This window comes from Lonchura striata, chromosome 1 (genome assembly GCF_046129695.1).
Source record: "Lonchura striata isolate bLonStr1 chromosome 1, bLonStr1.mat, whole genome shotgun sequence".
Classification (NCBI taxonomy): domain Eukaryota; kingdom Metazoa; phylum Chordata; class Aves; order Passeriformes; family Estrildidae; genus Lonchura; species Lonchura striata.
In genome coordinates this window covers 142,146,438-142,256,954 of record NC_134603.1, presented here as the reverse complement: position 1 = coordinate 142,256,954, position 110,517 = coordinate 142,146,438, and the positions used below count along the sequence as shown (strand labels likewise).

General features: G+C 39.6%; 1 protein-coding gene and 1 long non-coding RNA gene across 10 annotated transcripts; one reads left to right on the top strand and one right to left on the bottom strand.

Annotated features, from left to right (window-relative positions):
- Positions 1–42,575: 42,575 nt before the first annotated feature.
- On the bottom strand, positions 42,576–43,024 carry LOC116183290 (uncharacterized). Its single transcript, XR_004147885.2, has 2 exons — positions 42,854–43,024; positions 42,576–42,763 (listed from the first exon to the last, which is right to left on the bottom strand). It is a non-coding gene; the product is annotated as an uncharacterized LOC116183290 (long non-coding RNA).
- A 3,451-nt stretch (positions 43,025–46,475) lies between these two features.
- On the top strand, positions 46,476–97,962 carry ZNF438 (zinc finger protein 438). Of its 9 annotated transcripts, none has more exons than XM_021542987.2 (7): positions 46,476–46,532; positions 48,814–48,895; positions 49,382–49,431; positions 78,640–78,696; positions 89,051–89,155; positions 93,452–95,294; positions 96,818–97,962. In XM_021542987.2, the coding sequence occupies exons 4-7, from the start codon at positions 78,669–78,671 to the stop codon at positions 97,428–97,430; spliced, it is 2,589 nt and encodes an 862-aa protein (XP_021398662.2). In that variant the 5' UTR covers positions 46,476–46,532; positions 48,814–48,895; positions 49,382–49,431; positions 78,640–78,668; the 3' UTR covers positions 97,431–97,962. The 9 variants fall into 9 exon arrangements, 5 of the variants coding, with proteins under 5 accessions (XP_021398662.2, XP_021398664.2, XP_021398666.2 ...); XM_021542988.2 differs by lacking the exon at positions 46,476–46,532 and adding an exon at positions 46,607–46,712; XM_021542989.2 differs by lacking the exon at positions 78,640–78,696.
- Positions 97,963–110,517: the final 12,555 nt, after the last annotated feature.

The following is a 110,517-nucleotide window of genomic DNA, read 5'->3' as shown; positions in this document are numbered from 1 at the left end:
TGAGAGCTGTGAGGATGAGAGAGTTTAAATTTGTGAAATAAAAATTGAACAAAATTCCTTATTCAGTTATTCAGAGCCATTGAACTAGAACACCATAGTACAGAATATTACATTCTATCACAATTTATCTATATTTTAGGCAAATATATTGTTCTGCTTATAAAAAAACCTCAACAGTCCTCCACTTGTCATATTTGATCATACCCTGTATTTTTGATGCCACGTGTGTTGCTGTGAGTGCCTGTAATTTGCCATCATCCCTGAAGATGTTCTTGAAAATGAGATGTTTCATCTCAGTGGTCATACCCTGCTGACATTTGTAAAATAAATAAATTATCGGTTCCGTAGTACTGTTGTTGAGGTTTAAGAGGAATTTGCATCGAGTGCTGTGCTTCTGGGAGAATTGTGAAATCTTATTCTTCCAGTAAGTGACAAAACTATTATTAACATATCTCTAGGTAATGTTGTTTGGTGTTGATAGTCAGTGGGATATGCTTTTCATTAAAGTATGAAAGCAGTCCAAATATGCTTTACTCTCAGACACAGTATTAGCTGTGTAGAAATCAATCTAGTCTTACTAAAATGACTTTTGTGTCTCTGTACAAACTCTGGACTCTTTTATGGGTGGCAAGAAGAATGGAGATGGGAGGGAAAAAACCTTGGGGGACAAAGCCAATAAAAATGTCTATTAAAGCAGAGGTTAAAGAGATGAGATGACACCAGTGATGTGCAGTGCAGCTCCTCAGCTCCATGCACATCTCATCTGATCTCATGTTGGTGAATCCTCATCTCTGCTTTGTCACAGAAGTGAGCTCTGGGAGTGTAATTATGAGGCTGAAGTTGGCCCAGGGACATGGCAGGGTGGTTCCCACCGTGAGAAGAGCCCCCTGTTTGTCACACAGGCTGGGGCTGGGTCCCTGCAGCTCCCTCTGCCAGATGGCCAAGCAGAAACACTGAACAGGTGGTTGGAGCCATCCAGGTATCTCCCAGAAAATTAAAATCCCTCCTCCATGCATCCACAAAAAGAAATATAAACAACCTCACATTAAAAAATACAAGAAATATTAAATTATTGTAAATACGGAATGTTTGCAGCAAAAGTAGCTGTAAAAATAATGATAATTTTTTAAAAATTGAAAAAAAAAAGTTTGTTTTTGCATTGTTTTGCCAACAGTCTGCCTTCAAGAGATTCAGTGAATTTATGAGGAAATACACAGGAATTTTTATTACCATGTGGATAGGGAAAGCAGAAATTACATATGCCCCTAAAATTTGGAAAATTTTTTTCCTAGCTGATCAGCACAAAACTAGCATGTGTGAATTCAGCCTAGTGAAAAATAACAAATGACAGCAAATTTTCACCTGGGAAAAATTTAACAGTTATGTGAAATCAAAATACTATGCTAGAAAAACAGGTAATTAAAAAGTGTATTAATAACATGAATGGAGATATGTCAAAAAAGTAAAGGCAGGCAGGGTGCAAAACATCTTAAGAAAGCTCATGGGCAGCCCTACAGAGGAAGAAAGTTGTTTCCAGTAAACAGAAGACTGAGCAGTGTTGACAATGGACTTATTGCTGGCCTCTCAACACACCATAACCAGACAGAAAATAAAACCAGGAGTGAGGGACAAGCTGGTGAAATTCTTGGAGGAAGAGTAAATTTACACGGAAATGTGGTTTTGAAAGCCCTGAAACTTTTTCTGAGTTCAGCTCGAGGCACTCAAATAGTTTCACTCCATTTCTTTTTTTTTTTTTTCTTTTTTTTTTTTTTGGCAAGAAGGTAGGGAGAAGGAAGCAAGGAAGGAGCCAGAAGGGGAGGTGTCATTTCATCCTCCTTCATCTTCTACTCACCTTGTCCTTTGTCTGGGCCATGGAAGACCCAACTGTAAATTCTTTTCTCTTCTAAAAGGGTCAGACCTTGCAGAAATGTCCAGAGAGATGGCCACAAAGGGGAATCTCAGCTTCATGCATGGAAGCACCAATGCCTGAGGCCTCAGAGAGGTGACCAGAGAACAGTGGTCCCTCCTCACACTGGCTCTGTAATAACTCTGTGTCCTCTGTGCCATTCTCTGGGGCCAGCTGGGATGCTGTGGCACCTTTCTGGGTGCAGGAGCTCAAGCCTGCTGGGGTCAGAACTGCCCAGCAAGTGCCTTGGCACTGCCCAGCTGTGGTGTTCCTGGCAGCTTGATAAAAATTGCCTTGAGCTGTGTGGGATTAAGTGAGGGAAAGGGAAGAGGATCTACTTCTGCAGGGAAGAAAATATAAGGAGTTTCATATCTGAGGGCTAATTAATCTTCCACCCTCTCAAAGGTGCAATTTCACATATGGACTTGTATTCATCTTAGTCTTTGAGAAGATCACTATCCTCAGATGTCTATCAATACCTTTCCAAAACTAACCTGAAAGAAAAATTTTACAAATTTTTTGACAATATTTGACAAAATTCTTCCTTTTTCCTTGTTTGTCCTCCAGTGTTCTGTGTGAACACTTTCAGCTTTTCTTTTTCACAGCCTACAGCATGCAGTAATAGCTCATTCATTATTCAAGTAAATTGTTTCTGTAACTGGGTTAATAATAGTCCTCATAGCTAAGTACAGTAGTCTAGCTGGTAGAGTTTAAGTTCCCACAGAGCTTTTTTTTTCCCCCATTTGCAGTAATATTCCCAATAAAGTCATTAATGGAAACGACTGTGTCACAGCAGCTTATGCGTAACACCCAGTGAATTATTATAATAGGATTTGTTAAAACTCTGGAGGAGATTTGTAGTAAGATAGTTATCTGAAAAAAATCTTTAAAAAAAAAAAGTTGAAAGTTCTCATTTCGAGATATGCTGTTTTCTCAGCATTTCTTGGAATTTCTCAGCCAATTCCAAGAGCTGCTGAGGTTACTGCAGTATCTGAAGGTAGTTTGTGATTAAGAACTTAGATAATTTTACCACATAAAGCAGAAACTGAGGCATCAACACAGGCAGAAATGCTCAATATGGAGCCCACATTTAAAAATGGGGCTAAGGATAATTTTTGGATCGAATACTTCAGTGTGTAGAAAATTGAGAAAATAATTAGATTAATAAAGGACAAGAATCTTTATAATTTGGTAAGAACATACTAGCATGACATACATAGAAGTGAATTATGCTTCTCCTAAACTCATAGAATTCTCTGAGTTAAAAAAAAAAAGTACATTAAAGCAAGATGATGGATATAATTTATTTAGAGTGTTGAAAATCTTCTGATAGGATTCTGCCTGTGAGAATATGAAAGAAGTCTGGTAACAAGAAGGTGAGGCAAAATCTTGTCCTGGATTAACAACTGCTGAAGAGACAAGCTGGCAGAGGAAATAAGTGTCTGAAGCCTGGGGCTGAAAAATATTCAGAGTGAAGCGCCCTAAGGATGTCTATAAGGACTATTTATCTATCCATGTGCAGGTGACTGTATTGTACATACATGACACTGATTTCCTTCATTTCTATGAGGATCTGTGTACAACAGACAGCAGACAAATATGGACTTTGAGATAAGAAATGTACCCATTAGTTTTTTATAGATTTTTTTATGTCTGAAGACAGATGTCTTAAGACTATGATCATAGTTTCAGTGGATTTCCTAAGTACTGCATTTCCTAATAACACTTAGAATTTGACGAACAATGAAATGTCAAAATATGCAGTGGATAAAAGCTTGATCAGAAAGAAAAATCTGCAAAGGATTGTTTGAAACAGCAGACAACTCTTATACCAGCACTGGTTGTCCTAACATGATGGCAGATGAACTTGAACTAAAAGGTAATGCATTTGAAAGAAATAATTTAAACTACTCTGACACACTGATGGCTTCTGAATTAACTGTAATCTCTGGAGAGAAGACCTGAGCATTATTGTGAACAGCTCAGTGAAGATACTAAGCAGCAGAAGCAAAAAAAAAAAAAAAAAGCCTGAGATGCTGCAGCGAGGGGATGCATTAAGAAGAGAATAAGAATGTACCTACCCTGGTGTGCAGACGTGGCTGCAGGTGTAGCCCTTGTGCACTCACAGGGGTGGCTCATCAGCCTCGTTACTGTGTGTGACTTCAGATGCCACATGTACAATGTGAACCTGCTAAAAGAACCTGTGAATAATTCATGGTCCCCAAGTGAGAAGAAGGGCTGAGGATGATGAAGTTGGTCATTTGTGTCTAGGAGCCAGCCAGTCCTCTGGCAATGTACCGAAAGCTGGGAGAATGGGAAGGTTTGGGTTGACATAAGGGGTGTCTGAGCACACAGACTCCTCATCAGCATTGATCCTCCTGCTCCTTTTCAGGATATTTCCAAGTACTTCTGCCAAAATTTGCTGCTGTGTCATTTTCCGCCAAGGATCATGGCCCATCTTGTTGGCCTCTCATATTGTTAATTATTGTCATACTCGTGGCCTGGGTGCATAAACCCATATGGAAAACTGAAACAGTGCTAGTCAGGACTCATGAAGAAACCATGAAAAAATAGGGCTAGGGGAAGAAACTTCAGGAGAGGAGTGACAGTGAGCAATGAGGAGGCAGGAGATGGCAGAGTCCCATGGGAGCCCCCATCCAGATTGGATCAACCCCTCAAACAACCTCTCTTCAGCAAAGTTTTTCTCTGTCTCCAGGTGCACCAACATCCCTGACACATTGCTTTACACCTAGTTCCCATTTAAGATAAAGAGAGGAAGCTCGTAACTCTGATTCAGCTGCAGTTTCTCTGGCTTTGACACAAGACAACCCCTGCTAATGCAAACTGAGGCATGGTTATCTTTGCTACCAGAAGGGCTAAACACTTCATTAGGTTTTTAAATGAAAGCTTAGTTTCTGGAGAATGCAGTCAAATCTGCAGGAAGGACCTAATTCCTCCCACATTTTCATGAGCATAGGGGATCAACATCTTTGCCAGGCAGATGTTCTTGTTCTGCCTCTCCCTGAAAAAAAGGAAAAGGGAAAGCTTGCATTTACAAGATGACATTTTTAAAGCTGACAAAGAGAACCATGAATAAGTAGGGTAGAGTAAACCTGTAGAATTCACTGAAGAAAGTTTTTAATGTATTCTGCGGGATTCGAAAAGCACCAGCCTTTTATAAAAGCAATATTTGCTCTTCACTAGTTACACTGGCTGCAAATGATGTTAACAGCCAAAATGTTTTCTGTGGCCTGGCATAGTGGATTGAAGCCAGAGGGGCAGTAGCAGATATTCTCTGCTCTATGACCCTCCTTATTTATCATGAACCTCATCCCAGAGTTGTTTGCTGTGTTCTTTCTCATTGGCAGTAATACTGTGTGAAAATCAAAGTTTTCACTGAAAGAAGGAAGTGAATGTTTTTCATACTGTATAAACAAAACTGAAACTCTGACTCTCAAAGTTTCAAAAAAGAAAAAAAGAAAAAAAACAACTAAATTTGCACTTTTTTGATAGGTCATGGTATGTGAGTGACTGGTGTCAGCAATATTGATAATGGCTTCTGGAGCTGATGAGACCTGCCCGGAGTGTTCCAATAGGCATGAGGAGGCACGAGCAGCCACTGACACCAAAGAGGGACTGAGGAAACAGAGGGAAGGGCTAGGAAAGAGAGAGCAGCTTTACATTTCCCTCTTCTAAGGTACTCTGAAAAAGGCAGTGAAAAGCCTCTGAAAGAAGCTCAAATAACCCTGGAAACCAGGAGGGAAGCTGGATTTCAAAGGACTGCTGAGAATGAAGATCAATAGCACCAAGGAGGATAGCTCAGTCCTGTAGTAGATCAGGCAAAGGCTTCACCACAATGAATTTTTTCATGTTTTACATGTGTGTTTTCTTGGAGAGCATGGAGTCCTGATTTAGTGGGACAGCTAAAATACCCAAACAACAAGAAAAAGTAGTCATTGGCCAAGTAATCATGATAAAAAGCTCTTTTGTAAAGGTTATGAGCTCTTCTTTTCCACAGTTGCCACACAGGAACTAGCAATATGTGTTTTCTCGTTACTGATGAAAGTGACAAGAATGGTGGAGACAGTGCAGAGGCCAAAGGGGGAAACACTTGCTTTCTCCTTTAAGTTCTTCAGGAAAAAAAGCTAATGAAGAATTGACATAGGACCCCACTTTGAAGCAAAACTCAAATAAAACCTTGTAATTGAAGCTGAGTTAGTGGGAAATGTCATGCTGGCTTGCATAAGACAAACCATGCACCTGTCTCAGTAATGCCATACCCCTTCAGAAGATCCAGTGGTGGAGTCTGAGAATGAGCCAACATCACACAGCCACTCTGCTGCTGGATGTACTGCACAAGGTGTCAGCATCCTGCCAGCTTATTCCCTGAATAGGCATGGCTGATGCTTCCAGGAGCTGTAAGACATCTAGGAGAGTCGCCAAAAGGGAGCAAAACCAATGCTGCCAGTAGCAGGATGGGATAGTGCCAAATTAGTACAGAAGTTCCTGTATGTGCCAAATAGCTTTCTAATTATGTTGTGATCAGCAAGACAAAACTGTGTCTCTTTAAAAACATATGTCTGTATTCACAGTGGGTCTTCAATGCAGAGGGGGAGTTTAGATGCAAAATGGTAGAGAGGAAAGGCTTGTTTGTTTTCAGATGTTTCTGTGCTTCCAGGACCCCAGTCCATAGGACTGACCCCTTCACTTCAAATAAATCAAAGAGGACAAAGAGGAGGTGGGATCTGGCAGATTAGGAAAAGATGGGGCCATTTAATGTATGGACACACATTGAAACAGATGAGTCTGGCAGATACCTTCCCACTAAACACCAAACTAGGCCTGTTAAGGTTCTGTTTGGCTGCTTTTGGTTGAATAGCACATGTTCCAAACACAGCACTAGACCACTGGGCCCAGTTCCCCTGGTGGTTTTGACTTCAGTGTAATATTCATATGAATGTAGGACATATTTCTAAGAGTTGGGTTGCAGAAGCCTGAACTTGATAAGCTGGTCCAAATTACAAGGATGCATCTGATACTCATTAAAAAGAGGATGCAATGGCTTTTGGAACAGATAGTAGATAGGAGTATATCATGGGGGATTTTACAAAGAATGAAAAGTGAATCATGTTGCTATAGAAATAATCATTTAAATATGTGGTAAGTAAAATTTCATCTGGATCCTTTGTACTCATCCAGACTTTCTTTGAGCTCCCCTAATGGCTAATGAGGCCACCAAGCAGCAGAGTGATGAGCAGATTTACATGTACATGGGCTTAAGCCTCTGCCTCCTCCCCAAGCCATTGCCCCTGGGGGCCAAGTACATTTTGTATCCTGCAAAAAAAATTAAAAGAGGAGAACATGTGAATACATTGACTGCTCTGTAGATTTGATGGGTGGTTATATTGCTTTTAATGCACAATGAGCTGTGGTGTAGATCTGTGCTACAGTAGCTACACTAGCTCCCTTTCAGACTCCCAAAAGTCACATTACAGCAGAATAGCTTTCTCCACTTTCTATGCCTTTCTTGTGTAGGTTTTATGTGTAGCTGCTCCTGCTCCACACACCATCATGGGTTTTGGGGAGTATTCAACAGCTGGGTTACGGCACACGGGCACCCCTTGAGATGATCATGGAGGTTCTGCCTGTGAATATGAGTGTTTTGAGAATCAGCAGTACCTAACCAGGATCTTTGGTCTCTTCCCATTTCTCCACATAGCCTTGGTTGAAGTGGCCTGATCCCTGTTAGCATGTGAAATAACTACATGGTTGGGATAAAACAGTAGCAGTACATGCAGAAATGAAACTAATAAATGTATTCAGTATGGCATTTTCTATTTCTGGGTACACAGGGTTTGTGCAGGACTGCTTGGACATAGCTGTCATTTACCATACCCAAAAGAAAATTTCTACAGTTACAAGTGTGCACATCATTCTGCGAAACATCTGTGCAGATCCAGCACCTTGCAGCAGGTCCATGTATACAAAATAGCAGATGCTTTGTTTTGGTTTATTTTTCTTTTCTTTTCTTTTCTTTTCTTTTCTTTTCTTTTCTTTTCTTTTCTTTTCTTTTCTTTTCTTTTCTTTTCTTTTCTTTTCTTTTCTTTTCTTTTCTTTTCTTTTCTTTTCTTTTCTTTTCTTTTTTTCTTTTCTTTTCTTTTCTTTTCTTTTCTTCTTTTTTTTTTTTCCTTTTGTGGGTTCTGGCAGATTTTGTTGCTATCAGTTAGTATGAATCTACCTGCAGTGCAAATCTCTGGGTCCTGCATAACTAGAGAAGGCTAATTCAGCCGACCACCACTCCCCAGACTCTATGTGTAGTGCTCTGACATGTTTTCTTTGAGATTTCGGGCATTCCAAAATTGTGGGCCATTAACTGTAGAAATCTCCTGGCTTCTGTTTGAGGAATTAAAACAATTTACTTCAACAGGAGGTAGTCCCTTATGAGGTACATCCAGCTGGCCACAGCGGGGATCAGCCGCGTCGTCTTTACGAGCAGGATATGTTCACATGCCAAAGTCAGCAGAAACAAAATAGATGACACATCCACACTCTGAAGGTTTGTATTCCCAATAAACCCAAGCAGAAATAAGACAGGATGAGGAGCCAGGTCCAAATCAAGCATTTAATTCAAACATTTACATGCCTGAGATCAAACTCTTGGATTACGGATTAAATCCCTAAAATTCACAGCTGCACGTGAATTGTCTCTTAGATACGTCTGGGGACGTTTTGTGACATCTGTTGTACAAGCTTTGGTTTGTAAAACCCACATGCAAAACAGTGGGTTTAGACCAAACTGCTGACGTCTGAAATTTTCACTCTGCTTGATATGAGACCTTGCCAAATCTCCAGCAGTATCTGTGTCTGAGACTCTTTTACCTCTCATCCCACACACCTTGAGTTGATTTTTACTTGGCCAACTTCTTGTTCTTTATACCTTGGGAGCCATATATCAAGGAGAAATCTGCTCAGGAGGAGAGGACAGGGATTCTGTCTGCTCTCTGATCCTTAATGCTGTTTTCATCTTGAGGTGATTTAAGTCTTCCCATTCAAAAAATCTGACATCAGCCCTGCACTCTCAGCCAAGTGAGGTTACTCAGAATTTATTGCATTCTGTTGTGTGACCACTGAATTTGAAGAACTCTTGTGAGAATGAAGTTTGCTGTTGTGATTTGGGGACACTTCTGTCTCACCCTTTTTCTTAGAATTTGGTGTCCCTGCATCCCTGCACAGAAAGCAGCAGAGCAGAGAAGCTCCATACTGCTTTTCACCAGGCCCTGCTGGTGAAACCACCACAGGCCCCAAGCCACTGTCTCTGTATTCTCTTGGGTATTCTTGGGCAGCAATATGCTCCTCATAGGTAATTTCAGAATTTCTACTGGGGTTTCTTGTAGCCTTGCAGAATGAAACCTGAAGTCCTGACTGAAGAAAGCCCCGTAAGGCTCAAGCCTACCTGTGTGCCTGAGTGTTGGGCATGTCCCAACCTTCCCTCTGGCCACACAGATGTGGAGTGACAGCTCTGAGGGTACTGCAAAGTGCTGGGAGAGAGCTCCTTTCAGTGTCCTCCAGGTGACACAAAGACAACTCCAGATCACTGCTAGGGGCACTTTCTCCTGTTTTGAACTAACTGGAATGGACTTCCTCTCTTACCACACTGCTGCATTTGAGGAGAAGCCAGTGTCAGCAGCTGTCCATTGCTGAGTGACAGAAACAGCCAGAACCTGTCCTAAAATGGACCTCTGTGCAGATCTGGCATTTCAGCTCTGAATTCAGTGGACAACAATTGAAAGCTTCTGCAAGCTCAGTGGATACAGCATGAGAAAAGGTGTCTTAGCACAGGGAACTTTGTGCATTCACATAATTTCCAAACTGGCTACAAGGGGTTGATATCTTTCACAGCAGTTTTCCACCTTTGGGAAATCTTGTGTGATATAAAATTCCAGAGAGAAGAAGATATTCCACTGTTATTGTTGGGGGACTGTTATTTTTGGGTAAGGCTCTTTGTGCCAGTCATGAAAGATGTGTCCATGCTGCTCCCTTGCCACACAAAATCTCTGGAAACAAGGGGACTTGAGGCTAGGAGTGGGGACTTCCATGAAAACTAATTTTGTTGCTTGAAAATAAAGACTGATGATTAAATGGACTATTTAATATGTTTTTCATGGGTTGAGTGCCTCTCTTTTCTGTGCTTACTGTCTTTTAACCTTCCCCGCTCACAGTATCCTAAGTATATGTTAGCACTCTTTCCTTTGGATGAGCTAACAAAACATCTCTGAACTCCCCTCAATCTGTGTAGCTACATTCCTCCTCAACTTGGTAGAGCTCCAAGACACCATTCCACAGATAACTTGCCATGCAACCTGTGGCTGTGTGTAAATAAATGAGTATATATAGTGTATGTGGTGTTCTCTATAAAGGCAGAACTGTACATATTAGAGCTGTTTAGAATCAACAAGGACTTGGTAAATAGATGGGGTTTGCACTTCATTTTCTTTCTCCTCTCTCCATCAGAAAGAGACTAAGTAGAAATTGCTCATTTAAGCAAGGTTCATCCCTGTTGGACCAATTCTTCACTCTGAGGGTTCTGCCTGAACTGCCAGTGAAAGCTCAGACCTGAAGTTGGTACATTTGTGTAAATTAGGCAACCATGCAGGAGCAGAGTCTGGCCTGCCAATACCCAGCAATGGGGGGAGGAGGGGGCAGTGCCTGCCTGTGGGCATGAGAGCAGGCAGCATTGTCCCCCGGGCAGGATGAGGCTGGCTGGTGCCCACAGGGAGGAACAACTCTGCAATACCTTCCCTGTTCCTTGGAGGAAGACAGATCTTTTCCTTCCACTTAGAAAATCTCAGTCAATAGTGAAGAATGAATTCTAAATAGATCCATTCCACATTAACAGTTTTTCAAAGGACTTTGAAAAAGTCCTGCTTTCTGTCACCATCCTTCCCCTTTCTCAACCCTTTGAAATTTTCCCTGCCTTCAGAGCAGATCAAACCAGCCAGCCCCAGTGTCTGCTCCGTGGTCACCCAGAGGTGTGCAGGGCCAGAGCTGAGCTCAGAGCTCCATCTCAGCCGAGCTGCACAGAGTTGGCTCAGCTGGCTCAGGCCCAGGATGCAGCTTATCTGCCAACAGAGAAGCCACCCATGGATAATGGAAAGTGACTGCAGCAATGGAACGTGTTACAAAACTCCTACTGACTTCAAGGGAGCCGACCGGCAGAAATCACTGTGTACTTACACTAGGGAAGTAATCTGGGACAGTAAATTAATCTCAACAGTCCTAGCTTCAGGGGCTCTCAAAGCTATTTTGTGAAGTTTTCTTTTGCATGGATTTTTTTTCTATTAAATTTATAAGAATACAGCCAAACTTTTCTCGAACTGCTAAGCTGTGCTTTGTTTTGGGATTTCCAAAAAATAGATGAAGCTAGAGTTTAGTCTGACTCCTACCTGGAAGCAGAAATTGGTCCATGTCTGCTGAAAACCTTGTGACTCTCTGCAAATTTGAATCCAGCTTGGCCTGTGATCTATATCTGTGTCCACGTGGCTTCAAGTCTCATTACAGAAGATCCACCCATCTGTAGTTCAAGGGTACAACAAGTCAAGCTTTGTGTATGAGCTGGACCACCCATAATATCAGTTGAGTCAAAATGCAAATATAATAGCCATATTCACAGCAAACAGTGGAAATTCTGGTTTCCTCTTTAATCAGAGATATGTGAAATTCAGGGAGGAAGGAATAGCATGTCTACATGAGGCAGGGAGCATGTATTTAGCAATTTTACTTTTTGCAGTTTAAATTTGGCCCAGCCCAAGCATTTCCAGGGAAGATAAGATTTGTGTCCAAACCCATCCATTCCATTTTTGAGTGTTACTGGTACAGAAAACACTTGTCTTTTAAAGTTGAGATTCCAGCTGGGGTGCTGTGAAGACCAGCTCTGTGATGAGCCAGAGAAGAGAGAGGAAACTTTTTGAATTTATGTGGATTTCATGCAGCACCAGAAGGAAGTGGGGGAATGCTCTCTTTATAAAGATGCCTGGCCATGGGGGAATGGCTTTCCCTCCATGGCTGCAAGGGTTGTCTTGGCTGCAGCATGAGCTGGGTTGCTCCTTAGGAGTTGCCCCTCACCTCTTTCCTCCTTCCCACAGAAACCTCTCTTGGATGACCTCTATCCTGGCAGGGAATATGGGCCAGAGAGAAGATGCTGCCTTCCCTCTCCCCTGCCTGCTTGGGTCAGCACAACCCCTCGCAGTGCAGTGACTCCTTCTGGAAATGCAGGTGGCACAGGAGGGGAGTCCGGCCACAGCAGGGACACCATCCCCAGGTGGGACACTGGCAGGGCAGCTGAAAGTCACCTGGGACAACTCAGCTCTGGAGCTGCGGCTTGGCAGACACAGCCCTGCCTGCAAGAGCCACCACAGGCAGCTGCATCACCATGAGGAATAGAGTCCCCATCTGGACCGAGCACTCGAGAAGGAAACCCACTCATTCCTTCCTCCTCTGCCCCAGCTCCACCCCCTGCACTTCCACCTTGGAGACTGCCTGGCTCCCTCAGGACTGCTGAAAGCTCTCTGGCTTTCAGGAACACAGCTGTTAGTGACCTCACAAAGGAGCAACAGATTTGTTATGCCTATTTTATATTTGTATTGGCACTAGAACTTCTGTGACAGGAGAAAGGGAATGCCGTGCTTCCTAAGAGACTGAGCAGTGAATTACACACTTGCACATTGTCACTGGTATGGGTGAAAAACCTCCAAAAGAAGGTCCTCACTTGCTACAGAGACCTTGTAACCTGTAGTGGAAACAAAATATTCTCTGCTGGAAACTCCTGCTTGCTTTCACCTGAGAACTAGCAGCAAGGCAAAGATCACATTCTGCCAGCTCTGGTTTTGTCTCAGCACTGGTAAAAGCTTTATTGCTTGTATAATTAAATACAGGTTTGAGATTGCTTTTCTTAAAACAGTATTTTCTCTTCATGCTTCCTTGGCTGCTCTTAGAAGGATGCTGTTGGTGGGATGCATACATTGCAGTAAGCATGAAGATTTGTAGCCTTCTGCCAGCAGAGACACTTTCTTTTCCCTTCAAAGGTTCCCACAGACGATGCTCTGGCTTCCTCTCTTGTGTTCCTGCACCAATGAGTCATCTCCCTGTCTACCTTCTGCCTACACACACTCCAGGTGCTGATGCCTCTCTGGGATGTTGAGCATGAAACCAAAGTGATTTGCAGAATCAACACTACATTAAACTACTTCCTTTGTGTTGACTTCTTCAAAGATTTCCCATCTCTTTTTGGTTTCCCCTGTGTGTCTCCTATCATAATGGTTTATCATATCTACAAATTAGCTTGGTTTGCAAGGGAGGTGCTTTCAAATATTCGAATTTCCCCCCCTCTCTGCAGTGGGAGAGAGTGATGTCAGCTGGGGACTGGGAGAAGAGTATGTAAACTTCCAGGGAAGGCAGGGAAGGGGCTCATTTGAGCAGGGCTGAAAAGAGGTTGTCAGAAGATGAGATTTGGGAACTCACTGCTCTGAAGTCTGCATACTTAAATAGAAGATCTGAAGGAACCATGACAGTAAGATCCAAACCTGAACACTGGTGCATCTGCACCAATGTCTTGGTTTGGACCAGGAGCCAACTTTCAAGGCCAGTCTCCTAGCAGCCCCTTCTTCCTTTCTTTTTGTTTGTGGAGTGTATCTGGAAGAAATTAACCCAATGTCTTTCAGGTGAAACACACACTTAGAACATGCTCTGGAAGGCCACTGTGGACAAACACATGTTCAGTCTGTGCCATGCTCCAGGTAGCACACTGTTCCCATGGCATGGCTGCTGAAGAGCCTGAAAGTTATCCTAAAAATAGTAAAAAATCAAACCTTCAGCACAGACAAAGGAACAGTGGCCAGTGCTCCACTGTTCATCATACAGAGAAAATGTAAGGATATTTGGAAATACGACCATCTGTATTCTCAAAAGAGTGTTTAAAAAATCTTGTGAAGTGACATACCACTCATGAGACAGTTGTCAGTACAGAGCTGTTGAAATGATGTTACATATATTACATATGAAACCTTTGTACACTTGTTAGACCCTTTTTAGTCTCACTAAGCAAAACCCAAAAAAACCTATGCAATAGATACATCACAAGAATTTATATGTATTATATATGCACATAAAATCATCTCTGTGTATGTTGTGATTTTAAAGACAGTGGATCTACTATTCACTCGTGCTAATTTCTGTAAGGGAACACATAGATTCTGTTACATTTTTTTTCATTCCAGTCCTTGCTTTGTATACAAAAACTGTGACATTACTGATGTATAACCTGAAAGCAAATCAATCTTAGTATCTGAAACATAAACTTTGCTATTCCTGCTCTCTCTTGCTCTAGAAGACAAAGGATCATGAAAAGCAGTTAGAGTAGTAAAAAATTAATTATTCTTTACTAATTACTGGATGGAATACCTTAAATGTCAAGGGTGTCTGTAGTTAAAAATGACATAATGTATGATATAATTAAATACACAAAGCTATGTTTAAATAGCTGTAACCAAATCAACCAAAAAAATCAAAGCTCATATTGACAAAGGCCCTTAAATCACGCTATTGTGTATAAAAGTTTTTCACAGAAATCATGTTAGTTTTAATTACCAATTTTATGGTGGGTTAAGGTCTATTTTGTATTTTTATAATTATTCATTTTTATTTCAATGGTAATAAAAGCCAATGATAATGTTATTTTGAAAGGATGGCATATTTGAGAGACTGATAAAAAGGAATTGATCACTGTATAATATTACCTTGTGATATAGATATAGCGATGAATATAAAGTTACCAAAAGGCTCTGGGAAGACCTACCTAAATCTATGGTGTGACCGCTACCATATTTTGTGTCTTCAGAAATTATGACCTCATGTGGTCACAACAAAGTGTCTTAAATTGGATGTTCCTGACGTCAGCATAACTTTAAAATGTTTGTGCAGTCTGACCAAGGTGTAGGAAAGCTTGTGCAGGGCAGGAATTCGCAGTGGCTCCAGGGGTAGGTTTGATGGTCAGCTGGAGCTTCTCTCTTCCTGCAGCCCCAGGGAATCTCAGCGTGGCTCTTTGCTGACAACTTTTCTCCCAGGTTTCAGGATGAAGCAGACGTTACTTACATTAAAGGAGGAACTTACATGATGTAAATGCTGCCAGACCAAACGGGAGCAGCGTGAACGCAACGCTACTGTGATGAAAATACTCAAAAGAAGTGTCATCAATTAAACAACTCTACGTTATTCAAAAACGCAGACCTTGAATGGCTTTTACCCATTGGCCCACCTACGTTTAATGTCAGGTGCTTTCAGCCGACTGGAGGTGAGGGAGCTCAGCCAGCGCAGCTCCCGGCTGGGTCGCGGCGGAGGAGCGGCGGCAGCGCGGGCGCGCTGGGGCAGCAGCAGCCCGGCTACCGCGGGGCTTTGTTCCTTTGTTCCCAGCCCCGCTTCCCTGGCCAGAGCAGCCTCCGCGCAGCCTGCCCATGGCTTTGCTTTTCCCCCCGCTGCTTGCTCACCTGCAGTCTCTGTTCATATTGTTTTATGGTACTTTAGACAACGGGTTTTAACAGCTAAACATAAAAGCCACTGAGAGCATAAACAGGAAACTTGTGTTTAGGTGGGAGTGCCTAGGAATTTTATACTGCTGACCACAGAGGCCATGGGAGAAAGGAAATAGGAAAAACACTGTAAATACCTGGGTGACTAATGACTTGTGCTGTTCATCTGGCTTTTCAGAACATGAAAAGTTCAGCCTTTTCCAGGCAAAATGGAGCAAGACAGGCACAGATTCTCTGGTCAATACTCTCTACGCCCCTTCGCTGCCTGTTTCCCTGCTCGCTCCCATCACGGAAAGCACCCCGCTCTTACAAAGTCAAACCCACAATAAATTGTCGCCCGGCACTCGAGGCTGCGTGCACTGACGGCCGAGGGAGGGAGTGTGACACGCGAGGGTGTTCCCCTGCTCTCCGCGTTCGCACCGCCTAAGAGGATTTGGATGAAAGAAACCAAATTTGCAGCCCCGTGTTTTGTGTGGAGGCAGCAGCTGGAGTTTGGGGGCAGCGTGAGCCTGTTGCCATTGTTCCCGAGGGGCCTCCGCGGGGCTGCTCCTGTGCCCGCTCCCTTTTATCGCCAGCCGCACGGCTTGGGAGAGGTTTTGTCTTTTGCTGACAGCGGCAGATTTGGCCGATCGGCGTCTCCCACGCGGCAGCGCTGGGGTGGGATTTCCAGGTTGGCCATCTGCGCGGGGGGGTGGCAGAGCGGGGCGCTTTGGCGACCGGGCCATTCCCCTCCGGGGGCCGCTGCTGCTGCTGAAACCACGACATCTGGTCACCTTCACCGGGCGGGCGGGTCCGGTTTCACCGCAAAGCTGGGGCGGCTTCTCACGCTGGGAGCGTGACCCGGCAGAGGAGGGATGGAGGCAGATGAGGATGCTTCCCCAGGTCACGTTTCAGGGGGGAGCAGCAGCCGTGCAGAGAGGCCGGGCCCTTCAGCACACGCGTCCTGGGAAGCCCAGGAGCCCACCCGCAGCTCTGGCCAGCGCTTGCCTCAGTTTCCCGGGGAGCTCAGCCCAAAGGGTTAGTGCTGCAGGAAGGGCAGGGCAATGTGGGCTCCAGCAGCAGGAAGGAGGGAGCCCCTCTGGTGTCCTTTATTCAGGCCTTGCTGCTTCTCTCTCCCACAGCACAAAAACTGATAAACAACTAGTATTTTTAAATCAAGTTCCTATAAAAACCCAATAACCTGCACGTAATTCTGATGTGCCCAGGCCGCTTCAGAGAAGGACCAGCACAGCCAGGGATGTCAGCCCTGGAGCAGCAGATTTTCCTGCTGAAATCAAGTGTGTTACTAAATAGGGGTGGAATTTCACTAATGGAAAGTTAAGCACATCTGTAAATATTCCTCTGAATCCAGGCTAGGGTTTCATCCACAGTGAACTTGTCGTTTGATGCTGAAGTGATACGATAAGCCATGGCAATGTTTGGCAGGGCGCTGGGGAGGACAGCTTTGTTGATAGCCGGGCATGATCACTTCCAGACTGTGCAAGCACTGAATTTTATTGACAGAGATGTATGTATACGCTCCTATATGTTACCTGATGTATACACGTACCTATAGTTACAAACGGGTGTGGATACAAATCGACTCCAGTTCATAATAACATAGTTGCTTGTTCCTTTGCAGTTATAAAAATATATAGTGAAGGGAGCTGTGATCGTAAAACAGACTACCATTTTTTCCCCTCATGAATATTGTAGCAGCAAAAGGCTCTCTAAAATCTCTTCTTTTCCCAAGGGCAGCCACGGGCCAAGAACATAGCAGTAGAAGCTGTCTAACAGCACAACTCCAGCCCCATCAGGGAGGAGCTGCTCAGAGGCTGTCCTCAGCAGGCAGCCCCTCACCTGCAGCAAGCACACAACCTCACCGCCGTCCTGGGAAATCGCTGAACGGCTCAGGAAGGTGAAACGCCGCTGCTGAGCGACAGCCCCAGTGCAAAAAGCCACCGAGGCGCTCAGGGTAGCCGTACGGCCACGGCGAAGTTCAGCCCCCCGTGCAGGGCGGTGGCTCGGCTCTCGCACGCTGCCGGGAGGGATGGCAGCGCTCGGAGCCCGGCAGGGCATCCACGGCTGGCTGGGGTGGGAGGGACAGCATTCCCTCCCCTGACTGCTATTCCAGCTCTCACACAGCCACCCTGAAGCTGCGTCCTGAAGACCATAGCGGCCAAAGCATTTCTCAGGGTTTTACTTCTAAATCCCTTCTCCCGCACAATACTGAAAAGGGGCTCTGACCCAAGACTCTTCTCGGTTAAATACCCGAGCTGCCAAGCTACAGATTTTCAGGGATTCCTTTTGAAACTCTTCCACTTTGTACAAAGCGATTAAATATTCATTGGCACGGGGACTGGGAGCCGGCCTCCTGGATGAGCACCCCCACCCCAAGCCGCAGAGCCCTTTTCATTCCCATCCTCTGAATATTTAATCAGCCCATACAAAGCAGCGCGGCTCCGGCGGGGGAGCTGGGAGAGGCCGGCAGCGAGACCCGCTGATCAGAGCGCGCAGCGCAGACACCCGATCCCGGCGCCTGCTCCAAAGCTGCCAGATGAAGGATTTGAGCATTCGGCTCAGCATAGCTGCGAGCGTGTTAGCTATTCACAGCGGAGGATGCGACACTTCCTTTCTCTTCTCTCCCCGACTCCGTCTTTTATTTCAGTTAGATGTGGTTTAACCACCTCGGAGTCCAGCAGGAATGAGGAATGCTTCATTTGGGTCCTGAAAACTGTACAAAATGAATGGATAAAAATTTGATGAGAAGTTTTTCAGCCATTCAAGCACCTCTCTTAATAATTCAGATGTTTGATTTTCTTCTTCAGTATACAGTAAGGATTAATGTGCTTTGAAGATGGCATAGAAACTTTAGTTTCCAGAAAAGGAGAAATGCCTCAGATTTAAAAAGAAAATCCCACCTAGGAATATGACATTATTAAGTGAGCTTCTATCCTCCTGATTCTCCTAACTGATGACTGGGACAGGCTTTGCACTGAAATTTCAGCAGAGAGAGATCTTTTGCAGCCTACCTCTAATAAACAAAGTTCACAGCGGAAATGCTGACAGGCTGTGATCAAAGCAGCACCCTCAGGTGTTGCTGTGATATACTGCTTGCTTACTAAAACACAGCAGTTCAAACAGCCCGGCTGTATTTAATTGGTATATATAGTATTTCCAACTCGGGGAGCTCAACACCAAAGAAGGTTTTTCTTAGATCTTTCACTCTGCCATTGTTCTGCTATTTGCTCAGAAGAAAGACATTTAGGGATCAAGTTTTGGGTTACATCTGGAACAAGAACCCTAGGACTATTCACAGAATTGCCTTGAACTTTATAGGAGGCTGCCCAGTGAGCACTCCTCTGCTGTTCCCACTCAGAAGTCCATGCTGTCCTCTCCCCAGCTGTGGAGAGCTGCTCTTCCCCAGGGGTGACTGAACACCTTTACTTCAAACACATCAACTGCATATGTAAAAACATGACACTGATACTATAACACAATGTAGTTTTAGTGTCTTTAAACTATTAGAAAAAGAGAAAAACATCCAGATGATGAATTCTTGGATTTACCAGTCACCATTCAGGACTTGCTCTGTCTGGAGCAGAGCTTGGATCCATACTCAAAGTTCATAATTAATCCTCTGAAATTCAGATGTGTGTCTAAAACTTTGGCCTAGCCTGAACACTGGAGACACAAGCTCATATATTCTCAAGGAAGAATATTTTTTTCTTGCCCAGTTCTCTCTCAACATCTGCCACAGTCCCAGATCCTGCCTCTCAGCCTCAGTCTTCATACCTGAGGAGTCCAGACCCCCACCACTGTCACACCACTCCCTCTTTGGTCAGTGAATTCCCACTCCTAACCAGTTCCTGCTTCTTGGTTCCACCATCTGTTTGTTGTTTTCCTTTAGTCACGTTTTTCCTTCTTTCCAGCTGCTCCAAAGAATTCCTTGTTTACACTGCCTCAGTGCTGGCAGGTATTTTTCAGCCCATCCCTGACTTTTACTTTGAGCAACCAAAATTAGAGAAATCCACTTTCTTTGATTCTGCATGGAGTGTATTCAGCCCAGGGTGAAGATGATGAAAATGATGCACATACCAGCTTTGTGCCAGGCAGGAGCTGTGAGGAGACAGAACATGTGCAGTCACTCTCCAAGGACAAACAGCATCTTCTTTCATCCACTCCAGCAGCCCTGAGAAACTTGTATCTGTGCCATAAAGATGGGAGGTATGGACATACTAATTCCTAAATTAAAATGTTTCTACTTAGCGTGGGCAAAGTAGGTTTTATTCCAAAAGTTTCTAACTGGACCTAAATGAGAGACTTCTATAACAAGAGCAATAGGCATTTCCCAATAGAAAAGGCCACTTTGCTCCACTCCTGCCTTTTGAGTCACTGCTACAAACTTCTGAAAAAAAAGGGCCTTTTTGAAAAAAAAATTCAAAAAATCTGCCTTAGGGATACACCTGAAATTCAAAATATCATCCCAAATGGTTAAAACTTGACAATGTGTCAAAATGTGATTTTATAATAGGAAATATTGTGCAAGCATCATATTATGTACTATTAGCCCCACCTATTAAAAATATTTCCTTATGTGTAGCAAAGAGGCTTATACAAACCAACACTTGCAGATGTAGTCACTATTTCCTAGTGTGCAATACCTTAGTAATTTTGACTTTTTCAATATTACTGAGTGCAACAAGATAACATTAATGAAATAATCCCTTGGTGAATTTATTATTTTAAATAAAAGCTTGCTTTGAATTATGTTGTAAAAATGCATCTTTAAATAAACTAATTTCCATTTAATTACATGGATATTAGTTAAAACCAACTGAGTGGACTTTTCAATTTTTAATTCTGAAAATTCTCTCCCAGGCTGAACTCCTCTATGCCAAGTTTCTGCATTGAGCACATTTTTACGGTCTAGTTATAAACCCTAGAAAAACAACGTTTATAGGAAATGTTGACACAACCTTAAATAAAGTGGTGCTAGCTGACACCTCTATATTTTCAATTTGGGGATTTCTACTGGGAAAATATAAACGCTAATGCAGTAAAGGAAGCCAACTATAATAAAACCCTCATAGTCTTCCTGTTCACCACAAGAAGACCTACTTCAAAAAGCACCAACTCAGACTGGAGATGAGTTGAAGTTAACAGCATTCCTCTAAGGATGCTAAAAATTACCTACAGATAGTTCAGCCTTACAGTTACTTGCAAGACTTCAGTTTAGCCAAAGTCCTGTGAATATCCATTCAAAAGAAAAAAAAAAGAGAGAATGTGCATAAGGTCAAAAAAAAGGGTGCTAGTCCATTTATATCCTTCCTAGCACAACATAAAAGAGGAAAATAGACTTTATAGATTCTAGTGAAACAAATGTAAGTACACACAGGGGAAAAATATAGAGATGGAAAGTGAAAATGAAGTTAGCTTTCCTATCTGTATCTTTTAATTCTGGATCACCTAAAATGAATGAGTAAAAGAAGGGCAGGGGCCTCTGCTTAGCCTTATTTTTAAAGATGTTGGAAAAGATTAATAAGCAAAGATCTGGATGATTTTCAGGACAGCTTCTGAGTCTTGGTGACAGAGATTTGAAAGTGTCAGGTTGCTGATCCTGCTTCAAGAATAAAACCCAATCATATTAGTGATATTCTGGATGTGAGATACAGTTTTGAAGGGAGGATGTTGGCAAAGGTGGCCATTTCAGAACTTAAATATGAGATTCAGAATAAAAATCAAATTATATTATTTAAGGGCAAATTGTGCTAGCCTGGTTGCCTCCTGAGATAAGATGTCTGACTTTGTACATGAGTGGAATAAAATGGATAGCATTTCTTTTGATTTAAGCAATACTTCAGAGATTATTTCCTGTACCATCCTTGTAGCCAAACTGGGGAGGTATGGACTAGATAGCTAGGCTGGAAGATCTGTGATAAACTGACTGAATCTTCAGGCTCAAAGAAAATTAACCAATGGTTCAGTCTAACTGATAACCAGCTGAGTAGTTTACTGGACTTAGCAGTGGGGCTGATGCTGTTTAATGTACTCCTTAGTGTCTTGGACAATAATCTACAATGCACTCCCAGGAGATTTGCAGATAATATCGAAGTGGGCAGAGGGATCAGTATTTTGGAGGGCAGAGCTGCCATTCAGGAGGACATTGGCAGGCTGGAGAAATGGGCCATAAAAAACTCTTGCAGTTCAGCAAAGGAAAGCACAAAAACTGCACCTGGGCTGAATAAACCCAACACAGAACAGCCAGACTCATGCTGGCTCACCAGAAAAGGAGCTAGCAGTCCTGATAAACAACAGGTTAAACATGTCAGTAGTGTGCCCTCTGGGAATAAATGTCCCTCTGCATACCGGGCTGTAACAGGAAGGGTAAAACCAAGGGATCAAAGGAAGGGACTTTTCTTTCCTTGACAATCATGACTCCTTGTATGAAATAATGTGTCCAGTTTGGGGCCCCTGGTACGAGAGAAATACTGATCCATGCTGGAGTCCAGAAGAAGGCCAGCAAGATGCTCAAGAGGCTGAAGCAAGAGGCAATAAAGTTGAGAGAACTGGCTTTGCTGAGCCTGGGGAATGAAAATGATCAGCAGAAATCTTTCTGTTGTTTTCAGTTACCTAAGGAATGGTTGTAGACAAGGATGGGACTGACTGGTCCTGAAACTTCAGGAAGATAACAGGTAAGACAAATGTAAGAACAGGAAATTCCAGTTGGACATATGAGAGAAAAAATCCCATTAAGAATAGTTGAACGATGGCCAGGTTGCCCAGACAGATTGTGATAGCTGTTCTTAAAGATACTCCAACCTCAGCTGGGCAGGTTAACCATGGTTTGAAGAGCAGGTTGGGCAAGATGATATCCAGAAGACCCTTTCAACCTGAATTGTTCTGTTTCCACTTGCTATTTAGAAATCATCCTGACTTGCCAGTTCAAGGGATGTCTGGGAAAAGCAAAACTTTCCAATGTCACTTCTGGCATTGACTTGCTCAGTGGAAAAGCAGGAAGAGGGCATGGTGACACTCTGGGCAGCAGCCTGCTGGCTCTCAGATGCCATTCAGGTTTCTCCTTTGGACAAACTGATAGAGCTGGATGCTTGCCTGCCTTTGAGTGCCCAGCCTTATCTGTTTTTAAGGAAAGGCATGCTGAACTCTCTAGCAACATTAGAAAGTACTGGCCTGAGTTTTTCTTTAGTTGCTATCATACCTAACCTTCACCTCTTCAGAGGCAAACACAAAAAAGTTATGTAAAAAGCCAAACTGCATCATCCTGGTAAACAACACTGACCTTGTCTTAGACCTGAAAGGACCTACCCTCATATAGCTGTAACCCATTCCACTTAATGCAGTTAACAAAGTGTAGTCCTGTGATTCAGTGAGACACTTGCTGCTTTTGCCATTACTTTTGTCTTGTCTAATTGTCTATTAAGAAAGTAATTTGGGTTACACCCCAGTGAAAATCAGACCTATCTAACCTTCTGCAGTTCCCTAGAGACTTTTCACAGAGGTTTGTCCCTGAGCAGAAGAGCTTTGGATGATAGGGGTTCTTTTTTTAAACCTTGCTAACATTTCAGCCATTCTGGCAGCAATTTATATCATTTCTGCCTGCTGCCTCCTTCTTCTTCTGTTTTCCCCCATAGGTTTCACAAGATATCACAGTAACCTTGGCAAAAATGTGAAATCTGCTTTAAGGTTAATGCTAAACTTCTGTAGTACAATATTTTAAGGTTTAAAAGAAAGATAGTAAGTTCCAGTATGTACCTGTCAGTACTAAGTGATTGTTCATTTCCTGTGAATTGGGAATAAAGTAATAACATACATCTGGTGAGCTAAAACATGTTGCTTATTTCTTTTTATTCTCTGAGCCATATCCTTTACCAGCTGTGAGACATCACCATGCAGAATCTCCAAATACCTTTGAGAAAAATTAAAACAAGGAACAGAGGGCTGGAAGGGACCCCCTGTGTCTTGGAGCCCAGTCCCCTGCTAGCCCCAGGCCACATCACACAATGCCTTTCCTCAGCTGTTCTCACTCCATCTTACAAACCCTCCTGTGCCCCCAAACTTGCATTGGAAGTCTGCTCTCCCCAGCATTGCTCAAGTGGCTACACAATGTCTTTCAGCTTCCAGTTAAAATACATTCACGGGCAGTTTATGCCCATTTGTTCTTGTGCCAACACTGTACTTTATCTTCAAAAGATCTTTTCCTTCCTTGATGTTTAACCTCCTGGTGTATTTATAGAAAGCAATGACATTCTGTATCAGCTTTTGTTTTGCTACACTAAATATGTCAAGTTCTTCTGGCCTTCTTATGCAAAGTAGAATTTCCATTCCCTCTCATTGCTGTCCTTGTTCCCGAACCATTTTTGGCCCAGGAGGGGCTGTTGCTGGACACAATGATCCTGTAAAGATTTCATCAACTTATTTTATTAGTTGCAAACCATTTTCTTGTATGAATCAAGCCAGAAGATGACATGGTAAAAGGATATACATCACTAAATGCACTAAATACATTGAGAAAAGTCCAATTCAGAATCCTTTTGTTAATGTAATATTTCTGTATTTCAGGTGTTTGCAGGCTTTGCAAGACAGTGGAACTCTGATGATGGATCCTGAAGCACAAGTTGGAGCCTAGAAAAGGAGGCTGAGATATGAAAACAACAGCCATGGAAATTCAGTGATCAGAATAAGAAGAGTCCAAGGGAGAGGTGAAGTAGGATTTATTACAGCCCTGCAATGGATGATAAAGGAGGTGATTAGAAATTAACTGTCAAATTCAATTTTTTACACTCTTCTGGCCTGACAAACACTTGAAACATAAAAATACATATTTGCATGAATAAAAATCTCAGCCTGTGGCATTTTCACATCTTCCATTCAAAAGCATAAAGGATGGCAATTGAATTTTTTTTTTTATGCTATAAATACTATTTCCTTTTTTTTGTATCTCCAAGTCAGAACTATAGAAAGATGTAACCAGCATGATTAAGTGGAGAATAGAAGATCCTTTGCATTTTTCTCCACATGCACTCAGTCTTCTCAGGTCTCGAGCAACTTAATGTAAAAGTTTAAATTTTACATGCTCATTGTTCATTTCTGAGGCATGACCTGAATAAAATCCCTGGGGGAAAAAAACCCACAAAACAAAAGGTCTTATTGATTGAATGTTAGTATACAGTCTTTTATGGAATAGAATTTCAATGCACATATTGTTTATCATGATACTGAAATAACAAATTTCTTCAGTCTTCCACAGCAGTTCCAGAAATTTAACATCTCTTTCACAGTTTCTGCCAGCACTGAGCTATGCCCAGTAGAGTAATTTTCTTTAGTGTAATACACCACATAAATATCATCGTTTTATCTGATGGCAATGAATCTTCGAGGCAGTTCTTTTTCCAGTCCTTTCATATTGTATTCATAAAGGCATGAGGGCAGCTTGAATGATTAAACATTAGGCTGAAAGGCAGCATTTGGAAGAGACCTGAGTGGGGACCTCCCTGCTGGATTAAATGAAATGTTCCCCTTGCAGAAAATGGAGAAAAAACTCAGCTGCAGGCAGGAGGTGAGCTCCACTCTCTCGGCGCTCCCAGGGAGGAGAAACTGTGGTTTGTGCAGTTTCACTTGATGTAAGAAGCAGATTCCCAGTCACTGTTCAGCTGCATTAGGCAAAGTCTTTGTACCTCTTCTGCCCTTTGTGGTTCTCTAGACACACGAGCATCGAGCATCGTCCTTCTTCATGCAAATCTCTGTGTGTTTTGGAGGTATTTTTCCTCTGCGACCTGCCTGGCTGGGGCTCAGATTACAGAGGTATTCAATGGATATTAAGCACACACCGGTACTTTTTCAGGCAGGAAAGACCTCTTGAATTTGGAGCTGTAAAATGTAGCTACTGAGTTTGCTCAGTTAGGGGACAAATTTTGCTCCCCAGGTCTCATATTCTCAGGTTGGTTGTAAACCTTTTTGTTTTGCTTGTACAATGTTCTGGGACTCAAAGGGCACACCCTCCTGGGGTCTCTGCCTGTATGAGGCTCTCTTGAAAAATATGACTTGACTGGGTCCTAGTTCTGTATCACTCGCCCCTCTGAGTCTCTGCATCAGCTCAAGCACAATGTCTGATAATGGAGAACACTCAGCTACAGTGAAACAGAGTTGCTATATGAGATTGTCCTTTTTTTATTCTAATATCTTCAAATGAGTCCATTTCAGGAATGGAGAATAATTCTCTTGGAGCAATGAAGTTTATATAGCCAACATAAACAAACCTACGCCTGCTTCATGCCAGGAGAGGAGAGAGGGGGAGATATTTTTTTTGCTACCAACATAGGCTCTTTTGCTTTAGTAGTATTTTTGGCAGATGCTACCATATTTAACTTCCCACAATGGCACTGTTTATTTAAGGCCAATATAAAACATCCCTGGCCCTTCTCTTAGATTTTTCAGTCCCTTGGTTGACTTTCACGTATCCTTTTAAGCACATTTTTTATGGTGCCTTTGGAATCACTGCTCAGTACCTTTAAACAAAATACTTCCAAACAACAAGAACCCCATCTTAGCAGGGTGAGAAAATAAGCTGTACATGGGTCACTGCTCATGGATTTCACCACTTTCTGTTCTCACCAGTAGTTCAGAGGAACAACTGCCAGACCAAAGGTCTACCTAACCAAGTATCTTGTCACCAACAAAGATCAGTTGTGATTATTTAGAGTGTACAAAAAAGCATAGTGGTGCTTTGCTTAATATGCACTGAAGCTCCTGACAAACATTTTGCCCAAGGCTGCATTGTTTTGTTTTATCTGACTGACTTAGGGGAAATTTAATTCCAGTTTTTGCATTCTGACTATTTGTGGTATAGAAAATATATGCAGCTGTAAATCTTTCCCAGATTTGCATTTGATTTTAAATCAAAAGTAAAAATATAGCTGCAAAAATGAGTTTCAAATCCTTATAGGAAGTTTACTAGGTCTTTAGGGACAATGGCTTAGGGTCAGCCTCTGCTTTTTACAGACCACGGTTACTTTCCACTCCTTCTCTACATGACTGCAGTGGCACCATTTCTGTTTGCACCCATTACACCTAAGTCACTGGTCCCTGGCTTCACATGTGCCAAAGCCACTGGCCAAACCCATCCATCTGCTAGCCAAGCTGCCACAGGTCCTGGTGGGCCACCATGGGCTGCCTGCCACGAGGCACTGTGGCCACAGCCACAGGACACCTCTAGCCATAGGAGCACACTGATGCTTTTGGAGCTGGAGAACTTGAGCAGTCAGCACTTCCCAGCCTGGCAGGGACAGCTGGGGAATGCACTTCTCAGCATTCTTGCCTCTTCAAGCAAATGTGTCAGAAATGGCTTTATAGAGGCCTACTCACATCCTATTTTTTCTCCCAGATGTGTTATTTCTGCTTAACAGTATTTACTGCTGGTATTTTGGTAAACCTCTGGCTACTCAGAGTTTTCTGGTCATGCTTTTCTACTGCCTTCCCCAGGTAAGAATATCACCTAATACTTTAATACCCTTTAACACCCTTTAACACCACAATTTCTTTTTCCTGTGTTGTCCTGTGAAATACTGAGGGTGCCAAACACAACCCAAACAGCCATCTGCAGAAACAGTGTCTCCCAGAGGAGGTGCAGAATGTGCATAAACATGTGCTCTGTTTTCCTAAGGACACCTGCCAGAGTCCTGCTGATGCACCAAGCAGGGGAAGATATTTGGCACAAGTCATGTCTCCAAAGATTTCTCTCCTTGTAGGTAGTGGAAAATATTCCTTTCTTAACATACTTACTTCATTTTCTTTGGGTTGCCTCTATATAAGTGAATGCTTCTGTTGTTCCCTGTTGTGGTGTCCAATAAGCACAGCCACTCGTGGTTTCTCAGGTCTCTCAGAGCACTTATCCAGGCTCATTTTAGCTCCTGCCTCAAGGTGAGTGATGTGAACTGTTGTTATGCTGCACTCTCTGTGCTCTGTCCTATTCTTCTCAGGTTCCTTTTTTCCTCAGAAGACTTCTCCTAATTCTTTTTCAGGTTTTTAAGTCCTTGGGGTTTCCAGCAAATGCATCCTCTTAAAGGCTCTAAGACTTTTTTATCTTATTAATGGGTACTGCCTTCACCAATACACTCTTGAAATGTGCTGAGGTGGTGGCATGATTGGAATATTAATAAAGGAAGTATTAACCTGCTTGGAAGGACAAGAGAGATTAGATAAACTGCCCTGCATTCAAGGGTACACAGGTGTGCTAGGAGATCCAGAATGTGGAGGAATTTACTATCTCTGAGAAGGCAAAAAGGGAAAAGAATATGAAAGCTTTGATTGCAAGGACTACAAAATATTAAACAAAGAAGACTTGAGGCTTTTTGTGTCCAAAAAGCAGAATCAGCCAAAGGATAGGATATAATACCAATGAAGGATTTTAACAATCCAGGTATTCTTTAGTGAAAGAATGCAACAGAACACCAATGTCCAGTGAGTTCCTGGAATTACTGGCAATTCTTGTTTTAAATAGTGCAGGATTTTCCAGATTTGAAACTAAGCAGCAAAGAATGATGTGAGAATGTGAAGGTGAAAGATTGCATATGTAAGAGTAACCTTCGAGTCACAGGGCATATGATTCTTGAAAAGGCAAGAAAGAGGATAATGGACTAGAAGTGTGGAGGCTTCAATAAACTAATAGATAGCACACAGCTAAGTGAGCATAGGCATCAAAGACAGCTTTAAATTCCTCAAAAAAATGTTGGTAAGGATTCCACATGAGAGAAACTGTAGACAGTGTAAAAAGAGAACAAACTGCTATTTGCAAAATATGGTCAAAGAAATTAAAATTAAGTGCTTGCACAGCATAAACAACATAGAAACAGAGGGGAAAGGAGCTGTAATGGAAAATGAAAATTATTCTCAAATAGATAAAAAGTCTCGTAAAATGAGAGGTTGTTTGTTTTTTTAACCATAGGATTAGATTATAGCAAAAAATTTAATTTCAATATTAAGAAATACTTTCAGTGGTAAAGTAGTAGAAAGCTAGTATATATTGTTTGTGAGTAGGGTCATCACAGATTTTACATCAATGGAGGTTTTTAGGAAAGAGAGGAAACTGTCAGAAGTCATCTAGAAATAGTTCCTACTAGTGGGTAAAGCAGTGGGCTACACGACCTCTTGACTATCTTTCTAGGAATTTATTCAATTTTAATGGAACTGCGCTTCACTTATTAATCAATGTTGCAATTTATTCACATGCTTCCTTTATGTGTGTGTTCATCACACAAAGGCCTAAATCTTGCTTCTTTACCACCTTCTTTCTGTGAATTTTTAATGCTAAAATTCATAGTGATCCTGTTTTGGTTAGTATACCTCTAACCTCCCTAAAAATTAGAACTTTTCTACTTGCTTTCCTTGATTTTTGATTGCAACATTTTCCAGTGATCCTACAAAAAAGTCTTCTTAACTGGAAGTTCCTTTATTGTGCTTTTTATTCTTGCTGGGCACAATTTCCTGACACTTGGAATGTGAGACAGTGATGCTGTCCTTTAGGTCTTGCACCTTATTCCATGGACCAGCCTTAATATAAGATATTAGGTGTTCACTTTTCAAATCATAATAATGAGAATTATTAGAAGAGTGAAAGAGTGGCAGCAGGAGCACACAGATTGAATGCATTTTCTTGTTACAGAAGCAGATAATTGTCCATCTTTAAGATTTTTACTGGAGTAGGTTGCAAGGTAAGAGAAAGAATCAGGAGGACCTGATGACTGAAATCAGCTCCCCTTCTTTCCTTAACTCTGCTGTTCTTAGCAATTCATTCTTAGAGATTTTGACTTGTGCTCAATTTCCCTAGCAGCAAAGTTCATATGTACTTGATTATTTACACAGGAGACAATTTAACCATGAAAAACTCATATGTGAGGGATTAGCTGAGGGCAAAGTAGGGCTCTTAAACTCTTAATGTAAGTATGGTCATGACAGCAGAGTTTGATTAAATTGAAACATTTCACTTAGCAAAGTATAGATTTAATTCTAATAATTTTAAAGGTGTCAAAAAGGAAGGGGTACTCATTTCACTCAGCACATACAGTCTGCACATCTGTCTCCCTGAGGGGAGCAATGAACAAACCTTGCATGGAAAAAATAAACAATTACTGTTTCTGTACATCATTCATCTTCTGGTTCTTGCAGGTTTTGTGGACACATCTGCATGATTTCTACAAATCCTATTACACCTTACATGGAGAAATGAGGTTAGTGATACAAAGTTTTATTTGAGAAACAAGACATGCTGTTGCTTTGTTTTAAAATAAAATATAAGTGTTAGAAGTTCTTGTTTTTACTTCCTGCAGATAAATGCTGCTGAGGATGCTACTGCCATCTTTTTCCCATTGCAATGGTTTTGTCTCTAACCATGGTTTTCATGCTTAATTTTTATGTTTACCATCAGTCATGCAATTCCAATTGACATATGATTTGATTTTTCTGCTGCATAAACCAATTTTGCATCAGTGTAGTTCCAGTAACTGGGGCTACTCACGCCACAAGAAAAAGATGAAGCCCTTCTTTGTTTTCTTTAGTTTCTTTTTCCTTTATCACTTGAGCCAGATTCATAGCTAATTTAATTCTCCTCCATTATCTTCAGTTCAGCTCTGTTGACATATTGCATTGGCAAAATTTTTGCTTCATTGTTACAGGTAAATTTCTAAATGAGTCAGTTAAAATTTCTGTGTTTCCATTCTGCTGAACTCTTTCTTCTGTGTTGAATATTTTGAGCTCTCTTCCTGCCCTCACAGGCACCCACGTGATTTGCTGAAATTGCAGGCCAAACTTCAATATAGCTGCCTTAAAAAAATCATCTTGAAATCAATGGCTCGACTTAAGAAACCTAATTTATACATTTTATGCAATGTGACAAATTGCTGTTGCACTGTATTAAAAGTTTATACTGAGAGTCACTCAAGTGGATGGTATGAACAGCTTTATCCACCAGCTAAAATTCTGGGTTTTTTCTTCTCACTCTCTTCTGCCTCATAGAGAAGGGGAAAAGCAAGCTGGAGCCCTGACTGGTTCTGACTTTAGCAACAGAGTGAACAGCCCCCTGTGTGTGTGAAGAGACAAAAAAGTGTGCAACCATCACCCTCCTACAATTGCTCACAATTTAAAAGCCAGCCAGCAGCAGGAACAGGAAGAGAAAAGGTCACAAGAGGACAGTGTCCATGGCCAGCATCAGGTTTCACAGAAGGGACCATAAGGGAGAAAATGAAAAACATTTGGACTTAATTAAGGCACTAATCTGGAAAAATGAGGAACAGTTGAAAGCTGCAGAGTTGGGGCATTGTATAAACTTCTTTTCTTGATTGCAAAGTAACCCTGAAGTAGCTTCTGCTACTGAGAAAAAGGAAGGAAGAGGTTGGTAGGAGCTGGGGCTCTGAGGTCTACCCTAGAGCACTGTTTTTTATGGTGAAGTAACATCAATAAGGGCAAAGGAGGGAGTACAAAAGGAAAGGGGTCTGTGAGAAAATGACATACATTGCTTAGAGCTTTGCTCCCTGACATAATGCTTTCACATTTGAAAATAACTGTTTCTCCTAAAAGTAGCTTTTCAGTTGTCATCTTAAATTTTCTGCTAGAAAATTCTCTGTGTGTTTATATACAGTATATAAGCAACAGGTAAATACTGAGTTATATAAAATAACATTGTAGATAATATGCACATATAATTGCTTGCATTTATCTCAAAAGGAAAAGAAGCTGACATGAACATCTGCAAAAAATGAAACAAAGGAAGACAAGATGCTGGAGTTCCAACCTTTTCAAGGCATATCTGCAATACAGCTTTGATTAACTAAATGCAGAGGTATCTGATTTGGTTTCAGTCCTCTGTGTTTTGTCACTTTTTTGGACACAAATGTGTTAAAGAACAAAATCAGAGGACTTGCAGTCAGTGGCCTGCCCATACTTCACCATAAAAGCACACAAAAACCCTGTAGTTCTGGGCACCCCAGGCAGACAGACAGTGAGTATGCTTAACCTCAAAGTGTGCCCTTGCAACAGCTGAAAGCTGGCGTAGCTATTCAGCAGGGAAATGCAGTGCTGCTCAATATGGCACTGGCATAAATTCACACATCTGAAGGTACTGAATAATCAGGGATTACAGTTAGATCAGGGTTAAAATGGATGTCAAGTGTCTAAATGCATAACTTCCATTTTTCTTTATGGTCATAACGAAGACTAAGAAGAATGTATTCTGTTCATGTGCAGAGAACAAGGCAGATTTGCTATCAGACTGGGTCTCATGCAAAACTTTCTATGGAAAGATATTTCTAGCCCAGGATTCAGGACAGAGAGATGCTTGTGAGTAGGAAAAAAAGGACATAGCAATTTTTTTTAATCAGCTGGTTTTTACCTTTTAGATTCATATTTCATGATTATACTAATATTCAGTATAATCAAAAAGAAGATGGATATCAGATTATTTTTCCCATTCTAGTTTCCATATAAAATTTCTCAGCTATAGCAGTTTGAGGACCCCTATGGCCACACCCTTATCTACAGAAAACAGGCTCCACTAAAAACAGAATGATGCATAAAGATGTCATAAAGATGGTAGGGCCCTCAGTCCAGGTATGTCTTTATTTGAGTTTTGGGCCCTGATTTTCCCACACATTGTTTCATATGCAGCTGTCTGGGCAAACCAGATTCAAAATGTGCACAGAAAGCTGCTCAAGTACCTGACAGTAGCCTGCATCTATTTTGCATGATAAGTATAACAGAAAAAGACAAGATAGTCTAGAATCAAAGCAACCTCTTGTTCCCTTCCCATTAACATACAGGAAAAAACCAGAACATTGATGTCTACTGAAGTAAAAAATTATATAATAATACCGTTATTTTAGAAAAATGGAATAGAGCTTTTTGATAGAAATATGTACTATTTGGTAAGGATACTTAGAAGTTTGTGGGTCTTACATGAAAGTTCTTTTTAAATTATGTTTTGTGGCAATTCTTTCTAAAAACAGCTGTGGCATGCAGTAAATAGTACAGCTGTTGCTTTGAGAAAAAAAATATCTCTGCAGTGGTCTGAAAATAAAATCCCACATCAAGGAGTTCACTACAAGTTAGCCCTGCTCACAGACAAAGGATACTTTTGCAAGCAAGGATGTGTGTGGAGTTATTTCTAACCAATGCTTTTCCATGTAGTTATGTTGGAATTGCAAGTATGCTTTTCTTCTCTTGTTTTCCCATCACTGGTAAAATGTGCTCCCTTTCAGCCTCAGCAGAGTACTAGACAGGTGCACTGAAAACCCCAAACTTGCAGTTGAAAGATGCTTGCATGGTTCACTCAGCTGGTAGAGCTTATTCTGGTATCATTCAGGCCAGATTTATGCTGATGGAACACCTCTGGGTGAAATCCAGGTCTTTTTGAACTCAGGGCTAAGATTAACTCCAGGAATAGCCAAATGAAACCAGGTTGCAGAGAAAGCACTAGAAATACCTTTGTTATTTATGCATTTGACTTAAGCCAAGTGATCTAATTGTTGATGGGTTTCCATAAAATATGCCCCAACTTATGCCATTACAGTGAACCAAGTTATCTTGTTTTACATATGTGGAATTTGGATCAGAATTTGTATATTTTTTTCATTTATTTAAGTGGAGGAAGCGGAACGAAAGGTTTTTATAGCTGAATTAGAATTTTAAAACAAGAGTAGATGTAGGGAGAAGGGAATATTACAGTGAGCTTCTCTGAAGTGTCCAGCCTACTAAGGAGCAGCTTCTGTTGCCACTGTCTCTGCCAGCCTGTGTAGTTACATGCCATGCTTAGGCTTTATTTCCAAAAGCCTCATCAAGGTACTTTCTGCCTTTTTGTATGTTACTTTTCTCACTGAGAATATCAGTAAGGAAGTTTTCTACTCCCTTTTTAGCCCTTGAAGTGGGTGGCAGCATTTCATGTTTTTAAGTAATGTCTGTGCCAGCTACATGAGAAGTCTTTTTTTCAAACTCTCCTGTTGTCTGAGGTAAATCTAGGCATAAATGCTACGTAGTAATCGTTAATCCCTGCCATGCCCGTGCATGGACTACTGCAGAGGTCAGTCCTGCCCTTCCCAGGTGCTACATTTAGTTCCAGCTACGAGTCACTAACTCAAGCATTGAGAAGGCACTGTCAGAGCAAATGAAGCAGAAAAGTTGCTCCCAAAAATCAGTGGACACAAATCTCTCTCCTCTGCTTTCTGAAGAGATGCCAGTTCCTCCTGTGTATACACCTGGTAGAGCAGCACTGCTCTAAGAAACATCTCAATCTTCCATGGCAACAAGCCCAGAAGCTGATCTGCCAGCCCCAACCTGGTTAACTACCAACAGACAGTAAGTGGGGGCAGCCAGCACCCCAAAGAGCAAGGGCAAGCTATTTCTTCTGCACTGGGGACAACTTTCATGCTGCTGCTCTGGTGCTGCAATGCTTAGGTAACTTCTAGGATCCAGATTTCTGAGGAGTTTCCTTTTCCTTTCTGATAATCTGCTAGGAGGCTCAGAGATCTGAGTTTTGCTTCACCACTGTTGCTTTGCTCTTTTAAAAGTTTTAAAATTATTTTTAAAGTTTTCTATGCCTTCTGATGTTTACATATTTCTACTAGTTTCTCACACACTTTCATGTAAATAATAATTGTTTTACATTCTTCTTTATAAGAAGATAAAATTAATAGACTGTTAGTTTGACCAGTGTGGTTGGAGAAGTAGCAATTTCATCCTCCAATCCACTGTCACTTTTAGAATTCTATATATTGCAAATTCAGATATAAAACTTAATTCCTTTTGCTCTTTTGATCTTAACGTGTGTGCGTGAGTTATTTCATGTTGTAGTGTGACAACCACCTAACCCAGGTGCTCTGCTAGCTGGCTCAGTCTACAGGCACATCTCATATCATGTACAGTGGGTCCAGAAAAGCTGCTTTTCAGTTCTTTCTTTCTTCTTTTCTGTTAACAATATTGCCATGTCCTCAGAAACCTGATGAAATGACACTGCCAAACCAGTCTGCTGCCCTCCTGCCAACGTGTGTGCCACTCTGATGGACACGCTCGGCAGCATCCCCTACCCTGCCTGTCAGCAGGTCAAAGGTGTCACTGACAAAACCAGCAGATGCCAGCACAGGAATCACAGGAGTTGTTACTTTTTAGTCCAGTTTTCAAATTTCTGTAGTTTCGGGTAGGCATCCTGCGATTCACCATTAGAAAAACAACAATGGAATAGCCTCATGGAGTATTGGAGGATTTATTAATGTATAGACGTAGAGGTATAGACTATATGATTAATAAGAAAAGCACCTTGACTTGGAAAAAAAAAAGGTGGTATTGTGTGCACTTCTGTTAAACCTCTTTAATTACTGTAATTTCAGTGAATGACTAAAATAATCCAATGGAATAATACCAAGTAGACATACCCAGTAATTTCCCACTTATGTCCCCCAAGGACATCAAAATTATCCAATCCCAAAAGTATTCCTGGATACTTTTTGAATTATTTTTGAATTTTTTCTCTCTATTGCTTTGTAAAAAGGACTTCTAATTCTGTACACTTAATTATTCGGCCTGCTTCGATTAGGAGTGCCCCTAAAAAGCTTTGTTTCTTTCTCTCTTCTGTAGACAGAAGTTTTTACATTAAAAAGCAAAACAGTCCTTCTTCCATATTCTGCTTTTTATACTCTATATATTCTGTCATCCTAGATTTTACCAGTGCAAATTGTGAGACATGCTCTCTCTGCATGGGGGAAAGGTGTAGTTATTTATACATAACTTAGAACATGCTTTGGTATGTGTTCCTAGCTAAATATATAAAAAAAGACAACTACCAACTCAACATATCCTGAAAAATTAATGTTCTCAATTCAGTGACATTTTTTATTATGCACCTTCATTTGGCTTAGTAGGCATCACATGAAAGCATCCAATCTGGAATCATTAGTGACAGTTACTAAATTTCAGCTTTTGCCTTCTGTTTCCAGGATTTTTTTTTTAAATTTCAATATAATTTTGACTATGTTTTCAAGCCTAAAGGATATAAATAATAAAAATATTAAACAGATATACATATACATTAGAACCTTTGGTTTCTTCCCAGATCCACCAATTTCACCTGTACAGGACTGCAATTGTGTCTAAAAGACTTAGATACTGAGTCTCAATATCAATTAATTAGTGATGATTTAAAAAAACATTTTATGTGACATTTGGGAAAAACCCGGTGACAGAAAAACATATACATTTTCCTACCAAGAGGAAATCAAACTATGACTCCTTCACACTCAGCCTGTATTTCAGATATGCAACTATAAACCCATTATAGTTCATCTCTAGATATGGTGCTCTAACTCTCCATTTCATCTAACTTAAATTATGTAAAATGCATGCTCACAAACTAAAATATAGTTATTGCTTTTTATGAAGAAAATAGTATGAACAAACAGACTGATAAAAGGCCTTCCTGACCAAAGATTTACCTATTACAGTATCCTACCTCCTAGCAGTTATGCAGGGAAGAGTACAAGTAAAGCATATTTCAGTACTTCTTTGGCATACTCTCCCACTTTCCACAATTTGTGGCCCTAGGAATACCTGTTTTTAAAAAAAAACCCTTTCTTTCAAATATCAAGATGACATTTGATATAATGATATAGGTACTAATTTTTATGTTTTATACTTGCCATTATTAAACTAATACTTTTCTTTAGTTTTATTTCAGAAGCTGGAAAAGTCTAGCTAGATTTCCTTGTGCCAAACAAAAATGCCCTCCTCACGTTTCATACGGACACATCTTGCTGCTCCTTTTCTGTCCTCTGTACCAGACACCACAAGGTTCCTGACATCAGACTTCTCCTTTCTTCTCTCTTACATCTGCTAAGTGATTCAATGAATATACCAAATCCACCTTCATTTGTGTTGCCATTACTGTGTGGACTATAATTGGTACGAACTCCCTAGGATATCCTGCATCCTTCTTGTGACATATTTTACCCTAAACCCAGGAGACAAATTACCAAAATGGTTCCATTTCTTTCTGTTCAGGACACAGATGTCTTGACACAGGATTTGCACTGAAGAATCACAGCTCAGTATTATTGGTCTTTTCCTTCCTCTCACTGCTGGGCTGCTCATGGCCAAGAGCCGGATGGTCACAGGCCTTATAAGCTTCTTTTCTTAACCTGGCTGCCCACGGAAATGAGGTATTTGCAACACTGCTTTTCATCTGGTGGTGAGGTTTGTTTTGGTTTTTTTCCCTGCCTGCCAGTGCTCTAGTAGTAACAGAGAAACCCACAAAGGAACTTTGTTGGCATCTGAAAGAGGAGTCTCAAAGAAAATGACATTCTTACTGGTTTTGCAGCAATATGTGGGTAGGGGACAACAGCAAGATAAAATTGTGCCACTTTGGGGGATTAGTTGGACATAAATTGTGCCATATTTTGGGTGGCAGCAGCCGGTTGCTGACCCAGCAAGCTCCAAGCATTGCTGGCCACAATACTGGTGTCTCTTGCAAGACTGGGAACATCAGGATGGTCCTGAATGAGATGAAGGTAGACAAATGTATAGGGAATCAAGGTGCAGCAATTTTAAGACTACAAGAACAACTTATTTTCTTACCTTATGCTACCCTTTTAAGAACGTACTATTTATGGTTTTAAAGCTAAAGTCAGGTTTTGCCTTTGTATAATTTTTCTATTTGAGGATCACAAGGCACTAAGATAATTTTCTTCCACACAGCTTCTGAAATTATGCACTCACTGTAATCATAAAGAAAACATATAAACTGGATCCTCTATTTTAAAGCAGCTATAGCTTTTCTTTATGGACCTTATTCACAAACACATTTTAAATATGCCTATATACAAATAATACATATGAAAAATAAAATAAAAGTAAATGTATCATCTATATAAAATACTCTGATAAGAAACTGAAAATTATTAGGCTTCTTCACTGCCGACTGAAAACTATAACAGTTGGTTTCATATTTATGTGTGATATGGATCCTGAACAAAGAATAATAATAAATTTTTAATGCTTTTAAACATACTGATTTCTAAGGGTTTCAGAGGACAGACTTTTGTTTAATCATATTTCTGGGCTGTTGCCAGGCTGACACTATTCCCTAGGGCTGAATCTCTGGACATCAGAGGTACTCCCCTGGAGCTGCATCTATATACATTAAAGATTCAGAGTCGTTACATACCTTAAGGTAGGAGAGACAGGGGACTTGGTCCTAATTACAGCTTATGCCCATTTAAGGTTCTTTAAGCTTAATGCAGAAGCCTTGATGCAAATGAAAATCAGGTCCTCACTCACTTCAAAAGTACTCACAAAAAAGGTTAAAATTCTGTTTAACTTCCTCTTCTTATCAAAGTCTTGGAAAAAGAGAGCCTTTTCATAAGGACTGAGCACTGCATGTTTTATCTGAAGTCTGACGTTTAAAGAGGGTGATTGATTTTTCCACATTAGGGGCAAAATAGCAGGAAATCTGTGCCTCACTAACTCTTACACACATACCTGCTAGCAACTGAGAAGCTCACTATTCAAATCAAAGTGGGATTTCTGGGTTTTAACTGTAGCACTTGAAGGGCTCAATTCCTTTGGCTTTGTCTTAAATTAAGAGCCAGAAATTATTTCCCCATGAGACTTCAAGTGAGATCTTTGCCAAGGCCATGGGTCACTTGATTGCATCCAGAAGTTTACTCTATACTTAGCTGGTGATGTGTCGATGTGATGAGGTTTCAACACATGATACTTCATAGTGACTGAAGCTGGTTCCCATGATTTTTTAAATTCAGTTGGGGAATAGGTGTACATAAAATCTGAGTACACTTTTCAGGATATTTTTTTCCCCCATGTTATAGTTTTCCAGAAATGTAAGCATTTAAACGAACCTTTGATTTCTCACTTTTATCTGTACACCACAGAGCTATTAATGGAAATGAAAAATAAAACTGCCATGCAGAGGCACTGCTGTGAAAAAAAATATTACTAATTAAATGTGGATTAAGTGACTATGATAAAACCTCTTGGTAATATGCCTGGCCACTGTGGGACAAGAGGTCATGCTTCACGTGCCAAGAATGACAGTGAGATGCTACAAGGGTTTGAGAACCAGTTGGAGAGTCAGTTCTCTAGTTCAGTGACCTTACTGCAATGGGAACTGTATAAACACAGAAGTTGACCAAATAAATTTAGACGTATTTATAACTCTCTTGTGTAGTGGAGTACACTGAAGACAAGGGATGTAGAAATTACAGACTGCCAGTAATGGCAAAAGAAAACAACAACAAACACAACTTTAAATCTATATTATAAAGAGCAGACAAGGAAAATAAAAAAAATTCCAGAAAAGACTGCAAGTAGCTCAGTGACACTCAGCTTTTCCACACCAGGATCCTTTTCCTATATGGGTTGCCTCTAACAGAAGCCTCCATGTTAAATGTCAGTCTGCGCAGAACAGGCTGGCTGGGGTTCTCTGAGAAACCCTGCAAAAAACATTAAGGCTTCCTTTCCTCACTGCCTAGCTGGAAAAAGAGAATATAGTTTTCTTGCTTACTGAGTGGCATACAGATAAGGTATTCAAATTAATTATTTGAAATGAAAGAGAGAAAATAGCGAGAACTGCCTCAGGAGGTACTAAAGGACTATGTTAAATTTCTTGAGATTAAAATGACAAAAAATTCTTTGTAGTCCAATCTCCCATGCACGCCATCCCCATACACTCTGCAGATACCTATAGGATGGTTTAAAACAAATCCAGATTGCAATTTTCATTAAAACCAATGGTCTGTCCTCTGATTCAAGAGCAATTTGCTCAATCTCAGTGCTGCAGCTCTGCTAGACACAGCTGCACGTGTGCCACTCCCAGAAGGTCCTGTGCAGACTGTACCCTGGCACAATCATCTGCAAGAAGCAAAGTCCCAATGTGCAAGTCTTCTGCATTATGAAACTGAAACTCTTGTATTACATAAGAGACATATTACAAAACAAACACACAAATAAAGACTTTTATGAGAACATGTGCTAAACCATCTAGAAAGCCAACAGTGTATCTGTGGCAAAGATCATCAGGTGTTAAGAGCATGTTTGTCTGTGCAGGGCTCCTGCTCTACTCACTGCCTTGAATGGTCTCTCTGTGAGCTGCAGTCTTCATTCAGAAGTTTATTTTTACAAAGCATCTATTCATTGTCAGCATAACACCTTCATGAACTAACTCAAAATTCTAAGCAAAAGCGATTTAATCCTTGTCTCTGGAACACAGCATACTCTTGCTATACAACATTGCCAGAATAAAATACATAGAGGTCAAGTATGGATTGCAGTTACAAAGGGCATTCTATGCTTTCATTGAAAAAAAAAGAGGTCATATTTGATTTTTTTTCAGTCTTCCAGTATTTGTCCCTCTTTTCAGCTTCATTGACAGCGCTACAGGAAGTTTCACAGCAAATACCTTTTATCCCCTAGGATGCATAGCAGCTGGGCTGGCTGAGGGACTTCCAACTCTGCACATTTTTCAAATGTTTCTTTGACTGCTTTTTAGGAACAGCTATTTCTATAAACCTTTTGTTACTCCTAAGTTGTCCAACCTTTATGGAAATTCTTTTCTAAATGAATACGAACCAGTATCTTTACTACTACTGAATCACTAATTTCTGTCATGTCCATTTAATCTTGTGCTTATTTTCAGTTTCTAGTCACCTTCTTTATTCTATTTGCAAAAGCTTATTTCCCCCTTATTTTAAGTATAATTTCATTTTTTCTGCCATCTCATTAAAAAATATATATTTTTGTATATATTTATCTTATTTTTTCACTTTCAGCAGTTCTGCATTTTTCTTAATCCTTCATAAAGTTATAGTTCTTTCTAGAGGCTTTGTAGAGGCTTTTTAGTCCACAGTCATTGTAAAAAACATTTTGTGATACTGAAAGAAGGGAGTTTGCTTCTTCCTGCTTGCAAGCCTGCAGGTTTCCTCTCAGTCATGTGTGTTTCCTTGGCTTCTCATTAAGAAAAACAAAAAAAGAGACAAGAACTATGTGTTCTTGGCTTGTCACAGAATTTTACTACCTTGAAGGACAGAGATCAACTTGTTGGGCACAAAATGAAAACTTTAGAACAAGCAGCTTGTGGGTTTTAAAAATAATTTTTATTTGGCATCACCAGTCAAGCTTTTCATGTTGCTGAAATCTATTGCCGCCTCTGAAAAATCAGTCAACCTAAGCTGGTACAAATCAGTTAAAGGAGAGATTTTTCTTATTTAACAATTTCTTAGAAGCTTTTGAAAGTGTCACCTCAAAAGAAGGATAATAAATACTTAACATTTGTTCCAACTGTCTTCCATAAAGCAATAATAAAGGACATAAATTCTGGCCTTCACAACACAAAAATTACATTGAAAGAATTTTAGGAGGTTGAGAAATCACATCCTGATTTTGGCTTTCATGCTCTTGATGATACAGTCCTTAGTTATGTGTCCAACTTTTTTTAAAAAACAGAGCAAATTGTGGACTAAATGAGTGATTGCAGTGTGTTTACTTTCTCCTTCTGGCCAGATGGGTGATTAACCATACAGAGTGCTGTTGTTTTAACTACTGTGCTGACTACCAGTAGTGATGGAGTCCCATCTTCTGTGCTTTTGGCCTTTAATCTGCAGATATATATTACTGTAAGGGGAAATATTAAAATGAAGCATCCCTAATCCATTCCAGGATTTGGAACAGGGCAAGTTCATGTGTGCAAGAATATTCTGCTTGCTGTCCATGACTTTGTCCTTCCTCCTTCTACCTACTCCTGCAAGTTTATCTTGTCCCAGTTCAGCAGACCAAAGTCTTTTTACTTCATTTATGGGACTCTGCCCAGTCTCAGTCTTGTCCAGTCTGTTTCATGGTAAGACTCACTATCTGAAAATTTCCATTTGGCCATCCCCCTATATGAGCTCATATATCTGAGGTAGGCTCCTCTTAGAGGAGGAGAAACAAGAACTTGGCAGCATTGATCTGTTTGAGACTGTGGGAGTTAAACTGCTGCCCAGACTTCTCTGACACATTGTCTTAATATGCATTCACTGTCACTTTTATGCAAAGGTGTTTCTTAGTAGCATATTAACCACCCTTCCGATTTCCAGCAGCATTTGTTTCAGATAATTTCTTCTCATTTTTTCTAAGCTATAAATTTTGATCTTCTCTACCCCTGGATTTTTTCCCCTGTATTTATTTTAGTTGCTTGTTCTGCTTATTTGATCTGGATCTTGGGTTCTTTATTATCTAAGTTGGCATTTCTCCTTTTTTTTTTTTTTTTTTTATTCCAAAAGCAGTGTTTCAGTACTTAAATGTCTGACAGGTTAATCACAACAAAAAGGAATTTACTTAAATCTCATTATATTTTTCAACTTCAAAGAGTTTTGCTCATATTTATTAATGTATCATCACAATATTTAAGTCAGAATTACCACTGCTGTTTCAAAGGTAGGTGAACTGAGGTGCAGACATTAAAGCTTAAATCTCTTACACATTTAAAAAGTACAAATAGTCAGCAGGAGGCCTAATCTGTGGGAAGCAGAAGTCTGGTACTAAGAGGTTTTTCAAAGCTTGTGTTTGATATTGTCCAAGTTTCCCAACTTCTTTGAGTCTGTGCACCAGTGCAGTGGATTTAAGTACCTTCATCATCTTTAAAAAACAGTGTTCTGAAGTACTACAAACTTAAATACTGAAACAAACATCAACCTAAATGATTCTTTTTGGTCTAAAGCAAACTTGTACTATGCAGTAATAACTTACTGCATGTGGGAGGATTTTCTTTACTAGTGATGTAAAATTCCTCCATGCAGACTGAAGTGCAAGAGAGAACAGTAAGGTAATGATCAATGTTCTGAAACTTCACAGATTATGGGAGGGTGGGAAGTATTACAGTTGTTTGTTGCTGCTACTGTCTCCAAAAAGGCTCCAATTCAAAGTATCACAGAACATAATGGTTCCTTTCTTTATGACCATGTTTTGGCATTTCCACTTGCACTGATACATGGCAAAAGCACTGCTGTGCAAACACCTCTATTGATTTAATTCTGAAAATATGACACATTGTTAAATATAAAAAAAATTAATATGAGCATTGCAACTTTGTATTTTTTATTACCCTGAATTCTAAGTAGTGCACATTAATACTGTACATCATAAAACTCTTAATCATGTAGGTATACTCTTCAGTTTATTCTGTCTGATAATACACTCCCACTCTTCTAAATCAATACCAGTGTAATCTTTAAAACAGGAGCTCTTTGTCCACTGTAGGCTGTAAAAAGAGAAAGTATTATCTTCATCAGATGTCACAGCTTTCATTTTTTCCTATGGTATTATTTATTGGTGACTAAGGTCTGCTTACTTTCAGTTCTAAGCAGGAACTCATTCTATTACTGCATTTCTAAGAAAAACTCCTTCCCAAAGGCCTGTAAAATAAAATTGAGATCACTAACACACTTTTCTGAAAAATATTCAGGAAACAGTACTACTGATTATAAGCTCAGATGTTGAGGTACCACATCACCAAAAATATTTTCTTCAACTAGTCACAATGAATTATCTTCCCAGTATTGTTTTAAAACTTGATATTCCAGATTGACATTAATTATCACTGCTACTAAGTTTCTACAGTATATCATGAAGTAAGGCTTGAGGAAAATTAATACACTCTCTGATAGAAATTACTGATATTTTCTGTGAATACTAAAAATAGTCTATACATTAAGCTTATATTGTCATCAGATCTCTTTGCTTTTTCACCAGCAACAGATAAATCTACTGTAGCATTTAATTTTATTTTTAAATGAAAACTAATAGTTGGGAAAGACACAAACACAACATGTGCATATTGGAAAGTATATTTTGTGTTGCTCCAAGCGGCACGGAACATATCAAGAACCATCGTATGCTCATTATGCCACATCTGTGGTTCAGAAAGGCAGTACATACAATGGATATAGTAATACTTTGCCTAAGCAACAGTTAGGACTTGTATAAATCCAAAAGGAAATATAATTATTTAACACCATTTGGAAGACTCACCTTCAAATTCACTGTATTTGATAAGCTCTGTAACTGCAAACCACTTCAGCTTTAGTGGTACATAAAGGTGAAGAATAAGTATGTTTATTTTTAAACTTCACTTCCTGTTGAAATTGCCAATGACTTTTAAAGGAAATATTCTGAAGCACCAGAACAGTTATTATAGATACAGATACAGAACTTCCAAGTGGAACACATGAGTGAAGGAAAGTATCATACCATAAATGTTCTGAAATTACTTTGAGCCAGTCCACCTGTTTTATCACCATAAATTTCATTTGCCAAGATGCAGTTACTGTATTCAAAAAACTGTGCTTATGTTCAGAATCACTAATTCTAATTCACATTTAATTTCAGGAAATCTGAGTTCAAAAAGAGCCTAATTTTTAAACTTCTTTTTATTGTTTGGCTACACTAGAAAAAAGTGTCAGGTACTCAGGATATCTGCTTCCTTAGCTCTCACTTTGCAGCAAGCTGCAGAAATGGGTTTTCAGGAAACTGCACAAACATTTTAAATATATTTCTAATTGTTAGCATACTGTCTATACCTATACAGTTCAAATTTCAGCCTTAGATACATGAAAAGAAGTGTGAATATTTGGAGGACTTTCCAATTCCTGCTATCTTCTCCCACACTGATTTATTTTTCCACTTTTGGTGCTTTTGGACTTACCATGACAGCATTGTGATGCTAAGTACATGATTGCAAAAACCATCAGAATTAAGTTCTTAGCTTAACACCACTTCCTTCTTTACTCCCACTTCCCAGAAGCTGTGTCAATGCTTTTCCACAGATTCTTTGTTCCAGCTGTGGCTAAGGGATCCCTGTCACCCCTTCTTCCAGCAAAGGGCTATGGTAGAAAGTTGTGCTGAGTGCAGGCTCTTGGGAGATAGAGGTGTCTTGGCAGAACACATGCAAGAGGAGCTCGTGAAGATGGAGACAGTCCTACATCACAGGATGAGACTGGAAAAGGATGTAGCCTCCATGTCCAATAAACTTCAAAGTGGTGCAGACAGAAGTCCTTTTCTTCCCCACATGTAACATCTACATGGTAGAAGAGATGGTTAGAAGGATGTCAAGAAAAGAGGTTGGTTTTTTTTAATTCTGAATGTTGTTTCTCTTTTCATACCTACACATTATACACTCCCCTTCTTTCTTTTGTGCCTTCCCACCTCTCTCCTGCACAAATAGCTTCTCCTTTCAGCCTTTTCTTAAATTCCATATTATCCTATTTCTGTCACACCTTCATTTTTCCTTTCAGAGAACCATAGAATTATAGAACAATTTAGATTGCAAAAGACTTTAAGATCATTGAGTCCAACTGTTAACACAGCACTATGAAGTCCACCACTATACCATGTTCCTAAGTCAAATGTCTTTTAATCACCTTTTTAAACATCTTTTAAATACCTCCAGGGATGGTGACTCCATCACTGCCCCTGGCAGCTTGTTCCAGTGTTTAATAACCCTTCTGGAGAAGAAATTCTTACCAATATCCAATCTAACCCTCCCCTGAAGGGGCCAGAAGGGACTGATGCCCATCTGGGCACTCACTGGCTCATGTTCAACTGCTGTCCACCAATACTCCCAGGTCCTTTTCCACCAGGCAGTTTTCCAGACACTCTCCCCCCAGCCTGTAGCACTGCAGGGGTTGTTGTGACCCAAGTGCAGGGTCCAGCATTTGGCTTTCTTGAACCTTGTACCACTAGCCTCACCCCATGGTGAGGTCAGATCCCTCTGCAGATCCATGGCCACACCCCTCTGCAGAGCCTTCCAACTTCCACTTAAGCTCAATCCATGTAAGCAGATTGAGGGTGTTCTTGGTCTCCTCAATCAGATCATGAATAAAGGTATTAAATGTGCCTGACTGCAACACTGAGCCCTGAGGAACACCACTGACTAGTGGTAACCAGTGACCAGCTGGATGTAGCTCCATTCACCAACTCTCTGTAGGCCCGGCCATCTGGACAGTTGTTTTACACAATGAAGGACACACTTGTCCAAGCCATGAGCAGTAGTTTCTCCAGAATGCTGTGAGAAACTGTGTCAAAGCCTTTACTGATGTCCAGGTAGGCACATCCACAACCTTTGCTTCGTCCTCTAAGTGGGTCACCCTGTCACAGAGGAACAGGTCAGTCAATCAGGACCTGCCTTTAATAAACCCATGCTAGCTGGGCCTGATTACTTGTACATGCTATGTGAGGCTGTGAGGATACTCAATATAATTTGCTTCATATCCAAACTAAACCTTCCCTGTCACAACTTTGAGGCCATTTCCATCACTTTTTACTTGCAACATGGGCTCCCACCTCACTCTAACCACCTTTTAGGTAGCTCTGAAGAGCAATTAGGTTCTCCTTGTTCCTCCTTTTTTCCAGACCAAACACCCCCAGTTCCCTCAGCTGCTCCTCCAGTAGACTTGTCCTTCAGATGCTTCACCAGCTTTACTGCCTTTACCTGGACACACTCCAGCACCTCAATGTTTGCTTTAAAATGAGGGCTCCAAACCCAAAGCCAGTACTTGAGAACGGCCTCACCACTGCCAAGTACAGAAGCACACTCACTGTCCTCATCCGCTGGCCACACTATTGCTGATATAGGCCCGGAGGCTACTGGCCTTCAGGTTGGCTCATATTCAGCCATCTGCACCCTCTCTGACCCACTGCTTTCAAGTCCCTTACGATTATTTTCCAGCACAGTACTTTGTAGAGATTCCTTTTTCTGACTTGCCCCTCGAAGGCCCTATTCCACTGCCTGACACCCAGCAGTTTCGGGGATCGGCTGGGAGCGCAGGTTGGGACGGGGAGGGAAGGCGTCACTCAGCACAGCGCTGCCCGAGCCCGGAGCCCCGCGTACCCCGGCAGCGCCGCCCGAGCCCGGGCACAGACGGAGCCCCGGCGCCGCCGCCCCGCTCCCTCGCAGCCCCGCCCCTGCGCCTTCCCGCGGGTGACGCGGCCGCCCCGCGCCGCGGAGGCGGGACCGGGCACGGCGGGTGTTCGTAAGTTCCTTCCCCCCGCGGCGGTGGGGCCGCGGCCCGGGCTGGGGGCGGGCGGCGCCGGGGCGCGGCCGTCCCGCTCTCTCCCCGCCTGCGGAGCCGGCTGGCGGCGCGGGGCCGGGAGCGAGAGGCGGAGGGGTGGTGGCTCCCGGCGGGGCGGGCGCCTCCTCCGGCCCTCACTCGGTGAGCCCGAGGGGGTTTCACGCTGGGCGCTGCCGCCGGAGCCCCGCGCCCGCGGGGCCTTTGGCTCCGCCGGTACGGCACCGCCGGCCCCGCGGCTCGGCCGAGGCGCCGGGCGGCGCGGAGGGCTCGGCGGCGTCCCCCGGGCCGCCGGGCTGTGTGCGGGGCCCGGGAGCGGCGGTGCGGGGCCTGCGGCGCTCGGCCGGGGGCTCCGTGTGAGCTCGGAGCCAGCGCGGCCAACCGAGCGCCGGCCCGGGGGGTGCCAGCCCGGCCCGGGGGTGCCAGCCCGGCCCGGGGGTGCCGCTGCCCGGCCCGGGGGTGCCAGCCCGGCCCGGGGGTGCCTCCACCCGGCCCGGGAGGTGCCAGCCTGGCCCGGGGGTGCCGCAGCCCGGCCCGGGAGGTGCCAGCCCGGCCCGGGGGTGCCAGCCCGGCCCGGGGGTGCCAGCCCGACTCGGGGGTGCCAGCCCGGCCCGGGGGGTGCCAGCCCGGCCCGGGGGTGCCAGCCCGGCCCGGGGGTGCCAGCCCGGCCCGGGGGGTGCCAGCCCGGCCCGGGGGTGCCAGCCCGGCCCGGGGCATCGGCCACGCCAGTGCGGAGCCTGCGAGAGGGCGCGCCTGCCGCTGCCGGGTCTGATGTTATAATAAAGACGTGCAGAAAGGGCCGCCTATGGCCGGTTCCTACAAGCCACGGTGGTTGCTTGTAGAGCCCACGCTGCTTTCTGTGGTGGCCGTGGATTGTGAGCCCTGTGAGGGTGGCAGCGGCGCTCCAGGTCCCGCGGCAGCGCCGGTCAGAGCTGTGCGCCGAGCTCCTGACCCCGAGGCCTCCGCGATGTTTCGTAACCTTGCTGCTGCTTCCATAAAAGTACAAATACGATGCGCAGTCCTCTCGGGCTCCTTACGATTTGGAAGGAGCTGACAGCCAAAGGCGTTCTGTCCTGTGGTGCAGAAATGGATGCAGTGAATGGGTGTAGTGTTTCTGTGTAACTTACTGAGGCCTGTCGGCTTATGAAGCCATTGCAACTTTTAATAAGGACATGGGGAGCATATCCCAGGTTCCAAGTGATCAGATGTGTCTGGCATAGGTAATACAAGACGGGAAGTCCTTTAAAGCCGCATAAAAGAGTTTTCAAAAGATGGTGCAAATGTCTACAGCGTGGCAGATTTGAAACAATATGAAAGCTTTGCTTGTTTCAATTTATTTTGCCCAAAAGTCACGCTCTATTAAAAGATTTACCTAGTTCTATACCTAAACTAAAATCAATGTGGTTTGTCTTGTGCTTAATTCCTTTCTTCTCCAACATAACTGTTGTTGAAGCTTTTTAATGTGTATTAGTCTCAGTCAACAGCCTAGCCCTTAAATGCTCCATAGTTAAGCTAATTATAGTCATGAATTTTCGTGTACTAATTTATTTGAACCTGTAAAATGCCATTAAAAGTGGTCTTTCATGTTACTCCTTAATAAAAAGGAAAGAGGAGGATAACATGAGGTAAATGCACAGTTCCCTTGGATCACAGTAGTTTATGTGCAGTTTTTTTCTGCACAGAACTATTCAGCAATCAAAATACTGAGCTGTTGTTTTGTTTGTTTTTTCAGTAACTTGATTGTAGCTACTTTTTTTAGTAATAGTATAAGTTAATCTTTTTCAAAGTTATTTTTATGTAAAGCAAAGTACATCAAAGATGAGTGCATATTTTTTCTGCTTAAGTAGCTAGAATTGGATTTTTTCCAACATAGTGTTTGTCAAAAGACAGAAAGAAAAAGGAAGAAATGACAAGTCATATATTTAAAATATTTTTTGTAATGATCGAATGTTCTTAGTATTTAATTCTAAAGATATTCTTGGGTGATGATAACTGGAGGATCAGAAGAAAACCAGCGCTATGCAAATGTTTTTAGCTTTTAAGCAGGCTGTTAAAGAATTAGATTGTGGGGTAGCTGAAGTTGTAGTTGAAGTGGTTTTCAAAGCATTTAGTGAAGAAAATACTGCATCTCATTTGTGAGTGAGACTGTCAGAACAGGGAGAGCATATATGTGATATTTCTGACTGTCTCATGTGAAGCCTTAGACATTTGTAGTGATTGTCACACATATGTTTTTGATGTACAGGTTCAAGGATTATGTTGTGCTAGGTGGGAGGAGTGTTCTTCATCAGTGACTTGGACTGTTTCAAGCATTTTTATATGCACAGGTAAAACATTTATAGAAGTGGTTTAATGTTTTAAATGTCTGTATAAAACTGGTGATAGTTTTATGTATTTCTTTGCACCTAAGCAGGTAGATGGTGTCAGGTCAAAGTGAAATAGCCTAATGTTGAATGTAGAACTTGGATTGGAAGCTGACTGGAAATATTACTGCAGTTGCAATTAAAGAAACTTCGGAGTTTTAAAAGTTCATGGAAAAATCAGAAATGTATGAACTTTCATCAGTTATTTTAACAATATTTATTCAGATATTTATTGTAATCTCTAGTCTAAAGTCCTGTTAATGTATGGTATGCCTCAGGAGATGCTGTTGTATTGTGGGTGAATATGTTAGAATTCTTGTTTATTTACTGCTTCCAAAAATGTTTATCTCTTCTATTAAATACAATTTTCTGTCATTTGCTAAATGTATTTCCTGAGCTATTGGAACTTTATGTTGTTTTTGTTTGTTTGTTTTTTTTTCCTTGAAATAGGAATTAAGATGGATGAAATGTTTCATTGGTCATAGCAGCAGCAGAATAAGGTGGGTATGTTGAAAGATTACACCTAACGTCTTTGCAGACTGTTTTAGATTTTTGATTTTGTGTCCATCTGAACACAAAGACAGTTTTTGCCTCTGTGTTTGAATTGCTGTTGATTTGCACATTTAAAATTCTTTATGGTCACTGAGGGTGTACTCCATTGGGCTTGTACTCCAGTGAAACTAATTGTTTTCATAATATCCATAAAAGATATTAGTGCTTAAGAAGCAGGAAAGTATGTTTTGATGCTCATCCTTATTTGCAGTCAAGACAAGACTTGGGCTTTATTTACTAAAACTTAATACTTCATGTTGGCATTTTAATTCACTTACAGAGATCCAGAACATGTTTTAGTTAAAAAGATTTTTAAAAACAAATTTTAAATGCGACAATATATATATATTTTTTTTTTTTTTTTAAAGACTAACATTGGCAAATATGTGAAACAGTGCTGCTTGAGTAATGATTGAGCCCTTTCTCATGGAGTATATTTGCATATTGTTTTCAAAGTTAAATGAATTACAGACTTCTTCACAATGTAACCACCATTAAATTATATGACACAGATCTTTAATTTTTAGATTTTTTGTTTTAAAATTTTAAAGTTTATTTTTATTTTTTATTTCAAAAATAAAAAGTTGTGGGTTGTTTTTTTTAATTTCATTCTTTCTTGTGCTGATGTAATAAAGAGATGCTTACTGCCAGCTTAAAATGGCATTTTGAGAATGCTGTTGTCTTTGTATTGTAGTTGCTCTATGACTATTGGTCTTGTCACCTCAGGAAACCACAGAACAACTGGGTCAAAACCATCCTATTCAATTATCATGAAGTGCAATGTTTGCTAATTAAGTGTGTCTTTGACTTACTGTATTATAGTACTATATTTGCTGGTATTGGTTTGTCCCTAATTAGCTGATTAAACCTACTGTCAGTAGCATTAAAGCACTACCTTTTTTAAAGGACTGATTTCATGGGTATTTACAGTGTAATTGAATGTTGTAGGAAAGTTAGCATGGTTTGTGTAGCAATATGTTGTAATCTGTTAACTCTTCCACTTAATATCAAGAATGTAATTAAAGCACCATAAACCTCACTGTGGTAGAACTGTACTGTGTATTGAACAAGGGTATGAAAGGGCATGAATTAAGGAGAGACTGTCTTTGCTTTGTCACTTCAGTCTTTTACTATTTTTGGAAATAATGTTTTCCTCACCTAAACTGTGAACTGTTCTTTTTCTCTTTGGTTCTTTTCTTGCATCTTTTTAAAGGCTATACAGTACTGAAAGCCTTGCTTGAAGGGAGACTGGCTGGTGTCCTCATGCCAGAAGAAGTTTAGTGCTTAGCTGTTAGTACAGCTTGAATTGTTGCACAGATGGAAAGGATAGAATGTAATCAATAGCTCAGTCCATCTTTCAGAGTTGTAGCACATTGTGGTCACTTCATTTGTGGTTAGAGTTTTTATTTTTTGCAGAATAATGACTTTTTTTATATAGAATCATATAAAGAGTAAAATTATGGAGTATTGAATCATGAGCATTTTTTTTTGAAGTGTGGCTTTTACTTTTAGAGGCTGCTATAAGATGTTAATTTCTGTGTATGCATCATGTTTCATTCTTTGGCTTAGCAGTTTATTGTTTTTCAGAAAGTCTAAACCTGGGATTGTTGTTTAGAAAAAGTGTCATGGTTAATGTCAAGAAGATGTCATGTGTTGAGCTTCAGAGCTGTGCTATCTTCAGCCCTGCTGAAGAGCCTCTGTCATAGCAAGTCACTGGGGAGACAGGAGTACTCATGTGGCTCACTTGAATATTTGCCGAGAGGAGCAGGTGCTAAAGAGATGGAAAAGCAGCTTGGAAAATTTGTTTGATAGGTAAAGGAATTGTGGGGAAAGAAACAACTTCTGGGAGACTTACTAGGATCTATCACTGAAATTGGTATGGGATATTAGCTTAGTTGTAAGTTACAGTTCCAGGGAAAACTTTTGTTATTCAAGTGTGGGTGGCAGTCAGAGCTATGTTCCCATACTCAGACTTTTTCACGAAGCCCTTTGTTACCAGAATGCTGAAATGTCTGTAGGAATTATTTAATGGTTTTACATGACCCAAAAGCTGAAATCAAATAAAAAAAAAAACCTCAAAGGTGCATTGTCTTAATTTGTGATGCATTATTCGCTGTTACGGACAATTGCAAGGGACTGTGCCTCTCCAAAGGATCTCTTGGGCCAACACTATGAAAAAGGTGACAAATTACAGCTTAGACTGATGTCATTGCTGTTATACCTGTGCTCTTTGCCATTTCAGTTTTCTTTTATGTATGTTTGTGGTTATTTGGGATGAACTGTAGAAAATAGGGATTTTACAAAAATGTTACTGATTTTTATAGTTATGAGTGCACTTCAGTGCTGAATGACATAGAACTTAATTCTGGTGGATTTTTTTGGCCATAACTGATTGGCCTCCCTAAGGGAGACTGCAGTCTGCTGATTGTGAGGGTGTGTGATCTCAGATCTATATCAGGCTGTCCTGCCAAAGAGTGCTACATACACCAAGACATGAAGTTCTGACAGTTTTTGCTCTTCCTCAGCTCAATCAAAACAGAACTGTTGTGAAGAAATAAGGTAGATCCATGTTTCTATGAAGCAGGGCAGTAAAGCTGAATTACTCAATGTTGGTCTCTGCTAATTATGCGCAGTGTCCTAAAGATAAAACTATACGACCCCTCAAAATACTGTTAGGGAATTAAAAAGGATCAGTCTATAGAAACCTGCCTAGTTCTGTTGTGTATGTAAGTGTAGTACTCTGTGTGTGATGAATCAAGCACTTAGAAGTTAGCAGCTTGCCAGTAAAATAATATGGATGTTCAGTGGGTTGTGTTGCTTTTGTCATCTACAGATTTTGAGGCTTTACTGAAGCAGGAAAACAAATCAGTATTGGATTTAGAAAAAAGGAACTGTTCTATATTACAGGACTCAAATGGAGACCACCCAAATGCCTTCAGCTGGTTTTTGTTATTTTCACAAATAGTTTGTTCTTTTAGCAGAGTGTTTAAGAACAGAGAGTCAGGTCAATTGCTCTATTATGTTTTTCCCTAAACAATAATATTAAGCAAACTTTACCATATTGCTCATCATTGAGGAAAAAAAGTCTTCTAGATTATCTTTAGGCTATCTTTTTTTTAGCTTCCAGAGAAAAATAGTGATAGGCTGTTGTGATTTCAAATCTTCAAATTGTAAAAGTAATGCACTGTGTTTTTGGAAACTTCCTGTAGTTTTGGCTGGATTGTACCTTGTAAGGGCCAATATAGTATCTATTATATTTTATGATATTTAGTAAGTTAATTCAGGGATGTTATATATTTTCCATAGTTCTGGTAGAATAAGAAGGATACAGAATATTTATATCCTCCTTATAGTATGAGTTATCATTTTTATTACAGTCTTTATTTTTCAACAGGCAGGTCTGCTGTATTTTTTACTGACTTGTTTTTGTGCCAAAGTATGCTTGGGTCCTCACAGAAGACATAAAAGCAAAAAGTCCTGGGCAGTTACCTTTGCTTAGTGTGTGTTTGTGTTCTCCTGTAAACCAGTGATTTTCTTTCTGGCAAGGTATCCTGATAGGCAAATGAGAAAGATTTACAGACTGTAATGGGTATGATAAAAAGAATAAACTATGCCAAATGACAAAAAAGCAAACCCTGCCTGCACACTGATGATGTCTTGGCATGTTAGTAATGCCACATACTCAAAGTAGGGGACTCTGTGTTTTCTTCTCTTTACTTCTGATACCTGTGTTCATACTTGCAATCAGATTAAACAAAGTGTGATGGGGTATAAAATGCTATGGTAAAAATCACTATCTTATTGTTGTACTGCATGCCATCACAGTGAATGTGGTGCTGGATGCCTCTAAGAAGGATGTAGAGAAAAAGGGAATCAGGGAACAGTCTAAAAAAGGAATCTGGGAATGGAAATTTGCTTTTATAAAGAGAATTTCGAAAAAATAAGAAGAGATTGTTTAGCCTTTGAAAGGCAGTGAATATGGAGAGTATAACACAAGTACACAGAAAGACAAATTGTTTGAGAGACGTAACTCAAAAGCTTTTGTTTTTGTTGATTCATGCTATAAGAGTAAGGGGATGTTCTGTGAAATTAGGGTGACAAAGTGAGAAAGGAAACTTGAGAGGATCTGTTTCTTAATAAACTGGTAAGACTGAGCTCTGCAGTCTAGGTATAATTTTAATTTAGAAAAATTCTAATAGAAATTGGCTGAATTAGAGTGCAAGAATATTTATACGGGCTCAGGTTACCTTTTCTCCTGAAAGAATATAATCCCTGATCTTTTTGTCACTTGCAAAATTATTTTTTCCTTCATGATTTTTAACAAAGCTCACCTAAAAACCATGTGTTGATGGTGTGAATAAAGGAATTAAGCCTATCCCTAGTTTGTTTATGGGAGAAGGAGTTGCAGCATCTCAGTAATTTGTTCTCTTTCTCTGTATTGGATGATATCTAGGTGAGATACTGACTAGGTAATATGTCTAGTTCCCTTGGTAGGATGCACTGATTTACTTTTTTTCTCTTGTAGATGTGGATATTGTAGAAGAGGTTTTGGGGATTAACATCAGGGTCCTCATGAAACTTGTGACTTACTGCTCCTGAAACACTGTTCTCTTCAGCTTTGATTTTTCAATTGCCTGGACTCATGCATTAAGTTGTTGTTCCTGCAGTAATTTAAATTTGAGTCAGTACACAAGTTTGTTCTGTACCTAGAGTGATGGAATATTTTGGGAGGATGAAGTGAGTTGAGGCTGGCCTTCTGTGTCAGCCTGCCAACTCCCAGCAAGTATGTAAAAAGTCATAAAAATAGCAGTGGGGGTATCTTAATTAAATGAGCATGCTTGTCGCTTTGCCAGTCTTTTCTCTTGGCATGGTTCAAGTCCTAGAAACTGTTTGCTTTCAGTCTCTATCAAACTCAAATATAAAACTGTGTGATAAAAGCATCAGAAGCTGTGTTCTACAGGAAAAGACTGCAGAATTGGCTTTTTCTCATTCCCACATAAATGCCTTTTTCTCTCCTTTTACTGCAGGCTGTAGTTTTTACTTTTGGTATGTTTAGTAACAGCATGAGTTAAATTTGTTGTATTTGGCTCTAGAGCAGCAAAGAGCAGATGTCATGGAGGTGCCATGACAGGAATAAAAAAATTCAGAAGGCTTGTGGGAATTTGAGGGTGAGAGGGAAGTCTTCATCCTATTTTTTCCATGCTAGAATCCGTATTATAACATGTAGAGCTGGCATTGAGTTCAAAACTTGCCGTGCTGCAAGGCTTGATGCATTGACGCAGACATTCTTTCCCATAGCTCAAATTGTGGAAACAGAGTTTATTTATAAAATAAAGCATGCCTGTGAAATTATAATTGATACCTTAATTACAGGGAACTTGCCTGAATGATGGTAACTTAGCAATCCATGGGACATTTTCCTGGCTTAGAATAGCCACGATTTACACTGAAACATTTTCTCTGCGTGAATCCTAGAAATGGAATTCCCTTGTCAAGGCAGAAAAACTTCAGTAACTGAGAGGTACTCTGCCAGGGATGATAAATCTTAGGTAACAGTCAACTTTTAAGCATTATTTAGGGTTGGAACATTGGAAAAGTAAACTTTGCTATTTGGGATTGTCATTATTTGAAAAATATGCATTTAAAAGCCACCACTACATGTTGCCATTCTTTACATAATCAGTTGGCTCCCAGATGTATGTGGGATCCTGGAGAAGTTTCTTGCTTTGGATTATTTCTTTTCACTTTTGTAGATTAACACAATGCTCTGAAAATCAGTGGTGACTTCTTATTTCTTTAAATCTTACCTTATTAAGGGCCATTTCTGAAAAAATCCTGGCGTAGTTTGTTAGTTGGCAGCCTGATTGCTTGTTTGTCTTTCTTTCTCACATCTTTGTTTTTCATTCATCATCTACAAGAGTGTATATTGCTACAGTATAGTTTATAGGAACATAAATACAATGTAATTTACATAATATTTACATATACATAATTTTGATTGCAGGTTGCTGTATTTGAAAATTGTGCCAATTCTCTGTTGTTGTATGTGTAGAATGATGTACTTGATAATTTCTGGAGGAATTTTTTTTTTTTTCTGTGATGAAAAGGTTTTATTTACACAGTGATCTGGAGGGAGGGCAGTAAAAAAATCTATCCTCGAGGTGGTACTCACTGATGTTGTATTAGTGTTTTAGTAAACCACATTGAGTCCTGCTTTGGGTCTTCTATTCTGGCGGTGAAGCTGAACTCTTGTCTAGCTCTTACAATTTGCTGGGGAGATGGGATTTGAAAGAAAAAGCATGTATGTTATAGTGCATTTAGTAAGAGTATGAAATCTGACTTCCTTTTAAAAAGCAATTAATATAGTGGGGTCACATGACAGAAGTGTTGTATGTGTAAGGTATATAATGTACATGCTCTGTTCTCCTCTACAAAGTCCTTAGTGGAGTGTATGGCTGTTCAGGTTTGAGAACAAATCTTCCCATGTCTTTTGCTGAAGAAAAATATCAGTGCACTGCTAAAAGAACACAGGACTAACTTGCCTGTTGGCCGTAACGTGTTGAGTTTCTTGGTTAGACAGCTAATTTCAGTGACTTGAAAGTGACAGGCCTGGAGATATTTGTGGTCAGAACTGCTCCAAGAGGATTGAATGAAGCCTTTTGGATTTCCTAAATGATAAGGAAGCCAGGTTTGATCAACAGCTGCTGGGAGGGTTATTCAGACACTGAGTTAGTCTAGTCCAGTGCAGGATTTTTCACCTCTGACCGGTTTAGATCATGTACTACCCAAGGTGAGCTGGTGAAGCTAACAGTTTTGGTATGTTTGATTAGCATCATTTATGTTTGCCCTGAGCTTTATTTCTTACAACAATTTTTCATCTGGTTGTCAAACTTCTCTGTGTCAGAAGGACTTTGTGACCACATAAAAAAAGTTAGAAAAATGGTTATGTTGTGGATTCTGTATTTAAAGACTGTTCTAGCTCATTTAAGTAATTAAGTATTTGTAAGGTTTCTTTTAAATGATAAGATTTTGCTTCAAAAGAAGCCTGAAACTGCTGAGTGTTTAGGCTAGATCAAGGTTGTACCTGTTTTATTTCTCTTTTAATGATTTCATGCAAGTGCCAAACCTACATTTATGTACTAGCATGGTTTGAAGATAGCTGGGGATTTTGAGGAGAGCTGGTCTAGGGTGTTATTAAGGTATAATTGATCTAATTCACTACAAAAGTTCTGAAACCTTTTTGAAGATGTTTTTTGCATCTAAAAATCTTCAAATATTTGGCATAAAATATTGCTGTTTATTGGAAAGTGAAATTTCTGTTCAGTTTTGAAAGAAAGCTTTGTTCATGTTCAATATTAAAGTGGACCAAACTTGCTTTTGTTTTTCAATTTTAAAATTATTCTACACTTATTAGAAATGTAGATATCTTTGAAAGATTTAGAAGATCAGCTTTTGAGAAGCATAAAAATTCCTTAGATTAATAATAATACTATCAAAATTGATGGAAACTCCTGAATATACAACTGTTTTTTCTGGGTAAGTCTCTTCCTGTTCCAGGAAGCTGTTAATTTTGGAAAAGCAAAAAAAAAAAAAAAAAACAACAACAACTAGAACTCTGAAATCTTAGTTATATGGTTAGTTAAAACCCATAACTACTGTTATTCCCATAGTTGTGGAACAATGGGTTTTAATTTGACAATCATCAAAAATGCAAGTCAAGGAAAAGAAATAATGTATTGACGGTAATATCTAAGAATTTGTAAAGCATCTTTCCCCTAGAAAACAAAAAGTTAAAAAATAATTCGTAAAGTGGACTGTACTGTAGACTATTGCAAGTGTCCTATCATGGGAATAGACAGGATAAATATCCTGAGCCTTATTTAACCCTGAGGGATTTCAGTGATGAGAGATGCAAATAACTTGGGCATATGAACCCTTTTTTGTCAAAGTGGAATTATGTTTTAAAGTGTTCAATAATGAAAATGATTTGTTTGAATTATCTTCATATTATTTCAAACATGAAACACTAGAAAGACCATTTCCAAAATATTTATTAATAATTGCAAAATTAATAGATAAACCTAAAGAATTCATAGATGTTAGTAATGGTTGAGAGAGAACAGCCATGCTTGCCTAATGGAGGATATTTACAGAAACTAGTTTCATGTTTTCTTTACTGGCTTCTCTCTCCAAGACTTGTATGTCTATGGTGTAGTTACCTGGTAATTCAGTTTTTGGTAATTATCTTGAGAAAGCTGCTCTGCATTGGGAAGGGTAAAATATTTAATGTGTATACTTGCAGTAAGCAAGGCACTGGGTGAGAATATTAACTCGTGTCAGGTTGGCTGATTGTAGATGTCCCCAAAAGAGGAAGTTTTAAATTTTGTTTGAAATCTAATCATATTACAAATTACTGTATTTAGAAGCATAGTAATTTTCAAAACTAGTATCTTTGGAATTCACTTTTTCATTACAAAGTGGTTTCACAGGCCTAAAATATGACATTTTTTACTTTAAGGATTTTAAATTTGATTACATTTCTTTCTAGAAATAAGGTGAATGGCAGTAACTTCCCAATTAAAGAGCATTACTTGTAGTGGTACACTAGAATCGTGGAATATCCTGGGTTGGAAGGGGTTTACAAGGATTCAGCTCCTACAAATTTTCAGATACAAATTCTGCAGAGGTTTCACAAAGAGAGATGTGGCCAGGTGGAAAATGTCCATTTGCAAAGGAGTCCTATGCAGTGCCCAGTGTCGTGAGCCACAGCAGCGCTGCTTCAGGGTGATGAGCGAGTTGCAAATTCATGTGTTGGGAGGAATGCTCAGTTTCTGACGTGCTGCCTACGCTTGGGAGCCCTTCCCATGGCTGTTGCCACCAACGCATTTGCACAGTAATAGCCCTTGTAGGCAGCTCCTGGCTTCTGACAGACTTCAGTCAGCTCTCCTGGCTGAAAATAGGCTGTGGTTTTAAACACATTGAACTGAAAGAATCATACAGTATCACTGGGAGTATTTTTGCTTTATACATACAGGTTCTTTGCAAATAGACTATCTTGCAACAATATTGAAATGTTTTTTTCTGACTGATGAACAAACTGTTATATTCTGTGGATAGATTTGTGTTGCATTTATAGCTATTGAAAAACTAGTGGCTCATCCACTACTTCACTTTTTTTAGTTAACATCTTGTATGAATATTGTACTGCTAAATCTTTAATCTGCTGTGGAGACAGACAAATTTAGGAGAAGTGACTTTAATCTTTGAAGAACGTGTATTGACTGGGAAACCTAGTTCAGTTTGTCTTTGCAAATCACCAACCCTTAGAAGTGGGATTAAGTTTAGTGCAGGAGAAAATGGAACTTTCCCTTTGTCTCCAGAGTGAGGTCAAGGTGCTTGTCTCTTTTCAGCCTCCATCTAAGTAAAAGGATAGAAAATATAATTGTTTCATGTTTCAGTTTCATCTCTTGAAGAATGGGAGTTCCGGTTACTTGTGCAGGCTGTAATGTCAGCAATTACTTCTTGTCCTTGCTGCTTCTTTACTGTGTTGTCTCTGCCCTATATGCATGTCCATATTTGAAATTCTCATGTGCTGCTTTTGTATTTCCTCTCTTTTTTTGCCCCTTAATTTTATTTATTTAGACATTCCACTGAGCAGATAGCTGAGTAGACTATGGCCGTGCAGGAATTGGTTATGTGTGTGGCTTTAGTGATGGCAAAATCCCACCCACCTTAGATGTGAAGCCAAGGAAAAGGAAACAAAGCAGAATCCAACAGAAGAGATGAGAAAAGAAAGGCTTTGGTAGTAAAGAAAGGTAGAGAGAATCACTTGAGTCACAAGTTGGAAGAAAAGCTGAAGTGATTTTGGCAGTGCAATGTGTCATGATGCTGTTATGATTTGTAATTTTAAGAACAGCTAAAGAAGTGTGTTGCTTAAGTTAATTCACTGATTCTTTTTTAATTGTAAAAGTATCTTTTAATTTCATTTTTCAGTAGAGCAGATATACACTAGTACTCATTATAGGAGAGTTTATTTTTGTTTAATAAAGATATATTTATGGTAATTTAAATAAATTAATAAAAACACTAGTGCTTGGTTACTTTATTGCTCATCTCTTATCTGACTGGGGTTATGTACAACATTAGGTCTTGGTAGATTTGAAGGAATGCTATTTTCCTTAATGAGTAGTTTAGGGAAAAATTTCATCTCACTAAAATGGATCCTGTTTCTGTGTGAAGGACAGGTGTGTGATCGCAGTTCACTTTCCAGTATCACGCTTAAAGACTTTCTAACTAGGCTGAACTACCGTCAGGTCAGTCAAATACCCCCATATCCTTAGAGAATAGAAATTGTTTCACCAGTTCATTTTCTATTCAACTACTTTACAGCTCACTCTGCTGCTTTGAGTTACGGGGTTTATTTCAGAATTTGAGAGATTAAAAATTAATCTCTCAAATTAGGAATAGGTGACTGAGAGAGCTAGTATTCTTGCTTGAATAATGCCCTACATATCTTGGACAGAGATTTTCTTGACTAAATAAAAACAAGATATTTGACAGCCTTTTAGAGTGAACACTGGTCAGCATAAATTGAAAAGAAAATTCCAGAAGAGACAACTGACTATTCTTGTGTGATATTTGCAACTTTTTCATGTTTCTTCTGGGCTTTAATTATACTGCATATACATGGCAGGAAGAAGGACCAGGGGTTTTGTTCTTCTCATGGAGGTGTAGCTTTATCATATCGTTGGGAATTTATAGCCTAGTAATATATAGTGTTTTTTCCATTCCTGCTTTTTGCAGTTGGTTTGTACAGCCTTATAGTCTGGCAGCTGAGAGCTCACTTTTCCATGATATTTTTTTTTTTGGCAGGAAAGGGTTACTGTTCACATTTCCTGTGTAATTCCTTCTGATCTTGCTGGGCTGTAATTACTTTCTTGATGTTAAACATTCCCAGGCTCCTATAACCTTCTAGCCTGCTTGCACTGGCCAAGTTTGTCCCAGGTGATCATGTGGGCGAACCTCCTGTTTTTAAGGATAAAAATCTCTTCTTCCTGTGTAAGATAGGCTACGTAGTCATTCCTTTGCTGTGCAATCCCAAGAGAAATCTTTTAAAAAATAATAATAAGGTAGCACATCACTCTTTTTAGTCAGACTTAGCAGCCAAAACACATGACAAATCAAGTGTGTGGGTTTAGAATTTGCTGAATCTTGGTTGAATGACTGTGAGTTCACATTGAAGATTATTTTTTCTTAATACATTTGGAAAATAGGTTATGATATAAAAAAGACAGATTTTGACTGTAGCTTCTTACTTTTGACCATATAATTGGCAAATCTTTTTAAGCTTGTTTGAATGTAGAACTACTTAGCTGAGCCTTCAGGAATCTTTTTTCTTTTGAATTCTTTGCAGTAGCTGCATATTTAAAAAAAAAAAAAAAAAAAAGAAGAAGAAAATAAACCCCAGAATCTTACTCAGTTCTTTCTTACATAATTCAGTCATCCTGTGTTTCTTCTGATTTTCAATTTTAGTATATAAACAGTAAACCCAATGTATTATTTTGTTTTTAAATAGAAGTGACTGTATACTACTGAAAAATGTTGACTTCAGAGGTGTGGGAACTGAAGTGTTCTGTTCTGTAAAGGCACCAAAAGATTTTCTGTGCTGCTCTTCAGCTTTAAGAGACACCTGTAAGAATGTGAGTGAACCTTGTTTTCCATGACCTTTATGCTGTTTTGTCACAGTGCCAGGAAAGATGAAAGGTTGTGATGGCAGAGTTTTTAGGGTGTGAGGAGTTGTAATGTGCTGATACACTGACACTGGTGAATGTTGGGTTGGTTTGGTTTTTTTTTTTTTTTTTTTTTGTTACTGACAATGTCGGAGAAAGTAGTTGGCAGTTCTGTTCTCTACAGGTTCAAGAAGTAGCCTGAATTTTGATACTTCAATTAAGAGCAATCTCATTATCTTATTATTCTGTTACAGGTAACTTTTTCTGTCATAATCCTAGTTTTACTAACTTCTGCATTTAATTGGCTGCTTTGTGAAATTCTCAGGCTACAAGTAATTCTGTTTTGTTTAGCTGTATTATTGTACTTGTAACACAGATGCTCAGAAGTCTTCCCAGTAAGTGACTGAAGTCTTGTGAATGTGTAACTGTGAGCTCAATGGGATTGTATTATTATATCTGGAAGAAAATGGTTTGTAGGTGATAAATTGTATCAGTTTGAGCTCTTTTCTTATTTTAATTCTCATGCACTCCAATGGCTGTGCTTTACTATATAAATAGAAATTAAAACAGTTGGCATGTGTGTTGTTGACTGTGCTGCTATGCTAGTGAACAATAGGAAGAGTATATTTTAATGAAAATGTCTTTTATCTTTTCAGGAAGTCTTGAATTTGATGCCTTAGTTATAATTGGAATGCAGTCAGTATGTTGCCCAGTTCTTAATTGCATACTCCATCATGTAACTGGAACATGGCTGTCAGATCTGTCTATTTTTGTTGTTGAACCCAATGTTCTTACGGGGTATTATTCAACACAGATAAGTCCAGTCCTGGCATAAAGTATTTATACAGCAGCTATGTGAAAAAAAAAATCCATGAAGCCCTATGTGAGTATAACTGGTCAGAAAAGGATGCTGCTTGTAATTTCCAGTTACACAGTCATTTTATTGTGGCCTGCTTGTCACCCTCAGATACTTGAGATTTGTTAGGAAGCTTTGTATGAACTGGGTTTTCCTTTGCATATCCACTTGGGTATGTGTTAAACATACTGCAAGCATGATAGGCTTGTGTGCAGCAGGGCAATACTTGGGTTAAAACTTTTTTTTTCCTAAAACAGCTCGCTTTTAACTATATATTATGAAAACACTGATGAATTTAGAGTTAGTTGAGAGGCAAACTCTCATGAAGCCTGTTTCCCGTCTAATAGGATGTATAGTTTATCTTGCCATTCACTTTACTTGTTTAATTTTGCTTCTGCTTAGATGAAGGCAGAGAAGAATTACTCGCTATTTTGTAATTAAAAGTAACCTGTTTTGAATTTATTTTGTAAAATACATAGATTGCAACGAACCAGACTCTCTATTATGAATTTCACCTTGGAGGTGGAAAGTATCCTGAGTGGTAATGAATTTTCTTCCATGAAAAATACGTGGTTTCAGAGTCTATGTGAATTGCATCTTGCTTTTTGTATAGAAGTCATGTTTCAGGATGTAAGCTGGTTTTGTTTATCCTCTGTGTGTGTGTGTGCATGTTGATCTAGTGATTTAACATAAAACTCTTGTGGACTTTGATGTCTGTAATGTACTGAGTCAAGGTGAGGCATATAGCTGTGATGCAGGGAAGAATTAGACTTCACCTTAAGTGTATTTAGTGCAGAGAAGAAAACTGTTTTTAATAGGCTGCTATAGAAATAAGAAATTATTTGAATTAGGGGAGCTTTTAACATTTCAGACAATGTAGTCAACTGTATTTTTATCTTCAGGGTTGTTCTCTTTTAGGGAGGACGTGTAAATTATTGTTGTGACAAAATGCATAAATGTGTCTAGGATTTGATAGTAATTAATTTTACTTATCTAAGCATAGATTAAGTGCCTCAGGTTGAAACTGGCTATAAAAAGTAACATGTAAACAAATTTAACACACATCCGGTGTAATAGCACATTTGGTAGAACTGAAGGTGCTTTGTTTTCAAATGCAGTGGTTTCTCACTTTCAGTGTTCACAAGTTGTTTAGTCACAGAGTGCCTCTTGACTGGATTTTTAAGGGCAATTTTTATCTCCATGGCTTTCTTGACTTGAACTCTATGTGACAGATTCTTAAGTGCTGCAAAAATGTTGATGTTGTTTGCCATTGGTTTGCAGAAGGAATCATAGAATATCCTGAGTTGCAAGGGACCCACAAGGGATCATCAAAGCCCATCTCCTGGGCTGTCACAGGGCAGCCCCATGAGTCACATCCCTGTGCTTGAGAGCATTGGCCAAACACTTCTTCAACTCTGTCAGGCTCAGTGTTGTGACCACTGCCCTGGAGAGCCTGTTCAAGTGCCCAACCACCCTCTGGGTAAAGAACCTTTTCCTAACACTCAGCCTAAACCTTCCCTGACACAACTTCAGGCCATTCCCTAAGGTCATGTCACTGGTCACAGGAAAGAAGAGGTCAGTATCTGCCCTTTGTCTTATCCTCGTGAGGAAGCTGTAGACTGCAATTAAATATTCCTTCAGTCTCCTCCAAACCAAGTGACCTCAGTCACTCTTGACACAGCTTCCCCCTCAAGGCCCTTCACTATTTTGGTGATTCTCCTTTTTATACTTTATAACAGCTTTATGTCTTTCTTACACTGTGGTGCCCAAAACTCACACAGGCCTTACAGACAGGCAGTGCCTCTGCAGAGTGGAGCAGGACAATCCCCTCCCTTGCCCAGCTGGCCATGCTGTGCCTGATGACCCCCAGAGAGGCCCTGCAGAGAGGTCTGGGCAATCAGCAGCCACAATCAAGTGCAACAGGCAAAGTGCTGGATTCTGTTCCTGGGATGGGGCAACCCTGAATGTAGGGACGGGGGAAAGAGAGGCTGGAGAGCTGTGCCATGGAAAGGGACCTGGGGTCCTGGTCCATGGCAAGTTGAACCTGAGCCAGCAGTGCCCTGGCAGCCAGGAGGGACAACCCTGTCCTGGGGGTCATCAGGCACAGCATGGCCAGCTGGGCAAGGGAGGGATCGTCCTGCTCTGCTCTGCACTGGGGCAGCCTCAGCTCCAGTGCTGGGGGCAGTTCTGGCTGCCACAATATAAAAATGATACAAAACTGTCAGAAAGCATAAAAAGGAGAGGCACAAAGATGGTGAAGGGCCTGGAGGGGCCTGCTGTGAGGAGCAGCTGAGATCACTTGGTCTGTTCAGCCTGGGGGAGAGGAGACTCAGGGGAGACCTCACTGCAGTCTTGTGAGGGCAACAGGAGGGACAGGCACTGATCTCTTCTCTGGTGACCAGTGACAGGACATGAGGGAATGGCCTGAAGTTGTGTCAGGGGAGGTTTAGGTTGGCTATCCAGAAAAGGCTCTTCACCCAGACGATGGTTGGGCGCTGGGACAGGCTCCCCATGGCAGTGGTCACAATACCAAGGCCAATGGAATTCAAGAAATGTTTGAACAATGCTCTCATGTACATGGTGTGACTCTTGGGGGTGGTGCTGTGCAGGGCCAGGAGTTGGAGTCTATGATCCTTGTGGGTCCCTTCCAACTCAGGATGTTCTGTGATTCTGGTTTTTTAAGTCTTTTTAATTTCCTACTGTTAGATGAACAGTCATAAAAACAGAGAGCCTTGCAAGATATTTAGCAATTTTAAAGATATTTGGAAACAGAATACACTGTATCCTTATTATACATGTGTTTCTCCTGTATAGAAAGAGTTCCATTCTTGTCATCTCTCATGCTTAAAGTAATTTTATGTTTTGTCGTCTGGTAAATTTATATGTATTGTCTAAATTTGTTACTTACTGAAGGCTTCTCCTAAAATTCCCATGCTAAACTTCACATTTCAGAAACTTAAGCTCCGTTCTTCCATCTATATAAAATGAATTTGGCTTCCAGTCTGTGAATTTTCATGATACTTAAGTACTGTAGGTGATACAGTTATTGCAGTCAACAGTTTTAAAAACACTTGCAAATTAAGTATGTATATAGCCAGAAATACTGAAAAAATATTTACTTATTTATCTTTGATGATAACTGTCATCAATGAAAATACTTATTTTTTTAGATTAATCACAGGACTGTGGGTTTGAAGGGGACTCTTTGTCACTTCAATTTTGTTTCATTTTTAAGGTTAATTCAGTTCTAACTTGTGACATGATCATTGACATTTACATGGTATGGGCCATGAGGCCTGCATGCAGCAAGTGAATTCACACAGATCAGAAATAGCTTAGAAAAAAAGTGCAAAATGTCTTTGGCAGTTGTCACCATTATTTTTAATCTCCCCTCCTCCCTTCCAGTGCCCTAAAAAGTAGTTGAGCTGGATGAATCAATGTTTGATACAGGGGATAATGCAGATTGTTGCCATGCACCCAGTGCATATCTCAAAACTACAAAGTCTGTAACACAGATCTTACATTATTTCACTACTAGTGAAAGGTGAATGACTTTGAAGAACAGAAGTGAATGTGGTAGAAATAATATGCCGGAGTTTCTGCTTTGCTGCAAGGGAAACATTGATTTTTGTTTTTACAGAAATATGTTTTGTAATGTTCTTTCCATATTAAAACCCTTATCTAAATTTTAAAAGATACCATGTTATTTGTCCAGGTTTGTATATTTTGATATTTAGTGCAAGTTTTTGAGATAAAGCAAAATGATAGATTAAAAAACCAAATCACAGCTGTCTAAAGAAAACTATAGCAGACTGAAATAATTTGTGTGTTAAAACGTGCTTAATGAGTGTTCACTAGAGAACCTCTAAAAAATAAAATGTCACAGCAAAACCTTACATACTTTTCTGTGGTCTTGTATGTTAAATATTCTGTTGCCTGCTTGAACAGTTCTCACCATTCAGAAGACAAGTAGAGTAGTACTGTGCCAGTGGTTTTTATCTTAAAAAAATACATTGGTGACTTTTTATCAATGTAATTCAGATTCTAGAAAGATGAGCAATTTCTCAAAAGTCATTCTGTATTCAGTAGAGAAAAATTATGAGAATTCGGCCTGTTTCAGGTATTGGGAGATTGTGCTGATAAATCACTTGGCCGCTAATCAATATTTGAAGCTTTGAAAATAATTCTTTATATCTATCTGACAGCTTTCAAACAAATGAAAGCAACTCTGTTGTGTCCTGTACAGGTTTTTCTTTCTGTGGCGTGTAGAATAAATAGAGCAGGTGTGTTAGGATCTGTAGTCTAATTTTGCAGGTTTGGAGCCAAGAACAAGTTCTGCATGCACATACCTCTGACTTTAAAAGAAGAGCAGACTTAAAAAACAAGGAGTACTTGAGCATAAAAATGTGACTTGCTTGACACCTACTTGTTCATTTAGTTACTCCCAGAACAATTCTTCTCTTAAGAAACATGATTTGTTTGGTTGAAACAAGGTAAGGAAGGGAGTGAAGCAATACAGTTTTAAAGAATGGGGAGCTGATGATGGCAAGCACTGTATGGCTTGGAGACAGGAGATTAAGGAGGTAAAGTTATTAATATAAATCTGTGGGCAGTAGAGTACAATGGAGTTCTTTAAATATAGAGGATGTTCTTGAAGGGTACAAAAGCTTAGTAATGATAGAAGTCCAATTCTGGGCAAGGATGATAAATTTCTGCTTTGCAGGGAAAGTCATAAATATTTTGTTCTGTATTCAGAAAGAGACTGGATGATGCTTTTACATCTCACCACCTCCATCATTAGTGATGGGAAGAATGTATTATCACTGTATCAGCAACTATTAATGTTAAATGTTTTTAAATCTGCTGCACTGACACCTACAGATACTAAAAAAGAAAAAAAGCTTAGAAGCGGTATGAATTATTCATTTTGAGTTTTAACAAATCATGGAACAGTGGAGAAATTTTAGAAGGCTGGAGGTGAAGGGGAACTAATGTGCCCAAATTTAGAAAGTATAATAAGTGCACCTTGAAAAGGCTGATAGTAGTATGCTGTCAGTGAAGATTTAAAGGAGAATTGCATAATTAATGCTGATGAGAATGGGCAAGTCAGGCCTACATTGTACTGTTGCATGGGGTTACTCCTTTCTGTAAACTGATATTGGACTGACTGGCCTGTAGTTCCCCAGATCTGCTCTTGCATTTCTTGAAGATGGCTATGTGCCTTTTCCAAATTTCCCTTGATGCCATGACTTGTAAAAGATGGTAGAGTGCATCGTTGTGGTGACACTGATCAGCTCTCTCAGCACTACTGAATGCATTCTTCTGATCCTGTGGTTTTGTACGACTGAATCTTCATCTACTCTTGTTAATGTTATATCAGTGCCTCAGCCTCTTCCATGGCTTCGTTCACCTTCTCTGCTAAGCATTAGGCCCACTTGTTCCTTAGACTTTCTTTTGTGGTCTTTGCCTTTCTTCACTCTCCATGTGCATGCTTGAGTAGTGTCTTAAATAATTAGAACTCTGCTGTAATCCATAGACACTGAGCATGACTAGCAATGTTTGGATTTGGACATAAAGTAGGAATTAGTGCTGCTATTCAAAAAATAGATGTTTGGTTATTTAATTGCCCTAAGTGAGCAGAACTTCAGTGTTAGAATGTGAAGGTTTGACATGGCTCAGGCAGTGTAGGTGACCCCAGCATGGCTTTTATGGTAAATTAATGAAAAGGTACTGTGTGTGTAACCAAAAAAACCTAGTTGCTTTAAAAGCTTGGTCATGCTTAATTGTTTTCCTCTTGATGTACTAATTCAGTTTGGTCTTGCTTAGTTTGAGATTTAACTGAATGCATTTGGAATACAAATATCCGTAGGAACAGAAGACAAAGCTGGAGGCCCATAGAGAGAGAAGAATGTTCCCAGGGTTAGCATAGACTGCACACCACAGCTGGTTGCTGGACAGCATCCAGGAATAATTTTGACATGTTTATTTCACATTTTTTCTCCGTGAACATGTTTTAAGGACACTTCATTAAAAATGTCCGATAGTCTTTGAAGCTCTGTGCCTTTAACGTTTTTCAGACAACAAACAGAGTGGTGGATACAAAAACGAAAATTATTTTGGCAAGGACTGTTTGCACAATGAGAGCAACACAAACTGATTGAGTGAAGGCAGTAAACTAGGACAGGCTGGATTTTGATTTATTCTTTTTTGTATTTTTAACTGTTTTTTAGTAAGTATGGTTTGTCAGTAACACAGTGCTGATAGTCTATGTTTTATTTAAATTATTCTCTTTCAAGCAGTCTGTTATTGTCTATGTTGTCCTGTATATTTTCTAGGAATGGTGTACCAGTCTGAACAACAGCTGATATTTTATGTGCCTCTTGATACTAGTCAATAAAGCATGTCACTAAAACCAGCTATGTCTGGAATATTTGTGTCTATTTAAATTCTACTATTTGTATAAAAAAATGTATGTATACCAGATTGACTAGAAAATACACTTTATTTTGTTCCGATTGTTCTTAAAGTACATGACACACTAGTCACTTCAGCCCAGCAGTTGCTTTTTCAGTTGGGTCAGAGCTCTGAGAGAGCTCCCAAGCAGGGAACTGGGACATTCCATGCAGGAGAATCTATCAAAGTGGTGACAGTCCTTTCCCAGAGAACAAGAGGGATGTGACCGAGCAAAGAATGCAGGCGAACAGCTGAACCTCTCTGCTGGGGTCTGTATGAATTAGTCTGGGCACAGCAGCAACAGGGAGGGCAGATGCTGCCTCTGCTGCCTGTGCTCAGCTCTCAGCTGGGCTGTCACTTCCTTGGCTGCAGCTCTCATCAGGGTTCCAGAGCTGTAGTTCACATCTTCAGCTGTGGATGTTGAACTGCCCTTAATTATGCAAGATAATTTTGAGTACATTGGTTGCAAGTTGGGAATTCTTTTTATCTACAAGTATAAAATTTACGCAATATTTTTTAACACTTAAGGCACCTACTGTGACAGAACTTATCTAAAATGTGACCTTTTAATATTTGCACTAAGTTTGGAACTCTGGGTTTTATGAAGGTGATTCAGTGAGATTATGCTCTAATTTGTCAGCTTACTCTTTGATGATTCTTTCATTGTAGAACAGTTTATTGTATGCTTGGGAGGCAGTAAAGATGGAAGCGGCTTAAGGTGGAAGTTGCTTATGCTAGTCATTAGATTTTTACAGGATTTTTAGGTATGACCTGTTAAACATATTCCTTTTTGGTGAGTAGGATCATGTTTGGGAAACATAAGATACAACTCATGGTTGAACAGTGTATTTAATGTTGGGTGTTGTTAAAAAAAAAAATCCAACAATTGCATTTGCATATCTAGTTTTAAAAGCGTATGTGTTCTCGAAGCGTACTGAACATTCAGCTATCCAGAAAAACCCATCCTTAGCCCTGGAACAGTCTGGGCTAGCAGTGTTAGAGGCAGAGTTTGGGGGCAGAATCAGTGTAGCACCAACACAGTTGAACCACTTCTTAGTACAACATCTGATTCCTTACCTGGAATATTTTTTACTACAGGGCTGTCTACAAGGACCAGTTGTGCCTCACAACAGTTACACATGCTGAAATGAATTCTGCTTCTTCAGGAGAACTTAGAAGTTGCTTTTGAGTTCAGCTGAAGAAAACAGGCTTCATCCTTCAACGTAAATCACTAAATAATTCAGTGTATAATTCAAATTAACAGCTTTTTTTGTTTGTTAGGCCTTAGACTATTAAAGCAAACTAAATTCTTAAGCATGTGGCAGCATTAGGTATTTTGGCCCTAATACCATTTTCCTGTTCTTTGTTTCTTATGTCTTAGGAGTTTGAATGCATGTTGGAGGTGAGCCCTTTTGAGAGGTAATTTAAACAGAAAGTCATCAATTGGTAGGCAGTTCTAATTTTAACTTCTTGGAAGTACATCCCATCTTGGCCTAAGTCATTTTTTGCTTGATTGGTCACAGTCATAGTAAATGGATTTTTAATTTTTGTTAGTTCTTAGATGCTTGTTTTACTTGGGTCTATGAATACAATATATTGAACGTGAAAAACATACACTGCATTTTATGAAGTGTATAGGATATTGCTGCACAAACTTTATAAATGCCACAATGTAGCTTTCCTGACCTTTTAAGAAACTTGTAATGGAAATTCTTATAGAAACAGCTGTAGATGATGCTCTTATTTGGTACCATGGCAAAATTGAATACTGTGTTCAAGTATGCAGCTGTAAAATCAGAAATAATTCCATTATTTTAATCAGAATTGCAAAAGCAATTCACCTTGCAAAGCCTGGAGTGTTGTTTTGCTCTTTGTCTACTGTTGATTTTTCTTCTAAGTAGAACATTAACAATATACCCAGACTGTATGAAAATAATGAAACCCTGTAGAAAATCCTTTTTGAATTATACAGGAAGTTTTATCAGTGAGATGCAGATTAGTGTTGAAGTAACCCAAAACACTTCAGTCAAAATAGAAGAAGTGATTGACTATTTCTTATTTAGTCTCTACAAAGCTTCAGGGCCATCTGTGATTCTGTGAAGAATTCAGCATCACATTTCAAACTCAAATCAGTCAAAATTGTGCAGGTGAATGTAGCTGTTAATACTCTGATTATTAGTGGAATTTTTAGGGCTTTGTTATCTCACACGTTCAGATAATTTTTTTTGAACGTTTGGTTGTGTTTTAAGGTATCAAGTAGCTCCAAAATATGTTAAGGGTATAAAATTAAACAGAACTTGCTCTCCTTTCAGCATAGTAGACCTTGTTCTTTCTGTAGTCTAAAATGAACAGAATCCTAAAGCTTGTACTGTATGGTGTAGCACTACTAAAGAAAATTAAAAATTAAAATTAAACAGAACTTGCTCTCCTTTCAGCATAGTAGACCTTGTTCTTTCTGTAGTCTAAAATGAACAGAATCCTAAAGCTTGTACTGGATGGTGTAGCACTACTAGAAATAGCTTATTCTTCAAATGTTGAAGTGGAGGAAGATTAAAAAAAACAAGTAAAATACAACTAATGGTTTTGGTCTTTCCTGTAGTCTTCTTTAATTATTTTGGTTGGTACCTTTGTATGTTAACCTTGTTCTGCTCTCTGAAATAATCTGGACTTCTGTAGTGTAAAAACAGGTTATTCATTAGGTAAATAAAAATTATATGTGGCATTTTATTACAAAATGTCTCAAAATGTCTTTATTCTCTGCCAATTACTGAAGTTCTCTTTAATCCATCAGCATAACTGACGGATTAAATATTAAATATCGGAGGCTTAGGTAATTCTGAAATATGGGAAGAGCATTGCCGTAGGAATTGATTAAATAATCTGTCCTATGTACATAGACCAAATTTTGCTGTCATTTTCAGGCTACCCTTTGCTGTCAGTTAGTAAATTGAATTTGATTTCTGAAAGATAGTTGTTGATATTTTCAAGACTCATCCAGACAAAGCTGTAAGGCCAGCGTTGACCCTGTTTTAAGCAGGGAAGTTGGATGGGATGACCTTGTGCAGTTTCTGCCAACCTGAATGATTTTGTGAGTGGCTGTGTACACAACCATAGATATTTGTCTGGTTCTGTGAAGTTTTAGTGTAACTCCAATGAAATCGCTGTTTTAGTGTTTGTGATATTGTCTATCTGAAAAGAAAGCTAATGTACAGCAGCAGATACACAGTGAGATAAAATATGTAGTCTGGTCTTATCAGAGCAAAACAGTAATTAATTATGAACAAAAGTCAAAAAGTCTGAGTTTAATTAGGTATTACAAAGTGAAAACCATAATGGTGTGCTGCAATTCCACTATGAATGATATAACATATTGCTAACAGAAGCGAGATACACAGATTGTGCCTTATGAAACTGCATTGTTGAGAATCTCAGCAAAGTTTCTAAGCAGTTTGGAGCCAAGCAATGAATGAGTGCTTAGTTAAGAGCCAGGATAATGTGGTAGTGGGGAGGAACAGGAGTAGAAGGAGCTGTGCTATTTGAATTTTAAAGTGAATTCTAGATTAGTCATTACCTGCTAAGAATGGTACATATTTATGTTTCCTGTTTTGTTTTAAATATTAAGTTAATTTGAATTTAAATATCAAGAACAATGGACTGCATAGATTGCATGTAGTATGTTACAAAAATGAAAATTGTATTTTCCAGAACAATTTTTTAGCTGTCCTAAGACTCAAGAAAAAAAAATTTATAAATTTGTATTGATTTGTCATTTCACAGTTACTTTCACACCAGTAATAACCAAGACTATATTTTAAATCAGAAACTTTGGCCTTTGTATTAAAAGTAATTACAAGTAATGGCAAAGATGTCTAACTCAGACGAGGGACTTATATGGGTCTCCAGTTTGTGGCATTCAGAGCACTCCTACCAAGAAGCGATTTACTAAGGAAAACATAATTTGACAATCTGGCTTTTTAAAATGGAAATTTGGAAAAAAATGTTATTTTTTGACATTCAATGAATTGGCTAATATTAGGCATAATAGTGACCATGCCCTTCTGAATTTTTCTTTTTTGAACGGAGTTGTTTACTTAAATGGAAAATAGTTGAGGTTATTTATAGTAATAAAAAGTGTTCCAGTACACTTCATTTTAATACATATACATTTCATAAAATGAAGACTCAATTTTGCACCTTCTTTAGCCTTCTCTTCTCCCAGTGTCTTTTTGAGAAATTCCACTTTTATACATTTTTTTCGCAGGTCCTTGAATTTGCTTTTCTGGAGATAGTTATAGTTGTGAAATAATAATTAGTGAGACTGTATGCTAGTTTGTCCACAGTAGTAGAAAACATGTGGAACAGCCTCATTTCTTACAGTGTATATGCTAGTCTTTATTCATACAAGTGAAAAACCTTCAAGCTGATTTCAAAACACTTATCTCCTCAAGAAAAGCAATAATTTTTCACTTGCCTGCTATTTTAAGCCGAACGTTGATGTTGCCCTATGTTGTTTCATAAATAAGCTTTTATTCTCAGCAACATGTTACTGAAAGTGGCATAGAACCTGTCGTGTAGGCACAGTTCCACTCTGACAGATGGGCAGAGTGCAGGCTTGCCAGCCAACCATTCCCCACATCACCAGCAGAGTATGAAGGGAAGTGTTTTTGTCCAGGATTGCCACTGTGGCATTCAGTGCGTGTAAGGCTGGAAGTTCAGGAAATGCGCTCGGACTGGTCCATCTCACAGGATGACCAAAAGTTTAAAAATAGCCTGGGTTTTAGGTTCTGCTGGGTTTGTGCTGTTCTCTTTCTTTTTGTGGTTCTGCTGAAGTCATCTAATGGGCTCAGCCAAAAGATTTCTGCCATGGACACGCAATTCTCCGTGATGAATTATCTAAGTATGGAAACACAAGCAGTGAGCAATTTCAGACACTGTTGTTTGTGACTACATGCATATCTCTGGATATAGAATAGGAAGACTAGGATTTGATACAGGATTAACTTCTGATGTAAAAATACAAAAAATAGAAAACCTCAGCAAATCAGACATTTGAGACTAAAGATGTGAATAGTGAAATACAGAATATTTTTGCAGGTTTTCAGAAATGCAAATCAGCTGTTGCTTGGTTATTAGGGGTTTTATTTTTTAAACAAATTGGCTTAATGCCTTGTGCTTGATTTTTATAAAGTAGCCAAGCACTGCAGGCTTTTGGCAAATACACTTGCTCGAACAAATGCTTTTGTGTGTTAACAGTAGTCAGTCATTGTGTCTGTCATTTTTATCTTCCTCTCTATTTTTAATTAGTTCAATGTTTTAATCTTTTATTTCAAGTCTGACTTGGTCTTTACATAACAATGGATTTTGCCAACTTTACTGAAAGCTGTGCTGATTCAATACATTCAGACTTTTTGGGGAACTTGGTTTCAGTTGAAAAGTTTCTAAATTATGGGAAATACTGTTTGCAAGGCACTCATTTACAAGATGGCATAGTATGTGAAAGAGCAGGTGTGAAAACTGAAGTGAATAAAATTGCTTTTGAAATATAAATGGGCATGTCATGAGCTTTTGTCAGGAGAATGTCTTTTCTAAGCTGTACTAAGTGTTTAATTTTTCTTTTTATCTGGGTGTTTTCCTTCTGAAATTAAATTGCATAATATTTCTTTACATGCTTAGTTTTAAATTAAAATTCATAATTAGGCTTAATGTGAAGTTACAAGATTTGATTTAATGCTTTCTTCCAGTGCCTGAACTAATGTACACTGTATTAGAAGATGCAGTCGTCATTGAGAAGCTTTGTTCTTTTAACAAAAGATACCAAAAATAAATTTGGTTAGGGTCATAGTGGTCTAGTTTAATACTGTTATGATAATAAGTCCTATAATTACTTTCAGGTAGTTCTTCCTTCCCAGAGGATGAGGTTTTTAGTTTTGATGTCTGCTTAAAGCATGAGGATGACAGTAAAATTAATGTCATAACCTTTACAGCCTATTTATCGCTTTCTCTGTAATATCCTAAAGGATTTTGTGTAACATCTAAGATAAATGTCTTAGTATGGACTAGCATCGAATTAGGTTAATTGGGTTCAACTGATATTCATATTCAGTGTGTCTATCAGAACACCTGTTTCATATAAAAGACCTGTGGGTATCTTCCTGTGAAAATTGCTTTGAAATTATTACATGTATATGCTCTGCTTCCTATGGTTGTTAAAGACTGAGTTACAGGATGGGATTTTTTTTTTTTTTCCAGTCTGCTTGCTATTTTTGCCTCTTAGGAATAATGAAATTTATACTTTCATTCTCTGGTAACATAAGGAATAGTACAGGCATGATGGAGCTTATTTTATGGCATTAAGAGAGACTTTACTTTCTAATTCTGTCCAGCTTCAGTGCCACTTCACTTGAAATTCTTGTAATAGATTTCTTTTCATCTCTGAATGGTCAGCAGCAGATTTCTAGAAAACTAATTTGAGTTCTGGAATACTGTGACTTGAGTGATTTATTTAGTGTCTTATGGTAGGTTATAAACTGAGCAAAACAAATTCTAAGATTATATAAAATTTAAAAATCTTTATCGTTTTGATATGATATTGGCAGATAGAAATAATCTGTATCATCTCCTGTATTTGGAAAGAGCCAGTATTGGACTCAAATATAACCAGGGAAGAGTGAAAGAACATTTGCCTCTTCAGTATTCAATAAGAACATCAAGACATAGTGAATTATTAGTTGCTGAGCAGCCTAAATTTTTTTCTGGGTGGAAGAATGTGAAAGAGGTAAAAAATTAAATTAGTAATTTTAGTTCTAAGCGTAGGTTTTTTTGAACATTGGCATTTTTTTTTTAATGGGAAGTAGTCATACCAGGCCAGATTTATAGCGAAATGGGGAAGAAAAAACAAACCCTCAAACATGCTCAGGGCAGGCATAAGTAGTTTTGTGGATGTTATGATCTTGAAGTTCTAAAAGTTTGAATCAATGTACTGTACAGAACTTTTTAATGAGACTGTATTTTATATTTAGGACATGCATGAAATGTGTGTCGATAATACATATCTGTTAAAGATGTTACAACCTAGCAGAAAAGTGTCAGAAACTGTCAGAGAAAGGATCAAAAAGACAGGATCATGATGTATTTGAAAACAGTGTAAAACACAGACAGGACAAATGCACAATATTTATGGCTTGCTTTGTAAACTCTGTATGTCAAACAAAGCATGCTTTTACACATTGATGTTAGGGGTGAGTAAGTAACTAAAATTTGAAGGGATTATAAGAATTCATCCTGATTCCAGAATCTTGAGCTCTTCATTTTTTCCAAAAAGGGAAATTATTTGATTAAATATCTCCAAATATAAAGTGAGGTGAAAGGTTCTTTCATATAACAACAATAATAAAAATACTATTCATGAATTGTTAAAAGAAATTATCAATGTTAATTGGAGAAATTGCCCTCTTTTAAAATTATTATGATTAAGAGCAGGTGATGTCTTTGTCAAATAAGCACAGTCAAATTAAGCACTGGATTTTCTAGGTTAATACCATTAACGTAGAAACCATTTACAGTTAGAGTTGAACCATTCTAACCATTTACAGTTAGAGTTGAATTCAAATCAAAGATGCCTCTAGAAAATGTTTGGATTTATATGATCCAATTTTGTGTTGTAGTGTTAGGGTTTGTGAATGTGTCTGGGAAGAACATTGGAAAAATGTCTGGAGCTTGTATTTCTGCATCGTATTCTAAGAATTGTTGATCTGTATCCTGAAGTCTGGTTTGTTGTAATTCTAGAGGTGGATAGTAACTATAGATGGGGCACCATCTTAACATGCTTTAATGCTCCCATACACAGGGAAAGGCCATGAAAACCTAAAAAAAATATGTCACTTTGAAATAATAATTTTGAGAAGCTTTCTTTGAGTATAATTTCTTAAATTGTTTTTACAAGACTATGTGTTGCTTTAAATGTTTCAGTATGTTTTGAAGTGCTGTAAATACTAAAGGGGGAAGAAAAACTTCAGACTTTGATTCTCTGAAAAGCAGTTATTGATCAATATGGCCTCAAAGAAGGATGTCTTAGAGTGTGGGTGACAGGGATTTCTAGATTTCATGTTGATTTTTAGAAGTGTCTCGCCATCCCGAAATTACATTGATGTGGCCTGTTCCATTCTTGGATGTGCAGAGGGAGTTGTCTGTATGTTCCCACGACATCAAACTGCATTTAGATGAGCCAGTGTGTGTTTGAGTGCTGGGCCTGACCGCTCATGGCTTGGCTGCTTAAGCACCACGGACAGAGGCTCTTTGAGGCAGTTGGGGCTCTGCTGATGGGCGTCAGCCAGCTGCTGCCAGGAGGTGCTGATGTACCAGAGCTGCATGTTAGGTATGGCTCAGAACAGAAGATACAGTTACCAGAGAGCTTCACCTCTTAATGTTCATGCTTTGATGTTGATCTTCCTGAAAATGGAATCGGTTTTCTTTTTGCTTTACTGCTAGCTACGTAACCATCTTCTTCCAGAACCTCACCATTGCTTTTTGAGAGTCAATTGTGTGATAGTAAAGAAATATGTTTAAGGCTCATTTTGTTTGGTATTCGCATCACTATTTGTCCTATGTATTCTGTATTTAACCAAAACTAATCTTTGGAACATCATGTGCTCAGAAGATGTGTCTCGAGTGCATGTCTGGGATTTTCTTTATGTAAGACTGTCTTGACTGTTAAATTGGTCAGGAAAGTCAGCAATCTCCACATCTGTGCAGCTGGCTTTGTTCATGGGCATGTTGTAGATGTGCACTGGTGTAAAAGCCTAGATCTGAGTAAACCCCAAAGAGGTTTTAGTTTTATCCATGTCAGTCAATGGACTTTTCTATTACCTTCCCAAAACTTCTGGCTGCATCAGGAGAACAAGACCTTCATACCCTTTGTGATGTCTAACATATTAATTGTGTTCAGTTGAACCAAACTATTATGCAGCCATTCCAAAAGCTAGGCCATTTTGTGAAAAATAAATCTAAGTGGATAACAACAGCTTCATATTGCCATTATATTATTCTGTGTCTTTCTTCCCTGACTGTTGAATTCCACTTCACCAGAGCTTGAACAGCACAATCAACTGCACTGGAAAGAAGTAGCCAACTCTTAATTTACTGGGTGGCCATTTGATGTAAAGCTGTTATGTCAAATACAGTGCATCACATCTTGTTGTAAATACCAACAGCACATTTGGGACAAGTGGCAGTGTAATGTTTGGTTCATAAGAGCAAGGTTGTATCTTCATTGTAGCATCCAGGGAAGATTCTGCTGGTTAGACAGTTATGTGGGACTCATGCAGTCACATAGAATCACAGTGGTTAGGGTTGGGAGGGATCTTAAAGGCCCTACCTAGTCCCAACAGCCCTGTCTGGGCAGGTAACCTTCTGCTAGATCTGCTAGATTGCTCAAAGCTGCATCCAGCTTGGCTTTGGTGAAGCATTCATGACTTCTCTAGGAAAACTATTCCAGTGCCTCACCACTCTTACAGTAAAGAATTTCTTCCTAGTATCTAATCTAAACCTATCCTCTTTCAGTTTAATGCAAATACCCCTTGTCCTATCTGCAGATGCACCTGTAGAAAGTCCACTCTGGCTTTTCTGTTGGCTGTCTTTAGGTATGGAAGGTGCTGTCAGGTCTCCTAGGAGCCTTCTTTTCTTCAGGCTCATCAACCCCAGCTCTGTCTTCATAGAGAGGTGCTTTAGCCCTGTGATCAACATTGGGGCTCTCCTCTGGATCCTCCCCAGAAGCTCCACATGTTTGAAGGGAAATGATTGCTTAACCCTGTATTGTCTGTGATTCTTCAGAATGTATTGCCATATTGGGATTTATGACTTTCCACTGTCCTGGCTTTAAGAAGATTGTTTAATCACAAGAAGCCTAATTTAGCAGTACACAGTGTTAAAATATGGAAAGCACATGTAGGGGTCCAAAGAAACCCGTGGTTTAAATCTCTGGTGGTGTTTTCTTGAGAGGTATGGACATATGGGATCCATTCTGAAATACAAGTCTGGAAACTATTGCCATTGTCCTGTTCATTTTTTTGTTAGTTTATAAGAAATTATCAGAGCTTCTAAGTATCTGTATTTCTTTCTAGGAACATTGTCGTAACTGTTAAAGGGCATAATGCAGAATCCGTTAACAGTTTCTGCAGGTATAGTATGCTTTCTATACTTTATTTAGAAATTAGATGCTTGTGATTCAAAATGTGGAAGAAATATCATCATTATTAATCACTGTATTACTTGTGTCTGGTATTCTGCTGTGGTATGATTTGAAAAAAAAAAAGCCATTACTGCGGCATTTATCACTTTAAACAATTACAGTAGCTAAAATTGCATTCTTCTTTAGGGCATTGCTAATTACTGTTAACACCTGTAGTTGAAACTTGAAGTGCATAAATCTGCTTCTTCTTTGATTCAGCATTATTAAGCATTCAGGTTTTAATAATTTTTTTAAATCTTCATATATTTGAAAATCCCTGCTATATTTTATCCCCATATTAAATGGGGTCAAATCTGTCTGCAAATTATGTTAGTTAGCAGAAACAGGAATAAACATTAACTTAGATTTTTTTAAAATGCCTTTCCAGCATTCCCATCCTGACTATTTTTTTTTTTAGTTCTTTTATGTGCTTTCTTCAAAAGTTGTCTTTAATTTGATTTAGTTTTCACTAGGGTTGATGTCTTGATTTTTTTCCCTCTGTTATTAGTAAGGATATTTGTATGTCAAACCTCTAAATGTATAGCTGTAACTTCAGTTTCCTTTCCCTTTTGATCTGTGTCTCAATGCTAATGTTTAAGAATGATTTTTAACATAAATGTCCTTTTTAATGATACTTAAATGTGAGTGAACGTTTGATGGATATGACATCAGCTCTAATGGACCTTTCAGAGCCATTGCTGGTTGTCAGTTAAGTTTCCATTGTTAGTACTTATGTTAATTAGGAAGAGCACTATCCATTACTTTATTTAAAGCCTTGAGCTTTTACTGTCATGTAAGTTTATACTTTACCTGTTTTGTGAAGACTGAGTATTTTTATGATGCTGTAATAATTCTGAGGAAGCTGTTACAGAAGCATGTCATTCTGATTGATCTTAGTTGATGAGTTCTGTGTCTCTTGGGACTATCCTTTCAAGGAAGACAGTACTTCTATTGGGTAAAGCTGCCCACCCCAGAGTATGTTCTACATTCCCATGCTTGTGGCTGAAATACTCAATTCTGATACTTGAAAGCATTAATTTAATTTTTCCTTTAAGTAACAGGAGGTTTACCCCGATGATAGTCTTATGTTAAAGCCATTTCTGAATAGTAGTAGGAGAATATAGACTGTGAAGCTGTATGCAAGCTTCAAAGTGATTAAGCATTTGCTTTGGAATTTTTTTTTAAGGCTTTTTCTTTTTTCCCCTAAATCAAAATCCATTCCAGTCAGTATCCTGTTACTGACTTGTACCCGGAGGGAATGATAAACTTGGAAGTGAGCTTCCATGTTAGATATCACTGAATAACAAAATAAGCTGAGTTGGAAGGGACCCACAAGGATCATAGACTCCAACTCCTGGCCCTGCACAGCACCACCCCCAAGAGTCACACCATGTACATGAGAGCATTGTTCAAACACTTCTTGAATTCCATTGGCCTTGGTATTGTGACCACTGCCATGGGGAGCCTGTCCCAGCGCCCAACCATCGTCTGGGTGAAGAGCCTTTTCTGGATAGCCAACCTAAACCTCCCCTGACACAACTTCAGGCCATTCCCTCATGTCCTGTCACTGGTCACCAGAGAAGAGATCAGTGCCTGTCCCTCCTGTTGCCCTCACAAGACTGCAGTGAGGTCTCCCCTGAGTCTCCTCTCCCCCAGGCTGAACAGACCAAGTGATCTCAGCTGCTCCTCACACGGCTTCCCCTCCAGGCCCTTCACCATCTTTGTGCCTCTCCTTTTTATGCTTTCTGACAGTTTTGTATCATTTTTATATTGTGGCAGCCAGAACTGCCCCCAGCACTGGATCTGAGGCTGCCCCAGAGCAGAGCAGAGCAGGACGATCCCTCCCTTGCCCAGCTGGCCATGCTGTGCCTGATGCCCCCCAGGACAGGGTTGTCCCTCCTGGCTGCCAGGGCACTGCTGGCTCAGGTTCAACTTGCCATGGACCAGGACCCCCAGGTCCCTTTCCATGGCACAGCTCTCCAGCCTCTCTTTCCCCAGTCCCTACATGCAGGGTTGCCCCATCCCAGGAACAGAATCCAGCACTTTGTCTTCATGTGGTTGCTGATTGCCCAGACCTCTAAATTTGTCAAGATCTCTCTGCAGGGCCTCCCTAAATCATGACCAGGAGCTATATCAGTGTGAAATGATGATACTCTTCAAATACATTAGTCTCCATATATTTTTTTACTAAGATAGTTTTTTGTCTTTATATGAAGTACCACTTGTTTCTTAAATGTAGCACTTTGAAATCATGCAGGGTATTAGTAATTTGTGATGATTTATGTACAACTCTTACGTAGGTACATTTCTTACATGTAAGACTTTTGGAAATAGATTATATTGGAAATAGAACCTATCCATCAGTTACATTCAATGTGGCGTATTTGTCAGTGTTTCTGTACTTTGACTGTGCTTGTTATTTTTCAGTTAAGTATGGAAGCATGGAAGTAATGATTAGTGCAGGTTCTTTGAGTGACAACTAAACACTTCACTGCTGCAATTTGTCATGTAATAGCAGGCATGCTGTAATTTAAACCGTACTCCTTCAAGACATTAGTATTTTTCTCAGTTTTAAAATATTTTATAAGGAGAGTGGCTATCTTTTAAGTAGCAAGCAATTGTAACACCATATTCAATTAGATACACTTTTCTCAATAACTAGTATCTAACTTGTCAAATTTTATTTCTTCCTCAGGATTATGAAATTATAATTTCATTCATACGACAACAACCATGGAAGCATTATGTTTGACTATTTACACTCATGTTAAATATTTACTGTTGAGCAAGTGTTGGTATTTTTTATAATGCTCCATTACGGCATACAATACCACTGTACCTTAGTGAACTGAAATACCATTGACATTGTCAGATTTATAAAATATTTTTGTTAAATGACTCTTAACGTGAAAGAATTATGTATCTTAGACAAATACTTCGCAAAATCTAAGGCTGTCCTGGTTTATTTATCTAATAGGTTTTGTCTTTTTAAAATATACATTGGAAAAGGGTATCACACGCTAAAGTAATAGTTTTGTTCTTTGAGTATGTTCTAACTTTTTTAGAATTTTAAGTCAAGTGTGGTTCTGTACATTTTGTATCCATGTTAGTATGGTTGTTTGGTGCTGGGAGATCTCAAACTTCCATTAGCCTTGTAAATGTGTTTCTTAGCATCAGCTCTCACTTTGCTGGAACCCCTGCTGCCTTTGTATCATTAACATAAATGCAGGTGCAAATAGCATTTATGTACTTTGATAGAAAGCAGTTGGAGACGTTTCACTGTGGGACACGACACTTTCAGATTGTGTACATCTGTTCAAATAATGTATCCAAGCCAGTGACATGAATGCAAGGATAAAAACATCTGCCCCTGAGACCATTTGCCATACAGCAGATGCTTGCATCTTTATGCAGATGGTTTGTGTGATGAGCGGAGCAATGATAAAAATGAGAAGGTTTGACAAAGATTTCAGGATATTTATTGGGATGGGAAAATATGTTTGTAACAGTGTTTTGTTTTCATATGTCTACTGAAAGAAGAACATCTAGTGTCAATACTGGTGGTTCTAGTAACATGGACGTGCCATTTTGGGCACTGACTAGGTTAACACAAGATCAGTAAAGGATTTTGTTTTTTAATCTCAGGCACAATAATTGTACTGCAGTTACAGAAGATGTTAGTAGAAGTAATTACTTTCAGACGGGAAGGCTTAACTGCTGAGCTTGAGGATGCTCTCAAGTTATACAAAACAATGAATTGACTGAAAAGTTTGCAGAGGTAGAATGTTTTGAAATACCAAGCTAACGCCTCACAAAGTTGTTCGGAGATTGGGTGCGGTTCTGTACCTGATTTGGCGGCTTGGGGGATTTTTCCGGACAAGCCGTGTTTAGCACTACAGGATTCTCGGGAGCTGATGAGGCCGGTGTGTGTTCGGAGCTGTGTGGGCAGTGCCGCGGGCCGGGCCGGCGAGCGGAGCGGGCCGGGCCGGCGAGCGGAGCGGGCCGGGCCGGCGAGCGGAGCGGGCCGGGATGGGGAGCGGAGCGGGCCGGGATGGGGAGCGGAGCGGGCCGGGATGGCGAGCGGAGCGGGCCGGGCCGGGCCGGGGAGCGGAGCGGGCCGGGATGGGGAGCGGAGCGGGCCGGGATGGCGAGCGGAGCGGGCCGGGCCGGGCCGGGGAGCGGAGCGGGCCGGGATGGGGAGCGGAGCGGGCCGGGATGGGGAGCGGAGCGGGCCGGGCCGGGGAGCGGAGCGGGCCGGGATGGGGAGCGGAGCGGGCCGGGATGGGGAGCGGAGCGGGCCGGGATGGGGAGCGGAGCGGGCCGGGCCGGGCCGGGGAGCGGAGCGGGCCGGGATGGGGAGCGCAGCGGGCCGGGCCGGGATGGGGAGCGCAGCGGGCCGGGATGGGGAGCGCAGCGGGCCGGGATGGGGAGCGGAGCGGGCCGGGATGGGGAGCGCAGCGGGCCGGGATGGGGAGCGGAGCGGGCCGGGCCGGGATGGGGAGCGCAGCGGGCCGGGCTGGCGAGCGGAGCGGTCCGGCCGCTGTGCGGCTCCGCCCTGCTTTGTCCGCGCTGCCGGCGCTGCGCTCCCGCTCCCATCCCCTCTGCTGGCTCCACGTCCCGGCTTCCCTGATCCATTATCACCCGGCAGCGCTGTGCCCCACAGTTCCTTCACGGCACGTCCAGCCCCTTCTCTGGAGAACCGGCGCTGCCGTTAAACTGCGTGCTGACTGGCATGGGCACGTTAGCAATGCCAATATGCATTGCAAATAATTGTAATTATGCACTGGGGAAGGAAAACCAGTCACATACTGTAATTTAAATTGTTTTCTGCTGCATCCTACTGCCAGTAAGGTCTTAGCTGTGTTCAAGTTCAGCAGCAAGCGATAATTTTATATGTTATGAAAACTAATATTTACCTAGCCAGGACCACAGTATTTCAGAAGATGTTTTAGTTTTCCTATGCTATGCAGATCCATGTCTATCTTTGGAAAAATATACATACCTATTTGAAGCACTGTGGAGATCCTTTAATCTTTATTTTTGTTTTCATCTTCAGCAGAATTAGCTACAGGTAGCAATGCTGTGTGTATCTCAGCCAGAGCTGGAGAATTTTTCTGAAGAAATCTGGCTCACGAAGAAAGAAAAGGGGGCACAATTAAAGTGGACAAAAACCTTAGATAGGGGATTTCCCATTCAAAACTTAGACCACTTAGGTAATGTCCAGTGAAATTACAAATTTAAAAAATCCCCCAGAAGATACTCTTCAGCTATCCTTGGAGTTTAGCAATTTTTCTGGACCTTTCTTTGGAGAGTGATACATTTCAGTATAATTTATAACAGAAGACTCAAAATAGTCCAGGCCAAGACTGGCAGTCTGTTGATCCTCTGTTCATGAGGGAACATTTTTGAGGTTTGTACTGCAGAAGTCACTGTGCAGATGTTTTTAATGCCTCAAGTATAATATGGTTGCTGTACTGAGCCAAAGTGGCAAATTAATTGTTTTCTCTTGCATACAGTGTACTGATTCTCACCAAAAAGGTACTTTTTAGCAGGAATAAAACTTTTGCTTTATTGTTGTGTTCCCTTTTGTCTGCACATCAGAATTTTAAAAAAATTAATTTTGGGACTAGGAGGCCTAATTCCCTTACTGAAGTGAGACATACATGTTTTCTGTCCTAAAGAGGGTTGAACTCTCAGTAAAATGTAGGGATGTTCTCTTTTTTTAAAAAAGAGCAAAAATCTAATCAGAAACTATTTTATTCATTAAATGGTTCTACTTGACCTTTTCATGCTGCTTAGTTTTCAAAGAATTTTGCCTTCATTTTTTAGCAGTCTTGGTAGTTAATGTTTCCTGTACTGAGGAGAAAATAAGTCCATTAATTACTACTTATATTAGGCATATTGAAATTTTGTCCACGTTGATTTGATCTTGATAGACCCTTTAAAAATAACTTTACATTGACTTTACAGTGGATGAGTTACTGTTTAGGTCCGTATCTTTCCTGAAGCTCACTAAAAGAAATTTCCACTGGCAATTCTCTAAAGAATTTTGAGAAATCCAATTACAAGTGTTTATCCCCGCATTCTAAAGTACTTAATTTGTATTTACAATGCTGTTTGGGGGCTATGAATTACTAGTTTTTGATCAATGCTTCAATCAAGTCCTTTAACTATTATCTGAACAATTAGTTCCCCCAAGTGGCTGCATCACTGCAGCCTTTCTTTGCAAATCTTCAGGGATGTTGTCCTCTATAGAAAAGAATGACTGGGCAAAACCAACGAAGATAACCAGTGGACTTGCAGTGATAGCAAAATAATTTCCATTCTACTCAATTGCATCCTGTCAGATCACCAAGGTTTCTAGATAATGCCCACTCTGAGGCTGATATGGTTGGTTGCTGAAACTAGCAGAGGCATAAAGAAGCTGAAGTACAGTCTTTGATGATGTATCTAACAGTGTCTCTCAAGAAGAAGTTCTGCGCTTAAATAGAAATGAAATTCAATCACATTTGGGTGGTTGCAGAGGCCAGGCACCATTTTGAGCCCTCAGTACTTATACTGCCATGGGAAGAAAAGTTTCTTCACCGTGTAAGTGTAGTTTCTTCAGCTATAAGGTGGAAAAGGTTATTAGTAATTACAAATGCTTTATGTCTAGCTTTCTGTATGCCAGTTTTCATTTCTTGATATGAAAATATTTTGATCTGCTTAAGACCTATTAATTTTGTTGACCTTAATATGAAATGAGTAGCTTATAACTTGAAAGGCTGTGCCATCAAAAAAATTGAAAGCTTTTAAAATTCACAAACACTGCATGAGAGGTGCTAAAAAAGTATTTAGATCTGCTAATAAGTGTATTTTAAATTCACTGCAAAAATGTCTAAGAATCTCTTATGTATATGTATTCTGACTCTTAGGAAGAACTTTGAAGACTTTATTCCTTTATACAGTAGCACAAAAAAGACTTTTTATAATAGGAGGTTGTGTTAAGCCATGCATTGGCCACATTATATATAGGAAGCTGCTTTTGAATAATGATTTACCTGTAGTGATTACCTATTTTTGACCAGTGTGGCTAATATGTTTCAGGTTGCAACTCAAAAAGGTTGCCTCAAAGCTGTTGGCCGGTTGTTGTTCCCTGCAGAAATAGTGTTTCATGTATATTTTAAAAGTTATTTGTGATGCAACAATACAAAGCTGTATGAAATCTAAATAGATGAGAAATCAAAAAATTATGTCTTAATTATTACTGTTGCTAATGCTGCTAATATAGTGACTAAATTTCTCTCAGTGTGTTAACTTCTGTTTAACAAGGCTGCTTTAGTATGGTCATTTTTTATGTTATACTTTTCTCTGAGGACAGAGATACCAATGCCATGATACTGGTGAGAGTGATGGGCAGGTAAAAAAATTCTTCCTTGTATGTAGTCTGAATCTACTTTATTTTAGTTTACAACCATTATGTTTTGTCCTGTTTCTGCAAGTACTGTAAAAAAGTGTCATTGTCTTTCTTTTCAGCCCCTTTCAGGTATAGTAAGGCCTCAATTAGGTCTTCCTGGAGCCTTGCCCAGACTAAATAACCCCATCTCTCTCTCAGCCTTTCCTCATACAAGAGGCGTTCAGTCCTTCTTATCACTTTTGTGGTCCTACTCTGGACTTGCTCCAACAGATCCATGTCTTTCCTGTGCCGAGGGCTGCAGAGCTGATGTAGTGTTCCAGTGGGTCTCACCAGATCAGAGCAGAGGGGCAGAATCCCCTCCCTCCCCTGTGGCCCACGGTGCTCTGGATGCAGCCCAGTTCACTTTGATTTCTGGGCTGTGAGTGCACATTTGCAGCTCACAGTCAGTTTTTCATCCACCAGTACCCCCAGGTTCTTAGCAGAGCTGCTCTGAATCACTTTAGCCCTGCCTGTATTGATACCAGGACTGTCCTGACTCATGTGCAGGAACTTATGAGCTTCCCATGGGGCCACTTCTTGTTCAGGTGCCTCAGGCATCCCATCTTCCAGGCGTGTCAGCTGCACCTTTCAGCTTGGTTTGCAGACTTGCTGAGGGTGCACTTAATGCCATTGTCAGTGATAGGTAACAGCCTATCCCAGGATGGACCCAAGGGACACCACGTGTCACCCATCTCCATATGGGCATTGAGCTATTCACCATGAGCATCCAGCCAGTTCCTTATCCATCCAATATCCTTATCTATCAACAGAGTCTATACCTCTCCAGTTTAGAGAAAAAGGTGTTGATGAGGACCGTGCGAAAGGCCTCTCCTATGTACACTTTCAAACAACAGAGGAAAGCAATTCTGGAAGTTGAGAAAGTGGTGTAATCTAATTTTTTTTCTTAAGTTATGTTAGATCTGTATAAACTTTGGCATATATCAGTATATGGTTAATAATGTAGAAAGGATGTTTCAGGCTAAAACAAAAGACTGAATTAGAGAGGAAACTGGAGGACTTCTTAAATGCAAACTATATTGCCATGATCTTGGATTACTGTATGACTTACCTCTGCAAGGTGACAATTCATACTAAAAGTAGTTTTAGCTTATTCCCACGCTGAAAAACGCCACTAGAAATTGTAATGTTGAACATCCTCTTTAATGGAGTCCAATTAATGTAAAAAAAAGTGTACCTTTGTTATTTCAGTGTGCTCTTCTGCTAAGAAGAGTCTTTTGGAGACCATGTAAGGAATCCAGAAGGCACCCCACTGCTCACAGAATTTCTTGAAATGCCCTATAATCCTAATCCCTTAAAATAATAAATTTGCACAGTCTGTAAAGAGGACCTTTCTAAATTATAAAATGCTTATTGCACAACTAGCAAATCACATTTATGCTCAACTCAGACTTAATTATACATAGTTTTAAAGATACAGCTTAAAGCTTCTAGAGTTTTAAATTACTTTGTTCTTTGTGTGGAATAAGTTTTCTAAATGTATTTGCACATTCTCTATCTTAGTGTTTGTGTGAATGGTCCACGGAGATTTTCCCATCTTGCATTAAAATACTTCGTTACGTTATATTGTTTATTTTTCTAAGCCAATTTAAATTGCACAAAAGCACTCCTACGTAAACATAGTTATAATACTCTTTAAAAAATCAAGTACTTAAAAGGTAAGAAATGTGAGATTCCTCTTTTGGCTTAAAAGCTTCTCCTTTCTACCTTATGTGTTGTGTTGGTTACCTGTTTGAAGCCTGCATTTAATTCCCATATCCCACCCTGACTCTTTGGCCTGGACAGTTTTCAAGTCTCATTTCTAATCTTGTCCTTTTTCTGCTTCCCCTGTATATTCTCCAGTTTCTCTTCCACACTGTCAGCTCTGCAGTTCAGAGATAAGGAGAGGCCATTTCCTTTTTCCAGTTTGGGTGCTTGGACCTAAAGCCATAGTTCAGGGAAAATCCGGCCCAGCCTGAAGCAGGAGCACATTCAATAGAATGTAATCATTGGAAAAGTTAGCTGCTTGAGGTATCTACTGAGCACATGCTCAGAGTCTACAGCTTTGCCTAATTTGGGTAGCTTTTCACAGATCAAAGAGACATTGCTGTGCCATGTATGAAGGTCTTCCCCTGATGCACAGCTGTTGCTAGATATATTTATTTATTTATAATTTTTTTTATGCAGACATACTGAGAATGGCTGGTATTTTCTGTTGAAATTAATTTTAGAAGATTTTCTGATGCAAATACCCAGAACAGAACATTCCACCTAGGTAGCTATTATTAGCGAAGGTAGAAACAACTGCAAATTAATTGCTGTACAGAGCTGGAAACTCATGCTTTGTAGGCTTTATTACTAATCTTACTTTGTACAGGTGTGTGGCAAAACTGGTTTTGAATAAAGAAGTCCAAATTCCATTTTCTATAATATCTGCAGTTTATTTACATGGAATTATGGAAAGTGTAAATGAGTCTAGAATGTAGCCCCTGTGTTAAAACTCCTCAATAATGATACTGACTCTTCATTTTTTTGAAGCATTTTGTTTTGCTGCTGTTGAGTGTCTGCCATGACACTGAAGCTAAATCATCCCATCTGTTTGCCACATTAACCAGCTTTACTCAATTATTAAGCTATCACCTTGCATTTGGCATGGAATGTATTAGATTTTAAAGTGTATTTTGAGGAGAGAAAAATGGCAAGGAGCAAAAAGCCATAATTTTCTTAATGCATTAGCTGGAAGTTCATGTTTTATTTGCCATTTTATATTTTCTTTTTCTGGGTTTTGTTGGTTTTGGGAGTTTGGTTGTTCTGTTTTTTTTTTTTATTTTTTTTGTTCTGAGATCTATTTATAACTGAAGCACTTTTGCAGGTGGTGTTTTTTTGCATGCTAATCCTGCAGAGAAACATTGTGTCCAACAAAGTATGCTGGGTCAGCAAAAGCAAGAAACTTGTGCTGGAAAGACAGTATCCACAGGTATTTAGTGTGTATGGAGATTTGGCAAAATGAATGATTAATTATCATTGGCAGAAAAAGATATAATGTTGTGTTAGACCGTTGTGCATTTTTTTCTCTTTCCCACAGAAAAGATACTCTTCCTTTTAAAGTCAGCAAAAGACTCAACAGTATTAATATTCATTGAATACTCATTAATCTTCATCTCTATTCTATCTTTTTCTTCAAAACAAGATTATTCTTTTTTGGTGTTATTTTCTCTCATGTGTCATTTCAGATGAAATACATATGAAATACATACTTGCACTACTGAGGTGGACCTACGAGGATTATTTTTAAAATGAACACTATTACTCAGTGGTTTCTGTGGTGGCTATTTGGTGGTTGTTTTCAAAATAGACAAGATAGTACTGAAAACTAAATTTCTTCTGATACTTTCTGTGGCATCTGAATTCAGAAATGTTATGTGCTTTACATATGGAACAGACTAAAGGAAGTACAAAAATAAGGAAGACTAGGCTGAGGTAGATCAGATTTGGATGACTTGGGAAGGCAGGGGAGCCATGAAAAAACAGTAACCCACGGAAACTCCATTTCTTCCAGAGGACTCTTCCCAGCAAGGATCTATTTAATTTAGTTTAATTTAATGCATTAATTCATTTTCGTGTTGGTGTGTCACTGTCCACTTCTACACAATTTTAAGGTTACTTAGAAGGGATGAAAGCTTATAACATCCTGCAAGTATCTGAGGGATTTGATACTTGCAGGTCCTAGGATGGTAACCATTTATCTTTAACAGAGACTGTTAAAGTAAGTAGGTTGAATTGCATTTGGTTTAGCCTTTTGTGTAATTATTTTAAAGTGTCTACCTGTTGCCCCAAATCCACACTTATCTGAAAGACTGAGGACACAGCAGTTAAAAATGAACTTTACATCCTTCAGATATTAAATCTAATGTTTTCATTTATTTCCTTTGTTATTAATGAAAATTCTAAAGAAACTATAAAAATTGTTGCCTTCCAGTGAAGGATTTGTAGATTTACTTGTAGAACAAACGTTGTCTAAAACGAAGGGCCATCCTTATAAGTGCCATTGCAGAGCCTCCCTTAATTGAAACTTCCCTGTCTTAGGTGAGAGACTTCATGGCATCACATAGGCACAAAGGCTTTTTCTGAGGTCAGAGATGACAAGTCAAAATGAGTCCTTTGAATCAGAGACAGAAATAATTTGGAAGAAGTGGAATGCTCCTGAGAGATGCATATGGGGTTTCCAAGCTGCTTTTGCACAAACTAGCCAGCCAGAGTATATGTCCTTCAGTGTGGTGAAGACATGAATTACTATAGCTCTTGGCTGTATGCAAAGGAAGTTGTGGAAACTTTTCACCAACTGTAAATGGAAAACAGAATTTTGGTCACTGATGATACTTGCATGCTCTGGGTGGGGTCAGTAAAACCTCCAGCCTGTGAATTGACTGGCTGCTTTCTCCTGAACCAAGATGATAAGTAGTCTTCCACCCGTTCTTCCAATTAGCTTTCCCAGTCTGCAGGCAATATGTTAACAGAACCTGGAGCATCATCAGGCAGCTGGTCTGCATCTAGCCCTTCTCTATATTTAGGCACTGGCTAAGCAGCTTAACTATAGTAGCTGTGTTGGAGGGAAATGCAGAGACGAGTATTCCTTTGCTTACCAGAAGCTCTGCAATGAATATTTGTGCACTGAAATGTCTAATGTAAACTTGTGAAAAAGGAGGGGGACAAAAAAAATTGGTACTGAAGGTTGGCATCAAACATAGCTTGTATGGAAAATTCAGGATAAAATTACACTAGTTGGAAAAAGTGTTTGTATAAAAATCCCTTCTCAAACAGTTATATCAATTCTTAGTATTGTGTTACCTGTTTAAGAAGGGTATTGATCTAAACAGACCCTGTTTCAAAGTGCATCTTGTGTTTGATATTGATGAAGCTCTTGGCTTTTAGAGCAACACTCTCCTGTGGAATGCTGAGAAAATATGTGGTGATTCTTTATAGAAAAGTGATTTTACTGCTTAATTTTGCATTAGGCAAGTCAGTGCATTTGAGAAACATATGGTTCTTTATAAAGCTAAGGACATACATTATTTCTACAAATATTTCCTCCTAACTTCAAGTTAACCTTGTTTTTATGGCTGCCATTTGTAGAGGTGACATGGCCACCACGCTAAGTTGAAGCAAATTTCCACTTTTTCCTGTTACGACTGGTTGAAGAGTGGATGCCTTGTAACTTGAAATATCAGGAGTAGTAGTCTGCTTAAATGTTGGCATTCCTAAAAGTTTTATGCAAATCAGTGAATGAAATTTACATAATTTTATTCTTCTTCTCAGAAGTACTTTAATTGTTTACTCAAAAACAACAGGAATATACCTTGTGGGAAACAAATCATCACCTAACAGAAATCTTAGTAGCTGAAAATATAAAGATTTCTATCTATTTAGTGACTAGATTAAAAAAATAATAATTGAGAATTAAAAGTGCTGTAGGGAAACAGTTTTATACATATCATGTTTCTGCTTTTTCCAGGTTGTATAAGCCTGGGTTTATCCCTATGTGCAGGGATCTCTATTTATGAAGGACTTCCAGGTGTACAGTACCCCCAGTCTGCACAGAATGTCAAGAAATTCAGAACATCTCTACGGACATTGAGCAGAAAGAAAGTTATGGTGGTGCCCAGTAGTTTTACTTAACTGGAATATAAAGAAAGTGCATAATGGACTTGGGGTTTGATGCAATAGATAGCAATAAAAGGATCAAAGGCTTATGCCCTGCATAGTTATTGCTCTATGAATCTGCTGATCAAAGAGTTTTGAAAAGCATCAGATCTAGGAAATATGGACTGCATGGTTTATATGTGATTGCTCAGTGAATCCAGCATGTCCTGAAGGCAGTGGCTTTACTGCACATGTGCACACCATGAATATGCATATGTATCAGTCCAGGAGCTTTGGTCATGAAACATGATGGGTCTGTAGCTTGCAGTGCTTGTTGCAAAGTGTGTGATATCTGAGAAGAACAACCAGGATTAAGATAAATTTACTGGAGTTTCCAGTATTGGTATTAATTCACAGGTACCTTTTTAAGTCCAGAATTGCCTATAAATGCATTTGTAATACAAGTCTTTAAAATGGCAAGGAATGGAAACTTCCCTATGGAATTCTCGTACTACAATATTTCAAGGTTGCAGCATTTATTTTCACATATTCAATTTAAATGTGATTCCACTCTGAAATGATTTTTGCTTATGTCCAAATTGCCTTTCTGCCTGGAATTTTTGTAGCTTAATTTTCAGTGGTTGCAATTCCATTTTTCCAGGAAACCTATTCCCAGATTTTGAGAACTGGAAGCATCAATAATTGAATTTGAGAGTGGGTAATGAGACTGATAGATGAAATGGTAGTGGTACAATTGCTCATTTTCTGTAGAGTCTGAAAGATCAGCAGATGTCTTTGCTGCCTAATGCATATTATATCATATTAATTTCATAATTTTCCTTTTGTTTGTGTGAATTATCCTCACATTCTTTACTAAAAACAGTTTTAACTTTTATGAACACCAATAGAAACAGGAAGACATTGTTATATAACCTTGATAAATTGCATCTTTCAAGAAAGTTTTTAATTTACTGCAGCAGTTCTGTTGTGCATTAGTGGCACCTGAGAAATTTTTTTGATTGGGTATTTAACAGTAGTTAATATTTCACAAATTTTTTCAACTCCTCTATGATTTTATTATACATTATTTCCATGTTTTGTAGCAGTAATTTTTCTAAGACTTCATCAGGCAAACTTTGGTCTGTATCTAATAAAACCCACAAATTCTAAATAGTAGAGAATGTCTAAAAGATATTCTGCATCATTCTGTTTGAGATATATGATCAGAGCTGGTGCTCAGAAAAGTTCTGTGTCGTGGAGCTTAAATCCTGTCCCTGTTTTTCCAGCAGAATATTGCCAGCATGCTCTCGCAGCTTTTCCAGAGCTGAAGAGGCTTATGGGTGTATTTGTTCTGAAATGTCATGTAGTTTCTAATCTAGAATGAAACATCCAATTAAGATTTGATTAAGAGAAGTTTTTTTTGCAAATCTGGTTTCAGGCATGTTGCTTCAGACAATGCTTTTAGCTATGAAACTTCTGCAATTCTAGATTTAATTTGGTGGTCATTTAAATGCATAAATATTTTTAATAAACTTGTGTGTAATAGTATCCTTTTTAAGCAGTTTTATTTTTGAGAAAGTAATTTAAAAAATACTATGTGTCATATTACATCTGTGTTATGTTATTCTTACAGATAAACAGAAATCCCCTTCGGATATAATACAGAGTTTTCAGAAGAAAAGTCAGTTTAGGACCATTGCTCCAAAAATGGTACCAAAATTTTTAACATCTGGAGTGGTTTCTTGCCTTCAGTCATCTTTGCCTGAGCCAATGGCACCAATTTCAGCTTCAGGTTCTAAGCCCCTGGTGGTGCCAGCTCAGAACTATGCTGTCATGCAGGTGGCTGCTCACAAGGGCACGTTTTCCCTGTTGGCTGTACCTTGTGTTGCGCCTGCCCTAACACAGCAAGTTCAGCAGTCAACTGTGGCTCCCTCTGAAAACCTAAAGCTGCCCATCCCCAGGTACCAATCTGTAAGAAATAAGTTGCTGAGTGACAAAAAACCAGCACAAATCTCTGGTTTGAGTGCACGTGAGACGATTCCTACCAAAGCACTGATCTCATCACAGACTTCCCCCATGACTACTCTATCTGAAGACTGTCCTGAAGCTCATTCTAGTTCAGATTCAGCTGGGCAAGGGATGATAGCAGACTGTGAATCAGCTGAAATTGGGGTTGCCCCATTAGTAAATAAAAGCAATTGTGTGGAATCTAGATCTCTTTTAATGAAGAAAACTGAAATTGCTAGCAATAATATTTCTGGACCATCTGTAGTTGAAGACTCTCTATCCAAGCCAGCAAGTACAACTAATCCCATGAAACTAAGTCTACACTCTGTGAAGACAGCATCAGAAACTACAAGAGAGTTACTCCTGACATCTGAGAAAGTAAAGGAAAAACCCACAAATTCTGCAAATCCTGTTGCTGTCTTGTCACCAACTGTTTTTGGCAGTACAGTTCAGATGACTCCATCAGCACCAAAAGGAAAACTCCCTATTTTGCCTTACTCCAGAACAAAAAATGCAGTGTTCTGTAAATCTAAGCAGAATATTAATGTTATGGACATACCTGGTCATTCACTAAAATCTGAATGTGAAAAGATACCATCTTTGATGAAACCCAAAGCCTTTGATAAGCAATTTGGTGTATCATTTACACAAGTCCCCAGACAAACCATTCAAGAAAATACCTTCTCTCCATCCAGCAAAGTGGATGATGTAGACAGTCTTAAAAAATTGAGCAGCACAACCTCTAAAAGAAGAGGCAGGAAAAAAAGAGCCCCGGAAGATTTATTGGCTTTTCAGGCCAAGAGAAGGAGATGCATCATTAATAAGTTTAGAGAAGGAAGAGAGAGGGCAAAGGCTGATATTGAGACACCTGAAGACAATAAAGCAGAAGCAGTAAAAAAATACCGCAGTATCAGACCAAAGCCAGTGGTAGTTGTGCAGGCGTTTGCACCGCTGACTCCTGCAGCAATTGTAGAGACGCCGTCTCGTGAGCAAGACTTATTTTTAAATGGTTCACTCACCAATAAATGTGTAGGTTCCAAGCACAGTGATGCTACATCAGCTGAGTCAAGTGATCTAAGCAGAAATACGTGTTCAGCCGCCCCTAAGCCGCTGCACAGATGTCATGTTTGTAACCACGCGTTCCAGTTCAAGCACCATCTCCAGGACCACATGAACACGCACACGAGCAGGCGGCCCTACAGCTGCAGGATCTGCAGGAAGGCATATATCCATTCTGGGAGCCTGAGCACCCATATGAAGCTTCATCACAATGAAGGCAAATCCAAAAAGCTGGTGTGCTGTGAATTCTGTGCTAAAGTTTTTGGCCATGCAAAAGTGTACTTTGGCCACCTCAGAGAAGTCCACAGGGTTGTAATCAGCACAGAGCCCTACACTAGTGAGCAACAAGTCCAAGATACTTTAAAGAAAAGAGACAGGAATATAAAAGAGGCAGAAGAAGCTACAGAGAGGTGAGAGTTTTCACTAATTAAATGCTTATGAAAACTGGATTTCAAGTTGTCAGTGGAAATTAATAAACGTTACCACTATGAAAATTGTTGTGTTTTTTCATCTAGTGGGATTCCTAATAGTTTAGATATTCCATTTGAATCTAGTCAATCCGTTAGACGAACCAGTATATTTTAGCTGATTTATTGACTATAAATCATTATTGACACTTGAATATCCAAAATAATTTTGCATATATTCTAGTAACACCCAATATACTGCCATATTTGAGTCAGTTGGTTTCTGGTAGCTAGTACTCTTTCTTCTGTCCCACCCACATTTTTCTCTAGGGAGTTTTCCCTAGAAGATAAGGGAACCAATTGCAGTAAGCAAAAAACAATGCATATTTCAGTATTAGCTTGTCATTTGTTTTCCTTGTTAAATATCATTATCCCACTTCCTTTTAGGGAGTGCTGGGAGCTAATCTGTCTTGAGTTTACTGCTGCTTTTGCAATCGCTCAGCCAAGTAGAAAAGTTAACATGCTCTGTATTAAGATGGATAGAACATACTTTCACCTCTGTATTGTGATTTTGAGGTGAAATCTCTTGATACAGTATAAATGTTGCCTTTTTTGTTTGTTCTAGTGCATTTGTTTTCACTGAAGAACACTCGGGCTTCAGTGTAGCTCCTCGCTGCAGTTCCATTCACCTTGTTTTACTTTTCCTAGTTCCACTCTCTGGAGCATCAGTCAGAAACTTTTACCACTACTTTTAATAGCTGTCATACAGTGAATCATTCAGTTTATCTGTTTTATTGGGTAATCTGTCTAATATGTATAAATACATAGTGTTATGATGTCCTTCTTGTACATATTATGAGAAGATGTCTGAGATGTCGTTTTGATTGTGTTAACCAGCCTGTGTATCCTTTATACTACAGAGCTGTCCTAAGTCAGGGAGATTGCCAATTAGGTATTTAATCCAATTGCCAATTAGGTTTTTAAACTTTTCTAAACCATGTTACCAACTTGCAGAAAAAAAAGGCAAGAAACTGTGAAATATCATTGTTTCCATCTTGGAAAGGGAGGTGGTTTTGTCTTAGGTTGACTTAGATTACTCACTGTAAACAAGTGGGTTTCTCTTACTTGTACATTACAGGTTATTTTCACTTTTCTAGCACAGCACTAGAAGTGTTTGGATTGACCTCCCTGAATCAGGAACAAAAGTTATCAGCCTTTTATTAATGACTGGTGTTGTTAAAAGGTTATTTCTACCAAAGCTAATTTTGGAGGCAATTCTTAAACTCAGAAGTGTCATTTGGTTTCAGTTTTTTCCTTAATCAGCCTTACTATTATTTATTTTGTTTCTTTTTTTTTTTTTTTTCTCTTCCAAATGAATTAGAAAACAATGTAGAAACAATGCCTGTTTTAAATTAAATGTGTTTCATGACTGTCATCTCTTCTTGGAACTTGTAAGAACAGAAACTGCCATCCCTCTTCACTGCCTGGCTAATACTTAAATAGTTTGTATCTTCTTTTTTTAACAGGGGAAATAAGTGCAGTTTTGAGGACCTGTTCCATAACCCAGGAGGAGTGAAATTACAGGTCAAATGTGGTCGGTGCCAGTTTATTGCAGAGTCTTTTGGTGAAATGAAGTTTCACTTACTGTGCTGTCATGGAGAAGAGATTCAGGGAAGAGTGAAGGAAGGGGTTTTGCAAGGAAGCAGAGGAACAAAGGGGAAGCTGGTCGAGCATTCAACCCACATGTGGAAACAGCACAATGAGAGAAGACATTTAGCAAAGTGCAGTGCCCATCAGGAGGAGCTGTATAATGTTCCAAAACCAAAGAGACAGATGTACTTCCACCATCAAAATAATGTCAATATTGTACCTAAAAGTGAACCAACCCAGACAGGAAGTAGTGAAGCCTCTAAGGAGATGCAAAATGTGGGGTTTAGCACACCAAGGAAAAAAGTAGAATTTTGGTCTAAGGCAGGCTATAACTGCATTTTATGCAAACAGTTATTTGGAAGAAAAGAGGATCTTTGTAATCATTGGCAGAGTCATCATAATTGTGAAGACCCTTCCACTTTATGGACAATTTTTACTTTGGTATCAAAACAAGGAATTACTGAACTTTCTGATAATGGTGAATATTGAAGCTTAACTCTACAATGCTATGAAAAACCTTAACTACCTTACCAAATTGTTCTTTCAGTGTCTTGCTAAACTAACTCAACAGATGTATCACTTAAAAGGTTTATTAGTTGGGCTTGTTGGGGATTATTTTAAAGCCATATTAACCTTTACTTTGGTGACTAGAAAATCTGTTTATTCTGTATCATTCCAGATGGGTGCATGGAAGCTGATTATGAGTCCTTGTACTTAAAATTCATGCTTAAGGAACTTTATAACAGCAAATACTCAATACTAATGATTAACCTCAGTGAAATATGTTTGTGAGTTAAATTATATTGTACACACAGAAATAAATAAATTTATATGAAGTAATATCAGTCTTAAATGAAATTACAGACCTGACTGGAAGTCAGGTCTGACTATGCTCCCAGATTTTGTGGTAAATGCATATTTCCATGCAGTTCTCTGGATCATGTAAATGTGCAGACATGCAGCCAGCACTCAGGAGCTTTGTAGTCTATAATTTAAGAACTTCTAATTCTTGTTTTCCTGATTTCAGTGTCTTCAAACATGCTCATTGCTTGCAGGTATTTTTGGTGTTCAGTTCTGTCCTGGTAACAGCAAAGATATTTGTATTTTAGAAGTCAAAACTTCACATATATTTATATGCCTGTAGCTTTTTGGGTTAAAGACGAGTTGCTACCCATTAAGATGGAGCCCAGCACATCTCCAAGGGGGCAGGTCCTGGCAGGCTGTAAGAGGGTGGAGTTCTGGAGGTTGGTTTTGATGAAAAGGTCATTGAAACCATTGAATCCAATTTGAAATTGATGTTTAAACTGCTTAAAGCCTTGTGTTCATCTGAATTATTTTGGGAGCAATAATGGAGGCAAGTCTAAGAAATCACCACATCACTTTCCAACAGAAGTCAGAGCATGCCAGAGGGCAAGCTGAAAAATACACCAGTACTGTCCCTACAGTACTACTCTATTCATTCCTTCTTGTGGTCAGCTGCAATTGAGGGATTGCAGTGATAAAAGAGTCATTCCTAAAATGGCCTGGGTTGCCTCTCACTGTTTTGCAAAAATTATGGTAATGGAAACATGAACAGAAGTCTAAAAGTGTTGATCTTTCTAAGTGGTTTTTCACAAGCTGTTGCAATATTTTGTGTACGTGTTTTGTTTTTAAACAGTAAAGGCAATTTTGATGACCTAGTAGTTTTGAATGCAGTTTCTTGTTGTATGAAGCTTTGCCCTGAAGTGGAACTGTAAGGTAGGAATCAAGACTAACAAAAGACAAAAAGAAAATGCCCACAGAACTGTATTTTCCCGTGGATTTTCAAAACTTTCTTCCTCCTATCTGTTGCTATAAATTCAGATTTGTGGCTGTTTCTTTGGGGGTTTTATGCTGAATGACCTTAAAAGTAGTATATTGTTCTTATTCTTGACACACTCATCTTGTAATGTTACTTAATGATATACATAATGGTATATTATACATTATTTATAATGTTACAATATATTCATATTTATTTTCACTGGCATATTTGGTCAGGAACAGCTATTTTTAGTCAGTGTTTCATATCAGACTGAGGCTGTATTTAACTTAGTAGAATGTGTTACATTTAGCAGTATTTTTTTGCCCCTGCAACTTAGTCCTTTAAAAATCAAACAGCAGGGTGTTTTCCATGAAACAGAAATGTGAGAACAATCCCTCCTTCCCATAGTTACAGTATGTCAAAGGGAAGTTCATTCCCAGCAAATTCATGAGTTGGGAAAAACCATTTAAAAGTTTTGATCATGATCTTTTTTTACAATGAACATTAAATCACCCATCCCAAGGTATAGTTTAAAATGAGCTGACATAAATTCAGTACTGAGACAGAGTCCCTTCTGTTCAGGAACAGCAGCAGCCATGGCAGAGTGGCCCTTTAAAATTATTTTCAAAAGATATTTGTTAAAAACAGTGGTGCATCAGAGCCATAGATATGATTTGTTTGTGGGTGGTCATCAGGCAAGAGGTGCATTTTCCCTGAAGGGGGGAGCTGCAGTGGTGATGGGAGGAAGGGGCTGGAATGAGGGAGTCACTTGCATTTTCTTTAGTAGAAATTTTCATGTGCAGTCTTCTCATCATAATTTTGTACTTCTCTCCCTTTCTCCAGGCCAAATGGGTAAAGGGGTCTCAGCTTTCAGTGGTTTAAAACCTGAAAACATGCTTTAAAGCATGGTTCTAAGGCACTTCTCAGTGTCCTCATAAATGTTTAAAATTAGAAGCCTTCTTTTTATGAGCCTGAAAGCATTCTTATGTTTCAGGCTATTACAATTATGGTAGATTATGAAAGGTTGGGATTTTTTGAAAATAGCTTTCCATTAAATACAGATGTGTCCTTTGTTTAAAATGTGTTTTTTTTGGAATTTGTCTTCATTTTGATAAGATTTGGAGGTCTGAAGTGAGCCTTACATACTGCAACATTTAGTAGTGTGTGTTTGCTGTCCAGCAGAAGGGTTGTTATAAATACAATTTGCTGTTTACCTTGATGCTAGACAAGTTAACATCTGGTTTTGCACACAAATTATGTTTTTAAATTGTTAAACCAAATGTCATTGTTTTTGTAGCTGTAGTTTTGTTCCCCTCTGATTTTTCATTAGGTCTCTCTTTCAGCTTCACTATTCAACTTTAAAGCTGTTCCTCGCATGGAAAGCTGTTCCTTCATCATCACACCATAAATAACCAAAGCTGGAGAAGTTCCATCACTTTTCTGGCTTGCAGAGTATTGCCCTTCTCCAGCTGCAGAGCTGCAGTTTCCTATGTCTAACTTGACATAGTTGCTGGCAGTAGATGTTTTGCTTCATTTATTTATTAGAATTCAGCTTGCTGCTTTTTAGCTCAATTGGAGTTTCTGTCATACCTCATTAGATACTTATTTTATCTACTATTCACTGAGCTCTTCAAAGAATGTGTCATAAGAAGGATGAACAGGTATTTAAAGGAGCAGATTTCTGCCCATTTCGTGCAGATGATGTTGATGTTTGAGGATCACCAGCTTTTCTAGGCTTAGCTGTGTAGTACATTGTATTTCTACAACACATCCACCTACATGTGCACCTATTTTGGAATGAAATGTATACTTCAAATTCAGCTGTCAGTTACTATTATCAAACATGTGCAATGTAGGTTTGGAGTTGTTATGCATAAAGATTAAAATGCTATTAACTGTAGTAGGTTTACTTGTCAAATTCCGTATAGCTCTGAAAAATGAAAATCTCTGCGTGCCGAGTATGACACAGAAAAAATCTGGTCTCATGAAGAAAAGTCTAATGGCTTCAAGGTTGTCTTCATTTCAGTGTACACTTTATAGCTGATCTGTCACATTGCAGGATTTTCTCCACTTTTTATTAAATTACCATAATTTTTATTGCTGAGGAATACTGAAGAAGACCTGAGTCTGCAAGAAAGTTTCAGTGAAAAATGTGTCTCCTTTTTTCTAAAGAAGTAGACATGTTCCATGGACTCAAAAGTCTTGGTGACATTAAATATATATATATATATATATATATATATATATATATATATATATATATATATACATCTATATGCACAATGTGGTAAAACATGCAAGGTTTGGGGTTCAGTATATGAATCCATGAGGCTGACCATTCTTCAGTTCTCAAGTTCTCAGAAACGAGAAATTTCAGTGTAAAAATAACTTAGTTTTCACACTTGGGTGAATTTCTAATACCTTATTGACAAACCTTCAAGAAAATTGAAAAATGGCAATAGCATACTTCTGTATTTGTGCTTTGTTAGGCAATTTTTTGAATGTGGTAGTACCAGAGTTGGTGTAAAATATGATACTGCTGATGCTGTTGAGTAGAAAGGAAGCTTTCTCTCTTTTTTTTTTTTTTAATTTTATTGACTGTTCTGTGTGAGCATTAGAAATGATGGGATGAATTATGATTTTTGCTGCTGACAAACCCAGAAACATCATTCTGAAGTTACTTTGCAGAAACCTCCCTTTTTAATCTAGAATAACAGATGAAACCAGAAAAAGCAAGTTCTATAGGAAAGAGATATGTGAGCAAAGTGTTCCATATGAGAATTGCTCTGCACACTTAGACTGCTGTAGATGATATTTATAGATGAGAGATCTTCTACTGATGGGTACAGTTTCTTCTTATCTAGAGTAACTTAGCTTGGCCAAGGGAAATAAGAATTAAAAAATGTTCATGCATTCTCTTTGACTAGAATTTTTCTGCTAAATATTTCTGCTCTTATGCCAGTCCAGACTGTAGTCCAAGCCATGAAGATACTCAAGCACTTTCTAGGGGCTTTAGAGTCGATTTCAGTGGAGGAAAGGGAAGGAAATGTGGGAGGGAAGGAATCATGATGGAGGTTGGCACAATGTTTTGAATGTAAGTTCAAGTTCCGTATGACTGGCTTAGGTGGAAGTGTCCTGGAGCCTTCAACTTCTCCATTCCACCCCCTTTGTTACGTCATTCCAGACCCTGATTCCATGGAGGTGCCTCAGTCTGGAGCACCCTCAGCTTCCTTAGGCACGAGCTTTTCCAAATGGCACAGATTCCTTTGCCCATGTCCTCTTCTTTTGGTGTCTGAGTTGCATGCTGGCAGTTAGTGAGCCACGTGCTGGCTGCTGAGGCCAGCTGCTGCCAGATGTGCAATGTGGTTGTTCAGCTTTCTGAGGAACACATCTTTTAGCTTTGGTCCAGAAAAATGAAATCAAAAGCTGCATCTCTGCTTAAAAAAGTAGGAAAATGGTTCACTGAGTTTTCTGTGGATGCAACACTGATAAGAAGTAGGGTAAAAAAGTACAGTGTTGCTATAAGAAAAAGCAGCTGCTGAATGTGATATGGGGTATTTATGTGTCATTGTAAAAGACTAGAATGTCATGTTAGAATTGAACAATGAATTTGGAGAAGTTCCATGAAGGTGTCTCACACAGATGTGATGGCATAAAGCAGCAGTTCAGAGACACTGGCTGAAATCTTGCCTCACCTCGCTCTGCCCCTCTTTTTCGTCATCCAAAGGTCTAGGCCTGAGTAGCTCTGAACACTCCTTCGCAGAATGTTTCAGGAAAATGGGTTCCAGTGGATGCCGGGCCAGCCTCCTGCCCAAATCAGGGCTTAGCACCAGCCCAGGAGCACAGCACTGGTTTTTGCTTTTTAGAAGCCACTTCTGTTGCAGTTCCCACTGGTCCATTGCCAGTGTGAGGGTCATGAGTGTAAACAAGTCTTCAGTGTGTCAGCTGACACTTCAAGCACTGGCACAAGCAAATTTTTTAATTTTTTTTAAGAAAACATGACATTTGAGACAAAAAAACGTCCCCACAACCCCAAATAAAGTTCTAGTTTCAGCTGGCAGTTTTTCAGTAGTGTGCACTTCTCTCAGCACAACCCCCTGGCTTTGTTGCTTCAGACTGTGGCCAAGCCTCTTGTCTGTCCATGTGAGGCAGCTCACGCTCCTTTGATTTTGCTTTTTCTGGGACTACAGGCTCCCTATTTTTCACATGCAGTGAATAGACTACTTTTTTTTTTGCTACAGTTGATCTAAGATAAAAATAAAGCATTTTATTTCCTGAATGCTCAGTAATTTTGTGCAGATTCAGGTTTAATCTGGCTTTTGAACATCACCTGATCAAGGAGATCCATATACCTTCCTATTGCTAGGAGCAGTAAATGACACAGTGAGGGAGGAAAGAAATAAATGACAATACCTTTGAAGTAGTGCAGTTGCTTGCCTTTCACAGGAAGTTTAATTTCTTCATGTTTTAGTTAAAAGCTTCTTTAATAATTTTAACTGCAGCAAATACACTCCTATACTTTGCTATTCAAATAAATCCTTCTTCAGCTCCAAGTCCTTGGAGTTTGAATCCTGTCCAGCCATATTCTGCTATCTGCCAATTCCTTGCTAAGTGCAGACCTGACACACTTGCCAATAAATCCACCTCTGTGTCATTTAAAGTCATCTGCTCTCTTTTCTCTGGAGCTAATCAAAGTTTGCAAGAAGACATTTTTAAGGGGAACCGGCTCTAGGATTCAACTGATTTAAATTGCAAGGTAATTAAAAGAAATTGCAGTGAACTATAAAATAGAGAAATGGTACAGACTGTTTGAAAGCTCACTTATTTTTAATCTCTTTTATGAATATTTGGAGACAAAGTTTCTAGGGTAGAATTTAGGGGGTTCATGCTGTTTTATGTGCTACTCTGCTAATTCACCTTTTAGACTCCCAAGCCCAGTATAGCAGAGCCCAGCCCTGCTCCTTAAGTTGATTGCAGCCTGTTAAACTGAAAGCACCATTTTATTTTTACCTTGTGAGACAGCTGGGCTGATAAATGGATGGGATACCAGCACTCCAGGACACAACTGCACTGTCTGTGCAGGTTAATAGCCTCATGTCTTTCAAGAGCAGCGTTTCCAGTGTCATTATACAGATATGCACACACAATCACACACAAGATTATAAAAGGATTAAGTCTCTGTAACACTTCTAAATTTGTGTGTTAATGTCATGTTGGACAGTACATTCTAATTAATTTTATTAAAATGCAGTGGCTGTTATTATTGTATTGCTAATATATGTATGGCTGATCTGAACCCTGAAATACGCAGAGGTCACACAAGTGCTTCCAGGAAATTAGATTAATTGTAGCATTGTTGGAATCTCTTTTTTAAAAAAATGTGCCACTCCTGCTGGTTAACACCACTTGTAAGGTTGAAATTATATTTCTGAGAATGATTTACTGGTCCAACAGAAAAGTCTGGTGGTAAACCTTTCCACAGGGATTTGCTTACATTAGGAAGCAATGCAGGTGGCAGTCAATTTCAACACAGAATGGATTTTCTCCCCTTTCTTTCTGATAAATGAAGTGCTTATGTAAGGTGAGAGATTGAAAAAAATGAGAAACCTGCAGGCCTTAGAGGATCTGAAAGCTGCACATGCAGGCAGAGGGTGCAGGGGAAGTGCTGCAGTTCCTCCCGTGGGATGGGAGCCCTGGGTGAGGTTTGGCCACTCTGGAACGCTGCTCAACAAAAGCTCCTCCTTGCAGCCAAGGGTTTGGATTTGGAAACACTGAGCATCCTGGGCAGCACGAGGGGGTTTGCTGACACCAAACTCATTTCAGCCATCACTTGGTAATTAACTGTTCCCACACCTCTATGGTAGGAACTCTTCATCTTTTGAGCTTTTGTCTTGTGTTCATTTTGTGGTAATAAATAGGATCTGGGTTTGAGTTGGTGCTCAGCAAACTCTATCCTGAAGCCACATTTGATGCCACACTGCTCCCTTTGGCTCCTGCTGATAGCAACCAAATTACTCATTTGGTGTCACTGACAGACATTTGATGGTTTTTACTGTCAAGTATCATATGCAGATCTCCTAACAGTGTCATATTCTTAAATTATTGTAGCATTTGATCAAACTAGCCCTTTTAAAAGGGATCTGGGTACACTAATAGTGGTTGCTCTAGTACACCTCTCTAGAGAAAACTTGAGAACTGACTTTAATAGTCAGAACCAATTAAGCTTATCCTTTTTTCTGCCTTCTCTCTGCATTGTTCAGATGAATTGCGTTTTTTCAGGTGTTTTTCAGACAGTTCAAGAAGACTGTCAGGTCTCTGGGGCTCTCTGACTCCTGGGCTCTGCATTCCCACTGTCAGCTGTGAAAAATAATTTCACTTTTGCAGTTGTGTCCAAGAAAAGTAAGATGATAAATAAACAGGTTAGATTTAAGAGGGGAAGTACATTATTGTTTACTCAGCACTGAATAAGGTTTTGTTCTAGGAGATATGGTTGATATGAGGCATAGGGGAGCATTCTCTGTTTTAAAGCTTTCCAGCTCATGAAGTTTTTTAGGATTCATTCTCATTAGAAAGAAAATTTAGGGGTTTGTTACTCGATATCTTTTCAGAGTCTCTGAAATGTGGCAGTGATTTTCAAAAACAATAGGCTGAAAAAATTAAGACAGGAAAAAAAAAAAAGTGTAAGCAGAGAGAGACAAAGCTTTGAGAAAAACTCAACAAAAATCCCCAATGCATGCAGGATCTCTGAATGTGAGTAACTCCTTTCAGAAAGATTCATAGTAGAGAATAGGGAACTGAGAAGTTCTCCCTGAGGCAAGGGAGAGGTGCACGTATGAAGTTAACTTGGAACCATTGTTCAGTTCTCTGTGCAGTATCTGATTGCAGCATCCTTTCTTTGCCATAATGCCACAGTAGTACTTTTCCATGGAGAATAGATGGTAGAACTTTAATCATGCTAAGTCTGGAAATCGATTGAACCTTCAGTGTTTGGCAACAGGAGTCTTCAGTAAAAGAAAAGGCATTATAATGAAATATATCATTTCAAGTCTCCAAGTCTCTCATCATTCACCGTTTCACCTTTCAAGTTTTCTGCCCTTTACATCACTGTTAGATTTGATACATGAGAATCAGCTCAGCATCCTGCTCTGAACAGGCAAACAGGTCACCCAGCATCCTGCTCTGAACAGGCAAACCCTATTCTAATAAACATCTAAATGTATCCAAATGCTTCTGAAGACTCAGACAACAGAGCAGGTAGTGTTTTGCTTGCTGTCAAGTGGAAGTGATTAGTTTATTTCTAAACACCAAGCTTCTGAGAAATAAAGCAGTGTGGCAAATGCAGCTCCCTCCCTCCTCTTTAATAACCTGCTGCATTAATGGCCAGAACTGTAACTGGGTGGGAGAACTTTGAGCTGCTCCATAACTCAACTGGTGGAATATTAATAAAGTATATTGGAAACAGTTTCACAGCCTCAAAGGGAGATGTGTCTCAAGAGCAAGATTGATTCAGGAGGGGCCCAGGTCCCCGTGCCTCTGGGGTTGCCAGCTGCCAGGTGAGCCCAGCCCAGCCCAGCCCGTGCCTTTCCCTGGCTGTGGCTGCCCAGGCTGGGCTCGCTCTGCTCTTCAGCTGGCACGGGGCAGCTGGGCAGAGACTGGTGCTGCCTCCAGCCAGAGCTGCCTGCAGAGGGGAGCCCTGCAGCGGGGGCCCAGGAGGCTGTTCCAGCAAATCCTGAAAACAATTAAAATTAGATCTTGTGGGAATTTCTGTGGCAGCTAATAGTATTCTAATTTCAAGCCTCTGCAGGACAGACACTCGTGATGTGACATGTGACAACCAGCCCCTTCTGGCACCTGGTTGTTGCCTGCTGGCCAACAGCCAGAGCACGGGGCAAGTTTAAGGGAGGATATGATGAGAAGGGAAAATTAAGTGAATTATGAAGCAATGTGTCTCATCTCTTCTAACTCACAAGAAAATTTTGTGTGTACCATTAAAAGTCCTGTTCCTCGTGCTGATTACAGCAATCAAACAAGAAGTCAAGAAATCTCATTACAAGAACCTTACCTGGATTCCAGTAGATTCCACTGATAGATTATAAATAATTATGGGATGAAGAGTGAGTCTGACAGAAAATCTAAAATGAGAGAGAGGAAATACAAAGAATAGTTTTATTTACTTACTTATAGAGAAAGATCTTAAGTACTGTATACAATTACAATATAAGTTGGAATAGACTGGTCTGAACTCATCCACCAAATTGCATTTTGCATAAGGTCCCAAACCAAGGCAATAAAAGCATGAGAAGACTTGAAGAAATTGAAAAAATATTTCTAGAGCTGAATATTTATTAAGAGTGCAGGCAAGATAACTAGAACGGTATTATATATATATACATATATATATACAATTTGTAAAATGTATTTTAAATATATATATTTTATACATATTTTATATATATACAATTTTTAGCATGTATTTTTAAAATACTTGCAAGGGATTAAAAGGAAAATAATATTTTAGAAGGAAATTAAAAGGAAAGTGTATTTGGTTCCCCATTTCAGGTTAAAGTCAGTGAGGAGCTTTTCCACCTTTCCTGTGTGGCATAAGACATGGCACCATCCCCTCACCAAGACCCTCACCAAGTGCAGGCTCACTGTGCTCCCTGGGCTTCTGTTGACTGCAGTGGGGGTTGGCTGCTCAGGCAGAAAGCAGAAAAATTTCCTCATTGTCATTTGTAAAAAATCTCAGTCTCTGCAAAGAACAGCAGCATCTAATGCCAAATAGAAATTAATAGGTGTAAACTGACTAGCCACAGGTGGCCACAATGATTGCTTTCTTTGAAACACAAAGATCACATGGTTTGCTTTAGTTTTTTCCTCCCTCACAGAGTTTCTTATCTGTAGCATTGGTTATTGATTGATGTTTTATAGACATTGTAAGAAAATTAATGAAGATAAGCAGGTCTGGACGTGTTTTCAGGGATTTCAAACAGAGCAAGATTGTCATGTACTTTCAGAAATAGCCATGACAATGTAACAGTGGTTTGGTACTCTCAGGTGTGCTGTGCTAAGCAGTATTTTTTGTTGTCTTTCTATCTGTACCCTCCTCTTCTCTGCATCTAGAAGTCCTTTCCAGAAAAATCCCTTTTAGTCATTCATTGTATAAGAAACTTTCAAAAGGTGTTAGAAATTAAGAGAAACCTAATTTTTTTTTTTCTTTTTACCCAGTGGTGAGCATCAGAGTTTACTGAAGTGCACCCATGGAGACAGAGTGGAATCCTCTTCCTCTGGGGGGATGTGTGTCCAGGGAAGGGGAGAGGTACAAGTGCACCGAGCCTCTCACTCTGACTCAGCACTTCCATCTCAGGCTCCATCAGTGCCCAAATAAGAAAAACATGACTCACTGCTGGAAACAGAATATTTTTGTGCCACATGAATTGCTTTGCTAGTGAAATCTGGTACAGGTTTCATGTTCAAATAATTGATGTGAAGTTCAGCTTGTTGCATTATGATACTTCAACCCTCAAGGAGCAGGAGCAAGGAGCACACAGATCTCTCCTTTCACTGAGCTCTGGGCCAGCTGCAGCAGAGGGGGAAGGATTCTGGAGATGGTGGCAAGCTAGGAAGAGCAGAACATCTCTTTCACTGCCCAACTAGCTGCAAGGATGGCTTGCAGTCTTGGCCAAGTTTGGAGACAGTACAAGGGTTCACATGATTTTATTTTTTTGTCTCTTGTTCACCACGTTAGGTGTGAGTGCCCTGAGCTGGTGCTCAAGGAGAGGCTGGCTGCCCCTGCAAAAATCCCTGGGAGCTCTGCTGAGTCTCCAGGTGTGTGATGAACAGTTGGTGCAGTCAAGTTTAATCTGTTTCTAATGTTTGAACCCACAGTCATCTAGGTCTCAGCATGGTATTCCAATCTCCCTTATTAAACCAATTAATTTGGTCAGATCCACAGATTTCATTAGGATTCTCCTACTTTGTTAATAAAAGGTATTAAATAAAATAACTAAATGCTGATCCTTCAAAAATGTCTTTCCTGATGGCTCCTCTCTCAGCACAGCCCAAGGTTGTTTTCTTCTGAGCCTGTTCCTGCCCACGACAGAAGTGCCTGGGTCAGTGCCCAGTTCCTGTGTGGCACCTCCTCCCTGAGGTGCAGGCTGTTTACACCCAGGGCACTCACAGGAGATTGCTCATCTCACTGAGGAATGGTGGGAGATGAGCTTGAGGTTGACAGCTTTGGGGTGTATACACCAACCTTCATGTCTTTCTTTTTCTTTGAGTTCATAAATGCTTCTAAATATAGTTCAATATTGAGAAGGGACCAAACCAGCTAAAATCATTGAGAGTGCTTGGGTTTATGTCTGTATGATGTAGCTCTGGCTCAAATATCAATGTTCTTCATTTGATAGATGTTTGGCAGCAGAAACAAGTGGGTCATTCCCAGTTTCTGTGCAACAAAATCTTTTTCAGGTGGTCTTTCAGGCACTTTCAGTTTTGCATTGCCATTCTGTTTTTCAGTTTTCTTTTCATGGCCCAGCTGGGTTTGTTCACATTCCTACACTTTCTTTCCTCCACAAGTGAACTTTTCATTTTCAATCAGTTTTGTTTTCAGTAACTCATTCAGTATTTACTCTGGATGAAGCATTTTCATTACAAGCTGGTTCACTTTGTTTGGGGTGCTGGTATTTAAACAACATTTTTATGTTTATGGAGAGAAATAATGTACTTGTCCCACACTCAAGTTCTGCAGTTCAGAGCCATTAAACTGTTCCACCAATATCTTAAAGCCTGGCATTAGAAACTGAAAATCTGATTCAAATGCTTACTTCAATTGCTTTTTTTTTTCCCTGTCTAATTTAAAATAAATCATATTATAAGGAAGTGGGTTCAATGTCTTATCTAGACAGGCATCAGCAAAGACAATTTAGCTCCATTCCACAGCAAGTTTTGGCATATGGAGCAAAACTCTTCCAGGCTCAATATCAGGTGGGTGCAGAGATCCCACTGTGGGCAGTGAAACCACAGAGCAGAAGGAAAACATTAAATGTTTTGAAACAGTTGTGAGAGACCCTGCACAATTTATGGCCTTCGGGGGCCTGTGAGAGGTTTATGAGGCTGGAAGGTTTCTGGGGAGCATTTTTGTGTGGGCTTTTGCAGGTGGCTCCCCGAGATCACACAGCTCTGTTGGCTGGAACTAACGTGCTGCTGGAACAGGTGCTGCTTTGGGTCTCTGAATGGCAGCTCACATCCTCCTGGGGAATTGAGTAATTCTGCTGCAGAGCAGCAACTGTTCTGTGATCCTCTGCATCACCAGAGGACAGGCAGGCCCCTGGCACACAGTACCAGTATTGCTGAAGATCGATACACTGTTTTGGAAAACAACTGTCTGTGCAAAGCCAGAAGGCAAAAAAACCCTTTTATTCTGGTCAGCTTTAACAGAGCAAATTTATTCCTACAGGTGGTTTTATTTTTCAGTAGAGCTACTTGCAGCACTACAGAAGGCAGTGAGTGATGTGCTGCAAAAATCAAGTTTCATGTGTGATCTCTTTGGCTCTTCATCAGAGGCCTATTGGATGTTTTCTGATGATCAATTGTTACAAATGTTTAAACACCAAAAACATATTTTTAAGTGGTTTATTTAGCATAAGGCACAAAGACTGTGATAAGCCAGAAACATCTGCAGGAATGGTGGCCATGTCAGAGCCTCCTTTCCTGAGACGATCTTTGCAGTCCTTGGGAGCTTGCTAAAGCTATTGAGCACAGCTGCAAACAAGTGACCTTGCCAATATTTTGTGT

Bases quoted from the DNA above. Each gene is read 5' to 3' on its own strand.
- ZNF438 (XM_021542987.2), top strand. From the start codon at position 78,669: ATGCAGAATCCGTTAACAGTTTCTGCAG. The intron at 89,156-93,451 runs GTATTTAGTGTG...TTATTCTTACAG, and splicing joins TGGAAAGACAGTATCCACAG to ATAAACAGAAATCCCCTTCG. The intron at 95,295-96,817 runs GTGAGAGTTTTC...TTTTTTTAACAG, and splicing joins GCAGAAGAAGCTACAGAGAG to GGGAAATAAGTGCAGTTTTG.